Raw genomic sequence first — 144,179 nt, forward strand, 5'->3', positions numbered from 1 at the left:
AGTGAGGATCTGCTGGTGTGAGTTTAGACCACATGTGAACACAAGACCTGCTCCGTAATCAGATGTTTTTGAAACCCACTTTTTTTTTTCCTGTTTGCCTGTTGGATTCGCCTGAGGAAAAATGAAGATTGTAGAATCATAGAATGGGTTGGGTTGGAAGTCACCTTAAAGATCATCTAGTTCCAACCCCCCTGCCGTGGGCAGGGACACCTTCCACCAGATCAGGTTGCCCAAAGTCCCGTCCAACCTGGCCTTGGATGCTTCCCATGATGGGGCATCCACAGCTTCTCTGGGCAACCTGTGCCTCACTTCCCTCATAGTAAAGAATTTCTTCCTCATGTCTAATCTAGATCCACCCTCTTTTAGTTTAAAACCATTACCCCTTGTCCTGTCGCTGCAGACCCTACTAAAAAGCCTGTCCCCATCTTTCTTATAAGCCCCCTTTAAGTACCGGAAGGCTGCTATAAGGTCTCCCCGGAGCCTTCTCTTCTCCAGGCTGAACAACCCCAACCCTCCCAGCCTGTCCTCACAGCAGAGGTGTTCCAGCCCTCTGATCATCTTCGTGACCCTCCTCTGGACCCGCTCCCACAGGTCCACGTCTTCCCTGTGCTGAGGACCCCAGAGCTGGACGCAGTGCTGCAGTGGGGTCTCACCAGAGCGGAGCAGAGGGGCAGAATGCCCTCCCTCGACCTGCTGGCCACGCTGCTCTGGATGCAGCCCAGGAGACGGTTGGCTTTCTGGGCTGCGAGCGCACATTGACAGCTCATGTCCTGCTTTTCATCCACCAGTACCCCCAAGTCCTTCTCCGCAGGGCTGCTCTCCATCCCTTCATCCCCCAGCCTGTATCCATGTTTGGGGTTGCCCCGACCCGGATGCAGGACCTTGTACTTGGTCTTGTTGAACCTCATGAGGTTCACACGGTCCCATCTCTTTAGCCTGTCCATGTCCCTCCGGATGGCATCCCTCCCCTCCAGCGTGTCAACCGCACCACTCAGCTTGGGCAGGTGGGCAGGTCATGGCGGTGGGAGCGCTGCGTGCATCCGTGCACTCACTGCAGCCGCGGGAATTTCATCTTTTATGATCATCAGTTGCAGGAACATCCATGGGGACATAATAAAGGTCATGCTGTGATCTTCAAAATGATGCAGATAGATAATGCCGGCCTTTTTATGTGGTTAAAAAATTCAAATGACGGTTTCCTAGGGCATCAGTAAATTACATAGGGTCCTGCGTGACGCCACGTATACAGCTGAGATTGGCAGTGCTGCTTCAGCATTACTGCTCCGAGTGACTGTTCATAAACCAGGGATAAAAGAAGCCACAGTCCTCCACGGCTGCAGCTTGCAAATACTCTGGTTAAAATAATCCACCAATCCTTATTAATTAACTAATTATTTTAAGCCCCAAAGGGATGATTATTTTTTGGTTCAAATTCAGCCACAATCTGGGTTGTTAAATGACTCCCATCGCGTTGAATAGTCACTGTGGTCAACTATGCAAGGGAGGGACTTAACCTCTCAAAGCTCATGGAAGTCAAAGGTAAAACTGAAACCTTATCCCTAGAAATGCCTCATTCTATAATAACTTGCAAACAGTTCCTTGTCATGTTAAGATAGCAAAAAGCAAAGATAAATCTGAAATTTAGAATATGAGGCCAAAACCTTAGCTAGCGTGAGCTGGAAATCCGCAGGGACTTCTTTGGTGCTGTATCAGTTCCACTGCTATAAGATCATTAATAAATTAACATGGGATTTAGAGTCGTATTTGAATTTTTCTCTGGGGGAAATTTCGCTTTTTAGTCCCTGAATTAAGGGTTAGATCTCTCAGTGTATGTTAAGCAGCAAATTAAATGCAATCTCCATATATAGGGCATGCGAGCAGCTACGTTAAGTAATCCATTTGACTCTTCTAAACATCAGTAGTTTAAGAAAGTTTTGAGATAGTCATCTATTCCTGTGCAAATGAAGAAAAATAGGAAAATCCTGCTACGGTAGTGTCGTATGGACTTTAAATTCACCAAATCGGCGTAAGCTGGTCACAGAATCACAGGATCACAGAATCACTAAGGTTGGAAAAGACCTGTAAGATCATCAAGTCCAACCATCAACCCAACCCCACCATGCCCATTAAACCATGTCCCACAATGCCACGTCCACACGTTCCTTGAACACCTCCAGGGATGGTGACTCCACCACCTCCCTGGGCAAATAGTCCCATATCATCTGAGGACTGATTTTTAAACAAAATTCTTTGATATTTTGGGCAAACAAGCAGTGGCATCTTCACGCTGTTTCAATAAACTGGTTTTAGTGATTTATCTCAGGAATAACTGTTCTTAGAACTGTGATCCTCTCTGGTTTTATAAATAATTCTGAGCTAGAATTAGCTTTGCTCACTGGAGGAAGTATATCTTAAGAGTTTCAAATTCATGAAGCGTTCCCAAATGTCTTGATTTTATGATCATTTTTGTCATTCCAAATGCATTTTTCACACCTTGAATAAAGACTGGGCAAAAAAACCCCCCAGATTTCATTTTAAAAAGCAAGTTTTGATCCTCCAAGGTGAAGATGGAAAGTTTAAATGCAAGGAGCACATGCATTGTAATGAACCAGAAGCCAGGAGGTGAATCAAACTGGTACAACAGGTCCAAAATTACTATGTTTGAACCTCCTGATCTCCACAACGTGGCTGAGGAGTCTGGATGCTTGAAAATAGCTCACTTTGCTCTTGAAAAGAGTGAAATAGTAGGGTTTTTTCCATCAGAAGAAAAAAATGGAGTTGCACTGGTTCCCAGAAGATCTTCCAAAAAAAGGCCACTGTTTTGAGATAATTTTCCTGATCGGAGACAGCAATATCCAGAACTCGAACACAACTCCAGGCTCACGATGCCCAAAACTTAAGCTTGAGCTATCGAATTTACTGGGCACCCACATGTAGAATCACGCAATTTAGTAAGAAAAGCCCACACCAACTTGTCGCTATGTGGTAAAATGGGGAATTACCACCCGCTAACCCAGGAAAAAGAGTTTGGCATCTCCATTTTCCACTCCTAGGAAGTACTTTGGGGAAAGGCAGACCATGGTGAGTGGCTGCAAGGGAGAGAGGAGGATGGAAGAGGATGGAAGAGGACGGAAGAGGATGGAAGAGGATGGAAGAGGACCGAAGAGGATGGAAGAGGATGGAAAGAATGACTTCTGTAAGGACTGCCATTAAACTCCAGAAAACTTGGCTTTCCACTCCGCTTTTCACTATCCTTCCTTTTTTTTTTAAATTCTTAATGAGTTCACCGTTGAATACCCAAGACCAAAATGCATGCTAAAGACAACGCCAGTACAACGCACGTCAACGCAGCATGAATATTGCAAAACCATGAGTACTGGAGGTGAACGGAGGCTTGGTGGGCTTCCAGTGGGGAAGGTCTCCACGGTGTGGGAGCTGCATGGGGCCGAGGACAGGAGGAGAAGAGGAGAGGAGGACAGGAGAACAGGAGGACAGGACTTTCCAGCACTGCATGCCGCGCTCAACCCTTCCAGAGACGCCCGGCCCGGTGGGAACAGGCATTTCCAGTGCCGCGGCATGTACTGGGGACAGGCGTTCCCAGTGCTGCTGCCGGGGCGGTGGGATTGGGCGCTCCTGGCAGTGCGGGGACAGGTGTTTCGGCACAGCCTGTGCTGGTCCCCGGCAGCGTGATGGGGACGAGCGTCTCCAGCGTGGCCGCCTATGCCGGGCAGGTGCTGCAGGGCGCCGTGGGGACGGGTGGCCCCAGCGGGGTGCAGGGACAGGACTGGCGCTCCCGGTGCTGTGCGGTACGTGGGGATGGTGTTGCCCCGGTGGGGATGGTCCTTTTGGCCGGGGTGGGTGTTGCCTGGGTGCGGTGGGATGGAGGTGGGCGCTTGGGGGGATGGCTGCGTTGGGCTGCGGTGAGCGTGGGTATCAGGGTTGGCCTGATGTGGGGTGAGATGGCCCGATGTGGGGTGGGCTGGTGTGATGTGGGGTGGGTTGGCATGATGTGGGGTGGGCTGGTGTGATGTGGGGTGGGTTGGCATGATGTGGGGTGGGTTGGTGTGTTGTGGGCTGGGTTGGCATAGTGTGGGACGAGTTGGTGTGATGTTGGGTTGGTTGGCATGGTTATGGGGCAGGTGTGGGACGGGTTGGTGTGATGTTGGGTTGGTTGGCATGGTTATGGGGCAGGTGTGGGACGGGTTGGTGTGATGTTGGGTTGGTTGGCATGGTTATGGGGCAGGTGTGGGACGGGTTGGTGTGATGTTGGGTTGGTTGGCATGGTTATGGGGCAGGCTGATCCTTTGTGGGGCTGGCTGGTGTGATGTGGGGCAGACTGGCCTATAGGCAGGACAGGTTAGTGTCATGTGGGGCAGGTTGGCCTCTTGTGGGGCAGGTTGGTCTTTTGCGAGGCAGGCTGGTGTGACATGGGGCAGGTTGGCCTTCTGTGGGGCAAGTTGGCACAATGTGGGGCATGTTGGTGTGATGTGGGGCAGGTAGGTGTGATATGGGGCGGATGGACGTGATGTGGGGCAGGCTGTCCTGCTGTGGGGCAGGCTGACGTGAGGCAGGTGGCTGTGATGTGGGGCAGGTTGGTGTAATGTGGGGCAGATTGGCCTATAGGCTGGGCAGGTTGGCCTGATGTGGGGCAGGTTGGCCTGATGTGGGGCTGGCTGGCGTGCCATGAGGGTCCAGCCGAGGGACCGCACGCTCTCGGGGACCCCGGGCCCGGCCGCCCCCAGCGCGGCGCCGCCGGTCCCTCAGCAAGGCCCGGGCCGCGGCGGGGCCAGGCCGCTCCCCGTTGCCATAGCGACAGCCCGCGCGCCCCCCCCCCCCCCCCGCGCGCACCCACCCAGCAAAATATTTTCGTCCCACCACGTGATAAAAACAGCTCCCCACACACGTGACGGAGGACGAGCGATGTCACTCAAAAACGCTTTCCCCCAATCATCAGCCGCTCCTTCAGGCTCCGTCCCGCCTTCCGGAAGTCGGCGCTCCAATCGGCGCCGGCTGCCGTGCCAACGGTTTGACAGAGGCCGCGGAGAGGAGCCTTGATTGGCGTTCCTTTCAGCCGGTACGGATTCAACGACGCGCCCGAGCTCCCGCCTCGGTGGAGCGCGGGCCAATGAGCAAGCGGGACGCTCCTTCCCGCCCGCCCCCCGCCGCCCGCCCCCCAGCACTGCGGTAATATGGCTCCGTAGCGAGCGGCCCGGGCCGGTGCTGCTGCCGCCATTAACCCCTGGGTGCCCGGCGGCGGTGGCGGCGGAGCGGCCCGCGGGGCTCATGCGCAGGCGCTGCAGCCGTTGCCCGGCCGTTGCCCTGCCGTGAGGATGAGCTCGGCCGCCGGCCCCGCCGCCTTACCCCCGGGCTCCGCCACCCGGGCCTTGCATGTGGAGCTGCCCTCGCAGCAGGTACGGCGGCCCGGAGGAGGCCCTCAGCTGGGGGGGTGCCCTGAGATGTAGGGGGGGTGCTCCCTGAGGTGTGGGGTGACGTGAGGTGAAGGGGGGGTGCTCCCTGAGGGGATGGGGTGCCTTGAGGTGAAGGGGGGGTGCTCCATGAGGTGTGAGGGGCCCTGAGGTGAAGGGGGGGTGCTCCATGAGGTGTGAGGGGCCCTGAGGTGAAGGGGGGGTGCTCCATGAGGTGATGGGGTGCCCTGAGGTGAAGGGGGGGTGCTCCATGAGGTGATGGGGTGCCCTGAGGTGAAGAGGGTGTGCTCCATGAGGTGATGGGGTGCCCTGAGGTGAAGGGGGGGTGCTCCCTGAGGTGAAGGGGGGGTGCTCCATGAGGTGATGGGGTGCCCTGAGGTGAAGGGGGGGTGCTCCTTGAGGTGATGGGGTGCCCTGAGGTGAAGGGGGGGTGCTCCTTGAGGCGATGGGGTGCCGTGAGGTGAAGGGGGGGTGCTCCCTGAGGCGATGGGGTGCCTTGAGGTGAAGGGGGGGTGCTCCCTGAGGCGATGGGGTGCCCTGAGGTGAAGGGGGGTGCTCCATGAGGTGATGGGGTGCCCTGAGGTGAAGGGGGGGTGCTCCATGAGGTGTGAGGGGCCCTGAGGTGAAGGGGGGGTGCTCCATGAGGTGATGGGGTGCCCTGAGGTGAAGGGGGGGTGCTCCTTGAGGTGATGGGGTGCCCTGAGGTGAAGGGGGGGTGCTCCTTGAGGCGATGGGGTGCTGTGAGGTGAAGGGGGGGTGCTCCCTGAGGCGATGGGGTGCCCTGAGGTGAAGGGAGGGTGCTCCATGAGGCGATGGGGTGCCCTGAGGTGAAGGGGGGGTGCTCCATGAGGTGATGGGGTGCCCTGAGGTGAAGGGGGGGTGCTCCCTGAGGTGAAGGGGGCTCTGAGGTGAAGGGGGGGTGCTCCCTGAGGTGATGGGGTGCCCTGAGGTGAAGGGGGGGTGCTCCCTGAGGTGAAGGGGGCTCTGAGGTGAAGGGGGGGTGCTCCCTGAGGTGTGAGGGGCCCTGAGGTGAAGGGGGGGTGCTCCATGAGGTGATGGGGTGCCCTGAGGTGAAGGGGGGGTGCTCCCTGAGGTGAAGGGGGCTCTGAGGTGAAGGGGGGGGTGCTCCTTAAGGTGAAGGGGGGGGTGCTCCCTGAGGTGTGAGGGGCCCTGAGGTGAAGGGGTGGTGCTCCTTGAGGTGGAGGGGTGCCCTGGGGTGAAGGGGGCTGCTCCCTGAGGTTCGAGGTGCCTTGAGGTGGAGGGTGCCCTGAGGTGAAGGGGGGGTGCTTCCTGAGGTATGGGGTGCCCTGAGGTGAAGGGGTGGAGAGGTATTCCTTGAGGTGTAAGGAGGGGTTCCCCGAGGTATGGGGATGCCTGAGGCAGAGTCCCTGAGCTGATGGAAGGAGGGTCCCTGAGGCAAGGAGTTTTAAGCACCCGTCTCTTGGGCTGGTAGGAAGATGGGAGTGTGAGGTCCCTTTTGCATGGAGCAGGGGTCTGTGCCCCTCACCTGCCAGTACTGGAGAGTCAATGGGGGGATTCCCTCTCTCTGAGAGGTTGCTTTTGTGCCCGTAGAGGTGCTGGGTACAAACTAAAGCTGGGAGCTGCAGCATGGATAACATCCAGATAAATTGGCTTTAATCTTGGGTGCCTGCTGAGGCGGGAGCAGCTGGGGTGCCCTCTCCTCTCCTGCGGTGTCTCTTAACGGGGTGGGAGGTGAGCATGGATAAAAAGTATGGTGTATTCTGAATAGTGGTGAAATGTTCCCTCCCCATCACATCCTTCCTTCAGCTAACTCTGTTTTTCCTGTTTGCTGATAGTTGGCTTTTGGTTTACTGGGCAACCGTCCCACGTTTTAGTTTTGGAGAGCATTAGGAGCAAGGTTAAGTGAGGAAGTCTAGGCTCTGCATGAGGGTTTAGCAATCCATATCAAACTAAGTCTGTGGCCTTTCCCCTCTTGCATGCGGTGACTTCTATTGTACGGGAGCTTAAGAGGTAGTGGGGGGGGGGGGAATAATTACTTAGCAAAGGCATGCTTTTCCTTAGAAATACTGTAAGATGTGAGTCTGCACTCGAAGTTTTGGTTCATTGCCTCGGTGCAGTCGACGTTATTAAGAAGTAGACACATGATCTCAGTTACTTGAGCTACGTGTTACCAGGTGTGAAAATGAAGAGTTACTAGAGAAAAATCAATAGATGTCAACTTGCAATGAAGATATAACTGCTCCTTGGATAAACGTGATTTACCAGACATTCACTTAGGGGCAAAGGGAGGGAATGGAAGTGATTCTGAGCCATCGGAGCCGTGCAAGTATTGACCCTAATTTGAGAGCAAGTACTTCTTCTGAACTGTGGGCCTGTTCTATGTTAAGGAACATAAACATGAGCACTGCTTTGGATGAACTTTACAGGGAGCAGTGGATCATTCAGGAGATCAAGCATGGCCTTCTCCCTGCTGAATTTTTGGTTTTATTCTTTCCCAGGCTTGTGCAAGAACCAAGTGAATGCTGCAGGGAGAAGCCTTAGTTATTAGTCATTGGACTTCATTTGTGAAAGTGAGACCAAAACACAGTCTTTTTTTCTAGGAGCAGAAACTTTTCTAGGAGTTTGTAGGAGCGGAAACTGAATCATCAATTATAGGATGTTCCAGTCGAGTAAATATTTAGTTTTAAGCCATGTAGGATGCTTGTATGGGTGCTGAAGAAATGTTAATTGTAGCAAGTGTAAGGCTGTGACAAAGTCTGAGGTATTGTTTTGCTGTGTGCTCTGCAAATATAAGGACCATGTGCTGAGGTATCTGTATGCTCTGTCAGTGATTGCAATTGAATCAAGAAGCTCCGAAACGACAGGCAGTTACACTGATAACAAATCTTCCTCTTTCACTGTATTATCTGAGCTTAAAGGTCTGTTACTGAATTGCAAGATACCTTACCTTGAAGGGGCTAATTACCCTGAAGACATTTTACTTACATGAAAAAGAATGGAAAAGTCATTCCAGTCTATTGTACCACTTCTATAATGCAAAAATCTGGCTGATCCGAGTGTGGTGCTATGTAATGCAAGGTAATTGTTTTCTACCTGCCAGCACAGAAATCAACTCGGTGATTTGTTTTAGTGGGCAATTTTCTCTAGAACACCCAGTACTGCGTTTTTTGACTATAAGGATGAGAGTAAGATGGTCTGAGTCATGGCTATAAATCTCTCTAAAGATCAAATTCTCACATGTGAACTTAAGGTGAGTGCTTTTAATGACTGCAGTGACTTGTTCATTGGTGACAGCATGACCTGGCCTAAGAATGGCTTTTGCTGGTGTATTCTGTGTTTTAAGTGGGAGAAATAGAGCATATGGCTGTAAAGAAATGCATCTGGTTAAGCATAAAATTCCAGTTTGTATCCCTAAGTAATTGTGCGAGGAAGTAATTTTCTTTTGCTGGAAGAGTGAGGCTAACAGAACTGCAAACGTGTCGTGAAATAGTTACACTTTAAAAGCAGAGATTCTTTAGCATTATCTCTTCCTAGTTGCTCGGTGCAAGAAAGCCAGGGGTGTCATGATAACTTACTGATTTCTAAATGCTCAAAATGAACTTTTCAGCCCTGTCACTATAAGCAGTTCAAAGCAATGGGGGGTGGGGGAGACAAACCTTTCAGACTCTTATAGTCTAGATGGAAGGGGTTGGGCAAAAAAACGCAGTCTTAACATAGAGAGCCAGTCATGCTGCAGTCAAATGATCTGTTGAATGTTACTGTGCTAAGTGCTGACCAAAACAGATGTCATGTGTGGTTTTCTAGAGACAGGAAAGCACATCTTCGTGGACTCCAGAACTAGTGCCTCCAACACTTCAAACTTCTCCTTCATGCTGGAATTGATAAGGTTTTGCTATCAATTCCAACATTAGAGAGACTGAAGCTTTTAATGAACTGTGAGATAGTGTTTTAAGACCTGCAAGCTTGAAGTTGAACTGCATGTACTGTTGTACAAACAGCTGTACTGATGCACAGTTTGCAGTGACTGATAAGGGAGTTGTAAGGAAGAAAGAGAACCCATACTTTTTTTTTAAACACATGATTTCCAGTCAGTGTGTGGTTCAGGCATCCAGTCACATCCATGTCCATAGACTGAAGCATCCCTCTTGTCTAGATGGCTAACCAGGGCTTGAATAAACTATAGGCACAGTTGGTTTTGGGTTTGGGTGGCGCAGAGGAGGATCCCTCAGAAATAATGGCTAGAATAATTTTGGAAAATGACAAAAAATGTCCTCTACTACTTCATTGTGATAAAGATAGATGACAGAAGAAAAGCAAACAAAGCCCAATGTGGATTCCAGTGTTGCAGGTAAGTACTAAGTCATATGTGCAACAGCTTAGCACTTCTGTGACTTGGCTCATTGTAAAGTGGTATTTCAACAGCTTGTTCCCAAGAGGTTTGAGTGTACACCAACCGCAGGGAAAATGCTCATCAGCTGGTTGCGTCTCTTCTACCAGTACTTGCCAGTTGTAAGCGAAAAAGTTTGGTCTGCTCATGTTGCTAATTTCTACTGGCCTGACTGATGATCAGCTCTAAGAAGCTTTCTTCTGAAGATCATCTATGGCTTACTTCCAAATTATAGGTGCAAAACAATGTGATGTTTAGACTGTACATAAGGCAGCCCTGTAATGGGACCACAGGTCACCTCTATCTATATCTGCTTTTTTCCCAAGGAAAACTGTTCAACCCTTGGACCCATATTATTGAATCCTTGATGTAAGCGATTTTCTGCTCACTGGAGATAGCCTGGGTAATGGGGAAAAAAGCTAGATATTATAGATACTAGGGGATACACAAGGAGCTGTACATGGAGTTAGGTCTTTTCCATCAGAGGTTTTGGTTCCAGTTCAGTGACAGTCAATCACGTTTCAGTATGCCCTGTGTAGTGATGTCCGAGGTAGGTTTCCAAGATGAGCAACTCAAAGACTTTGGATGTATTGTGTGGGAGGGTGTGCGAGGGAGTTGGATATGCTCTGGTGGTGGTAGGAAGGGAAGTGGTAAACTCCACCACTGTGCATAGCCGTGAATAGCATTAGACCAAAGTCCAGGTTACCCAGTATCTTCTATATCCTTCAGCTCATGGACATCTTTTGTCAGATGGTGAAAGTTTCTCTGGAAAGGAGCAATGCGCTTTCAGCTGCAGACGTCAGAAGCAGGTGTTTAGGGCAAACATTTAGTGAAACTTCCCAAGGACACTCTGTAGCCTCAGTTCAATTTCAGACTGGGATTCATAAAGAACCAGTTGGAGTTTGATGGATTTCTAGGAGCCCAGGAGCAATGCTTAGCAAACATGGCTCTGGTGGCTTCCATACTGTTTTAACTCTAGGAGCAGCTCACATAGTGCGGGACAGAGGTTTGAGATGATAAGGGCAAGGGACCTGAACTGGTTCCGTGATGAGCCGTGTGAGGCTTCCTTGCACTCTGAACTTCAGCAGAGCATCACATTTGGTTATACTCAGTACTGATGCAGACTTGTCGGACTAGATGCATGTTGGTTTCATGAAATGCATGTTGGCATTTTCAGTAGCCAGGTAAAACTATCATGTGGCCAGGATATGTTTTCTCCCATCCCACTGCTGCTCAAACAATGGGTTATCCCCATCCTAAACCTGTTTGGCAGGGAAGGGTCCTTTGTTTTGAGTACCGAAGATGAAAATCTTATTTAGGAATTGAAAAAACTTCTTTCAGCCAAACAAAGCTCTGGAGCAGACCCCTAAGTGGCAGGAAGAAAATCCCCCAAAATCTACTTTGAACATGAAGCCACGCTGTAATGTTTTCCTTCCATGAACTGGTTGACTGTAATAAAGGGGTTGAATTCAAAGGCTGTGAAAGTCCTTTTCAGGTTTATACTCTTATTCCATGATCCTTCCTATAAAGAAATGGGAAGTTGATGACAAGATCTGAGTATCTTTGACGATCGTAGAAGTGAATATTCTATCCATTCTGTAAAATTTCTTGTACAATGAATTGTTCCATTGATCTACATTTAAAGAAATGATATACACTAAACATTTAACAGTCTTTGAGCTTTTGGAATTTTAGTAATTACACGAGCTTAACGTGCGTGCTTCAGAAACTTGCATTGCTACCCTGTTTGAACCCAGGATGCAAAGACATGGAAATCATGAGTGAAGTGAACTTTAAAGCAAAGGATGTTTTTTTCTTTTGAAAGTACTTCTGGAATGCAGGTACTTCTGGATTCCAGTAATAAATAAAATCATGTTTTCAGCAGTTGGAAGTGACATCCCAGTGTAATCCGGTACCTTGGGTATATGTTTAGATACTTGAGGCGATCCAGCTGAGTAGAGGGAAAGCAACATGAGAAGAACATGGGTGAATTAGAACAAGATTAAAATTTCAGAGTTACTTTCTTTAAAGATGCATACCACTCATACAAAACAACTTGGGTAGCATGGCAGAAACAGGTGATTCAAAGTGTGCTGCCAAATGAGTTTGAGAGGTCTTGTATGTGGGAGAAGTGAAGAAAGCTACTGTACAGGCTCAGGGCTGCACGTGTACTAGTTTTTCAACTGAAAGTGTGAAAAGAGCATCTTTTTTTGAAATATTTTTGTGTAGCTATCATTATATATTCCACTGAGTAATATGAAAACAAAGACTGACTCTTAAATATTTTACTTCCTCTTTCCTACTAAGTATGCTGGGGGAAATCAGAATAGCAGATGGAAAGTGTCATATTTGAATATTGCTTTCACTTCTCTTTGACATGTGCTGTCTTGAAATGCCGAGTGGGGAGGGAAGTGCTGCTCCAGTAAAACACCACAATGTGAGTGTTGACCTAGTGATCTTATGCAGTTGTGTCCGTGTCCAGCTGTATCAATGTCTAGTGTTTGTTGGAGATAATTTGGAGGAAATAGTTGTTAAAGTTACTGTAAAACTGTAATTGTAGCCCAAAAGGTTGGCTGTTAAGCTGGGGCTGGATTTTTGCTCTCTACAATGTACTACTTTTTTTTTTCCCGAAGGAATGCAAGTGTGTTTTGCAGACTGGATGATCTGTCGATAAGTTAGAGAGAGACCGTTCTGTCAGAAAGCTGCAGTAAATCAGTTTTGATGCTTTATTTGGGAGATTTGTGGGGGAGGTTAGGGAATATTCTTAACTGAGTGAAGGAAAGGTCTTGGTAGCTGATAACTAAAGACTCATTTACGAAGTCTGCCCTTGGTTTGTCATCCAGTAACATGATAAGCATTAACATGCTTCAGGTTATTAATCAGCCTATTCTGTTTGCTTGTGCAACTTGGTGCATACTTAAAATCAAGTGGTTCTTTAAGGTCAAAAGTGCCTTTGCTTTGATTTTATTGAGGCTTTATTCCATAAGGCCCTGTCTGCTTTTTGGGTCCTTCCTTCTGAGCATCGTCTTGTTTTCCATAGCTTAATTGGTATTCCCAGGTCATTCCCACAGCTAATAGGGACTAACGCTCTCTTGCCCAAGGTGATGTTAAGAGGCTTAAGGGACTTCTCTGAACTGCTACAGTGCATTATTAATGAGGTGGGACTTACACCCCGATGTTCTCTCTTCTACCGCATGGCGTTGTTCCCATGTTGTGTCAAAGAAGCAGTTATAGTTTTGGTCTTTCATCTTGCAAGTGAATAAATATTTATTTAGACAAACTCAGAGCAAGACATAGATAAGGAAAGATGGTATTTCTAGCTGCTGCTTCTTAAAGGTCTTGGTTAAAGATGGAAAGACTGTATATCCAGTTCCTTGTTATTTGTATCTTATATAAACACCTAGCAAGAGGAGCTTTGTCTGGCCAGCGGTCAGTGCTTGTAAGATTTTCTTAACCCCAGTTTAGAGCAATTTTTTAGGGTGTGCTGACAGGTTTTATTCTTCAGAGTTGTGGTGTTTGCCAGCTCGCTTGGTCTGTCGCTCTTGATGTTGTAGTGACCATAACTAAACACAGCTGTTGAAACAATACGCAGAAAGAACTTCATTTGCCTAAGTCCCTGAACAGGCTTATGATTTTGCTTTTGAACCCTTCCTGCTAACATTGCATTTAAGTAAATTCTGTGTTTTGAGTCTTGTTTTGTTAGACCTAACCAGCTATCCTGTTTATGTACTAAGACTGAGTACCTGTGTCTTCTGTACCTGTCCCTACCTTATGTTATAAATAACAGATTCTTTGAGTCTTTCTGCGGAGATGAGCACAAATTTTGGACATGGAAAGAAGGATGAGGATGCAGAAAATCAGTGAAGAGTGTGAACACTGTGGGCTTGCATTGAATATCTGTTTTGGTCTTCATTGTCTCATTGGTTCTGAGCTCTAAAAAGCGGTGTAGATTTTCTACATGTGATTATGGTGTACAAAGAGAAGACCTCTTCTGCTGAGCAGTTACCAGCTGTTTACATCATTGCTCTGAGGTAGAAGTTGAGGTCTGAGTTGCTCCCCAGGGTAAATTCAGTTATTTAGTGAGGAAACAGTTTAGTGGGCTAGCTAGTAAGAGAGAGTGCAAAGGAGAAGAGACCAAAGGACGTAGCCCCCTTTTAAGAGTAATATACAGCTGTTTTAATTTTTTTCAGTTATTATGTAATTAGCTATCTTAATTATTTTCTGATACTATTGCTGTTTTAATTAGCATTAAAGCAGCAGGTTGTACCATAGACTAACGTATTTTGTCAGGTATAACATTGACTTCACACATTGTGTTCTTTAACTCTGGGTTGAGCTAATGAAGGGCTGTTTTGCATTCAAGTAGCTGGAGAATAATTATACTTCTACATCGGCCATGTCAAATACAGAGATGTTCCTTATTCTTCCTCTTTCTCCCTATATGAGTTAGGGAAGACTCGATGCTTTTTGGACAACATCCTTCCATGTGCTGACTATCGTTGAAACTCTCAGTGCAGTACAGACACAGGAGTAGTTGTGGCGGAGTATGGATGATTAGAAACATGTCTTGAGCCTTAATGTGTTCAAGTGAAAGCTTCAGAGGTGTTTTCTGTCTAAAGTGAACCTTTCAAAAGCCTTTCAGATGCCCATAAGTGTAAAGGAAAGGAAGCACCTCGATTTAAGGAACTGTAAACTAAAATCCACAATTGCACATCTGTGAAAACTTTGAGCCCGTGTTTATGAAGGTAGTTTTGACTTTTCTTGTGGTTGTTTAGTCCAGGTAAATCACACTGCACAATTCAATGTGTCTCATTCCTTGCATCAAATCTTTAGGAATGTGAGGGAAGAAAGTGGGGTGTGTGTGTATGTTGCGTCTTCACAGGCAAAAATGCAGTTACATTCCTGCCGTGCATCTTTGAACTGATGTTGGCCTTGGGTATGATTCGTAGCAGGCATAACTTTTGAAAGACTGTTGCCAGAAAGTAGCTCAGTCTTGGAAAGGGAAACGAGTTACTGAACTGCTCTTGAATCCCACCACTTGACATAAGGAAACTGCTATGTGAAGGGCATGCAATTAATAAGGAGACCCACAAGCGATTCATTGAACTAATGATGGTTGTGTAGCTTTGAGGGCCTTGGTGTCCTCAAGTGTGTGCTGGAAGGACATTAAAATAGAATTCCAAAAATGCATTGTGGTGTGTCCTACAAAATTGCATATCAAATGCTTCTGCTTTGCTTCTGAAGTAGAATCACACGTGATTTCAGATCTCTTGACTCTGAGCTTTTGAAGGCTGAACTGTGGAAAACTGTTTAATTACAAAACTTCTAAATAAATCTTCCTAGGAAGCATGTAAATTGGAGTACCAGCATTTTTTCATCCTTCCTGTGGTTTTAAGTAACAACACATCTGAATAGTATCTAAACTTCCTACTCTATGTTCTTTTGATATTAAAAGCTTTGCGTACTGCATCAGACTTGACCCAAACTTTCTGTGAGGTACCTTTTTTTTGTAGTGGAGTGTATCAAATTGGAAAACAAGGCAGCTTAAAAACTTATATAAAATTGAATTAAGTATGAATTCTTGTCTACCATTTGACTTCCAAGAACTCAGGTCACATGATTGCTACTTAATATTCCAACTGGTATGGATAGGTGAAAGCAAGTAGTTAGTGAAAATCTGAGGAAGTAGGAAGTTGTAATAATGAGGCGTAGAGCAGTGCTGTGATAATAAAGCTCATGTTGCCTAAATACAGTTCATATTTTGATAGATTTTTTTTTAGAGCTAGAGCTTTTATGCTTTTTAAGAAAAGAAAAAAAAAAAATACCAAAACCCCTCAACCTGACTACTGTGAGGTATAAAGCATGCAGAGCCTTGTGTTTTTCTGTGACTTAATTATGACAAGTATTCAGAGACCCGAACAGCTGACCTTGCAAGCTCAGTTTTGTTAAGTTTGAAACAACTAGTTTTGCTGTAGTAATGTTTGTGTTGCTAACTAATCTTTGCACCCTGCTTTAATGCTAAAATAGTTGGAAGGATTTTGCTTAAATTCTTCCAGAGCTACTGTGGGTCATAAAGCAAGCAAGTTAGGAAACTCATGTGAAAGCCAAGTAAAACCAGAATATGTACCAGCTTGTGCAGAGGTCAGAGCTTATCCTGACCTGAAAAGAATTTATGGAATATTCTCCCTCGAAACAATCAGGAGGAGGGCAGCACTCTGAAAATCAGAGATGGTGTCTAGAGATGAAGACTATGTCTTAGTTTTTAACATAAGCACCATCTGATAGATAGGACGCTCCGTTAAAGGTTAAGTAAGGAGAGTTGGTGCTGAAATTGTAGCCAGGGTTGGAAGTCCTGTACAGTATGTCTTCTGCAGAAAAAAATGATTGCTTTACAGGTAATCAGGCCTCTGTGAGAACCTTGAGTGGTCATTTGTTTTAGGCAACTTTGGGCTTTTTAAGTAATTTCTGTAAATTTCGACTTGCTTGTACAAGATGGTTTCCCAGCATTCTTATGCTGATTTTACCCTTGTATATACACTTCGGGCAAAATAAGGTGGTGGTTTTTTTTTTCCACCCCTCTACTCGTTCTTTGTTGAATCAGAAATGCTCTCTTGAACCTGTATGGTGCTTTGCCATTTACATGGATTATATGGGATGTCACCAGGAATGCAGGGGTGGTGGGGTAGGGAAAAAAGCCTTTTTCCAATCCAGCCACAGATTTATAAAAATTTCTTCCTGGCCAATTGAATTTAATCTTCATTCTGGAAAACGTATTCAAATTTACTAAGTTCATTACAAATTAGACTATTCCAAGAGAATTTCTGAAACTTGCTCATGGGCATGGATGCAGTAGGCCCACTGTCATTCTTTTATTAACATCTGAAGGAGTTTTCAGCCCTAATCCTCCTTTCACAGAGGGGGGCTATATGACAGCTAGCATCTTGGATGGCTGTTGCTGGAAGAAGCTAATCTGCCTGCCTGGCTTAAGTTTTGATGCTCCTTTGACGCCTTTGCAAATTGATTTGACATGTGAAAGTCCTAATGTTTCTGCTGGGAGCAAGGATTCATGAATAGTTTTGCTGAAAGAGCCAGTGCTAAAGAGGGCAGACCATGCAACTGGGAGAGAGGGCAGGAAGAGGCAGATGTGGGACAGAAAGACAGACCTCCCCCTTTTCCCAGCAGTGAGCCATTAGATCATCTCAGCTGCTAATAAAATGATAGGCTCTATGTGATAAAGAATAAGGCTTAGTTGTTGCCCATATTAATAACCTGAGCTTCACAATTTGTACTTGGAGCCTGAGCTGGTAAGTGTGGTAGATCAATAGTGAAGATAGAAGAATAGTGTTTGGCTGTGTTCTCATCCAGCTTGGATGTACTTACATCGTTATTTTTTTTTTTTTCCCAGGGTCATCAGATTCTTGTAAGAGAATAATAAAGTGGTTAAGATGGAAGAGGAGTCTGAGCTCTCCGTGCTTGTTTTTGCTACCCATTATGTGACCTTGAACAAATAATTATGAAATTCCACGAATACTTTAGGCTGTTGTAGGTAGTCGCTGTTCTCCTTGTGGTTCCACGAACAGTCTAGACCTTATGCTGCAACAGTGCACTTCTCTCTCTTGTTTTGACTTAGTACCTTTTCTTGTCCCTCCCATCGGTGCAGTGATTTTTATTAATGGTACTGGGTTGTTAGACAAAAAAACCCAAAAAACAGCGAATAGCTTTGTCGCTTCAGTTTCTCAGGCCTGGAGGGAAGTGAAGAGTGGTGTCTGGATCAGTTTAAGCCATCGAGAAACTGCAGTGTTAAAAAAGTCTGCCTGCTCTGTCCTGCTTTTTGTGGTGGGCACATCTGTGCAGCTGTAGTGAGCTGAATTGGAGGAACTTACACAAGTTTCAAATGAACTTATTTTTTGCCAGCTTTACCTTGGTTAAATTCTCTGACTCTCACCATGAGACTGCACACATGCACAAGAAAACATTGTGTGGGATGGGATCAAGTGTCTAGATGCAGAAGGTGGTATTTTAGGCAGAGGTAGTGAAACATTATGGTATCTTAGTGTTGAGGGAACTAAAGCTGAAGGGACAGGGCAGTTTCAGTCCTTTAAACCTCAGAAGACTTGGTAGACTGAAGACTTCTGGGATCATCTGATGAAAAAGCAAAGTATTAACAGGGGTGTTGATCAAAATACTTTATTATGTAGCAGCCTGACTTGTTTATGGCCTGCGGTAAACCTGGAGAGGTTCCCAGAAAGTTGTTGAATGGGAAAACTAGATACATTAAACAACTGATAATAGTTCTTCAGAATGATGAAAACTGCGTGCTTCTCTTAAATAAGAAAAAAAGACCCCTCACTTCTGAGAGAAGCTGGGTCATTGCTGAGCATGGATGGTCCCACTGCACTCTGTAGCAGCTCTGTCAAGATGCTGCTGTTGAATTCCAGGAAGCCAGTTTTGTGGCTCTGATGGTAGGCTCTGCTATTCTGATCTCTTCTACAGCTTTCCTGATCAGCCTTTATGTAACTTATAACTGTATGATTATAACTTGTGATATCTTTACTTCCAGCGGTGGTTTTAAAATATGAGCTACAGCTCGGGATTTCTTCTAAAGGAAAATTAGTGGATCTCTTCTGGTTTGTAGTCACTTATTTTCAAGGTAGAAGGAAGCACTAATTTCTTTCATGTAGGTCAGCATAGTTACTGCATAGCAGTTGCTTTTACTCAGTTGCAACTGAAACTGGCAATTAAATCAAACGATAACAAGTCCTACCATGTAATTTCGCTGCTCCATTGACTTTCTTGGGAAGTGCAAAGGCCTAGGACAATTGTGGTAATCAAAATAACTTGTGTGTCACAAACCCCCTAGAATGGGCTGTTAAACCTGCTCTGCTACTCTGCTAAGCAATGATCCAGATACACCATCTTTCAGGCTGCATGTGCTAAATTCAGAGCTGTTGGAAAAGTTAAATACCCTTTTTAATGGTATCAGTTCTGCTCATCAGAGCTTACCTAAATCAGTGCTCTGCTGAAAAATAACTCTTTGCAGTAAAGTATCTTATTAAGATGCCTGGTGTAGTGTCTGAGATCTTCAGTACTGTGTTGCTGATAGACTGTCAACTGTTTGAGGAGATAGTGGTGAGAATTATCTACACTCATCTGCATTTTTTTGCTTATCTTTTTTGTGAAAGCAGATTCTGCGCTATCAGCTTGCAAACACAGCTGGCTTGTCTGAAGTTAGGTGACTCATGAGGCTGCCAAAGCAATTCTGGTTTTTAGCACTTGTATTTTGATTTTTAAACTGGGCTTTTTGGAATGGCTGTTCTAGTGGCACAGCATCTCATCTCTGGGGATCCCTCCTTGTGATGAAGGCAGCTAAAATTCGCCTCTGAGAAGTGACTACTTTTTCCCACTTCATCTAAAAGAAAAGGGAAATGAAAGAACTCAGGATTATTTGCAGCTACTGTATTCGGTGTAAAGTGTAATGGGTCATTTCTCCATAAAGAGTTGCTTTTGCAGTTTGAAATGCAGTGATACCCCGTGGTGAACCACTTTTCACTTTGCTTGTAGAATTGCCAGGCTGTATGTAGCTCCGCACGTATTTTAAGCTGGGGGTTTCATTTAAGCGGTCCTGTCTGCTTTTGGCTGCTTGTCGCTGTACTGTCCCCCCTTTCATCAGCACGACTGCTTGTACAGCCACGTTGTGAACTGTATTGAGGAACTGATCTGGTGAAACTAACCCAGCGAAAGAGAGAGGTGGTTAGTCTTCATTCCCATCGGTTCCCCAACGTGATCCACCGAGCAGCTGCGCAAGTGCTTATTTGTGGGGGTACAAATGAGGAGGGCGATGCAGGAGTGCGAATAAGCAGCAGGGGTTGGCAGCAGGGCGGTTTGGCTGATGCCAGTGATAGCTGAACTACAGCACAGTGGGTTTTTCGTTTTGTGTATTCTAACATCTTGAGCAAAAAATGGCATGAAACACATAGCAGGTAACACTTAAAAGAGGTTGGAAAATTCCCTCGAAATAACACTTAGTGTTTGTCACAGAACAGCTGCAAGCCCTTGATGGAGAGTTTTAGAGCCTGTTTGAATTGTCTTTTTTTGGATATGTCTTCATAGCTGATGGTGTCCTGCCTAAAGCTAATTATCTTTGGTCAGGAGAGGTTAATGAGCTCTGAATGCTGCCTCTGTAGAGTTCTGAGGAAATCTGAATAATGCAATATAATATCAGCGACAATGTAGTGGGCAAACTGGAAGGTTTATTTTCAGGATCCAACTCCCTCTGTCATCATGACCTCACACTAAAGAATGTGAACAAGAAAATTGTCCATGTAATTGGAAACTTGTTCCCTATCAGCTAGGCTAAATGGACAAGTAATGGGACAGGAGGGAGGAGGAGAGTGATGATTAAGTTGGAGATTTAAATAGACGTTCATTACCTGTTGCATGTTGAGTCCTGAACTGAGGTGTTCACAGCCCCGGATTTAATGTTCCTCTTCCAGCTGGTTTGGGAGAAGTGAGACTTTAGACTTCAGGATAAATTCCAGACTTTGAAGGGTGCAAAGAAGTCGCAAACCATGGAGATAAGGACACCGCTCTTGTCCAGAGATGCGGCTTAAGGTTATGACACTCTACAGCTTTTCCCAAACCTCATTGCATATAGTGAAAGATCAGAAACTTGTTTGGCTTTGCTCGAGGGCTACTTCATTGTAACATACTACTTAAACCAGTCACACAATTAGTTTGCAATCCTAAAAAGACCTGGAGAAAGTTTCCCTCTTTGTTAGATGCTATGTGGGTATTCCTCTTGGGTTGTAAGGGATTTTTAAAAAGAATAAATATCAAAAATGAAGGGGGAAATGAGCATGGTAGAGGATTGATTTGTATGCTAGTGAAGTTAATTAAGGGAGAGATGTGGCACATAAAACCCTTAAATCACTTTTGTAGGGAGTGCAAAGTATGTGAAAGCCATTTCTTAAGAGAGTGTTTAAGATGCTTATAAAAATGGCCAGCAAAACTGCAGAGCTTTAAGGTTAGATTTGAAATAATGTACAAGGTCCATATAGTTTTTTTAAATGAGGCTTAATCTTTCTGTTGACAAAATAAGACTGTGTAGTTCTGCAATTAAGCAGCACAGAAGGTTATTTTATTTTTTAACCTTGTATTGCATGTATATGCTAGAGGTATCTGGGCATCCCATCTCAGGCTCTGTTTTTAGTCTAACTCATAAATAGACTTTGCAGGAATTAATCCACCAGTGGTTTTGAGTCTGTCACATGAACAGAAATTTAATATTCTTCTTGGATTAGTTTTTCTTCCTGGAAATATATATCACTTAAGTGATATTAAGTGATATAAAGTGTCATATTGTGATTCCAAAACAGGTGACGGCCTTTCAACTCTTGTTAAATGCCTTTTAGGACAAGCTGCAAACAGAAAAGTTGTCTTCTGGTTTCGAAAGCATTTTAAATCTGCTTTTGGTCAACGTGAGAGCGTTTGTTTTAAGGTGGACTTACAAATAAACAAGCTTTTGGGGAAAAAGCAGTATGCTTTAAAATGAACTCTGTGGTAAAAGGAGGCACTACACCAGTTCTTTGAGGCTTGTAGGTGGTTTGTGGGGATCCAAAAAGGATAGGGAGCCATTTGTCAACACCCCCGTGGTAGATGGGCGAGACACCGGTAGGTTGAGAGATTGATTGGGAGAATATGATACTGAAGGATTTGGTGAGAACTTTACATATTTGAAGTGGCAGTTTGCTGAGTGCTAAGTTCATGGCTGTCTGTTTTAAGCATGCAGGGAGTTTCAAAGTTAAAATAGGAACCACAGCGAAGCAATGATTTTAAGAGTGGCTGCACAGTCCTACAAAATTGCTTTGTTAACTAGTTGAATTTAACAATAAGCTAGTAATGTTAAATATTTATCAGACGAAGGGCGTAGTATGCTTTGAAGCTGAGGATTTTAGTCACAACTATTAAAGCTATTTGGCACTTGGCGGGGGGAGTATTGATTCAATGTGATGATTTGTGTTCAAGATACAGTATTGTAGCAAACGTAACACAGTGTTGGAGTTGGATGGAATCACTTAAACTAAAGATTTTAGTGGCATATTCTAGTGTAGTCAGTCCAAGAGAAGAGGACTCAGTTACCCAAGCAGAAGGTAGCTGACCGACGTCACAAATTTGACTGTGCCCTTAATTTTCCCTGAAAATCTGGATATGTCTTTCTGATGTATTTTATTTAAGGTTGTTACAGCAGTTTCCAGGATTACTGTGAATTCAGGAAGCTTTGTTCAGCCAGTTACATATGGCTCTGGATTAGGTGGTGATTTATGTTGGAGCTCTTTGTCCACTAGTGCTTGTTGAAAATAGCTTTGGCTAGGAAGTGTTTCCAATGTGATGATGCAGAACACCTGGGTGATACTGCTGCTGTTTGATGCTAATGGTGTCACGTATTTGCTTGTAACTGCTCAAATAGTTGGGGTGATTTAGACATGTGGAATAAAAATTACATATAGGACACGAGTAAGAATAGCTTGTTGTGTATATCAGTGTTGCTTAATCTGAGCTCCTAGGTGCTAGTTGTTGCTTGTCCAGTTAGTTTGCTATGGCTTTGCTGAATGCTTGTTGTTCACACTAGCTTTCTGCCAAAGAAAACTGACTGTTTGGTGGGATTTTTTTTTTTACAATGGTGCTTTGGGAATCATTAAAATGCTTTATTTAAAAAAAAAAAAAAGAAAGCATTCAATTTCAATCTAAGAAAGTACTTTAACTATTTAGGTTTTTTCTTATTTTTAGCGCCGGCTTCGTCATCTTCGGAACATCGCTGCACGTAACATTATCAATAAGAATGGTTATCGCCTCTTAGATACGTACTTCACTCTTCACTTGTGTGATAACGCCAAGATATACAAAGGTAAACTGGACTTGCTATCAACTTTTTTGCTACTTAATCTTTGAATTCTTATGTTACCTATTCTCTGTCCTTTTTTTGCCTTGACAACCTGCTGCCATTATTTGCATCACGTATATTAACAGCGGAAAAGAGCTCTTTAGTTTCCTGAACTTCATAAAAGCTTTTAGTGTTAGCAACCGAGGAAGCAAAACAGATGACAGATTTGGTAGAGTCTCTTAAATCGGTCTATTTTTGTTGTTGCTCTTCTCTGCCCCCCACTGATAATTTAAGAAACTTGGGAACTTCCAAGAGCACAGAAAAGTTAAAGCTTTTGGAGCCTTAATTGCTTTGTGTGGAGGATAGTGTTCCACTCTGTGCGTACCAGTTACTTTACGGAGCATGAACCAGCACTTACTATTATCAAAGTTTTCCAAAAATAGAATTGTCAGCCAATGCCACAAAGCATCCAGGCATCTGTTCTGCTTTTGGTAACTGTGTTTGAGTGTTAGATCTCATTTCTCTTTTAATGCGTTGCTTTCCACTACAATTTATATAGTTCTTTATAGTGGAGAGATATTATTAAAAATACATTTTTATGCTCCTTTTGATATGATGGACAGTCGGAGCTTTGCAAACGGATTTTGTTTTTCTCCTGATTTTTATTTTCAGCTAGTGTAGTTGAACCTTGCTTTTTTTCAAGGTTGCTGTTGTAGGAGGATAAGAATACATAACTTGAGCTTGCTACCTGGACTTTCTTGTGGTGCTTGGTTGAACCTGTAGCTGATTGCTGTTTCTGCAGTGTTTGGTGTACGGGGCTGTTCTGCACTCCATCAAAGCTTTATCCTTGGTCTCCAGTGGACTGAGGGATATTGTACAAAATCTGTATTCCAGCCTCCAGAGCTGTCTACCTAAAGACTTTAAGCTTTTATTTTGGCTGGGAAGGCCAAGGTCTGTATGTCAGCCGTTGCTGATTTCCATTTAAACACAGGGTTCCTGGCACCTCCGTGAGGTAATTTGGCTGTTCACTTTCTAAGCATCTGGAACAGGTCACCCTTGCTCTTCAGGAAAGCAGTGCAATTAGTTTATCCGTGCTGCCCTCCTCCAGGAAGATGTCATATGACAAACTAGTCACTTTGCAAATGTCATCCAAATATTGTAAAGTACTGGGGCATGTTCTTTCCCCAGAAACCGAAGCCTCAGTAAATCTTGAGGATTATCTTGGGTATAAAGATGAAATGCTAAATTTAAATAATGACTTGTAATAATTAAGTGTGAATGAGTACTTTTAGTCAAAAGCATGACTGCATTTTAAAGTCTTTTTCGTGAATCTGTTACTGATAAACTAGACCCACTAGCACTTGTCTGTCATCAGTGTTACTTATTTTAGCTTTTTCTATTTCAAATACTAAGTTTTGTATCAGTGTTTAAGCTAATCTAAAGATGTTTTTTTACTCATTTTTCTTTAGAATTTTATAAGAGTGAGGTGATCAAGAATTCTCTGGTAAGTTATTTTAATATGGAAAAACTTTCTTTTTAAAACTGTATTGTTACTGCAGTATATTGTCTTCTCTGCTGTTAAATGGGTATTTCCACTCTTCAGTTCTGTTGGGAGCATCACGTTCTTCTCCTTTTCAGGTTCTTTTCACGAGGGTTGGAATAGTGAGTTATTGAATAGTAGAAATGCAAGTTCACTTTAACAGCTGTGGAGCTGTAATCTGTTGGTACTTATGCAGATAGGACTAAACACTCCAAGGGTAGGGCATTTTCATGTGAAAACTGTTCAGTGCTCAAGTTAAGCTTTACATTACATATTCATTTTAAATATTGAGAACACCAAGTCAGCCAAGTAACGTTAGCTGGATTTTTACTGTTTTAACTTCCTTCAGTATCTGAGAATTGTGTGCTTCATAACTCAGGTTTGTTTACAGTTCAAGGTTTGTTTACAGCAACAGATGTAGCTGCTTCTATTTAAATGTCTGTGAATTACTTATTCAAGAAGTGCTAGAATATTACTTTGGGTGTATGGATTGATTAGAAGCTCATGCTGTGCGGTTTAGCAACCTTGGTGTAAAAGAGGCCCTGCTTGCAACACCCCAAATAAAGGGGGAGTGAAACAGTGTTGCAGAATATACCACTGATTTCTTTCAACATCTTTTTGTTGTGTAGGTGAACAGTAAAGAACATGTACCTGCGTATATAAACAGGTATATTCTTTGAAGAACTAATGCTTTTAAGAAACTGAAGTTTGAAAACGTCGTAGAGTTTCTAAATTTTCCAGTTCAGATCAGTGAAGGGACCAGAACTGAACAGTTTATTACAGCTGAGAAGGGGTTGGTCTCTTTTGTGGGAGTAGGATGTTGCAAGTGTTGGGTAAGAGAGTTTGAAAACCTGCTAAACAGACTTTTTAAATCTCTGCACTAACAAGGTAGAACTGTACCTTTTATAGCACATGGAGCTGTAAATGCTTTGAAAACCTCCTGAATAGAGGAAAAACTGTCTGCATCCTCAAGGCTGTTAACTTGTCCAAGAGCCAAGTTCTTAAGACTTCAGGGTTTTGAGTTCTGCCTATTCTAAATCAGGAAAAGGAATAAGAAAAAGGGAATCTAACGAAAGGAAATGTGAGATGGAATGACAAAAATCTAAATAAAAGATGTCTTGAGCAAATTCCATATATCATCTGTGGGTATTTTAATGACCTGGTATTCTTGTGCTTGAATAACTACCAAATATCCCTTCTCCTTAGGAAGACCTGATTCATGCATGCCTTCTGTAATACTTACTGGGTAACTTTACCCCCCCCTTCTTTTCAGAGGCATCTTATTCTAAATTGCCTAATACCAGTTCAGAGATGCTTGGCCTGTTCCAAGCCGCTTAAGCACTAGAAGGAACATCTTGTTCTTTCATGGGATGGTGGGTTCCTACCTTTTGTTTTGGAGGAGCTGCTATTTCTGTGTGCCGCAGAGGAGGGAGATTTATATTAAAAGGTTTTTCCCATTTCTGCATTTGGACACCCTGTGCTTTATGGCCTGTGGTTGTCCTAAAGGTGGCCCTAGTAGTGTTGGATTGACTTGGTTTGGTTGCAGCTTGGGCCAATTACAACGGTTTCCATAAATCTTTAATTAAAATGTTATCAGAGGTGAGTGCAAGTTCTTGGAATGCCTTGTGTTTGCAAATCGAAGTTCTAGGGGAATAGATGTTTGCAGTTTAACTTAACGTATGCTGCTTCTGTAAAGCTCGAGATGCAAGTCTGATCTCTTGGAGTGAAGAGGAGCTCTTAGTGACAACATTTGAGGATTGCTGTCAGCATCAGTCAAGGAGGAGAAGAATATGAACAAACCTGTCAATACATTATGCAAACTTAATTATTGGGGAATAGATCAGTGTTTTAACTTTTGCAATGTAAGCTCTACCCTGGTTTTCAGAAGCTGAATTATAACTTGAAAAGGAATGTTACTTCCACTTTTAAAGTTCCTGATTTGGCTAAACTGAATTAGTAGATTCTGAAGGAAATTCTTCAACATCTTGTAACAGAAGGAAGCAGAGCCCACTCTGAGTTTCTGAAGTACTTTACAGCATGTAGCTTTTAACCCAGAAATTCTCTCTGCTGCTTCCTTATTCTATTTTCTAGAGCCTGTTGGCTTCAACTCTGTGTGAACCTTGAAATGGCTGGTGTTCATTATTCTTAGGGGGTTTTTTTGATCTTTGACATGGACTTTGCTACTTTCTGAATTGTCAATTTTAGGACTACTGTCAGCTTGAGTTGTTTTTATCCCTCTTTGCATACCTACAGAATCCGACATGGAGAAGTCTGGACTTTGGAATAATGCCTGATCGTCTTGATACCTCTGTCTCTTGTTTTGTTGTGAGGATCTGGGGTGGCAAGAAGGAGCACTTTCAGCTTTTGATTGAATGGAAGGTCAATCTGGATGGGTTAAAGTACTTGGGCCAGCAGGTAATGTGAAAAAATTTTTTCTCAACTTTTTTACTTACGGAAACAAAACATCTGGATGAACAAAAACATAGAATGCTAAGAAAAGAAATGAATGCATTTGGAGGGTGTATTTTAAAGTTTGATTGCAGAGATTCATGTTAGCTTGCTTCAGAGCTTTAAATCCTGACTAGCTGAATATTTTAAGTTACCATTGTTGACTGAGCCTCTTAAATGATACTGCTAGCACTCAGTGCTTTAAATTGCAATTACTCGATTCAAGGAAAAAGAGAACAACACACAAGTGATGCAAAGGTAGTCACTCACCACCTCCCACCAACAGACTGATGCCCAGCTAGTCTCTGAGCAACAGCTACCTCGCAAAGACTGACCCCTATTTTTTACTGCTAAGCATGATGTTATATGGTATGGAGTATCTGGAATATCCCTTCGGTCAGTTCAGGTCAGCTGTCCCAGCTGTGTCCCCTCCCAAGCTTTTGCACACCCCCAGCCTACTCGCTGCATGGGCAGAGTGAGGAAACAGAGGGGTCCTTGATGCTGTGCAAGCACTGTTCAGCAATAGCTGAAACACTGGTGTGTTACTAACACTGTTTTAGTCACAGATGTACAGCGCAGTACCATACGGACTGCTATGGAGAAAGTTAACTCCATCACAGCCAAACCCAGTACCCTTCATACTGTAGCTTTCTTTCTACTTGTTTTTACTGGACAGAAGAAATGGCTCCCTAAATAATGTACTCGAATGCATGGTTTTATTTGAAATAATGTTCTTTACATTAATAGCAGGATATTAGCTATAATACTGAACACTAATTTTATGTCTACTATGACCACAAAAGCCTAATTTTGAGTATCATTTTAGGTAATAGCATGTGAAAGCTAATTACTCTTGAGACTTGCCTCTTTGATTAGTTTTCTGGTCTCTTAGTTATTTTTGTCAGCTGGAAGTGCAACAATAGGAAAGATTCTCTGGCCAGTGTTTCTGATTTCAAGGTAGAATAGCTGAACATACTCAGTGCCTGTTATTAAAGCTGTGAAGCAAATGCATTTTCTGTGGTTAAGTTCAGTTTTCTCTGAAGTTTCATGTGCTTCTGGAATTACAGGTGCTGAAAAACTGCATTTGACCATCAAACAGAGCAATTTATGCTTGATTGCAGTGTCAAGTCATAGTAAGTTGACCATAAAATGATTCTTTTTTTCTTCTCTTCTTACAGATACACGCAAGAAACCCAAATGAGATTATTTTTGGTCTCAATGATGGTTATTACGGAGCTTCATTTGAACAGAAGGTAAGGGTATCTTGTATTTGTTCTGGATTGTTAGTACTGGTGACAAGCTGAAATTCAACTTCTAAACTTAAATTTTCACACTTGGGTGCTCAGAACATCAAAATGCTTAGTTTTGAGAAGAAATACCTTTTTGACATGACGGATTAGAACTGTTATCTCACCTCTGTTGCATGGACATCGGAGCTGTTCTGGGAAGACTTAAAGCATAGCATTTTAAGTCCAAAAAAAGCCTAGTTACTGAAAATAAGCCTTGACTTTATTCTTTGAGGCAGACACTTCATTCCAACGTAGAACACTTTGAAAATGGTGTGGCTGTTAAGACTCATTTTCACGGCAAATATAAAAGCACATTAAGTTTTGCTTCCCACTCTTAAAACCAGAGTTTGTAGCTTTTAGGTGGGAAGCTATTTATTTGCTCTGTGTTGCAACTGTTTCACCCCATGTTTTTTTTTCCAAAGGCTCTGCTGTAGTATTTGTGCTTGTCCAGCCAATATTGTGACTGCAGCCAAATTAATTATATAGCAATGCTGATTACTACATTGATGATGAAAAAGTTTAAACTTACCTATTGGTAAATAGCACAGCTGACAGGTTTTTTGTTTAATCCCAAATTGCTGGTGGCAGTACTGTGGTATAGATAGGGTGTATAAGGAGTCCTTGGCTGGAGAGAAAATGACTCTTGACACACGGCTACAGCTTCTGTGTGAGCCACAACCAGCAAGTCCAGTCCTGTGGGGATTTGAATGGAGGCAATGGCTTTATAGCCGACAACACGGATAGCCATTCATGTGTGGGGAGAGTGGAACAAGGGACAAGGTAGCCATGTGTGCAAAACTCTCTGGCTGTAGGCAAGCCTCCAAACTGTGTTTGGTATTTTAATGGTTTTCCTTCAAATTGTAGGTGGCGTGGTACACAGCTTAGACTCTGCTTCCTGGTGCTGTTAACTCCGCTTTCCTGAAGCAGTGTGCAATTCTAGTTTTTCAGGATTTCAGTATTAATAATCTGGGCCTGAATTCAATGATGGTAACGCTATCCTCTTTCCTGATTGTTTGCTGTCAGGACTTGTTCCCTAGCTCATAAAGTTTAAAAGTGCATCTCTGTTTTGGTTCTTGTACGTGCTCTGTAGCTAAGTTGCAAATACAGTCATAGCCTATGTAGAGCACAAATAATCTCCTTCTTTGTCCTTCCCTATAATATATTCAGTTCTTTCTGGCTGCAAGAGCTAGAAATTTATTTTGTCACCCTGCTCTGTAGCTTCCGATTTGCTTTCTTTGTCAGTTCATTGACCTAAATCTCTTCTTGTATAATACGTAGCCCTTGTATTTAAGGGACTTGTCTGCTGTTCAAGCTGAACTAGTTGGCACAAGCAAACTGTTCCCGTAACCTTCAGAAGCTCTGTGCACCTAAGGGGTATTTCTGCTCTTAGTTGGTCTTGCTTTATAATTTTCACGTCAATGCTGGATATTCTAAATATTATACAGCCCAACTTTGGTTATGTTAAATATTACTTATGAAGCATCACCTTCTGTATGAAGGGATTTTTGGTGTGAGGTTTCTGATCTCCTGTGGTGCTTTTTTCTTTCTGGTGGTCATGGTGCGTCTCTGTAATACTTCAAGACATCTTAGTCATAAGCCTCAATTTTTGAGATAATACATGGATGGAATAGCAGTTTTAGTTTTTTTGCACTGGCACATACGAAACTTCGTTATGAAAATAGATGCTTACAAATATCATTTTGCAAGTCTAATGAAAACCTTGTGTACAAAGACACTTCAGTCCACGCTGGAAGTGTCCTCTATTTCTGCACATCTCAGTATGGACAAAGTTAAGTTATGGTACTCATATTTTTTTTTTCCCCCCATTGCTCCAAATAACCCTTTATTACCTCAGTAATTCCTTGGACTAAGAATTAAATTGTCAAAGTAGATTTATGGACTCTTACAATAAAGTACACTTTATTAGTGTATTAAATGTCTATGTCATTAATTAAGGCCACTTATGAGCCAAAACAAGAAAATCGTTGGAAGCTGGCAAAACCATTCTGGCGATATTTCATGAACTCAGAGTTTCAAAACACACTGTAGATGTACTTCTGAGCAATGCTTGATCCATCTGGAGCTAAATGCAAATTCCCATTTTCTGTCCTGTGAACTTAACCTGTGATAAGAGAAGTGGGAGCCTAAAAGCTATTGTAGCAGAATAAACTGAAGTAGGGCAGGAACATTAGGGACTGTCACAACTATTGTTTTTATTGATGAAAATTGTACATTTATTGATCAAATGCATTATCTCCCTGGTAAACAAAGCAAGAGCAACATCCCCATATAGGAATACTGTAATTGCTAAATGTTTAATTTAAAATGGATGCACTGGAAGCTAACAGCTTCAGTAGGTAATGCACTTCAGCTGCTGTTTTACCCTTCAAGCCCACTTTCATCTCAGGTACCTTCAAAATGAACATTTGTGCTCAAAATAGTTGCTTTGTAGGAAGCTCCTTTCATATAAAGGAGCAAAGTAGAAGACTCTAGCAGCAAGACTGGTGGAGAAATCCTAGGTAAGCAAGGCAATTATCGTCTTAACAGAATAAAAGAACCATATCCAGGGCCTCTTTATTGTTGTTAGTGACGCTTCACTTTTTTTCCTACTGAATGTCAGAAAGCCTTTACATTCTGTATCCTTGGTGATCTATAGGTATTTGGAGTTTTACCTTTTTTCCATCTTTTCTGTCCAGCAGCAACTTGGCTGTTGCAGATATGCAATGAAAAAATGGATGTTTTCTTTGGGTACTATTCTTATTCAAGTTGCAGTTTTCTTGCTGCAATGGATACTTAGCTCATGGCAAGAAAAAAGTTGGGAAATAAGCTTTCAAAAGCCTTTGTGTGTGCCTTATGAGCCCTGCAGGGTATTACTGCCTTACTGTAGGTGTCTGATAGCGCTCATGTAACTCCTCCTCTAGCATTTACAGCTTTTCTTCTCTGTAAATACAAGTACGTGCTGCCAGTATAGCTGCTTTGTTCTCAACCATGTTTGACTTTCACATAATTGTACTTCCAACTTCTGTTTTTGTTTAAGGGTTTTTTATTATTTTGTAGTAAATTATGCAGCAATTTTGCTAGAAGAATTCAGCAGGATTCTGCTTCTTTTGTCACAACCATGTCCAATTTATTTTCCCATTTCCTTTCTGGCATGGGACCACGGAAGCACTTGTTCCTCTCTTAGTTTCATCCTCTCTAGTAATTACACAGTAAACTCTATTTGGATTTGCTTGGAGTGGACCAATGTTTGAATAAGATGCAAGCTTCAGAGATTTTTTTTTTTAAGCTGTCAACCTGGACTTAAAGGTTTCCCAATCCTTTAGCAGTTTTCTGAATCTGCTTGGTTTTGTCTGAGATTGCGTGCTTGTGTGTAAAACCACTTTTTACCCAGGTTCAATAAAATTAGTTCTGGGTGCTATACTGGCTTTCCTAAAACCTGGTTTCTCCTTCTCTGGTTTCCTCAATGCCCTCCTGGCTTTCAAATTTTCCTTCAACCGTTTTGTGCTTGCTGCTACTACGCGATAAGACTTGCCCTTGCTCTTGCAGTGATAACTTTTCAGAAAGTGTATTTAGGGAAGCAAGTATAGCTTTTAGTTAATGACTAGCTTTCTGTCATCTCCTTAAAGAAATAAAGCCAGAACTAGTCTATATAGCTCTCTGTAACTCAGAATATTTGGCTATAGTCAGGGGTACAGGGGAACAGAAGAATAAGTTGTATTCTTCAGGGATACTGAGTTGTAGCTACTTTTTCAACTGTCAAGCAGGAAAGACCCTTATCTTTGGAAAGCTGCGTATCTCTCTCTCTCTCCAGTATGTGGTCTCCATCACTGCAGGCAGAGTCTTTCCCCGCATATGGTGCTGGTTTTTAGCAGCTGGATCCTGGCCACTTCACACAAGCAAAGCCTTTTTGTGTGTTTACAAATACATGTGCCTGTATCTAATAAATGCTGTGGCAGAGAAGTAGACAAACTCCCCTTTCAAAGGGCAAACTTCTTTCATAACTATGTCTAAAACCCTTCCATTGCACGTTCTGCAAGCTTCCTCAGGGTAGAACAGCTTGTATAGACCACTTGGTGTCTGACTCTTTGGGAATTTCCTTTCAACATGCTGTAGTCCAGGGGAAAAAGAAAAGGCTGAAATATGCTGCTGCTCCAAATTCTTTCCCTCCTGAAACTAGTTATTCTAGGCTGCTCCACTTGTTCTCTGAAGAATTTCATGCTGCTCTTTCTGAAGGCAGTGTTTCTTGAAATGAGATCAACTTCATGGTATAAAATGATGATGCTGGTAGCTGTGCATTTTCAGTTTTCCTCAATCCTGGTGCATTTAGGCATTAAGATGTCTTTATTTTGGTATTTTTTCAGGGGATATATGTATGGATTTCAGCATGTAGGATCCAACAGCTTGAGAATGGAAATGAGGAGCTGAGACAGCTGCTGATACGGTGCCTCTATTGCAATATGATGCATAATATAGTGTGTAGATCTCAGGATTATTTAGGTGCAACCTTATTTTTGGTGGAAAGGAATGTCTGCTGCATGGCCTGTGGCTAACACAGTTGTGTCAGTAGATGTTGACATGTAACTCTGCATTTCAACATCTTCTATGTGGAAACAGTCTGCTGAGGCAGGAAAGAATGCATAGGCAGGGATTGCAGTACTCGGGAGTACATCTGTATCACTGTTGAAAAATTAGCTGATCAGGTGTACCAGCTGGGGCTACTTCAGACACTAAAACAAATGCCTTTTTTCCTACAATCTGTAAAGTTTCTGACAATGCTGCCAGGTGGTTTGACCTACTTAGAATTTGCTTTATCATGTGGAGAAATAGTTCTGAGTTTGTGGCGTTTCTAGGAATTTATGTAAGTATGCCTGACATGGAAAAGCTTGGTATCTGACCTTTGCAGCATGAAGAATTTCTGTTCGTCTGTTACTGTTTTGATGCCTCTTGTGCAGAATGTACGCTTTGGTCTCTTAAATCTTTTTTGTAACTTCCAGAAACTTGTTCACATCATTCAAAAGTAAGATTGCCTTGATCTTTTAAATGTATTACAGCACGGATAGAGAATAGAGCTTTATCTCGTGGTCTTGTACATCTCTGGCACATTACTGAATAGGCTCTCAGATATGAAGCTGAAGACTGTCAGTACTGTAAATTGCATCCTTCGGTATTTCTGTGCATAAAATTTGTGCAGTAATGAATTATCAAGTTCAAGAAAACACACTCTGTGTCTAGAACACAGATAAAGTGATAGGTCATTAACATCTTTATAGGTAAGTGCTGTTGTAGGCCAGACTTGAACTTGGTGTTATTGCTGCCTTGAATTGTTTCTCTCTACCGTACATAAAACTGTATGAAGACAGATTTAAAATACATTAAATGCAAGATCATTTGTTCACCTACCAAAAGCGCATGCTTTTAGTCAAGATGGAAAAATTTTTGCTTCTTAAATTAACGTTCTTTCTTTGCCTTAAGGATCACTCAGGTACCCTGAAGAGTAGTCTTCTCCAGGTGGATCAGAACTGTGTTCGTAACTCTTACGATGTCTTCTCTTTGCTTAGGTAAGGTTTTTGAGAGTATTCTGTGTAGCCATTGTAATTCTTTAGTGTGTGTGGAAGGAGCCTTACCAAATACAAAAAAACCCTACTGGACTGGGAATGGGCAAAGGAGATATCTCAGTAGTGCCAATTTACTGCTGGTAGCAAGGAGATGGGCCTTGATGTACGTTCCTTGGTGGTCTCTAGACTTCTGCCATGTGGACGCTTGAGTGCTCTGAACTAGAGCTGACTGTGGAGCTAGCCTATGGGCTTGCCTTCCAAATGTTGAAATCATGGAGCTTCCCTGTTGGAGAGCTTCTATGGAAAGCCCCTACTCTGTTCTCCTCAACAAAAATAAAATTTATTTCAATATATTAGAACAATGGAAAAAAAGCAACGTGCCAAAACTTAATTTGGTAGAATGATGCTGTAGTTGGAACAAAACAGCTACATGCCTAAGTGTGTGTGTGTGGGGGTGTGTGTGTGTTTTTTAGTGTTGAACCACTGAATTGAATTTACCTTTTGCATAATTCTCCCTTGTAATCCAGAAAAGAGGCACTGCATAGTCAGGTCCCAGGTACTCCAACACATGTATGGTATAAGAAAGGTATGGTAACTGCACTTTTGGGTGGTTTCTTAGGTGTCTCTGGTGGTGAAAAATACAAAATGCCAATATGAAGGTAAACAAGAAGGCCTTTTCCAGATCTGATTATAATAGTTCAAGAATGTTAGCTGTGGGGAAGTATAATAGAGGTTTTCAACATCGTCAGTAGATTGGTTTTGAGGAACTTGTATTAAAAATACACTTTACAAGACAGTTTGATAACATCAGTTCTGCGCTAATAGCAATAGATGTGCTACGAAGGAAACCCTCGAGAAGGAAATATTTAATATGCTTTCAAAAGTCTTTGGAAAAACGCCTTGGACTTTTTTTATTGTTTGTAAAAGTGGAACCCATTTGATAGTGTTAACAGTAGGTGTCACTGTTGCCCGTATAAAGTGTTAGCCCTATATTCTATAGTGAAGAAAGTGGTAGGAAAAGTTAACTCTAGGTTGCTTATTCAGAAGTCTTTATTTTATCAGCTTTCTTAAATTTTAAATGCGCTGTTTCTTGATTCTGTAAAGCATATTTAAACTCGAGGCTGCTATCTAAGTGTCTGTCTTCTGTACTTTTAGTGGAACGCAACTAGGGGGCATGTTACGAAGTTCTGGTTATGTCCTGGCACAGTCCATTAGAAGAGAACTCTTTATACTACCTAACATTAAGTTTTTGTTAAGTAGAAGGAAGAAAATGTGCGCCAGTCATCCTGATTGCTTTGTTAATGCATTTTTTTACACATTTCCTTTTGCACTTCTTTGTAATATGAAGCACGGTCCAGAAAAACCACTATTAAACCAGCTGGTCATGAACTTGACCAGCTGGAGCCCTGTCTAACCCTGTCTAATCTGAACTGTGGTCCTTCTTCTGAAAGCGTCTGACTGTCTATCATAAAGCTGACAAGAAATGAAGATGTCAGCTTTGATAAAGCTCCCCTTGCTGGATACTCACCAAGTGCTGTTTTGAAACCTGATTACTGGAGCCATGCGCTTTGCTCAGTCTTGGGAAGGTGAGAGTCCAGGCACTGTCTCTTACAGTTTCTAGGCATGCTGTTGGGTGTTGCTCCTGTTTAGCCCAGCCTCTGAGCTAAGATGTCCCCTTTTCTTTCTGCTTTGTCCTAAAAGGAACAGTTTTTTTCCACTCTTCAGCACCAGGTGTGCTGCTGATTATATTTCAGTGGATTCTATATACCCTATCCAGGAGTATATATTGCATTGTCTAGTTCCAGCAAAAGTTAGAAGTTATAATTTGTGACCACGTGTTATTTTGGCTGTTTCCTTTCTATCTAGGAAATTTCTTCGGGAACTGAGGCAAAGTCCTCTGGGTAGTCCTGAATTCTTTCTACTCCCTCTCACGTTAACTCTGCTTTTTTACAGGTGCAGTTTCTCTACTGCTGCTTACCTTTCATGTCTAGCTCAAAAGACTGGTGACAGTGTTTATTTCTTTTAAAATAATCTCTAGTCTCTTTTTGTCAGGTGTCCTTCTTCTCCTACCAAGCAGTCTGGTTTGCCACCTCCTCCAGGAGTCCAGACTTAAGTAACTTTCCAAAGATAGTTTTTGTGAGAGCATGTTCCACTTACAACCAGAAGAGAGAGCTGGGCATAATTTGAGTGTGAATCATTTGACAGGGCATGTACTTTGGGAGGAAATGAATTGCTGTCTGCCTGCTTCTGTCCATTGGCTGTAAAGAGAATAGGAGGTGTCTACACTGTAAAGGTTCACATCTGGTCACATAAATCCCACATTTTGAAGACTTTCTCATGATACGATATTTGTCTGTAGTAAAAATTCACAAGCTGCACATGTGGTTTCCTAATGTTTTCATGAGACATGTGAATATGAAGAACAGCTTGTACTGGCTTTGTTTAAACGTCTCAAAAAAGGAAGCAAGTCGTGGTGATGGTGGTATCTGCACGCCAGTTATTCTGATGGTATCATGGTGCCACGTGTGGCATAGCCACTGTGATCATCTGTACAGTGTGAAAATCAATAGAGAGAGCAGGTTCTAGCTCAACCCTTAACTCTTGAAAAACTGCAAAATGAGAACTTCTATGGTTGATCTCTGTCTGCTATCAAAACTGTTTTTTGGGGAAGAAATGATTTTAATTTTTTCTTAACTTCTCAGGAGTGAATAGCTAAAACTTACGAAGCTTGTGAATAGGCATTAATGAAAGGCACGTGCTTGGCTCCAATTATGTTGATTAAAAAAATTAATGAGGAATGCCAGAGTGTGTGAACAGTAAAAAATTTTTTTGAGTGCTGGATTAAAATAGTGCCTGTGTGCTCAGATGCTTAATTACATGGATTTACAAGTTAATTAAGCAGGAGGAAAAGTTTAAGTACCCGGACAGCTTAGCTTTACATAAGGAAGTTCTCAGCACCTCTGTAGCTCGTGAACCTTCTTGTTTTGGGGCAGGGACAAGATCCTCAGGCAAATGTTGTGGTGCTAGTAAGTTATTCATGCCATATGGAAATGACGAATGTTCTTCCATCCATTTGTTTTAAAAAGGCTAACTAACAAAAATTAACCACCCCAACTGGAAAGCTAAAATTTTGAGGTTTTTGTCCCTTGGCCATATTGTCAGATTTCCTGAAAAGAGGTCACTTAAAGGCTTTCTAAATATTGTGTAGCTGGTAGTAATAGGTTATACAGTAACACGTTTCACCTTTCACATAACACTCAGGATGGGCCAAATACATCTGAGGTCATGTTCTGGACATGTCTCCATAATCAGGCTCTCAGCACGTTTGCAGCACTAATGGGAATACGTTTATATTTAGTATTCTTTTAGTTTTCTATCCTTTCTTTTCTTTAAACTTTGAAAAATAGACCTTTCAGTATAAAGCGGTGTTGGGAAGATGGGGTATGCTGGCAATAACTAAAGAAAGGGCTTAAAATCCTGTATGTTAGAATTTTACTTCAGTTCCTAAATACAAAAAGTAGTATCTTTACTTTAAAGTAATAGCCTACAACAGCTTTTCATGGTATTGTGACACTGAGAGCAATTGGCCTGCTAATAGCTTTTGTGTCTCTAAAAATGTGTGTGCCTGAAATCCTCCCAAATTCTGCCTGGAGACAAAAAGTGCTCTACGAACTAGTGAAACCTGCCCCTTTGTAGTTTCGCATCCTATATTTCTATCTCTCCAGTCAAAACCTCTTTCTCTATGGTTTAATCCTTCCTTCAGCAGATGGGATGGCATGTTTGTTCTATTTGGCCAGCTAGTTAGTGCAAATTGAAAACATTTTGGTTGTATTTCTGTTTTAAAAAATATTTTCTAACAACAACAACAAAATCTGATATTGGTATTTGAGTGCTGGAGATGACTAAAAGACCAGCTCCAGGCAACTGCTGTAATCTTGCTAATATCTAACGTGGCTGAAGTTGATTTAAATAATGCTAGATGTTAAAGGTCTTCCTCTGCTATTGCCACATGTGCATCTGATCTAGTGGATTAAATCTTAAAAACTAGAGCAACTTCAGAGACCACACAGGCTGTGCCTTCGTTAAAAACAACAGGTCCTCACAGTTCTGGTGATAAGCAAATAAATCTGGCTGCAGCGCCCTGGACAAGTAAACATGATTTTTTTTGAACCAAATTATAACACTAAATGAACAATTTCCCTGTATTTCACATATCAGCAATGATGGCCCAAGTTCAGAGACTTTAAATGGTCCAAGATTGCCAGTGACAAGACACCGCTCTGAGGAGAACCAGAGCTCAACTTCTTAACTAGTAACTAATTACTACTTTCTAGCTTAGGGGCTCAAAGAAACTTGCAGTGCACTGTTGAACATTGGGCATGTTGATACACGACAAGTAGAAATATAAGTTACTAGAAATTCTTTTAAGTCCCAGTGCCTTAAGTATGCCCATCATCTTCAGATTTCATAATCTGTCATAAGCCAGGGGTATGCTTCAAGTGACAGGCTTTGTTTCAGGATTTGCCGTTTGTAATATAATTGTTCATTTAAAGAAGAGTGCATGTCTTATCACTGAAGAGGTATTATTTAAGAATACAAATGTAAGTAGTGTTTGTCTGCAGTCTGGAACATTGACATGTTAGTAAAATTAGCTGTCTTAAGTGACAAAGACTAAAACATGGGGACACAATATAAAATCAGCTTTTGTTTAGCTCTACCTATCTTGGAAAAGAAGCTTTTTAACAGATACGTTTTTGTGTGCTTTAATTCTTCCACCTTTATTAGCAGTCTTACTGAACAGACAGGACTTAGACAAGTTGATCTCTGAAACTAGCAACAGAGACAAAAATACACAGTCAACGTAAGCAGTTGTAGTGTTGAAAAATTCATTTGTACCTCAGAGTAGTTTCCCTGAGACTACAGAGTTAGTGGAATTGCACATGCTAAATGTAGTAACTGCCTTTGGCCAGCTATTTTTAACACATGGAAATTATGAAAAACAGCTTCAAGTTTAGCATAAGCTCTTTGGGGAGTGATGGAGTGAGCAAGGTCTTCATGGGCTTAACCTGCTGTGTGCTGAGGTGTATCTCAGGGGTACATTGACCTGTTTACAGCTAAAGAGAAGCATAAGACAAGTCAGTCTTGAGCAACATCAGTGCCCCGTCTTGACAGCCAGTAGCTCAGTCAGACTTTGCTATTGGAATTGCTACTTGTAGCAACTATACAAACTTCCGGCTTCCAAATGTTAGGTGGGGTGAAAAGGAGGGAAAGCAGGAAGAAAGCATGCTATCAGTTGCTCTGCGGCTTCCGAGGGTTGTACAGCATCTGGTAACAACCCCAGAGGTGAGCTACACAAAGCTGTACTGTCTTTTGAACTTTCCTTAAGTTCCTCTACTTCCCTCATCTCCGTGAAAAAAGTGAACCCAATGGAGCTGTGCAGCAAGTAGGATTCAGTCTCTAGCCTCTGCAGTTCTGACTGCATGGAAATAGTTTTTCTTTGCTACCCTCTTCCCTTTAGGATGCTGGTAGATGCATATTTAGAGATAAGAGGAGGTACAAAGATTTTTTTTCATTTTAAAACGTGCACTGACAGTTAAGTCTTTTGTTTCTAGCTTTTTTCTTTGCTGTTCTTTCCTCAGAGAAGTATCCCAACTCATATCCGTGTCCAAAGCCTTTATAAATGTTGTAGTTATGGGTGTTCATGCAGTAGGAACAGTGCTGCATTCTGAGAAGATGGTGTGTGTGTGGCAGGAAAAGGCCATCACTAATAGCCTGATGCTCTTTCAGTGCCTTGCTCTAGCTTTTCTTGTGAGTATATTAGCAATCAAATTGCTGGCTCACATTGCAGACTTTGAGACTTTAACGTTGCTACTGTTGCTGCCATCACACCCTCCCAGCAGATGTGGAAATACACCGTCTCAAGTGTGGAATGGGTAGTAGGATTCCTCTTAGCCTGACTTGTGCTCTTAAATCAGTAAGTTCCTCTTCTAAAACTTCCCTTTGCTAGTGATAAGTGTGGCTGTTTTTCTGTGATGGCCAGGCTTGATGTTTCTAACTAGGAAAGATTTCCACCTGGAAAACTTGGCTCTTCCTGCTGTATAGGCAGCCAAGACAAGGCAGGCATCCCCTTGGCTTTGGACGTGAAAACCCAGGTGGCCTACGGCCAGCATAAACAAATATGAACTGTAATTGGACCTCTTGACTGCCTCTGTATACTTTAATAAGCAGTACTGAAATGGATGAACAGTATAACAAGTGTCATCTCTCTTGGCCTAAAAACCATGTGGGTTGGAATTGTGGGGTGGTGTCTTCCTGGGAAGTAGTGATGGAGATGGAAACTGGGATCTGAATTTTTTTTTTTTTGAGATGTTCCTTAGGGATTTTGATCTGTGGAATCAGACTTTCGGACAAATCTGTTCCCAGGCATTTTACTTGTGTGGTGCTAAGCTATATGGAAACTGAGGCTAATCAGTCATCAGAAGAATCGATTTACAAGCCTGACTTTTGCCAAAATCTGTAGAAGAGAGCAGCATGGGTCATAGCAAGTTGAAACAATCCATGAAGCATGAGAGAGGTGGGTTTTTTTTGTGTTTTAACTGAACTGTGGGGTTAATAGTCGTCTGCTGCTCTGCTCTTCAGCTTTCCTAATATACCATGTGGAATAAAACACCCCTACAGTGGCAGATTTTTAGCGTAAGCGTGATAGGCACGTTGCTAGGTCTTGATCAAATTCGGTTTCAGAGCACCGTTTAGGGGAGGGATTACACAGAGCTGTGCAGAACTTCAAAAATAGCTTTATTCTTCTTTATTTGTGACGGCATGTAAAAGACCATCTCAATGAAGCAATGTGCAACTAGATTAGGAGTCATAACCCAGTCCTTCTCCTTTTTCTGTCTTTATTAGAGTTGATGAAAAACAGAGCATGTCACTTAACTAACTAATTTTCTAACAGATACCTGGAAGTGTTTAAGAAGGAGGATTTTTGTGGAACAATGACACTGGGACTTTTTATTTTTGTTACGACTTTGTCCTGGGTATGGCCGTAAGAATGGTGCAGCTAATTGCTTTATCTTTCAGCCTGGGCAAAGATTTAAGTGAATGCAGTCACGTCTCCAAAATGCTCAGAAATACCTAACCACATCAGGGAAAGTCAGTACTGCGTTTTGACTGAGATCAAATACAACAGATTAAAGATCTCACATTAGAGAAAATGCTCTAATCTCTGATAATTAAAAACAGTGCAGGGTGGGGAATGCATCTATGACTGAGAAGCTGCAGAATACTTTGTAAGCGTTACGACTGTCCTTTTGTCTGGTGGGAGATCTCGCTTCTCTACTTCAGCTGCAGAATTCTACTTCTCTTGGAAGTAAACTTTGATTTGAGTTTGAGGATGGCTTCCAGGAAAAAGTGCAGCAGTATGCAGCTTGAAAAAATGAGTCATCTGAATATTGACTGCTGTTTCTCCTCCTTCTCTCTCCAGTGGGTAAGGCCTGTGCTCAGTTGTCACAAACACCTTATCAGTTGTGTGGACTGCGATAGGAAGAGCGCAATCAACTTGAGAGCAGCTGTGTCCCTTTTTGGGTGGAGCCTGTAACCCATTCAACCTGAATTTATGCGTTTTCCTTTCCAGTTGTGCAGTGAACTCCAGTCTTAGCCTTGCTCACTGTCTCAGAACGAGAATAGGACTTATATTAAGATTTGTTGGCAAGTTACATGTCAGCAAAAGGCTGTTGGATTATACCAGTGTCACTGTACTGGTAGGAGTCATCTTTACATATTTATGCCCTTTGGAAATTTGATTTGCATGTAACTTACCTTTCTGTGATGTACAACATCTTGAACGTGACTTTTTTTTGTCTGTTGCCCTGGCAGCAAGGTTTCTGTAACCATAAACTGATAAGCACTGGTATAAAGAACAAAAAAATCCCACTTTCTCTGTTGTTTGCCCCCAAAACATTTGTTCTTTGAATAAAAAAATCAAGCCGTAAATCCATCCCAATGCTGGAGTGAAATCTATGAATTGGAATAAGAGGATTAGAGACATCTTGTGGTGAATGGAGTCAAGTCCAGTTGGCGGCTGGTCACAAGTGGTGTCCCCCAGGGCTCAGTTTTAGGGCCGGTCTTGTTCAATATATTTATCGATGATCTGGATGAGGGGATTTAGTGCTCCCTCAGCAAGTTTGCAGATGACATCAAGTTGGGCGGGAGTGTTGATCTGCTGGAGGGTCGGAAGGCTCTGCAGAGGGATCTGGACAGGCTGGATCGATGGGCCGAGGCCAATTGTATGAGGTCCAACGAGGCCAAGTGCCGGGTCCTGCACTTGGGTCACAACAACCCCATGCAACGCTACAGGCTTGGGGACGAGTGGCTGGAAAGCTGCCCGGTGGAAAAGGACCTGGGGGTGTTGATCGACACCCGGCTGAATATGAGCCAGCAGTGTGCCCAGGTGGCCAAGAAGGCCACCGCCATCCTGGCCTGTGTCAGAAATGGTGTGGCCAGCGGGAGTAGGGAGGGGATCGTGCCCCTGTACTCGGTGCTGGTGAGGCCGCACCTCGAATACTGTGTTCAGTTTTGGGCCCCTCACTCCAAGAAGGACCTTGAGGTGCTGGAGCGTGTCCAGAGAAGGGCGACGGCGCTGGTGAGGGGTCTGGAGCACAAGTCTGATGAGGAGCGGCTGAGGGAGCTGGGGGTGTTCAGTCTGGAGAAGAGGAGGCTGAGGGGAGACCTCATCGCTCTCTACAACTGCCTGAAAGGGGGTTGTGGTGAGGTGGGTGTTGGTCTCTTCTCCCAAGTGACAAGCGACAGGACAAGAGGAAATGGCCTCAAGTTGTGCCAGGGGAGGTTCAGGCTGGATATTAGGAAAAATGTCTTTCCTGAGAGAGCGGTGAAGCACTGGCAGAGGCTGCCCAGGGAGGTGGTGGAGTCACCATCCCTGGAGGTGTTCAAGGAACGTGTGGACGTGGCACTGCGGGACATGGTTTAGTGGGCATGGTGGGGTTGGGTTGATGGTTGGACTTGATGATTTTATAGGTCTTTTCCAACCTTAGTGATTCTGTGATCTCAGTTTTTGTGACGTCGTTTCTGGAAAAAAAATGTTTGTGCTTCACGTTAAGGCTCTCCTCTTCCGTTCATGCCCTGTGTGTATTGAAGGTGATCTATATACTAGCTAGCTCCTTCAGATGTTCTTCACACTGGAGGCCAGGACCTCCCCTGCTGCCAGTCTGATAGATGTGTTTTTTTCTTTTTTTCTCCATTTGCAAATAGCTCAAAGCATCCACTGTTGCAGGGTCCACATGGAGCTGATTATTCAAAAGCTTAATTTGAGTCTTACACATGTAAGACTCAAAACTGTTTGAAAGAATGATGGAAAGTATCTGTGCTTCAACAGCACTGTCTTATTTGAGTTTCTTACAGCACTGGCTCTTGTAGAGGTTTAATGCCATAAATGAACAAATCAGACTTGCATTTTATTCTCTTCTTACTCCCTACTGTCTTCTCTCGCTCTATATCTGCTTTTGACAAATTGTAGGTATAGGTTTCCAAGGAAATTGGGAAAGGGAGTATATGATTATAAATTAGAAAAATTTTTCTTGTGGGAAAGCAGATGTAGCAAATGATGGTTTAAGTGGCTATGTAAAAAAAAAAAAAAAAAGTTATAGCTGGCTGGCACTCTCCATAATCTAATTTCTGGACTGATATGAAGTAGTGTACGTTCCGGTTTTTGTATTTAATAGGAAAGTTTTGGATTATTTTTTTTTCTTTAATAGTAGGTTTGGGTATTTTACTTCCAGGATCCTACATCTCACTTATTGCCAGAAGTGTTCTGTTATATTTTCTAAATCCCTGGTAGTAATTCTCAGTTTAAATTTAGTCTCATTGTAAACTAAGGTTGTTCTGGCAAATAAGACCATAGGTATTTATTTCTTGTGTGAGAAGTAGCTGCAGTATGTGACTGCTGTAATTAATTGATGTATTTATAGCTTAAAATTCTGTACATGAAAAATCCAGATGTGTCTGATAGAAGCAAACAGATACTTGGAGTGTGTGATAGAACTACAAAATCATGTATCAAATGTCTAATAAAGTTGAGGCTCTTTCATTAGTGTAAATATAAAAGTATATTAGCTTAATAGGCACAACAGTCACTACACTCCAGCTTTCAGGTTTTTTTAACGATTGCAGCCAGGAATGAACTTGCTATATAAACTAGTAAATCACTAGACTAATTCATGACCAAGAAGGATATATCAGTTGCAGGATGCTGCAGCGTGTCTTAAAGGAATGTGCTTCAGCTGAACCTTCAAACACTGCCTCAAACATACTGCAAGCTGAAAGAGAGCAAATGTGTTGTTACAGCACATTCCCAAGTTGTAAAATCAAATTATGTCAGACTGCTGCATTGTGCAGTCTTGGGAAGTCAGGAAAACTGATCTTGCAAACAAGGCAAGGATGTTATTGCAAAGAAATCATGTAGCGGTGAAGAAGTCCAAAACTTGGCAACTTCTTTTTTTCCTCCAAGTCATTACCTTTGTTGAACTGATCAGCAGAACATTGTATGCTGGAATTGTTTCAAATCATACAGACAAGGTGGAAAGTAGGGTTTTTTTGGGGGGAAGAGGAAACAATTTTATTTTGGACTGGAAAAGCCTTGAAGGAAATACCCAAATACCCCGTATTTCGGCAACTTGGGAATTAGCAAGTGAAGAGGAGAAGTGTTGAATTTTTGCCTGCTGGTTCTTCCTAGATCGATTAGGGATGCAGCTTTTGTTGGTCTTAGCTTACAGTACCTGGCTAACGTTTTTGTATCTGTCCCGTTGTCTTTTAAACTTCCAAAGGAAGGGGAGAGTATTTTGTTTCCTCTTAGTCTCCCTCATCTCAGAAAGCAGGTGATAGGAGAATGGGAGTAGAACAACGGCTTCGTGGATCTCCACCTCTAGACTATATTAGGGTGGTAAGGAATTTTAATGTCTGCTTTTCTTTCCAATTCTTTCCCAGGCAGCAGCATGCAACTCACCTGATGTTGGACAATTGCACAGCAGCTCTCAGGGCCCCAAGCAACAGCAGTAAATCTGTCACACTTAACATTTGTGTTACTCTGCTGCTGGCTGACAATGGCTGTAAGCTGCTGCAGAGACACCAGAGCAGCCTGCAGACACAGGATGACGACACTGTTGGCTAAGCTATCTCTTTAAAAAGGCTTGAGTTTCTGCCGTAACTGGCTTGGCTTTCCTGACCGCCGAAGGAAATTTGGTAGCAGGCCAGTGGCCTCTTGAAGGCCTGCATTAGCTCTTAAAGTGCTGTGGAAGTGCTAATTTTAATAATAAATAGCAAAAAACCTTGTTGAATGATCTAGGAAGAATCCTGCACTGGCTGATAGCACGTAGATTATGCCATCAGTTGGCTCATCGTTGTAAATTACTAAACCAAGCCGGATTTTCCTCAAAGCACAAATTGTGCTAACTTTGGGCTGTAGCGTTGGACTTGCATTCAGAGTAGAAATGGAAACAATATGCGGTCAATTAGCGTTGAAGTTTCTCTCCATTCACTATATAAAAGTTTTAATCCAGATTTATGGCCTCAACTTGCTGATCTCCATTCATTGGTGCAATCATAATTGCCTCCACCAAAGTCTGTCTTTTGCATGCAGAAATGACGAACAAAATTTCCATGCTGATGTTCTTACGGCTTGGTTTGTATTCCCGTTGTTGGATGACCAACAGTTTCCATGTGGGTGCAGTGGGGGCTTCTTTGGCTGGGGAAAGGAGATTTCTGTTGATAGTTGCTGTTTTTGTGACACGAAGTCCCTAAAATTTTAATCTTGGAAGGCTTAATTTCGGATGTGGTCATGATCTTACTGTTACCATTGTAAAGTTCTTGGAACAACAGTGAAACATACTGGGATTGCAAGAAAGAAAACTTACTGATACGGGTTGGCTCAATGTAAATGGCACTATCTGGCATCAAGGCAGCCGAGTTTAACTGCAGGGTTTTTTTTATATTGCAAGAAACGCCTGGATGATGTTAGGCTTAAAAAGAAAACTGTTTTTTATTAAAAGCAGACTTGATTGCTGAATTACTCTGTATAGCAGTCTTTATAGGTTAGGAATATATCTTTAGATATAGATTCACCAAATTGAAGAAGTATCCTAACATATATACTGGTTTGAAAAGTCAGTCTGAGTAGATGTTTGTTCCTTATACACGGGCAGAAGAACTTGAAGCTGTTATAAAATGTGTAGGTTGTTAGCTGAGTATCCCTGTGAGGAATTCATATGGCAAATGACCTTTCTAACAATTTATCAGTTTCATAAATACTTTTTCAAAGAGTAAAACATTTTTCGGCAGTCAGATTTTGCTACCTACGTGGCATGACGTCAAGACTTGTAGAATTTTTTTCTTAATCCCCTAACTGACTAAATCAAGAATGTTCTTCCAGTATAAAATTAGATGAAGGTGAGAGAAAGGGAAAGGGAAATGTCACTCTTATTACTCTTTGCCTATAAGTTTTAGCTTTGGGTAAGGCTTTCTTATGTCTGGAAAGAAAATGTTCCAGACTTTTGGAAAGGGACAGGCTGGAAACTGTCGAAGTAGGAAACTCTGCTATGTGATGTGACAGTAGAGATCTAAATGACATGCAGGATGGTCAGCAAACCTTGGCTTTGACCTGCGTATCCATATGTTACTTAGCCAACAGCCTCAAGATGCATTTGGGAATGTGAGAGGTATAAGTAGTAATTCCCACTAGGAAATAAGTGTTTCCAGGAGGCCTCAATACTCTGAGCCCTTGGGTGACCCAGGACCCAGGGCTGTTGGCCTCGGCAGTCTTCTTCCACCCCCAGAAGCCTTTAGGAGCCAGCAGAGCCATGCTGCTTGATGTTTGATTTAGGTGGGGTACAGCTACCCCTAAAAATCTCCTAGGCTGTGTGTGCTATGAGCAGTCCGAGGAGCTCTAAAGAAACCAATAGAATCACTTAGTGTAATTTCAAACAAAAATCTATTCCAGAGAGTGTCTTTTAGGAGAAGTAATAGTGTGAAGGAATGAAAGGCGTATGATGACTTATATGTATTTGCTTAGAGTTATAAGATGTGTAAGTCCTAAATCGCAAAGACCTCCCTGTTTTCCATGCATAATCTCCTCTCCGTGCATTTGTTTGCTGGGCTAGGTGGTTTAGGTTCTCTCCTCACACTGATTAACCAATATGTAATGTGTGCTGTTGAGATGGGATGCAGAGGGGAGATGGTGTGAGGAGGAGTAATGCTTTGTGGTTACTCATACCTGAAGCATGTAGCCTGGTTATCTTGGTCTAGCTGCATACAGACCATTAAAAACCCTTAGCCAAAAACTTTAAATAGCAATGCCTCAATTGCTTATAACTCTGAAGGGATTAGAGAATGTAAAAGAAAGGAGCTGAGTGGCCTCTACTACGTGCTGTTCTAGTGCTTTGGTCCTTGGTTCACAGCAAATTGGTAGCCTTGCTTTTGTAAAATTAAGCATTCCTATGAAGAGGCAGAGATTTTTAATTTTGGTGACGTGGAGATGATCATTAAAACATCCATTGAAGCAGGCTTGGTCTTTTTGTTATGTTTGCCTGGCAAAGCACTAATGTCATACAGTAGGCTATCTGACCACGTTTTTGCTGTTCCAACTAGTTAGGTGTTCACCCAAGCAGCAAGGCTGCCTGAAGAATATCCTTACAAAAGGAGAAGCCATTAGTAGTGAAACAAGGAATGGGAAAAGTAAGCCTGGGTTTGCATACCTTAAAAGACATAGTCTGTGTCTGCAGACCAACTCTCATTGTTTTTTCTAATAAATACGTTAATTTCCACTCCATGTTAATTTTAAGATGTTAGTGCCTCTCTTAGACCTGTTTTTGCCATTGCTTTCCTCTGCCTGATTTTTTTTTTTCAATAACGATGACAAATAATCAGTTTTCCCTCTTCACCCTGAAGCCCAGGCTAATGATCAGAAACACCTCATCATCTTTTCACGCTTCAAATGTGATTCAGTTCAGAAACCCATGTTCTTGTTACAGAAGGGCCCATAGCGTATTTGGACATACTAAAGGGTAGTTTGTGCTTTTGGCCTGGGTAGCTGTGTGTATCTGAAGGGTACTTGCACTTTTTTAAAGCTGGCCTATGTTAACAATGTTCATGGTAACTGTCATGTGTATCTGTCTAGATGTGAACAGTGTCATAACTTAATTGTTACATGAGATCCCTATAATTGCCTGCTCTCTCACCTACAGCTTTACCTTATTGACATCTACGGAATATAACAGATGAAGAGGACACTTGGTACTTGATCGAATTTAGAGGCTTCCTGGTTTGCTTTGGATACTCATTTATAAACTGTGCAAGTTATAATTCCTCTCTTAATGTTTCATTTCAAAAAAAGAAGCTGACAATCTGAATTCATATTATCTCTGCTGGTTTTGAGGCGGCTGGCACATTCATCGTTAGGACTCGTGTGGGGAACCTTTAGTACAACTGTAACTTCTCTTGTCCTTACAGGCTTCACAGAGCCCAGTGTGCAATTAAACAGACTCAGGTAACTGTTCAGAAGATAGGAAGGGAGATTGAAGAAAAGCTGAGATGTACATCTACAAGCAACGAACTGGTAAGTTTGATTATTTAAAACCTTATCCTGCAGGCTTGCTGAAGCGTCTGGCTGATGTCTTGACCATAAGCTTGTTTTGTTTAACACTTTAACTTGAAATCTTTATTTAAACCAGTCATTTAAAATGGGAACTGACCTGAGAAGTGTAATGTAATGGATTTTAGATTTGTGTGTGTTACTCAGATAGATTGCTTATCCTCTTTCTGCCTTTATTTTGTACAATTGCTTTTGTATTATAAAAGCAGAACATTGCAAAATGCATGAAAGAGGGTTATCAGAAAAAACAAACTTTTAATGATTTAGATAAATCTTGACAGGAACCTGTGGTGGATTTAGAATGAGGTGAGTCTACTGGCTCTATCTTCTTGCACCTTATCCCCTTTGGGTGAATAGAATTCAGGCAAAAGCTGTCACTCAAGTGACACTTTCATTTTAAGCAGGAATTGTATTAGATCTTGCAATAGCTTTTGACAGTTTGTTTTGCCTGTCCTCTTCCCCTCTCCAAAAAAGTGTACTGACACTAGTTTCTACTTTCTGCCCAGAAAGGCTGAGCTCGTTCAAAGCAGTGAGTTGACAGAACAAGAGTGGCTCGTGGTGACTTCATTATATTGGTACTCACTGCACGTGCCTGGTGCCTTGTGTAGGAAAGGGCAAACTTGTGATGTGAAGTTATGTTATTACTTTAAGGTAGATTCTGGGTTGAGAGTGCTCAGCTGATTTCCAAAAGTGTCAAACTGGTTTAAGGGTTTGACAAAATGGAAAAATGGGAGTTTGTTTACCCACTCTAATTACAGGATTGCACTGTAGACAAAGAAGCAAAGTCATCAGCTCCCTTCCGGGGCAATATAACATCTCCTGTGAGTGACTCCAACCCAGAGCTGCTTTGCCTGCTGCTGGTATCTCAACTGTTAAAAGGTTTTTAACCGTCTTTTTTTTTCCAGTTACCGATAACCTTGTCCATCTATGCAAAGGCTTTTCCTTTATAAATATGTGTGAGCAAAACTATATGAAGAACACTAAAAGCAAAAATGACAATAATAGTATATGTGATGCAACTTCTTAGCAACCATGGTCTATGGTATAAGGAAATTACTACCTATTTTTCTTTTCCTTTGTATAATAGTGGAAACTCTTGTTGGGCTTCCATTCCCCTTTATAAGTGCGTGAACTGTAGTTTCATTCCTTAATATGAAGTCGTGTTTCCTGCTGCAGTCTTAAACCAGAAGGCTGAACTTACATGTGTAACTGAAGCAAAAATGAAGTGGAACGAAGAGTTCAGCAAGAGCTGACTTTTTTTTTTTTTTCAGGCAGCTAGTGTTGAAGTAAAGTTATCTCCATTAACTGCTTGAAAAAGTGAAAGCTGGCCGAGTTATAGAAAGTGACAGTGTCTGGTAGTACTTACACAAGACCTGCTCGCAAGTCTGACGGCCCCTTCAGGCTTTGAACTCTATCAGGGGTATGACTGAACTGAAGGGATGTAACTTCTCTTTTCCATTTTGAATCTGTCTCCACTTACTCTCAACAAGTATCTATTAAACAGGGTAGATATTCCTTCCTTAAAACAAACCAAAAAACCCACTTGTAATAGAAAATTCTGGTTTACTGTGCACATGGCAGCATAATTTCCTAGTGGAGACAGTGCATGAAAGAAAAAGCAGATTCTTTTTAAACACAGGAATAGATTTAGAGCAGGTACAGGACAAATCCTAAAGCTTTTACAGAAGGGCTTCGTCAAGTATAATTGTGTGTAATGACGTAACCTGCTCCCTGCTACGTGTTCTTTCCTTCTGTATCCTGTTTGTTCTCATCACCCTGAAGCTGGGGATTGGATCTAATAGTGCAGCTCAGACATCTCCAGCCTTTTTCCAGTTCCCTGCCTCAATTTAGTATGGAATCCTCATTGCTCATCTTCCCTCTTGTTGCTGAACCCTTTGCCAGGGAATGAATGCTCATCGTGCTGCTAGTGCTCTGCTCTTAATCTCTATGTACTTGTCCTGCGGAAGCTTCCTCCTGCCGCCCCTTCCTCTCTTAGTTTCTGCCCTGGGCCAGGTTGCATCACTGAGCATAGCAGAGGAGATGCATCCCACAGGAGGAACAAGCACTGTGGGACACAGCTGAGTTTCTCTCCTTCCAAAGCAGCAAAAAGATTAGAGTCTTTGGTAATCTATGAGCTCAGCCTTTAGTCTGGCAGACACTAGTCTTGTCCTTATTTTTCCTTCCCTCCTATCCCACCTTTTATGGAACTGCTTGTGTGCAGAAAAACTTTACTTCTTTTAAATCTATTTTTCTTCCAATAGAAAAAGGAGAGTGAATGTTTACAGTTGAAGATCCTGGTGCTACGTAATGAACTGGAGAGGCAGAAGAAGGCTCTTGGTCAAGAAGTAGCCCTGTTGCATAAGGAAAAAAGTACTTTGCATGATAGAGGTAAGTGTAGAAACGTTACTGCTTCCATTGCAGATACTCATATTCCGCTGACCAAAAGAGTAGTAGCCTAGCTTATGATTGTGGCGACCAAAATGAAGGTGCTGGGTGTTTTTTTTTTTTTTTTTTTTCCTGGCTCTTAACGTGCTTGTGTTTTTCTTTATCTGAAGTTTGCAGCCAGATATCTCTTCACCATCTGTGTTATACTGAATTCTGGACAGCAGTTTCTGGTATCCTGTCTCTAAATAACTCCTTATTATGACACCTCTCTAAAGCAATCTTAAATCTGTGCTTCATTAAAATTGTATGAGAAAATCAGAAAAGCTGTAACTGTAATGCAGTAAACAGTGGCTTGATGCAGGCATGTTATAATGTCATGAGGGATGTTATTGTACCTGTGATTAGGATTCCATTTTAAATGTTGGAAGACAAAAATCCCTCTTGGTAGCTTATTACGTAAGTGGAAGGTGAAATGCTCAGTCTTCTTGGTATTTTGTTTTACTAGGAAAGTGTCCTATATTAAAATGCTGTTATCGCTGTCTCTTTGGAGCTCACCAGAGACCAAGTTACACGGATATTTGATCTTGTTGCAGGACTTTCTTTTTTTTATACTTAGTTGAGTCTAAAATAGTTAGTCACTACTAATAATGATTTTTTTTTTTGCCATTTACTTAATTCTGGCTATGCAAGTATTGAGATGCCTTAATTGAATTACTCCACTACTGTGGACATGAGGAGGACAGGTGTTAAAAGGAGAATGAGCTTTCGTTGGTTGTATTTGGTTGGTGAATTGTGTATAGTGCATGAACACTTGTGTTCCTCCTGCATTGTCATTCCCCCGTTTGGCAGCATAACACGGAAAATGGGCATCTAAGATCTAAGAGTAAGATCTAAGATCTAAGAGTAAGTGGAGGCCGCACCTTGAATGCTGTGTTCAGTTTTGGGCCCCTCACTACAAGAAGGACATTGAGGTGCTGGAGCGTGTCCAGAGAAGGGCGACGGAGCTGGTGAGGGGTCTGGAGCACAAGTCTGATGAGGAGCGGCTGAGGGAGCTGGGGTTGTTCAGTCTGGAGAAGAGGAGGCTGAGGGGAGACCTCATGGCTCTCTACAATTTCCTGAAAGGGAGTTGTGGTGAGGTGGGTGTTGGTTTCTTCTCCCAAGTGGCAAGCGACAGGACAAGAGGAGATGGCCTCAAGTTGTGCCAGGGGAGGTTGACTGGATATTAGGAAAAATTTCTTTACTGAGAGAATGGTGAAGCACTGGCAGAGGCTGCCCAGGGAGGTGGTGGAGTCACCATCCCTGGAGATGTTCAAGAAACGTGTGGACGTGGCATTGTGGGATGTGGCTTGATGGGCATGGTGGGGTTGGGGTGATGGTTGGACTTGGTGATTTTATAGGTCTTTTCCAACCTTAGTGATTCTGTGATTATTGCCAACACTTGTGTCAGTATCTACTTTTAAAACTTTAGATAACTAAGAAAATACTTGATACTAATTTTTTTCCCGATTCCTCATGTTGTTTAGAAAACACATTTGAGACTGAATACCAGAAACTTCAAGAGCATAATGAATCCCTGCATGAATTAAGAAAGGAATGCACTGCTAAGAGGTAAAAGGACCTATGCTTTTTCTGCAGTTGGAAAGGAAATACAGGCTTGAGAGTAGGCCATTTGAAGTGGGAGTCCTGGCACCAAATTCTTCCTAGTGTCGCCCCAAAACTTCTGTTAAGACATCTGTGCTACAATTTGTAGATATCTAAAGTGATAATTAACAGTGGCAAGTCTACAAGAGAAGAAAAAAGGTGCCTGGTTGCATGTGTAGACTACAATAGGACTTTTAGGTCTGTTTTAGTGTAACATGGCTTTGTAATACTTAATTGTCAAAATAGCCAAAATATGCCTATAATATGAGGTACAACTGAAAATGAAAAGTTAGCTTTGTCTTCTGTATTTTTTTGGTGGCATTACCTAGCTTTTTTAGGGAGGTGAGGTGATACTTGGGAAGATGCAGAAGGGTTATGAGGGCTTGATACCTTTACTTAAAGCTTTTGAAGAAACTAATGGTTTTGGGATCTCTTTCCCCAAAGAGAACTGTTTTTGAAGACAAATGCCCAGCAGACTATTCGATGCAAGCAATTGCTGTCGGAGCTATCCTATATCTACCCTATTGATCTGGTATGTTTTTAACGTTCTAAAAATCTGCTTGATGTGAAATGAACTTCCCTTTTTTACACTGCAAGCAAATATCATGTTATATTCGTGATGAAACCTGCTCTTCACTCATGCTGTTTTTTCCAGCTTTTTCTTGGATTTGGTCCTTAGATTGCAAACCTCACGGGGAGAGGACTTGCATGCTGGCATCTCTCAAATAGGCTCCACTGTAAAAGTAGAATAGCTGTAGCTGTAATCTAATGGATACTTTCCATTTTGTTTACAATTATATAAAGTAACCCTGACAGGAGGCTAGCTGAACTTTAACAGAGTGCACATAAACAGATGTCAAAATACTGAGCTCCAAAACCTTTTATGTAATGAATTGATTAATACAAAGCTCTTCCTTCTTTACAAAAGTTGCATTTATTTCTGAATTATGTGAAATGTGGACTAAAACACCACGTCAAAGTCACAGAGTTTCATTGGATATTTAGTTTTTTCTTTATAAAAATGTTTTGTTGTCATCGGATTTTGTGCAGGTTTCTGTTTTTTGGATGTTACTGTTCCATTCTCACTTTCCATTGTTGATTTTAAACTTACAGAATGATCAAAAGGATTACTTTGTTTGTGGAGTCAAGCTTCCTAATTCTGAAGACTTTCAAGGTAGCTGGATATTCTTAATTTAGTCGTTACAGTTGACACTGCTTCTGAACTTCATGAAATTAAGTAGACTGATAGCAATGACTTAGGATCCAAATTTCTGACCAGAAAGGTCTAGACTAGAAAAAAACTTATGCATTATTTATTCCTACTTCCTAGCTAGTACAAAGGAAGTTACTGTTGATTCTTAGAAAAGTACCTCTGTATTCTAAGACTCAATACTGAAACGCTGGAGCAGATTACCCAGGGAGGCTGTGGAGTCTCCATCCTTGGGGATGCTCAAAGCCCGACTGGACACAGTACTGGGCAACCTGCTGTAGCTGACCCTGCTCTGAGAAGGGGGCTAGGACTATGCAATTTCCAGAGGTGCTTTCGAAACTTAGTGATTCTGGAAGATACTTGAATCTGACCTAAAATTCCATTGTGGCTACTTTCAGCCCATAAATCTTGATGGGGCAATGTACATGAATCCCCATTCAGTTTGCTGTAGTTGCCAGTGAACTTGCCAAATAAATATCTTGCATAAGTAAGACTTTAAAGCTGCCTGACAGTGTGGAGTATTTTACAAGTCAGCTTCTACTTTAACTGTCTACAGTCATCCTGTTGCAGAAGCAAATATATAATATGCCTGTCTGTATAACAGTTGTACAGGTAACTGTATGCATTCATCTACAAATATTTGACATGAATTGGAATTTCATTAAAATCCCCTTGAGAATTTCTTGCTCCCAGTACTTGCGCACTCTGCAAGGCATGTAGTTTCTTGGGCGAAAACCTCAATCAATTGTCTAACTCTTCAAAGCCATACCATAGGAAATAACTTGTGCTAATTGCTAATTGCTAATTGCTTTGTTTTCCTGATTGCACTAAATGTGGTAACGAACTCAGTGTGGTAATTTTTGAGAAATCAGTGGCGTGCATCTTTTGGCCCATTTTCAGTTTGCTGGTATTAATTCCTTACAAAAGAATTCCTAATTCTTTATCAAAGCTTCTAGAAATACTGTATTACGAGGAAGAAGTACTAAGCATTCAACTTTGTGAAATACGCAGTTAAATTTGAAAACCAACTGTCTGACATGTATCTTATTTCAGACTCTTAGTAGATAATAATATTTGATAGATAATAATAGTATTAATAGTAGATAATAATAATATTGTCATGTTCTAATAGAGCTCAGCATGATTTCATAGTTGTTGTTGAACATCACTATAAGCTTTCTTAGAAGGTCCTCTGGTTGATTTCACGGGACTCCCTTGTGCCTCAGAAGGGATGACTGTCACGTTGTTTGTATTGGTGTGTTCACTTACAAAGAAGAAGAATAGAGAAAACAGAAAGGAAAAGCCATTACACTGTGAAAGGATGTAATTTGAATCGCAAGACCTGTGTGTATTCCCGGCAGGTGAAGCTTTTAAGGTTGAAACCTTAAATGTCAAATTGAAAATTATACTTTAAAACAATGGGTTAATATAAGTTCTTCCAATTCTTGGCAGAGAACAGAGTTCATACCCTGGGGTCGGTGTCTCTCCAACTGATCTCACTAATGAATAAAGTTATGGAGGAATGCAGCTTTTCCCTGACCCCGGTCATACATGTCAGCTACATCTAGAGAAATGCAGAAAGTTTAAGACTTGAGTTTTGTCTTGGGAATTTTGTTTCACTTTTCCCATCTCTTCTGTACCCTCCCCCCCCAGCCAAATGTTGAGAAGAGTAACTTGTAGCTTTGAAAGTGTAAAGTTGGAAGGAGAACAAGCCATTACCCATTTTACGTTGCCCTTTACTGAAAGAGGTAAATATAGTGAACTGCAAACAATTGTAAAGCAGTGTAAATGTATTTGACTTGCACCTATTCTTAAGTTACAACTTCTGCTAGCTTCATTAATTAAATCATTCCCTAAGCAATAAGGATGAACTTGTGCTGAGCCTGCAGTGGGATCCAAATGATTAAATAATGGAATCTTCTTGTTATTGACAGCAAAAGATGATGGAAGCATTGCTGTTGCCCTGGGCTACACCGCTCACCTGGTTTCAATGATATCCTACTTCTTACAAGTGCCACTCAGGTATCCTATAATTCACAAGGGCTCCCGGTCTACAATCAAAGATAATATCAATGACAAACTGACGGAGAAAGAGCGAGAGTAAGTATGTCATAAATATGCTTATGTACTTCAAAACAAGAAAAAACCCTTGAACAGTTTTAGGTAGTCTGAAGTAACACGGAGTTTGAAGTGATTTCTTACTGCTTTCAGTAGCCGTGGGACAGTCCTTTGAGTTTCTCATGTTGAAATTCTGTAGAGTAGTTCAGCTTTGTCATTCTAGGTCTGTTGGCACATATATACTATTGCTTGGGCTTCTAATAATGCTAGAAAAACTTAAATAATGTGTCTTTATAGGTAAGTTTTGGCTGCTGGTGGGAAAACTTGCCTTTCATGTTTTTCCACTGGCCATGAGAATAACCTGCAGATAGCAAGTGTAGCTTCACTGAGGAGTTAACTGCCAGTACTGGAGTGCTGGTTGATAAATATGAGAAAATAAATAACTTTCTTCAATGCAGAGGATTTTAATTGAAAAAGAGCACTGTAAAGTGTTATCTACTATAAATCAATGTAATATTCAATGAAGAGTTTTTCATTTGTTTTGTAATCATTGTCTTTCAACATGTAGCTACACTTTTGTTATTGTTGTGCTACTAGAAACTATCTTGCTGTCCTTAAATTCACTCTGAATGCCTTCTCCCGCATTTTGGCACTTTGCCTATTTTCCCACTGTCTTTGCACCTGTGTACTCTAATATGAAAATAGTGGCAATTATTGCTTTAAGCTTCACTTTGTAGCCTGCAACCACAGAACTCAAAGGAATGCAACACTGACCAGCTGTGGGAGGCCAGCTGCTCCGCTCTGATCCTGTGCGTGTATGGATGGCTGCAGAGTCAGGCTCACAGCGCCAGTAACTTTGTTTTTCCATACGCAAGGTTTGAAAAGGGAGCAAAGGAAATGGCTGAGGGGAAATGAATTTGTGGAAAGTAGCTCTCTCTTTTGACACGAAGCCTGTGGAAAAAAAACCCTTCTCTTTGGAAGTACGCAATCAAAGTATTATATTATTTTAACGCTAATTCCTAATAGTCCAAATCAAGATGGAAGGTCTTCTTGTGCATAGTTGAGAGGATTGGGATGCTTGGAAGTGTCTGATTTCTCATTGAAGCTCAGTGACTTTTGGCAGGACAGCAGAGGTAACTTGCCTTAAGAGTTAAACTCACTGAGGTCTTCCTGTTTTGGCATAATAAAATATGACTATATAATTATGTCTTGCACATTAATTTTGATACCATTTTAATAACTTGTCCAAACACTTCCTGGGTAACTTAAAAGAACATTCATCTGTTTTGCTTCAGTTTAGTTCTCTAAGCCTACAATCGTTCTCCTTCCTGTACATCATTTTCAGAAGGGTAGCAAACTAGAACATATATATCTGGAAAACAAATTTCTGAGGAGTAGAGCTTGCCTGTGTGTGGGTGTATAAAGATTAAACCAATTTCCTGTTGTCTGAGACAGATTGGAAGGTTTAGTCTTTCAGGCTATAGCCTTCCAAACCCTCATGACTTAATACTTCTATTTCACAATAGATTTCTGAAAAGGAGAAAGTTTAGCTAAGTATATGAATCCCCGTTGAGCCATTTACCTGTGTTCTGGAAGATTTTTTCAGGATTAGCTCCTGCCTGAGATCTTCTCTTCCCAGTTATTGGAGAGTCAATCCTACTAACTCTCAAAGGGCTTCAGTTGCTACAGGAAACCTCAAATGTCTTAACTTGCAGTTTTCTTTCTAAACTAATAGCTCATGTTTCTCACCTGCTCCTAACTGAATTGAACATAGCAATTAACAGGCATTATTAAATTTCTTTATTTCAGTGACCTGTCCTTTAGCAGCTTTTCAAACGCCAATATAAACTGTTGAGTAATTACAGTGAAGTTTTCTCTATATTCGGTCTTTACTGTAACACATAGCACCATGATTATTGACTAGGTTAAACGTTTTACTTGGCTTCATACTTTTTATTTTTTTGGACTGCAGGGTTGCCTTGAGATCCGTATTAAGAGCTTCTAAAAATCGTGCATTGGGGGAATAGCTGATGTTTTCACTTGAGAGCAATTCCATAAGTACACGTGTTTGGTTTTAACGTTATACTGTATAAATGTTTTACTTCACTTTCAAGTTCCTCTACCAGCTTTTCAAAGCCCTTATTATAAGATGGTTAAATATTTTGAGAGCTTTCAGAATCTAAGTTATGTTTGGGAAATACTTTATCCATTTCAGCTTTGTTTACTTGAATGATCCAAGTGACTTGGATGGTCACTTAAATCTCAAGGTTCTTGTAGAAATACTCAATTTTGTCTGCTGCAATTACTGTTATATTGGAACTTAAGAGTGTACAAAAGAAGTAGGAGGCTGTGGTGAGAACTTAGCACTTGTCTGGCTGCATTACTGAAGGTAGAATGAGGTCTAGAATACCTTCCAGTGGCATACAAAATATGGTCAGCTTTGTGATTGTGGGGATATTAGTGTTTATACTCTATTCAGTAACTGTTCCCTTCTTGTATTCCATAAAATAGTTTTGGTACTACTAAAAGGCTGTACGTTTTCTCCCATAAGTCTGCTTTTATGACTTTCTGAACCACCAAGGTAAGGCAAGAATACGATTTTCACTAAATATCTCATTAATGCACTTCTTTAGTGGTCCCTCTCAACATCTCCAGAGTGTATCGAATATGTAGGAAGAGAGAGTACCATTCCTCAAAAGTCTGGAGTCTGAAGGATTTCAAAGCGAATGATGGATATGTAACTCCCAAATTCAAGCTACTTAGGACAGCAGCATGTTCCTCCCTCCAGTGACAAACATGCTTGCTGAATAAACCACCTAAATTCTTTGGCAGTGTTCTTGTGCAACTGAAACCTAGCACTTCATTGCAGTCTCATAAACATAGTAAGAATGCTGAGATTAAACTATTTATGATACGTTCTGACACTGTCTGTCAAGCCCTGCATTTAATGCTTCTGTTAGTCTGCTCCCAGATTTTCAAATAAAGAATGGCTTCCAGTTTAGAGCAAAATAAGGATTGTTATGTCTGGAGTGAGGCACACTTTGTGAAATTGCCCGTGTTGGTGTTGCTGCTATTGTCGTATTCTTTTTTTTATATAGTCCTAACTTCAGTTCTCTTCTTTCAATGCCGATACAAGCTAAACATCTCGCAAAGTGAATGCCTGCATTTTGCTGGCTGGAAGCTACTGAATCTTTTGAAACCATATCAGTCTCCTTGTTCGTTTTAAAGTGAGTACAGTAAAGCACACTTATGCCATCTGTTTGGTAGTCTTTTGGCATCTCTGTTGCCTCAAAGCTATGCTCGCTTGCTACTTTTGTAATTGAAACTTCACATGACGCTTCAACAACCTGCCAGTTGAATATTTAAGAATAGAATACTCATTTAATCAGATCACATTAGACAGCTTGGAAATATGTATAATCCCTTAAGAAAAATAATGTTCTTTGGACTTTAATCACCTTTTTGGTACCCTGTGTGTGTCTGGACAAGTGAAATGCACATTCAGAGAAATTATTTCTATTGTATTTTTGCATTCTCATTCATACTGTGTCTTTGAAAAATTTTCAAGAACTCTTAATTCCCTGCTAGGTAATTTAGAAACAAGAATGATTTCAAGAAATAGTTTTGCTAACATTGGTCCTCTGTAGCAATAGTAAAGAGAAATCAAATAGTACATGCAGTCTGTTCTGGCTCATGCTACACCTTCTTCCCACCAAAATGTGTTAAGGGAGGATGAAAATACTAGTAATAGTAAGAAAGTAACCACCTCAAAGTCATATTTCAGGTTAGGGGAAAAAAATGAAGGGTTAGAATACATGATCTAAAAAGGTTTTGTATTTAAAAGGCAAAAAGAACATTGTCATTTTCAAGCATAGCTACTGGAGCACGTACAGGCGTTTCAGAGTTGTCTGGTCTCGAAGTGCTATTTTTTTTTCTTGTGTTGTATGTTTAAATATTGAACTTGTTGCCACTTAATGTTATAAAGGTCAAAAATATATATAAAATCTAAAAATAAAAACTCGCAAACAGGCCCTAGACAGTCATGGAAGAAGCCTGATCTAGTCTGTTGTATTTTTTTCAGGACTATTTGACATTAGCTGATCTGAGATAACAGTGAACTACTGTAAAGGTTTCCTTAGCTTTTTATAGTTTATAGCAAGATTTAAGGCCTTTACTTTCACTCTGTTTGACAAATACAGACACCAACAGGCTGAAGGATACATAAACAGCTGCGGTGCAGCCTTGGGCATCTGCATTCAAAGGCATCTGACATCTTTGCAGTTATGTTCTATGACTGTTGGGTACCTCAGGAACCAAACAGTTGTATGAAATGGCACAGGGAGGAGTAAAATCGAGCATGCTGCCAGGGCTTTCTAAATGATCCTACTTCTTGTCCTGTCTGAACACCTTCTGTTCTCACTAAACATAGGAAATGTCTGTTGCACTACTGTGTCCTCATAGGAAACAGGATCAAAATTGTATGCTGTGTTTGCAGATAAAAGTGATAGGTCTGATCCTGAAGTAACTTTCTGGAAACTATTTCTGTGATTTGGAGTTACACCTTAAAATTGTCTTTTTCTGGAGCTCAGCTTCATCATTATTGAGAACTTCAAGAATGCCAGAAGACTGTAATTATTAGTCAGTTTTTGTCTTGATGTTTAATTTAGGTAGGGGTTCCAGAGGCAGCTATTCTGAGCCAGGGTTGTGAAGATCTGCTGGCATCAGACTTCATCTGAGTGCATCCGACCTCTTATATCACAGAGGCACTGCAGCGCTCGAAACTAGCTGTAATTCTCAGTGCCAAAAACTTAAAGGCCAGTTATCATTTCATTGCTGTAGCCCATGTAGGAAGTGCAAAGATATGAATAATAAAAAAACAGGTCATCTTTCACTGGGATGAGGCAGTCTTGTAGCAACTGAAGAGCATATCAAGTGTGAAACGTGGCTGCCCTTGTTGGATCTTCAGAATAGTTTTGGATTCCTTATGGATGTGAAGCCATGAGTGAGTTTACTTTAATACAGCTTCTGTACAGCTGAAGCCGACACGCAAGTGCAGGGCCAAAGGGCTGCAGCACTGGGTGCGGTGAATGTTAACGTATCTACAAGGCTTCTGGCTTGAGTCTTGAATTCAAACCAGCAGGTTGGTTTACCCCAGTTTGGGATGCTTTTAATTAGTTTAGGGAGCCAAATGTACTTTTAATCTGCACACGTTCCAGCAGTTAATTTGATATGTTGGTGTTGTATTTTTAGATATACTCATTTGCACTGATAAAGAAAAATTCCGTTATATAGCGTGTGGTTTACACAGTATTAAGTCATGCAATGTGAGTTACTGACAGGTAAGTTCTGATGGAGAAAGTTTCGCTTCTCGGGCCTGTGAGTAAAGCTAAGGTTGTATCAAAGCCATTTCTGCTGCAAGACTCCTTCCAAATTACCTTTCTCAATGTGTTGTCTTTCAATTATTTTAAGTGTGACAAGCTGGATTTGCAAATAAGTGGAGATAAGTGTTGCTGAGCAAGCAAATGGATAATTTTGGAGTGTTTGGAAACCACTTGTTGAATGAGCGTAGTCTAAAAGCAGTCCTCGCTACTGTGGCCTTGCTCCTGTTTCGAAGAAGGGGAAAATCAGAGTTTCAACTGCAGTAGACTTACTGCAGCTGAAGATGGTTATTGCTTTGTGCCTGGTAACAGATCAGCCACTTGCAAGAAAGCAATCTGAAAAATCATGACACAAGCAAGTGAAGAATAACTTTTCACTGACATTAACATTTTCTAACTCAATCGAGAGGTCTTTAATCACATTTGGTACTTCAGCTGAGATAATAAAATGGCAGCTTTGGGAAGAAATCTTGGCAAACTTAAATCAGATGGAGGGAGATGGTTTGTTGAGAAATCTAATAGCTGTCAAAGCAAAGTTGATTCTTTGTGGTAGATTGAGTGTGTGTTAAGTGTTCAACTATATTGCTCAAAGAATGCTTTTTGCCATGAACTTATCTTGAACTGTATTTTTATGTTCCACATTCTTGAGGATATTTAGCTAGAATCCTGGCTTATTTTATTCTTGATCACCAAAATAATGCTTTTGTCTTCATTGGGTCAGCAAATATTACTGTGTGTAGATTAAGAGTTAGATCAGGTATTCTTTCATAAATTTAGATACTGTTAACATGATTTCTGGGAACTAGAAGCTTTTACATGCTCCTGGCCAGTCTGAGAAAGCAGATTTTGTTTACTGCAGTAGATGAGACCACTGACCCCAGACATCTACAGCTGAGAAATGTTTCTGTGAAGACCTACTAGTCTTAATTTACTCCCATTGGAACACTATACTCCTGACGAGATTATTTTTCAAAACATTACTTCATTTTTCAATAAGCAGGGACTTGACCTGTATAAAATGTCCTCTAGTTAAAAATGATCCATCAGTGGCAGGGAGATTTAAAGTTCTGATAGCGAGGTTGTCTGCTCTGTCCTTACAGATAGTCCTGGTGTTGTGATATCCATCACGGCGTGTATGTAGCAAGCCTTGAATTCAAGCTGAAATATGTCACAGATATGCACAATCTACAAAAAGCCATCAGTGTCGCTTGTTCCGTGGATGGCTGGCTGTGTTTTTGAGGTGTTTGAAAGCGTTATTTGCTGAATTAGTAGAACGATACCCTTTTGTATAAATTGGTGACTGTCTTATCAAAGGCTGCCTGACTTTCATAATCTGTGTCTTTGCTTTCTTTTCCTGTATACAGCCTGTACATATTGAAGCTATTGTACATTCTCCAAGAGCAAGGTCACAGCAGTTACACTTCTTAATAGAAAGATGGCAGTGCTTCTGCTTTCGATTATCTTCTTGTTGAGCTATTCAGATAGGCATTTTGAAAATACATTTCATAAAGTTAAACTGCCAATATGTTTTCCTTTCCCAGTAAACTAATTATCTTTGTATTGTGTAAAGCTTGAATGAGGATATGCTTTTTTCCCTTGGCAGTCTGTATTTTTGTCATCAAGTTTGTTTTACAAGTATAGCTTTTTCTCTCAAGTAGAAACTAAAAACCATATAGTAATCAAATCTGAATTCACTTGTGATTTGTATTCATGTCTTAATCTCATCTCTAATAAAGCAAAGTGCACACTTGTAATCCTTTTTTTTTCTGCCTTTCCAGTTTATTTCAGCATTGCTCACCAGGTGGGGACCTTATTTTTTCATTTAAAACTTTTCCAATCATGCTGATTGTTGGCAGACTAGTTAGCTGTTCCTGGTGGGCTAGTAGTCACCCTAAGGTCAGTTTGTGGCCTCCGCTATCAACTGGTAGCTTGATCTAAAAAGGATCCGAAGTGCTCTGTGTTGCATCTCTGTAATTGAGAAGTCTGGTGGTGAAGGCAGTTTCATACTATTGCATTTTAGTTCTGTTCCTTCCAACAAGCACTCAGCTGCTTGGGTCTGCTACTTAAGATCTCTGCCAGTCTCTGCTCTGAAGCCGATATAATTGCGGTGCAGCTTATCTGAGAAGGAAACAGGTTTTGAAGCTGTGCAGCCAACTCTTCTTGTGCCTTGGTCTTCTGGTGGAGTGCTAAGAGGTTGGAAGTGCTGGGTATTTTGGTGCCTGTGGCTCTTCAGCAGCCTACTTTTCCTGATACTTAGTGCCCTGGGGAATAGTGATTTCAAGTAAGCTGGCTGGACAACGGTAGTCCTTCTCACTTAAAAGGCTTTCAAGGTTCGCTTTATTCTGGTTAAGAAAAGTCCCAACCCTTTTAAATAGCGCAAACTTTCTCCTCTGGATACAACATTCCTTTACAATGAGCAAACAGGATGCGGTTAGGTTGGAGGGAAAACACTAGCTCCTTCCTTCCCTGCCTGCCCCCCTCGCAGCCCCCCAAAAGGGGGTGAGGTTGAAGTAACTCAAACTTCAGTAAATATTTAAACCTTGTTCTTGTACACTCCTCATACTTCAGTCATATCAAGCAAGAACTTGTGACTTTTTCAGGTCGTTATCTTATCTGGATTTGGCTGTTTAGTTCTATCCTCGTATAGGGTGTCCTATCCATGGGCTTAAGCTTGAAATTTGTCATTTTCTAAACTGCCCTATTTTTTCTTAGTGCTGTGTGAGGCACAGTTGTTCCCTGGATCTGATGGATGACTGTCTGCTATCACACCAGTGTCTGTTACAGTCACAGAAATTACATCAGTTCTTTATCTGTGTAATAGTGAATAATTGGGTTTCAGCTGCATTCTGCCAAGACTGCTATACAGTCACCTCCCTGCAGCCATTCTGCTTATTGTCCTTGGAAATAAGAAGTGAAGGAAAAAGCCACTCGCCTAAGTTTGTTCTCTGACAAATTCGGTGGATGCAGTTGGGCAGGAAGCAGTCAAAGGTACAGCAAATATGGTGATGTGAAAATACAGTGGTATCACTTCATTTTGTTGGTGGACTAAGTTTCTGATAATCTATTAACTATTGGATAATTAAGTGTTCTTAAAACATAAATATCCTTGCTGTTAACATTTGTATCTTTGCAAGCTAGATTAGTAGCCTTCAAACTTTTGCATCACTTTGAAAATTAAGGTTATCTAACACGATTCCAAACTAGATTTAGAATTTTACTTACATTTGCCAAATGGGATGTAATATGCTATTGAAATTGTGTCACACTTCAGCCTGTGGCAAACAGTTAGATGCGATGTGTTTAAAAAAAAAAAAAAATCATTATTTTACTGACTTCTTCCCTAAAGAGCTTTCTGAAGTAGAGATTAAACTTTGAGACTTTAATATAATTTGGGATATGGCAGAAGTCTGAACAGAAGAGAGAATAAAAGATCTAAACCATATGGTGTAATACCAAAGTAGAAGCAGGTGAAAGTAGTTAAAAATGAAGCAATTCCTTAAGCTTTAAAAATAGTTTGTATTAAAGACAGGCGGTTATAGACAATAAAAATTGGCCACCAATATATTGGTGCATATGTGATTTTTCTGGATACGGAGGAGTTCATAAATCACAGAACACAACAGTAAATGTATTTGGACTTGAATTCATAAGAGATACTTGAGGTCTGAAATAAATGTATGGAATAAAGATTCTTTCAGCTTTTCCTAACAATTACCATCTGACTGAACCAAGAGTCCTGTGGTGATTTACTGCATGCTCATCAAACACTGAAGTTACTATGTAAAACAGCTAAAGATTAGCTGAGAATATAAAATTAAAGGAGATCTTGATGGCTGATAAGTACTTGTCTAAGGTCAGCAGAAAAAGGTACGACAGTGAAGAGAAGTTCTTAGTGGTTAGAGTAGAATAATTAGGACACTTCATTTATGAGTTGTAAGAAGGGTGGTCCTAATGCTTAAAACACTGAAATTAGGCTAATTCCACACTTTTAGCTTTGAAACAGACCTCTGGTTTTCCACAATCAATATCTGTGGGCAACATAACCAATCTTTACAAGACCTTTTTTCTGTAGTCAGTATTCTGATTTTTAAATACATCAGTATCAGTGAGCAGTTTTGGTAGATGCTGTAGTAGTAAACTTCCTGCCCATGCTGTCTTATCAAAACTAGTGGTTTAGTCCATATATTCAAAAGTCAGTAAGAGATGGGTTAAACCCCTTTCTTTTAATAAGTAGTAAGTAATACTTTTAATAAGGAAATAAACCACCAAACCTGATTGATCCAAACTGTAGGCATCTCATCTTAAACCATAAATACGAAAAGGAAAAATCCTTGCAAGAGGCTTTTCTCTATCACCTACCCCTGAAATTTCTCAGACTGACCTTCAGCAGCACATAAGCATAGTCTCCTTTGTCTTGAATCATAGAAAATAAGGCTGAAAACAACACTAGAAAGTAATTTAGACAGTCTTCCTGACCCAAGGAGGGATGAAATTTATTTAGAGGGCAGCGTTACCATAGCTGAGGTACAGGGTGGTTTAAACTTGCGTTAGAGAGGATACATTAGAGTTCTTTGTGCCTGTAGCTTTATGTTTATAAGATGATCAGCTTGTGTCTGGATGAACGGGTAGTTTCAGTAACACGGGGCGATGGCTGGTGGTCTCATGGGGCACGCTGCAGCTTTTGGATCTGATTGCTGCAGAGATGTCGTAGAGCCCATAGAAACATCTTCAGGCCCCTGGAAGGGTGCAGCTGGCAAAAGCGGTCATTGAAACTCCTGTCTGCTCATCCTAAACTGCTCCCAGACCACAAATGGTTTTAGACATATTCAAGAATACATCTTGAACTGAAAATTGAAATATGCCTTCATTTAACTCTGATATTTCTGTTTAGCTGTTTACATCTTAATGATTCAGCTGGAGTGGAAATGATGGCAACCGGCCACCATTAGTTTTCAATATTGACTGGAAATGTGCATCTATTGAGTTTCTTTTCTTTTTTTTATGGAAAGACTTTTAAACCAGAGTTGACAATTTTAGTACTGTGCCTACATTCTTTCTAACCTTAAAAATGTGATTTACTGTGGTAAGATTATGCTTTTCATTTCAGTTTGAAGTATAGCTTTGTGCTTATTGTGTCTAAGATGCGTGCCACTTGACTAAATAACACGTTAGAAAAAAATCTCATTGAAGACTGGCTCCAGGGTAACAGCTTCCTAAGCGTCCTATGGATGGTGTAGTTGGGTACCTGTAAGCTTGATACTCATTGGAATAGTGTTTCTTATGCAAATGTTAAAACTGACTATTTTAAAACTTAGCATTTGTGAGGTGTTGCAAGATCCTTGAAGAACTCAAAATTTAATTCTGTTGTTAATGGTAGGGTGCTGGTTCTGTAGTTTTAACTTGGAGAAAAGGTAGACTTTCAGCCCTGTTTTTTATTTAAAAGGCTAACTTGGGGTTACTTTTCCCCATCAGAGTTGCTGTGAACAAAGCATGTAACCTTCACCTCACTTTTTCCTTTTCACAACTCCTTTGGGAGGGTTTAATGAGGCTTAGTACTCTAGAAACTTTCACGTGGAGTCCACAGCGTAAAATAACACCAATGTTGACACTTCACTTAGCCACTCCTTTTAGCTGGGATTTCTTCCTTTTCCACCCCTGTTTGCCTGGACAGTTTACAAGGAAATTGGAGATTCTTCCTCTAAGCCTTGCGCTAATCTGTATTCTGATACTTGAGTGCACGCTTTGATTTGTCAGTCTCACTTGAGTTTCTTACAAGTAGATATATTTGGATATGTAGATCAGCAGTACTCTAAGCCTTGACCTGCTCATACTTGTTTACTTACTCATTGCCTATCAGCAAAACCTCCTTATGTGTAGATAGACTGAAAATCAGTTGCCCTATGTGCTTCAAAAACCCAACAGTTCTTTGTTCTTAGAACTGCTCAGTGGTTAGTGGCATCCAGTTGTGTTAAACACAAGATTTCAGTACTAAGAATAGTATCTGATTTGAATATTAGGTACCTTTGACGGAAGAGGAGAGTTTCTTGACTAGCTGTTAATAATCTGCTCTCTTCTGACTTCCATGATGGTTTTTCTTGGACCAGGTTTAAGCTGAAGAGTTCTTTATCCAGCAGCTGACGTCTGCTTAGGAAGTGTGGCAGTAATTAATAGGACATAGGTTGAAATAAAGCAGTTGATGTTGACTTGTTGGATTTAAGCTTGCAGGTAGAGAGGAGATGCTTATTCTGGGGAAATCTCCAAGCAGGAGAGATGGGAGAGAGGCAAGGGGAAGGCAGATCAGTTGCCATATCTATTCTAATTATTCAGAGATTATTAAAAGTGCCTTGTAACTGCTTCTATTTTTTTTACATACTGTCGTCTTCCATAAGAAATGGCAATCAAAACCTCTTCTTGTGAGACTGTGAAAACTTGGGTCTAGAATGTATTAATCACAGAATCACAGAATGACAGGGGTTGGAAGGGATCTCTGGAGATCATGTAGTCCAACCCCCCCACCAGAGCAGGTTCACCCAGAGCAGATTGCACAGAGATGTGTCCAGGCGAGTTTTGAATATCTCCAGAGAAGGAGACTCCACAACCTCTCTGGGCAGCCTGTTCCAGTGCTCTGCCACCCTCAAAGGAAAGAAGTTCCTCCTCGTGTTTAGGTGGAACTTCCTATGACCAACTTTGTGCCTGTTACCTCTCATCCTGTCACTGGGCACCACTGAAAAAAGACTGGCCCCATCCTCCTGGCACCCACCCCTTCAGTATTTATAAGCATTGAGAAGATCCCCCCTCAGTCTTCTCTTCTCCAGACTAGAAAGACCCAAGCCCCTCAGCCTTTCCTCAGAAGAAAGATGTTCTGGTCCCCTAACCATCTTCATAGCCCTTTGCTGTACCCTCTCCAGCAGCTCCCTGTCCTTCCTGAACCGGGGAGCCCGGAACTGGACACAGTCCTCCAGATGCGGCCTCCCCAGGGCAGAGCAGAGGGGGAGGATAAGCTCCCTCACTCTGCTAGCCACACTCTTCTGGATGCAGCCCAGGATGCCGTCGGCCTTCTTGGCCCCAAGGACACCTTGGTGGCTCATGGTCACCCTGTTGTCCCCCAGGACTCCCAGGTCCCTTTCCACAGAGCTGCTCTCCAGCAGGTCAGCCCCTAACCTGCACTGATGCCTGGGGTTATTCCTCCCCAGGTGCAGTTCCCTACACTTGCCTTTGTTGAATTTCATAAGGTTCCTTTTTGCCCAACTCTCCAGCCTGTCCAGGTCACGCTGAATGGCAGCGCAGCCTTCCACTGTGTCCGCCACTCCTCCCAGTTTTGTGTCATCAGCAAACTTGCTGAGGGCACGCTCTGTCCCTTCATCCAGGTCATTGAGGAATACATTGAACAGGGCTGGACCCAGTCCTGACCCCTGGGGAACACTGCTTGTTACAGACCTCCAACTAGACTCTGTGACACTAATCGCAACCCTCTGAGCTCTATCCATCAGCCCCTTTTCAATCCATCCCACTGTCCGTTCATTTAACCCACACTTCCTAAGCTTGCCTGTGAGGATGATGTGGGAGACGGTGTCAAAAGCCTTGCTGAAGTTAGCAGAAGACTTGCGTGTGCTTTGTGGCTCTAAGCATGATATTGTTCTAGTTCACTATGGAAGAAACTTCTGTCATTGTGGTATCACAAGTAGAAGAATAAAATTTTTGTCCAAAGCAACATGCTATGAAAGGGGAGGTGAGCTGTGTGTCTAAACAAGTCATGCGCGTGTATGTTTTGTGGTTTGTTATGGATTCGCCTCTGTTCCTGCAGTGTGGTACAGCCGGGTAACGCTGGTCGCCTGACTTGTATCCCAGCAAGTCCTATAAAGCAGAACAGATGACTCAAATTAATAGAAACTTTGCATTTGTCACAGTCCTTCAGGATTAAATAAAGCAAAACATAAAACTCCCAAAACAAACGTAAGCTTTTAAGATCAAGAATCCTCTTTATGTTATCTTAGATCTTAAAGGCACGTATTGACCATCTGGTTAAAATCAGTCTGGTGTACAGTTTGGATCACTCTTATACAGTGTTCTCCACCTTCTGAATTCAGAGTGGGACTTATTAATTTCAGGATCTTTGGCACAATTGTCATAGATCCTAAAGCTGCCTTTTCACGTGCCTGCTAGCTTGTTATTCCCTTTATCACTACTAGTCCCGTGCTTTTCCCCAGCACAGGCTCTTATCATTGCTGACATGTCGGATGTCTTAAGTGAAGCAAGAATAGCCTTGTGTGCAGTGGAAACACAAGGTGCAGAAACCACTCCAAATACGGCTAACCTGTTATAAGTTACTAAATGTTGTGGGGTTTTTCTTGCATCAAGTTAATGTTCTCTGAACTAAGATCTTCTTTGTGAGTCACCCTTAAAATTATTACTGCTCTATGCCAGCTGAGCAGTGTGCTCTTTATGTACAGGAATAGAATATCTACTGTAAACTCAGGGTGTATTAGGGCTATGTTTTAAGAAGTCTACACACTATTGAAAAGTAATATTCCATAGTGATAAGATAAATATCATCGTATTTTTACAAGGGCACAGTTTGAACCTCACAGAGCAGAAGGTTTTGTTCATAATTACTGCCTGTTAGCGTGGTGGTTTCCTTACAATGTGTAAGTGTACTGCTCTGAGGAGGATCAGAGCTCAACTCCTGAGTGTACTCAAAACAAGTTTCCTGCTACTTGGTAACTTCTCTCAGATGATCTCATCTGGTGATTACACAACAGACACCTGTAGCTTGTTTTTTTCCTTCTTTCCAGTAAACATGTCACACTTACTCCTTTGAATTTGTCATCTTAGAGTAAGTATCTGTGTTCTGCTTTCAAGGAGCTTCATGACTTTTTTTTTTCCCCCCAAACATATTGGCAAGAATGGAAACAAGGAAGGTACATGTTGGAGTAGAATGGGCAGGTGGATGCCATTTTGCATTTTATTGAGTGCTTCATGATTATAAAAATACTAAAATAGTAGTTTTCAAATGTACTTTTTGAGCAAGTATAACTAAAACCTTATACAGCAGACTTAACTTTTTGCAGCCTGCCAAAGTGAGAGATTTTGCTTATAGTCGTGGTCTTCTAAGAAGCGGACAAGAAGAATTTCACATCAGGAGCCAGCAGTTAAAGTTGCATTCAATCATACTCAAGTAAAGCACTATATAAAATGTCGTGGTTCCTCTTCCTTAAGTTTATTGCTTGTGACCAGGCTTAATGGGCAAGCAAGATAACGCACAAAGAGAGAGACATAAAAGTTGGTAATATTTTTCTCTGTGTCATAAATGTGCATACACAAAGACATCCACTGACGTTTTGCAAGACTTTCATGTAAATGATTATGTTATGAAAGCTGACACAAGGATGTATGTAGTTTAGAGTCTTTCAGGATTAATTAGTGGAAGTTAGAGGACGGAAATGTGAATATTAGCAAAAGAGCAGGCCCAATGTGATAAACAGAAAAGCTTAATCTTTACCACTTAAAAGAAACTGTGTGTGGGAGATGGTAGTGAGTGCTGTAAAACAGTTTTTATCCTCTTTTCTCTACTGCATGTATCGAAGAGCTCTGTGACTAATAATAGAATACATGGTTCCCATTACTAGTGACTTAATGAAATACTATCTTCTAGTGAAACATGGCTTGTGTTCCTAATGGTGCTTTTATTGTCAAGCTTGAGTGAGTTTTATACTGTTAATTGTAAAGGTATCCTTTAAATCTAAATCCTGCTGTATTTGGGTAGTGTAATTGTAGATATTGAAATGAATTCCTTTTTGATTTGTATTTTACACTTAGGATAATGCTTCGTGGCGTTTTTGTAGCATGTGTTCATTTTGAAAGGTTTGATTTTCTTGCATGAGGAACTAGTTGGATTTATAGATCTATTAAGCAAGGTGAGCTAGGTATATACTATTCACGGTGATTTTTATATTCCTCAACTTGAAGTGACCTAGTGAGTTTGAAAGTAGCATAAAACTTGAAGCTGACGTCTTAATATTTGATCTGCTGTGATCATGACCTGTTAACCTTTAGCTTTAATGGCGCTATATAATTCTCCTTAAAAGTTGCAAATGTACTCTACTGTGGGGCTGATTGATGATAAAATACACTTTGCGTAATCACCCCTCTAGAATGTGTGTTGTTTCTAGCAGATACTGATCTCCTATATTTGTTATCTTATATTTGAGAGAGACTTTGGTTTCTGATGTAATGTGGGGTTTGTGCAGATAATACACTCGGCATCTTGATTAGGAGCTACAGAACGTACGGTTCTTGAAAAGGCAAAAGCTTGTTTCATGGTGTAGTTCACATAAGCATAAATTTTAGATTGTACTAAGATTACTGTATTGACCATGATGACCTCACAACCTCTGGTGGTAAGGAAGAGTCAGAAGACAATCCTAAGAAATGCAGTGTACAAATATTAAAACTATTTATGACAACTGCTTCAATTAAGCAAAGATTCCTGGAGCGTATGCATAAAATTATATTCTTTAATGCAGACCATCAAACAGTTTCAGTATTTTAGAGGCTAAAGTTTTAGTTCTCTGATCTCACGCAGCAGTTGAGACAGAAATAAGCTGTGCTTCTTTCTCATAAGCTATTTGCTACACCTAGGTATTTAAAATTGTGAAAAATGCTTTATCTAGTAAAGAAGAGAAATAAACACTAGGAATATAATATTTGCAAGGGCTGTGGTGATCATGATGCTGTAACTGTCTTGAGCCTTTGGGGTGTGTGTGAAGTTTGTTGAAAGGAAAGGAATCGCTTGTATCCTCTGAGCGTTGTTCTGGTGTGATGGTGAGTGAGCCTCCAAATGTCTTCCGTGCGTGAAGAGATTTGTGCTCTTTCAATCACAAAATAACAATCAAAAGAGAACACCTTTCTTAAAAGATTATTTCTATTTGGAAATGAGATAACCAAATGTGAACGGCTGAATACAAAGGAATAACGTGGGATCTGGTATTATGCTGCACGCTTCTTAAAATATGCTTCACTTAGTGAGAGGAATGTTGCAGCACTGGGAGAGCCATAAAGCATCTTTTTAAAAACCTAAAATACTTTAGAAGAGGTAATACATTAGCTGAATCTTGACATCAGTTTTTAAAAGGCTGATTGACTGGAGTTGCAGAGGGTTCCTAAGTACATCCTATGGAGGGGGCTCCTGGGAGAAGTCAGCAAGGGAGGCTTTTTAAATCTTTACCTTCTCAGAAAAGGAGTCTGTGGCTTTTTAAAGTTTACTTAAGCATCTGAATAACTTCACCTTAAATGTTTTTTTCTTTCCCATCAGATTTCCTTTATATCCAAAAGGAGGGGAGAAGCTTCAGTTTGAATATGGAGTATATCTTCTCAACAAAAATATAGCACAGGTTGGTACACTGAGATTTTTTTTTTTAGTATCTACCATCTGCTTGGTGTCAGTATGGCATGAGGGTGCATCTGTTGTCTCTATGGCGAACATCTGTGAACTGGTGGAGGTGTTCATCAAATCATTGTCTTACCTTACCTCACCGCTTCGTGTTTGGGACTTTCTCTTTTGGTGCTTGGAGAAGGGCTTGCCAGCTAATAATTAATATTTTCCTTTTCAGATAAATACTATGAGTCTGTACAAACCGTTTTGAAAATTGTAAATGTTTTCTGCTTTTTTTTTTTATTCTGGCATACTTGAAGGTCCATTCGTGTCATTCTCATTGCTGCTATAATTTTGCTGTATTGTTACTAACTAGTATTCGACTCCTATACTTATAATAGGAAAGCACAGCAAGCTGGAAAATTTTAAGTCTTGCTGATGCATGACTTAAAAAAAAAAAAAAGTCCTCTAATCATCCTTAATTCCTTGCTCTTAGTGTATTTTAAGAATCATTCTTTACTTTGGCAAGTGTATGAGAGCTTGCAAGTTTACAAACTTATATTTGAGACGATGCTAATGCCTGCTGCTAACTCATTTGGTATGGAATTCAGAAAGTGTTGAAAAAGCTGGTCTGAAAGGGACCTGGGGAGGCCGTTTAGACTGTTGCCTAGTCCTAGGGTAGGGTCAGCTGCTCTTATGCCATCCATGGTAGATGTTTGTATAACTTTCTCTGAAGGAAAGCCTGTGATCTAAGTAGTCTCTTGCAGTGATTGGCTGTCCTGGCTGTTGAAGTCTTTTCTGACATCTAATCCAAATCTGTCTTGCTTCTGTTTAACCACATAATCACTTATTATAATCATCTGTTCATTTAATTATCTTCTTCCTTACAAACTTTTATGCATTGAAAGACAACTTCTCCTTTATGAAGTGTTATCTCATGGGTCATGTCTCTTAATTTCTGAGCATTCTTCTTGTCTCCTATTCTCCATCTGACTCCACATCTTTCTTGAAGTGCAGTGCCCAAAGATGGATAGATACACTGTGCAGCTGATACCTTCAAAACATTGAGTAGGATGGGAGAAATGAGCCGTCAGTGCACACTTGCAGCCCAGAAAGCCAACCGTATCCTGGGCTGCATTCAAAGCAGCGTGGCCAGCAGGTCGAGGGAGGAGATTCTGCCCCTCTGCTCTGCTCTGGTGCGACCCCATCTGCAGCACTGCGTCCAGCTCTGGGGTTCTCAGCACAGGGAAGACGTGGACCTGTGGGAGCGGGTCCAGAGGAGGCCACGAAAATGATCAGAGGGCTGGAACACCTCTGCTGTGAGGAAAGGCTTGAGGGAGTTGAGGTTGTTCAGCCTGGAGAAGCGAAGGCTCCGGGGAGATATTATAGCAGCCTTCCAGTACCTGAAGGGGCCTACAGGAAAGCTGGAGAGGGACTTTTTACAAGGGCATGTAGTGATAGGACAAGGGGTAATGGCTTTAAGCTGAATGAGGGTAGATTTAGATTAGATATGAGGAAGAAATTCTTTACTGTGAGGGTGGTGAGGCACTGGAACATGTTGCCCAGAGAAGTTGTGGATGCCCCCTCCCAGGAAACATTCAAGGCCAGGTTGGACGGGGCTTTGAGCAACCTGGTCTAGTGGAAGATGTCCCCTGCCCATGGCAGGGGGGTTGGAACTAGATAATCTTTAAGGTCCTCTCCAACCCAAACCATTCTATGATGCTATGAAGTACTTCACAGGTCTTGTAATTTTTTTTTCCAGTTCATTATATTCCGATACTCTTAACAGCCTAAAACAGTGAATTTTGTGATTCAGTGCAGCCTGCAACCCCAGGTCTCTTCTGCACAGCAACGAAGTAGTCCATTCTGAATTTGTGCAGGTGACTCATTTAATTCATGTTTCACATGCTGTACCTTGAATTGTACAGCATCCTTAAAGATGCGCCTTTTTGTTCGTAATCATGTTTCTGATTTGGTGACATAACTCTATAAGATGAAGAAAAGTAGGTTGAGAACTCGAGCTCAGCTTTGTGCTCTCTGCATCTGAGCCTATTCTCTCTCCAGCTCACCTAATTAAAATACTGAATAGAAGTGGAGTAAAGCCTAGACCCAGGTGGAGCCCCGCTTCACTAGCACTTCCATTTACAGCAGTGGCCCATTGTTTAACTACACCAAAAGAGTACTTACTTGCACTGTATTCATTCATACTTCATCAATATCCCATTTCCCCTGCATGCTTGCGAGCATATTACACCATAAAGTGCCAAGAGATTTATTTAAATTCCAACAGAAATATGACATCTCAGTTTCTAACCTGTTTGTAAGGCTTGAAATTAGATTGGTCTGACAGTTTTATTCTTGAAAAATCTGGTCATTTTTATGCTTATTTTCTAGTTGTTTGGTTTGTTTTTCTTTTCCCAGTTCTCTCTTCCACCACTTTTTCCCCATTCCCTACACCAAATTGAAGTAAAGCTTCTGGATCTTTTTGTGGTGTTTGTTTTTTAAGCTTGGATTGCATTTACCATTTTCCAGACTTCTGGTATCTTGCCCGTGCTTAGTGTATTTTGGAAGATAACCTCCAATGGCTCTGAAATTACTTAAAGGCTAAAATATCTTAAGATGAAGTTAATCAAGTCCTGCTAATCTTGGAAATTCACTTAACCAAGCTGTTAATATAACTTAGACTGTGACTCTTTGTTGCTGGTATTAATAATGGCAGCCAGCTGTTCACACTTGACTTTCATAGGGAAGACTAGTGAGAAAAAGGGATTAAATACTCTTTCCCTCCAATCATTTGATAGCTTTCTCTCTCCATTGCTATCAAATCAATGCTTTCCTTAATCTCTACTTATGTAAATACATTAGTTCATTCTGTACTTGTGACTCGTGATGCTGCTTGCTTTGCTTTTCAGCCTTTCATGTTTTTGTTCCTGTTCTGGAGTTTGCCATTCAGTTATGTGATGCAAGTGCTCTGTGCTTCTTTCTTGATTGAGATTATGAACTCTTCATTGAGCCCAAGTTGGTAGTCTTTCCATTTCCTGTAGTCTGGGTTGGTTGGCACTTGTGCCTGTAGTAGCTGCCTTTATAGTAACTGTCACCACTTCACTTGTCCTGTTTTTCTCTTTGACCTGTCTCTGAGATGTTACCACTGTTGGACCTACTGAAATCTCTCGTTCTGATTTTGTTCTTGTCTTACTTGTAAATGTCTCTGAACGGTTGAACACATGGTCACTCACCCATGTTGCCTTCCAAATCTTTGCAGTTGGGTTTTGAAATCACTGGCATGTGTTTAAACTCATAAAAGTAAATGAAGACTTTAAGATGTACTTGTATAAAAAAGTTTCCAAATTTACATGGGATCACTGGTGCTGGTACAAGCTTGAGTAGTTGGTGGCCAAACTTTGAAGTAGTTTGTACAACACCAGTGGTTCACGTGTTAATGCTTGAGATTGTATGCTGTTGAATATAAAAACATAATAAAAGTAAATCGGAATTTTTGGGGGGCTTCTACTACTTTTTTAATCAGGAAAGTGTTACTGAAGTCCGTATAAACTGTTGTAGTCACCTTTGTTTTGATATCCTTGGTCAAATATTGCAGCTTTTTATAGTTCTGCCAAGGGGAAATTCCATTGTGAAAGTAGTGTGAAAGCAGAACAGGTAGAGAGCATGCAGAAATACATCACAAAAGTTCTGTACTCAGGGGCTGACTTGATCCAAAAACCTGGGATTGTTTGAATCCTTTGTGTGTCCTTTGGAGGCTGGAACTGTTGAATTTAAATAGCTATTAGAAGATCTTAAGGCTGCTTCAAGAAAAGCTTCCAGATATGCTTCGTTCATCTGAATGCGTGAAAATAACGTAAGTTTGGATGGAGAATGAGCAGCTGCCTCTTTCTTACCTCTAGACTATCACAACCTGTGAGGGAATCCCTTTAAGGCCCAAAGGTGTTGGCCTTAATTCAGAGAACCAGTCCTGCAAATTATTCTGTCGTGAATAAATGCAGACTGGTTGCTTAATTCCCTCTGGCTGCTGTGGGAAGATTGGAGGTGTCTAGGAGGAACAGTGTTGACTCCGTTGGAGCGTTAAGAGAAGAGCTTGGGTCTCCCATCACCTTACTCGAATCATTCATGCAAGTCTTGATCACAGTGGCTGTGAAACAAAGAGCCCAGAAAAACTTGTATCAACTTAAAAGAAGTACTTGAAAGGATTTGTATAAGCTTCCCTGGTTTCACAGATTTTCATATTATTTTTTTTCCCTTTCACAATTACCTGGAGTTCTGGTGGCAAGGAGAAACGTGAGTGGGGAAGAAGTGAGACTGGGTTGATATTAAGTAAAATTACTGAAATAAAAACTCTTCTAGAGATAAAGTGGTACTGTTTTGTAAAACAGCAGGATAATAACAATGAAAACCACATCTTGCACTCGGGAGAATTCAGCTGGAATTAGAAGCAGCTCAGTGCTAGCTTGGTAGAGCATTTATTTGGAGAAATTTGCTTTGCTGTTACATTCCGAAGTCAAAACAATGTGTGTTAATTCCGAGAGTTCATAATAACTTCCATCTGTACGTGAGCACAAATTGTTTCAATCCCCGTATTTTCTATTTGTAAAATTGAATCCCTCACGAAGTTCACAGAGTAGCTTTTTATGTTGGATAATATTAGGTAAGACCATAAATTTCCAGTTAAGATTTCAGCTCTTTGACTCTAAGGAACATACAAATGTGTTGTTTTTTTTCAAAGGGTAATTAGTGACTTATGTCTAATAATATCAACAAAAAAAATCACTGTCATTCCAGAGCATTGTCAAAGGTGAAGCACAATACAGTTGCTAAAAATGGGAATGAATTGCTCCACTCTCAAAAGCATTAGGCACTGGGAGATCATTCAGTAGGTAGCTGGCCCCACAAACTCTGCAGCTGCTATGTTAGGGATGTGTGTGGAGTATCTGAGAATGATGAGGCTTTAGTAGGGAAATGAAATGAACTCTTGCATGGGTTTTCACACTAGAGGAGTTGAGATTACACTGTGGAAACCTCCTGTTATAGTGGATGAATATTAGGAACTCACTGAAGTGTTGTGAGGTTTTTTGCGGGTGATAAGCAAACACACAGCGTGGGCAAGCTAGTGTCTCTCGGAGAGTTCTCATCGCTCTGAGCATAATGCATGTGGCACGCAGCTCAGCTAGGGCATAGACATGGACCTTGCTGAGCTGAGCTCTCACAAGTCTTTGAGCAGTGGTCTGGGTGCTCCAGGTTTTTTCCTCTCAGCCCTTTAAAATTTTTTTTTAACCTTTGGGGCGGGGTGTGAGAGTACAGGGGCTTTGAGTTTCGAATCTCAGGCCTGTAGAAAGAAAGAAGCTTTATGGCTGCTTTACTGGCTGTTTTGCCATCTCTTCCTTCATTCCCAGAGCCTTGATTGCTTGGGCCTGACTTCAGTGTAGGTTCTTCATTACACATGAAGAGATGATCTCATTTAGATGATCAGCTCTTCTTGAGGTGAGTCCTTAGTGAGCATGCAAAGTGTCACTCCTGGAGAATACCTGGCCCAAAGTTGTATACAAGATGATATTACATGGTTTTTTTTTTTTTACATGGTCGTTATTTCTAACCCATACATATATGATGTGTAGCCATTGAAAAGAGCATGACCATCTTGTTCATGAAACTTCCAATTCCTTTAGGTATTCAAGAGGTTGTCTCTTGCACGATACTTGACAGGCACTATTCCTCATCCAGTTGCAAGATTGCTTGGAGAGGAAATAATGGCTTTATAGCTGTAGAGCTAGTTTCTTCTGGTCCCAGTCAGAAGGGGATTTACTGCAGCTATTTTCTTGCATGGGACAATCAACTTATTTGCAACTGTGAGTATCAAACGATGATTTGGTATTTCGGTCAGCCACTGAAGGGGGTGGAAGTTGATTTGTCTCTTGATCTTCTGGATTTTTTATTCTGAGTCTCAGCCCAGCTTCACCACAGAACCATAGGCCAGAACTATGATCACCGTGAGACCCCTTTGAGTCTTGTTGCTGCTGTCACCTTGGTCACTACCTCCATCTGGCTTTAGTGGACGTGGCCTCAGAAATCGTGGTGTTCTGTCCTTGCCTAAACTACTGGTTCTTGAAAGGAGACTCACAAAACTGGGTATTAAATGAATTTGGACTGTTCTACAACTCTTTAATTCCCTATGGCCGAGCTAAGGAGTGGTTGTGTTTAGTCTTACCCCAGTTCATTGCTGGTGTTTGTCAGGGAGGCTCTGCAGTTGGTGGCAGTCAGAGCATACCTTCCCAGGCATCGCTTCCAGGTTTTGTGAAATCTTTTTGATTTGTTATACTGCATGAGTTAAATTTTATTTTTTTCTGTTCATGTTGAATGTGTGCTTACAATCGCCTCACAAGGCAAGGCTTCTCTTCTGATCCAGCCTTGATTTGTTTTGTCAGACAACTATTGAGTGATGTTAATCTGATGTTCCTATTCACATTGGCATGATTTGCTCAGCCCTGGCCAAAGAATAGTTCTGCTTTCATCTGACAGTCATTAGCAACAGATGAACTTTGCTATTTGACACGAAAAAAATCACTCAAACAATCTTTCGTCAGTTCCCCCAAGGATGTTTGTTTTCACATCAGTGCAATACAGATCTAAGCAAGTAACTTGTGTCTAGCCCTCCTTTCGTGTGTCCAGAGTGGCTGTGTCCACATGGTGGCAGACAACATTTACGTGCTTTGTGTAACCTGCTAGAGGTGTTGATCAGTCAATGCTGCTCCCGTGGGAATAGTGCTTTTTGGTTCAGTTGCTTGTCTAATGCACGAGGTAAGTAACGTTCACAGAAGCATAGAAGAAAAGCGAAATACTTCTTGACGTATTTTAGTTGCAGTCAAACTGATATCTTTCTAATAGCTGCATGGAATAGAAGTTGAATGCTTATGTACTGGTGCCATATGTAAGAAACTGAACTGAAATTCAGCTCTTAAACGTGAAATGAGGCAAGATGTTCAGTTTCTGGCTCTATTAGACTATCAAACATGTGAGAAAATCAACTTTATAATAGAAACTATTAAACTTTTCCATGGGAAGTTGAACGGCAGAAATGTTAGGGCTAGAAATTTGTTTTGGCAATAAACACTACCGAGCAGAAGTGTCTTAAAGAGTTCTGTGGGTATCGGTGTGGATGCAGTGGTTATGACCCTTTGAGTGTAGGATACTGTGACTTGCACACTACATCTTTTATGAGGCCCCTAAACTAAGATCATAAAACGTACAGTTCAGAAAGAATGCACTGTCTGAATTTGTGGCCAATTTAACTGCATAGGGAAAAGTGTTCTTGAAAGAGCACAGGTTGAAGCCAGAGCCGAGTCCTCATCTTGTAAAGTGCCAAGCATTCATTTTAATGTTAAGAGGAAGGGACTGCACCTGAAAAACCACAAAGTACCTTCTCCAGCTGCGTAGAGCCAAAAGCTTTTAGGAGAGGTTTCATTCCTGAAAGTCTCCTAGGGTAGCAATGGGCTGATACCTCGCCAGATCATTTAGAATTGGGGAATTTACATATGTTTTTTGCAAACTTGTTGGAAGGCTTTCTTTTTTTCCTTTCCTATTGCCCATGCCAAGATAAAATAGGTTGAAATGAGACTGGATTAGCTGTAACAACAGTCACCCTTTCATTCAGATGAAAGCCTGCCTATCCTTGCCCGTAGGCAATCTGTACTGATCAGCAAAGGCCAATATTAACTTGTGGAGGAGCCGATCTTGGCTCTCCAATCGGTACTGATCATCGCACCTGCAGCCCGAGCCCAGGCAGCGCTGGAGGCTGTGCTTCTTGCTCTGCTTGCAGAGAGTACGGAGCAGACGAGGTGGGGTGAACGTCGTTGGGTGGAAGAGGAGAGGTGGCACTACAGGCTGTGCCTAGAGTCACTTCTCCAAAATAATTTTGGGGACCACTGCCCGCAAGCATGCTCTGTGTGTTAGATCACTTGTGTACTATGTAGCTGTCATCGTGCGTTAACTCTTCAGCCTGCTAAGTTCTTTTTTAAAAAAAATGAGTATGTGTTTAAAATAGAACCAAAATTTAGTAATCAAAAGGAAAATGGGTTCCTGATATAGTTAAGCTGACATAAACACATGTGATTTGCCAAGTTAAACTGCTTCGTAGTATATATAAGCACTGCATTTTGAAATTGAAAGAGATAGGAAAGTGGGAAGTCTGTTATCAAGCCATGGCACAATGTGTTAGTGTAGGAAAAAGATGTAGTGTCTAATTTTTCCTAACGAGTAGGGTGTGTGCTCTGGAGACAAAGCTTGACTTTCAGATACAAAGTGCTAACACCTGTGGAATTCATGGACCTCATTTGTGAGACTGTCTCTTCCTTCAGGAGCCTTCTCGCTTTCTGCCATATTGCCATCTCTTAATGGGGAAAAAAATCATGCTAAAATGCGTATCGTTTCCTGAAACCTCGCTTTCTTTAATGCATAAAACTTAATCTTATCTGTCATTAGCAAGCAAGTGAGAAGCTGTGACTTTTTTTTTTTTTGCTGAGCTTCTGTTGTTTTCAGTTCTCCATCCACCTACATCCTTTATTCTTCCGTTGTATAGCTTAATACGTATGTTTTGTGCTCCGTGAGGCAGTGTTTGTCTCATACTTCTCTGCATAGGATTTGGCACATCAGGGCACAAATCCTGTTTTTGAAAGCTTTGGATATGACAGCTGCTTAATCATCCATAAATGCCTTTCAGGCTTGTTATATACTGTGGTTGAAGTTTAGAGCAAGTTGTTCTCCAACAAAAGGAATAAAAGTGTCTGATATGTATTGGCTCATTTACTTTTTGATCAGTCCAGAATGCTTGGAAATCCAGAGCTTGAAAGTATTTTGTTTTTCAAGAGACTTGAAATACTAAAGGAGATACCGTGTCTTTCTTTGCTGGCCTTGTGCATAATTCATGTGGATATTTCTCAAGCTAATATTGTGTAAATAGAAAAAAAACAAGCTCTGGTTCAGTTCAGCAAATGTAAGTTGCTAGTTGTGTTCAGGAAGGCCGTTGCTGAACAGACCTTGGTTTAATGCTGCCTGACCTCAGCTTTTAAGTTTGAAATAGGCTCCGTCATATGAGAAATGATTTCCAGTATCGGGCTGTCTTAGTGCTATTTGGGGTTCGCTGAATGACGGTGTTATCCTGATCGGAAACAAGTCTTACGCAGGTTGAACTATTGATTCTATACTCCTCGAATGAGAGGTTTTCCCATTTGATTCAAAATCTAATCTTTTTTAGAAGTCAACCTCCTTTGCCCGCTAAAAGTAGCCTAACGGATGCCTGGGAAGCAGTTCAGCTTAGGTGAAACATGGGGCTGGGAGCTGAGAATCCCCAAATTCTTCCTACCTTTAGGCTCTGTGGCATGGGCCGAATCACTTGCTCTTTGAGTAACGCTTTCTTAAGGCAAAAGCCTTTTCACTTGAAGGGGTGGGTTTCACAAACCTTGAAGAATACTTTTGAAAAACTGCCAAAAGCTCAATTTTTACCCATTTTAAAACAAGGGCTTTCCCAACATAACGTAAAAGAACAAGTAGCTGAAAGACTTTGTGTTTGCAATACCTAATGGAGTGCGTTGTTCGTGCATGCCGAAATAATTCTGCAGGTTCCTTTCCTGCAACATCTTAAGGTACAAGGTAAAGCTGGACTGATACCAAATGGGAAAATTGCCTGGTTTTGGAGGGAATTTATCAAAATATGAAGGTAATGGATAAATGTAGAAGGAGTGAGTAGCACCATATGCAAATTTCCAAAAACTTACTTGGAAACTTCATTATATTGCTTTGAACTGTCATTGAGCAATCATAGAAACACGGAATGGTTTGGGTGGGAAGGGACCTTCAAAGGTCACCTAGTCCAACCCCCTGCCATGAGCAGGGACATCTTCAACTAGATCAGGTTGCTCAGAGCTCCGTGCAACCTGACCTGGAATGTTTCCAGGGATGGGGCATCGACCACCTCTCTGGGCAACTTGTGCTGTGCAACCCTCATCCTAGAAAATTTCTTCCTTATGTCCAGTCTGAAACCTCATGACTAGCACAGGGAAGTTCACAGGCTTGGGTGTGGACGTTCATCTGCCACCCGCGCTGATGGGATAGCCCCGACATGGCCATGCAGCCTTTCAGCCCGGCTGATGAGTTTGGGCTCTGTGCTGTGTTCACTCTGATTTCCAGCCAGGACAAGGTGGGTGAGTTCTCTGTACCTACCTGTGCACTCCTGAGACTATTGCCCTTTTGGTGTATATAGGTAAAGAGCAAGCTTCAGATGTTCTCGTGCAGTGCATAATTACACTCAGGGAGCTAAATGCATGAAGAAAACATCATGTTTAAGACGTACAAAAATGTTACTTGTGCAAAAGACAGAAGGAGAAAGACATCTGACCTTTTGTTCTGTGCCTGCTGTAATGATTTTTAATACAAAAGTTCAGGATGAATGAGGTCATAGGAAGTAAGTGTGCCCATGTCTTATAATCCAATAAACATCACTTAGTGATACTGAGGTATTTTAAAAAGTTCTGACCTGAGCCTGGAAAGGTTATGCTGTATAGTTTCATCTCATCAAGCTATAATGCAGCAAGACCAGAGCCGAACGGTAAACATGGTTTTAGTTATTTGAGTGCTTCACTGGGGAAAGGGGGAAGCTTTTCTGAGGTCGGTAACTGGTCTATCTTCTAAATTGCTTTTTTTAATGTTCTTTCTATAAAATGGTCATGGTATATGAGAGGCACCTTTATGGGCAAGGGGGCCCATATATGTTATTTTTATAACGAGCCCGCTAACCACCAAATTTTACAGGAATATTTTACTTGTGTAAGGCTGTTTCCCCCAGCCTGTCTTTGACAATGGTTTCCCATGTCCATACTGGGACACCAGGGTCGAACCATGAAGGCTAATGTTTGAGACCTCTCTGGAGGGGTATTGTGTTTATGCTCAGGAAGGGCTTCACAAATACGAGCGAGAGAGTCCGGGAGGAAACTCGGCTTTTGGCTCATCTAAATGTTTAGCTCTACAGTGTGTTCTGCATGTACTCAATCACGTACTCCTATTTCCTTATTTTCTTGTGGTCTATCTCCAATAAACACTATTGCTGTGAAACCAAAATCCGGTATTAAATATTGCCTATTATCACATTTCAGTTTTAAAAATTAGAAGAAAGCTGCTTCATAAATGTTTGGCAGAATATTACAAGACATTAGCATCCAGGCTGCTGCTGTGTTTGAATAATGATCAGACTTTGTATTTTGGTGGATGTGAGGGGAAGAAGCAGCTTAATATAATTCTAAGACAAATCAAGGAAGGTAGAAGGAAATTTGATCTGTTATCAGATGAGAATGTAGTTTCCCAGCTCGCTGCTGAATCACTCCTGTACTTAGATTTCATGCATGAATTTCCCCTGCCTTTCAGATGGAAGCGAATTAAAATTCTCCAGCCTGAGAGGAGAGGAAAGGAGACAGGCTGTTCTTGGGGTAGCAAGAACCAGTGGGTGAGAAAAAGTTACCATATGAATTTGATGCAGTTTGTAAGAAATAAATCAGTTAGAGCTCCATGCTAACCTGATGGGTGTAGACACTTAGCCATAACGTAGAGCTCAACATTTCCGAACTGTAGCGTTGACTGTCTTGGACCAGTGACTTTGCAGCATCTTGACTGTTAGTTATCACTGTTACAGATCAAAGTAAAAGAAGAAAGTATCGTTATTGATAGCAGCCTCTACCTTGTTAATTGGGGGGGAAACCAGGCTGGTTTAGACTAAGCATGTTTTAAAAATAACAGCAGCCTTTGAAGGGACAGCATAAAATGGAGTTGTCATCTCCTGTTACTGCTTTGATTGCTGTTTGTATGCCTTATTTGTTATCGCTAAATCAAAATTGTGATGGGAGTCCTTTAAGATGGCTTTAATGAAGGCTATTTTAAGCACCCTGGGTCAGCTCGATGAACGTTAAAGCATGTGCCCAACGGGTTAATGAAGGACATGGGTCTTCAAGGATGTTGATGTAACTTGTTTTTCTTGTTAATTTAGTACTCTTAGAAGAATTGCAAAGTAAACGTCTGCTTTTCAGGGTGGACCTCTGAACAGCATTGAAATCCACTTGGGAGAGGGAGGCAGGCGTTGGCATATCAAGATACAAGTCTGCATTTCCATAAAAATAGCTGTGTATTTGAGCACTTCCTCTTGTTTGGATGAGGGCTGTCACTACTGGCAGTCCTCGATTTGCTCCTTCTGAAAGCAAGATTGAGGACTTGAAGACTTGTTACAATCACAGTGCTTTCTATGTTCCTTTTTTCTCTCTTACTTCCACAAGAAGCTTAAAAAAAAAAAAAAGCCTTGGTTAGATTTACTTCCAAACTGTGATAAATGTATACTGACAGTCTTTTAAATATGAAGAATAAAAATGAGTTTTAAATGTTTAGTTTTGAGATATGCTATCTAAAGAGCTAATTGACACCACAATGTGTTTCACTGATATTGCAGCTTAAGGGTTTTTCAGTAAACCCACATAACTGTTCAGAGCTAGAACAACTACCTAGATTTAATAAAACAAAGGCAAGCAATATGTTAAAAGTGCAAATAATTGAAAATTTTATAATTCCCCCCCAAAAGGTATAAACACACACAACTGTTTATATAGCAGCAGGCATTATTTCACTGATCCCCCAAGGTTGTTTATATAGCAACAGGCATTATAACAACACTTTCTGTTTTCATAATTGTGGTGCTTAGTCATCTGAATCCCAGCCAGTGCTCCTTCATACTCTGAAAAGTCATCCAGGATCTTGTAAAACAATTAACTATGTCATTTTATTAAAACTTGCATTTTACATTTCTGTCCCAGCATTTGACATCCTCTGAAAACCTTATGTAAATGCTTGGCTTCTAACCAACACTGCGAACTTGATTGAAAGTAGACTTTTGCTTCTATTTTTGTTTGTGGGTTTTCACATTTGTGGAGCAGATGTCCTTTTAAATGCTTGATGCTATCAAGAAAAACTCCTCATTTAACTGAAAATAATTCAAAATTGCTCTTGACTGCCTTTAACAGTACGTGAGCTTGGATAGTGAAGTAGTGGGTTGGATCCGCCTCTTGTGTAGATACAGACGGTGCTGCGACATCAAGGACCAGTTGCCTGCAGTAGAGACTAAGGGAAGTGCAAAAATGCTGGAGGTTTCGGTGTAGACTCGAGTATTATGTATAACGTACTGAAGTGGCTGGTACTTCGGCTTTTGGAACTTTGTTAACATAGTTTGAGCTGTAAGAATGCTTCTACATGCCTTAGAACAAAATGGCTATGGCTGGGGAAACAATGTGGTAAATGGTGAACAGATTAGTTCAGAACTGGAGTCATTCTGCACTCCCAAAAAAGGATATTCCAGTCGAGGTATTCTGTGGTTTCTGGCTGGAGGTAAATATATATGCTTGTATACCATTAGTCATTAAATACTGCTACAGGAATTAGTATAGGAAATGGGCTATTCTTCCTTGCACATAAATGCAGGATATCGTTATTTCTCTTAAGAGTCAGCCCCTTAGTGGCAAGAGCCCTAATTTTGATCTTGGGTGCAATGTGATATTACCCAGAAATAGAAGGATAGCTAAATGGTTTCTTTTTAAGCCAACTTACTTGAAAAACTTCAATAGTTCTAGTACTTCTTATCTTACGGACTTTATAGGAGAGTAACTGAACCTTTGCAAGTTTATATTTTAATCAGTTAACGAATGAGGGAGCTACACTTGTCATGACATTTGACGAATGAATGTTTTGTTGTGGAGTTGTTACCTTTAGAAAGGTGGTAAGCTTTTATGTTGTCTGATATGATTTTAATGAAGTATAACAGTCTAGTTGACAAAATAAATTACTTGGAAGAAGCTTGGATGACAGGAGTGGGTTAGATTCACTGATTTACAGCTGACAACAGGCAACTTCCTTCCACTAGAAGTTCAAACCGTTGCACAGAAGGAAATGCAGGTAGAAACTGGAGTATTAATTCTTTTTTTTTTTCCTCTTCCTAAAGAGTCTAAACCAATTACGACCGTCTTGTTATGAGTTAACTTTAACTTGTTTGTCATGCCTCACCTACGGCTAATAGTGTGGTTGTGTTCGCTGGAACAATTTTCTTAGTCTTTGATGGCAATTAAGTGTTTGAACATTTTATTGGAAAGCTAATACAAGTTTTAAGAATAAATCTACCTTTCACTCTGAGAACCGTTATTTTAAATGCAGCTTATTTTAGCATTTATGGTTTTCTGTGATGTTGGAATAAATAGCAAGCGTAATATAAAATACCCACTTGTATGATAGGCTGGTCTTCTATAGAGGTAGAGCTGGCCTTAATGTAAATTTAATTTCCTCTTTCTTCAGATTCTTCTGTACAGGTTCTTCCTGAAATTGTCTTAGGACAAACAAAAACCTCAGATTTTACAAAAGCTGTCTAGGCAGTTACCTACTGACAGTTATAAATACTCTCTATCCTCTTTTCAAAGTCTTTTCGTAATGCTGAAATTCTTAAGTTTATCACACCGGATTTGCAGTGTCAGAAGTTTGGGATATAAGTTTTCTGAGAAAGGAATTGAATTGGATGAACTTAGATTTGTTTTCTAAAATCCTGTAGAAACATGAATATGTTTTGGGTTTTTTCCAGTTACAGTTCACTATTCACTTCTTTACATCTCTAATTAAATAGCTTGGAATGATGTCAGTTAAACACAGAAGCCAAAGCAAGAAAGTACAATAAAATTTTGAAACTGTCTCTTTTTGAGATGAGTAAAAGGAATAAATCTGTGTAATTGAAATAAATTATGAAGTGAGATTTTTTTTTTCCTTAAATATCAGTACCCTTAAGTTATTCTGTCTTGAAACGTTCATAAAGTATGATGCATCTCATCTGCTACGCTTGTTTCTGTGGAGTAAGTGTTGCTAGTAACTGGTGTGAGAGCAGACTCAGACTCCTGTCTTGAAGCGTTGGACGTCTTTAGATTATTTGTTTTCCAGTTCATGTTTACTATGTGTTTTTGTTCAATCAAGTAACATTTCACACAGCACTTGGGAAAATGAAGCTGTATATAGGAGCTAAATATTAGTAAGGAAGTGGCAATTAATGTTTTATTACTCGAACATCATTAACGATTTACTCACAGTCCCATGGAGAATACACGGCCATAAATGTGAACACAAATCCTGGACACTTGTTCACTCAAATTAAAACAGGCACATTTTCTTTGGATGGCCGGGTCTGTAATATCCTGAAGGAACAATCTAATCTTTAAATAAAATGCTGCTTTTGCAAATGATGCTTGGTTCCTTTGGAAACTTAGCGTGGGGCGGGTGGAGATGGGTGATGTTTAATAGCAACAATTGTAATGTGAACTCAGTTTCTCAGGAGAATCAAGACAGCATGCGGTCACCTCTTTCCACTTTTGTTTTCTTACCCAGACGTCATGTTTCACTGCTCTCCTTCTTGCCTCTTTATTCTTTCCATCCTCCATAATGCTAAATTCTATCTTTAAGTTCCTTATAACTCTCATGGGTGAAGCAGCTGTCCTCTCCCTACATTCTTCTCTTTTTAAAATTGATTTTGATGTTAAAGAGTACTTGTATGAATCCTATTGTAACAGGTCACAGGTGATGGTTATTACTGTTGTTCAGGGTCTTGCTATTTATTGGATGAGGTGGAGTAACTATCCCTGTATGTATGGTGTTGGCTGTTAAAAAATATTAAACTTAAGGAAAGGTGTATGAGAAATGCTTTGTGGTTTGGGAAAAAAAAACCAGTCCTTCCTAATGATGCAGCATTGTCAGAAGGTAAGAGCAGGAGGAAGAAGACTTCTGCTCACTTAAGTAAAAGAGAAACTGCATTTTTTTTCTCCCCGTGCTCCTGTTTGCTGTGTGCTGTACATGTAGTGGCTTCTCTCATTCAATAGAGGTAGAGAGATTTCCCTTTTGGGGTGTGTGAAGACTACTGCAGACTGCTGTGAAGCAGGAGTTAACCTTGTTGCATAAATGAGGGAGTAATTTTGGAACCAGACTAAAACCTGGGAAATAATTCATGGCTCTGATGCTTTGACTCATTTTTAATTTTTTTTCTGTCACTAGAAGGCAGATGAGTTTTTCAGCAGCTTTTGGGATTACTTGTAGGTTTGTTCCATAAACACATTGTTGTCTGCTTGTATTGATACAGACATATAAGGTGTTTGTACACGTAAGCTATTACAAGGCCAAAATAGAATGCAGTTTATAAAGTTAAATCATAATTTTTTTTCAAGAGGTTTCACAAAACTTACATCCTAACTTTACTTACTATGCATCTCTACTATTGCAATATGAAAACGTGTTTTAGCAGAAGCCGTGGGTTTGCTCATATTTTGATACAAGAGTGTCTCATATGCATTCCTCTGATCTTGGCTGTTGGAAGTAGAGAGATCCCTTAATCCAATTCTTTTCATGCTCTGAAACCTTAGAATTTAGGGATGACTATAAAAAGGGGTATTCTATGAACATTTGATTGTAGTAGGAGGAACAAATGTAATGTTTTTGATTTTATTTTTTTTCTCTTTTGCCCCAGGCTAGTTCTTTGGTTAACCAAATCCACTGTAATCCCATCAGGAGAATGTGGTGATCATTTAGTAATTTATATTGTATGGTTGTCTTAATCCAGGTTCTGTCATTGTAGCAGAAAATATGAATCCAAGCCCACCGTACGACTTGACTGTGTCCATATGGAAATAATAAACTGTGTAATAAATGGCCTCCTGTTGTACAATGCAGTACTGAGGATGATTTTCTTCCAAAGCAATTTTTCTTTCTAAAACTCAGACAAGCATAGAAATCATTCCCAATTTCAAGAGTCTTTTTCTGTGAAAGACTGATCGGCCCATTGTTTGGGAGAAGTCAGAAATCTTTCTAACCTAGAGGATGCTTGTGTACACCTTGCTTTCACGAATTATGGAAACGGGTGTGTAATTCTCAAAAATGAATTAAACTTTGAGTGGGATTGTTCCATGTTTCAGCAAGTAGCTCTATCAGTATCAAATTTCTGCAGTTACTGTATATGCATATGGGAGGCCAGCTGTGACTTCTAGATGGCGTTAACACCCGCTGAAAACTGCGTATTTCGTTGATATCCCTTCATTCCAATAGTCTTAAAGATAGTGGAATTTAGGATTCCCCCCCCCCCCCCCCCCATATTTTAACCACACAAGGGATAAATTTCCCTGCAAAGTTTCCCTGAAGTTTTGAGACTGAAACTTGAAAGACAGACTTTCTCCCTTCCATGTGCCGTTTTCTTCGGAGGTATTTTTAGTTTGGGGACTTCTTAAATAAGTAGTTTATAATTACCAGCAGTGACAGTTATGTCATGTGTACTTCATTTGATAATCCGAGGGTAAAAGCAAGTTGTGGTTTGTGTGGAGTCAGTGTATTGAATCTTTGCATTTATGTTTGCACCCACATGGGAGCTAATACTTGGGTTAAAGTAAGTCAGTGTTTGAAGCCTTTCTCTTAGCTACATAGCATTGTATTTGAATGCTGTGTTTAATTATGAGAATAATAGCAGCAGTTTAAATGTTGATGTAAGCTGTATAAGGAACACAGATTTAGATCAGTTGTGTGACAGTATGTATTTTTACTAGTTGATATTACTGTAATAATTCCACTACTGATTCCAGCATACATTGGTACGCTCGGGGTGACAGATGACACTTGCACGCAAATAAATGTTTTGAATTGGTGAATATGGAACATTGTGTTGAAATTTGGTCTTTTCACTTAATGGCTGTATTTTTATTAAGCTGTGCGGCTGCTCTCCTGTTACAGATTGGAAATGGGAAAAAGTAATGAGGTTTAACAGTCAGATTGACTGATTATTTTGTCCCTGTTCTTGGGTGGATTTTGCTAATACGAAGTTAGGAGTATTAAATGGAACATTTCCTTAAGGGGTACAGATCTCTTGAAACTGCTTGATTATTATCCTACACTTTCTTTGAAAACCTAGTAGATTAACTGACCATAATGTTAAATCCATTGGAATCTGGGATTTGGAAAGCTGTGCTAATTTTAGTTTTTTCTGTTCTTGTAGCTTAGATATCAACATGGGCTGAGTACTCCAGACCTAAGGCAAACTCTTCCTAACCTGAAAAACTTCATGGAGCTTGGGCTAATGGTTAGATGGTAAGTATTTTTTCGTAATTAAAAAGAGGTGGATGCTACAAAAAATTCAGCTGTAAAAATTTTTCACAAACAAGCAGCTCCTCTTCATAAGAGTTAAGCATGCTTGATGACGATTGATTTCCCCAAAATACAGGCCATGTAAGATGTCCACAATATTCCACTATTTTCTTCTGCTCTTTTAATATCAACCATGTGATGGGGCCACAACACTACTTGCAGGAGTGGGGAGAGCGGGGGAAGACTGAAAAGCAATGTTCTTAACTAAAGGGAGGTAAATTAATTGCTGCTAATGAAAACAGCTGTTGCATGTTTAGTGTTGTTACTAAATGGGAAGCTACATTAATGCCTAGCTGAAGGTTATAGTAACCCTCCAGGGCAATTCCTGATGCTTCTGCTCTGATGCACTTTGGAGGATCCACTCAGCCTGCTGTCTGTGTAGAAAATCAAAGCAGACTGGTTTCTATGTTATAAGACTAAAGTTAGTGTAGGCTTATCTTGCAGCAGTTGTTTGAGCATGGGGCTTGACCAATTCTCCTTGAACCCACTGAGATAAACTTTAGCAATGTGGAAGGCAATTTGCTAGCAAGTGTATTTCTGCAGGTGTTAGATGCTTTGTATTCTCATTTTTTACTTTATATTCTTTGAATTGTGTGTGCTTATGCAGCCTCTTACCTTAAACAGTTATTTTGTCCTGTGTTCTCATCTCCATTCTTTGGATGCCTGAATCCCACCCAAACATAGCATTGTGCTGTTTTAGGATCCCGAGGTTAATTATTCACTACCCAAAGTTACATAAGCCTTGTGTGGTCCCTGTGTCATACCTGGCCCTGTGCAGATGCCCTGGATACTCCAAGGTACGAGCTAACCCCAGCAGGTTTTGCTGCCAGATGCTCGGGTGATGGATATAGACTCCTTTGCTGCTTCAGTTGATCTGAGAAATAATTTTCTTTTGGCACATATTATGCTAAATCGAGGTGAAAGAGTGTTTCCAGTCTTCCTAAAGGAAACTAGTTCTTCCTAATAAGGTAATGAACTACAAAACACTAATAGCCAAACCTTAATATTTTTGGACTAGTATATGGCTTTTAGGGGAGACTCAAAACCGAGCTTGAGCTAGTGTTTAAATCTTATGTGACATGACACTAAGCATTGTGGCACTGGCCCTTCTTTAACAGTGGAGTTAAAGCTTTCTAGTCCTATTCATATTATATCTGAGTTCCTTTCATGTTATACAGCAGAAGTAGCAAAGCCTCTATTAGCATAAAGCAGACTAGTCTCTTGTCGTGTTCTGCATGGCAGGTATAGAGGCAGCATTGCATAAGGTGAATTTTTGTGGCGATGGAAATACTTTTCTGAAATTAAGGCAGAAAAAGCGTTAAACGATAAATAGTCTTAGCTTGAATAACAGTGGGCAAAGTCCGCTCTGATTTTACTATTCCAACAGGGTTCTTGCTGCTGTATTTTAGTAGGTTCCTAAAACGTTGCTAAGCTCTAAAAGTCTCTTTTTTTTCCTGCAGTATGTAAACATGGGAAGAAAAACGCATCAGTTCTAAAGACACTATGTGATAGCACATCCTTTTATGCAAAAACAAACCCAAGCTTTTTGTTATTGCTCCATTTGAAAATTATAAGAGCAGGCTTCAAACAGGGTTAGTTCCTCAGAGTAGCACAGCTCAATATATCAAACCTTTGGGACAAAAGTTATACTGCAGTGGGTAACAGTGCTGAAAATCCTATGGGATGTTGTCCTGCCACAGCTTTTTCCAGCCCTTATTTCCATGTCACTCACTCTTTGCCTTTGTTATCTTTCATTCCTTGCAAGGAAACACCGATCAATGTGAACGCTAAGCTAGTGTCCAAATTGCTTACTCTGGGAGGAGAGTCTTGGCAAAGGAAAACAAATACAGGAGTAGGAAAGAGTATCATCTTTGAGCAGTGCTGTAAAAAGTGTTGCCTGACGGAAATTCAACTTGGCCAACAAAACAGTGGAAGTAAACAGGCCCTGAGAAAAGGAAGCTCAGTCCCTTGTGCAGTTTTATTCTGTCAGTAATTTCAAGCACAGCTGAAAAGATTCTCCCTGCTTTTCTTCTTATCCCTTAGCAAGATGCATAAAGAAAAAAACCTTTCTTCATCAGGGAAAAATATTACCGTGAGTTTTCGTGGGGTATCCATCACTGTGACGTAAAAATCCTAAGATGACCTGTGGTCCCCTAAGCAAATCGGAAAATGAAGGGCCGAAATACCTAAACCATGACTTCTGGAGCACTTGTGTGTACTCATCAGCAGAGTGGGAGGGGTGCAGGTGGTGAGTGTCTTCTTCAGTCTTGAGTAAGCAGAGGTGGATGACTCTGGGACATGTTAAATGGGAATAATTTTCAAAGCGTAGGTGTCTGTTCTTCCCTTCTGGTGCATGCTGGCTTTGAGGAACTGATAATGGAACCTTTAGTTACACCTTAGAGGCTTTGCCATCATGCAACCAGGGTGGTGGGGGGTTTTTTTCCCCTGTAGGTGATACACAGTCATTAGCAAGACAAAACACATTTTTCGGCTGGATAATATTTCAAAACATGTAGGAATATTAAGCATAGTTCTCTGGGAGTATCACGTTCCCTCCTTCCCCCCCCCATGAATGTCTATGCCTCATTTCCTTCTCACCTCCAAAACTTGTATGAATAGTTGTTCATTTTTAACTTTTTTTAAGGCTAATGATTCTAAACAATGCTTCTTAGTACTTCCTAATAATATAAATAGAAATGAGGCTTTACAGGGAGTCTAGCTCAGGGGGAAACCTGGCTAGACTTTCATAATCAGGCATTGCCGTTGAGCACATACATAGCAGAGTACAGATGCCCACTGTCTTGTGGATAATATCTGATTACATATATTTAAACAAGCATAAAAGCCACCAGCTGTTAAAATGAAGATTTGAAGGTATTTTTTGGTTTCAGGATACTGTAGGTGAGTCATCTGATACCCTCTGCCACAGACCATAGTCAGTAAAGTATTTCCAGGTTATCCTTCATTTGCAGGATGAGAGCAGGAGCGTATGAGGCAGTGATGGGTTTTTCTTATCTAGAGATTCACTTGCACTGTCTGGTTTGTTTGGTTTTGTTGTTGCTGGTCTTCCGTTTCTTTTCTTAGCACTGTAGCAGGGTTTTGCTGAATTGAAGTTCTGTCAAATCATAATCACACTGGTAAAAAACAACACTTATGTTGTACTTAGTTTCTCTTTGAACAGGACTGATTTTAACTCCTAGCCCATGCATCATCCTCATTTTTGCTTTTGTTTAGAGACATCTGTATTTCTCTGCAGTCTGGAATGGAACTGAATTCCCTAGTTATTCAGGATAACTGAAATACATAGTTATTTCAGGCTTAACCTTTCTCTGATAAGCATCAGTTTAGATTTGAGTACAAAATAGTTTCTTTACCCCTTCAGATTAAAAACAAACAAACAAGAAAACCCCACAGCTTTTGTAGAAGAGCCCACCTATTTCATACTTCTATCAGAGCAGATTTGGCAGTTGTCTTTAAAGTCTCAGCTTCGGGATTTCATGAACTCGGTTGTTCTGCCTGGAGCTCTGGGGCAGCCCTTGGCCCTGTTGAAGGACTCCAGTGCCTTTGCATCAAGGTTTAATTGCGTGGCTGCTGGATCCCTCTGCCTGGTGAGATTTGTGTTGGTTTGGTTTCTCAGGCATGACGCTTAAATGATAAATACGTGTTTTCACGTCCCAACATGCGTGATTTATTGCAGCAAGCTTGTGGGTCTACAAGCTCTGCTTCCCTCTTCATATCTCTCCTGGCACCTATATTCTGCTATGTTTACTTTTCTTCCCCCTTACCCCTACTGCAAAATATTATTTGTACTGTATGTAGACGAAATCAAGACAGATCAGTTGGTTTCTGCACACACTGTTATGGAGGCTACAGAACTGCAAAAACTTATTTTTCTGATATCAGATGTGGATGTTGACTCTTAGGGTGAAAGATGATGAGCCAGAGTTGTTGTTGATTTAGACCGTCCCAGTTGTGGTCCCCCAAATCTTTTCTGTTTCCTTTTGGGAATAATTCTCTCTGTTTCCAAGTTTTTAGCCCTGGAGTCTCACTGGCTTCCAGAAAAGCAGCTCATTTTTAAGATTAGCTTTTGCTGATGCAAAAGGCCCTATGCAGTTTTTCTCTTAAAGTCTTTTTCTTTTGAGTATGCAGTTTATTGCAGCTTTTGAGAGAGACCAAGTCTTTGCTTATACATACTCTGTACATTTTGGGCATTGTTTTATTCCTTTTTGCATGTTCGGATTTATCTTTCACAAGTCAGGCTCTTTAGATCATGGTTGCATGAAATTAGAGACTCTTTCATTTTCTCTCTTATTCTTCAGCTTAATTTACTCTGTGTAACTTTTGAGGGATAGTGTTTGTGATTCTTAACAGCAAGTAAAGAGCGCACTGCAAACTTGAGCAGTCCACTGAGAATGAGATTTTTTCCTAGTGAATAGATTAGACAATAGGCTTATCTAATAAATATGAGATACTCCTTTAGAAGGTCTTGTCTGTAGTCAGGGAGATGGCCTTTTGAGCCTGCATTTAAAAGCTTTGCCCGAAAATACTGCGTGCCAAGGCTTAAATTTCTCTTTCGAAGGTATGTCTTGATTCATACACTGCTAGATTCAAGAGGAGGCTAAAACTTAATGTTTGAGTTAAGAAAACTCTGGTAGCTTAATTTATGAAGAATTTTTTTTTTAAAGCGTGTGTCGGAATGTCTTAGCTGCCAAAAGACGCAGTTTCACCTTAACTTCATATTGGCAGCCTCCCTTTGCAGCTCTGTCACTATTGTGCGTTATTTAAGCAGTAATCTCTAAGAAGGTGAGAAACTATTATTGCTTTTTAGCAGAGTTGACATGATATTGGCTCAGAGCTGCTCTTGGAGCTTCAAACATTTCAGATGGCTATAAACCAACTTAAACACCTTCATTTAGCGTTCTTACTGCCATGAGGTCATAGTTTGCAACAAAAAAGATCAAATGGTGTTTAAGTTTTTTTTTTTTAAAGTATTCTCATACCAAAGAGCTGTAGCTGTGGATTTTGGCTTTTGGCCAGACAATCAAGATTTAGTATTTTGACCAGCTGTGATCCAGTAATGTTCCTCAGAGGAAACATTTTGTGGGGAGGAAAAGATACATATTTGAGCCTGTGAATTGTATTCTGTCTCTCATACTGCTTTACAGTTTCTCTGAGCCCCTTGCAGACAGATTAAATAATTGCAAGTGAATCTGACTGAAGAAACTTTTTATCAAAACTGCAAACGGATTTGCAACCAGAATCTGTTCACTAAGAAAATAACTTTAGAAATGTTTGTGTCCTACCTCAATCGCTTTATCTCGCCTGTTTACAGCACAGAGTCTGTGTCTTAGAGCCTTAGGTCTGTAAGAATGCCCAAATGGACTAATTATTGACTAGTGAAAACTAATATTTTGGGGAGAAAACAGCTACTTTAGTTTTGCTGGCAGTAAAACTTACAGCTGTAAGTTAGACTATTATGAATTGGCTTTTGAGAGTTGGATGCGATTGAAACACTGAGTTTGGTGATGATGTAATTCTCTTATCTATAATGTCCAATAAATTTGAGGTTTCTCTTTTTTCTTTTTTTATATTTAGAAATTCTGCTTCTTGATAGCAATTCAGCGTATGCCTATTCAGCGTATGCCTATACATAACCAGTTCTAGTCTGATCCAACTTGATGACTAAAAGTCATTAAGGCCTCAAGACAGTTCATCAAATCAGTTTTTATACTCCACTAGTCGCAGGCTGTTCTTTTTGGAGAGGTGTCCACATCTGTTTGCTGTCTCAAAAGATTGACTGAGCAATTGTGGCTGGAAGCTGAACCAGCTCAACCCTAGTAATTCGGGTCAAGGTTGTACCTTTACTCTAAGGGCTACGTTCCTGCAAGCCAAACAGTTTCTGGGCAACTGAATGTTATTTTTCTAATGTGACTTGCTTTTTTTATACATTTTATTAATTCTGTAAGCTGTGAAGCTGATAAAGCATCTTTCTCTGGACTTTGCCATGATGCAATCTATGAATTCTGGAAACAGTACAGCCTTTTCCTTGAGGAAAACGCAAATAGAATAGAGAACCTCCATCAGCTGCTTGTTTTCATGAAGATTAATAGCAACTTAGTATTTCTGAGTTCTGTGCCTCCCTGTAAACATTACTTTTGAACCAAAACCTCAATTTGACTTATCCTCACCTGGAGGAAGGTGATGGAACAGGAAAATATCCCTTGACTTAACTGCTTAACCCACTGTACCTACAGCCTTTTTGGTTTTTATTCTACTTGCCTGCAAGACTATGACCATCGTTCTACTTTACAGAAAGCTATTCATCTTCTCATGTTTGCCTTCTAGACACTCGTCACTCAGCCTAAACTAGTTGCCTAGGTTGCTCCTGAGGTCAAGAGGAGGCATCTTGAGAGGGTGATGGTCTCTCAGATCATAAATGGCTCTCAATAGGGTATTACCCACCCTTTTCTCCAGCAACTGTGGAAGGAGCCTAGGCAATGAACTCTTAGATGGCTGATCTCCAAAGTCCTTCATGCATATTTACTTTTATCTAAATGCCTTAGATAATATTTGATAAGCAGTTAAGCCATTCTGTTGACTTCATTCCTGCTTTCTCAGATTTGAGCTGCTTTCCCCATATTTATTCCTGACTGAAGCTAAACCCATCCTATCCATATTTATTGGCAGCAATGGCCAGTTTCAGAAATCTGCCCGCATTTGTCTCCAGCAGCTTAAAACCTGGTTTTGCAGTCTTAAGCAAGGTCCATTTCATTCCATGTAGTTTAAGGAACCTGGCTGCAAGTGCTTTTTGTTCTAATTCATTAGTTCGAACGCTTGTATGATAAATGAGTATCATTCCTGCTTTACTGCCCTATGGGGCAGCCCTTATGTACTCTATTAACTGGGAAGTTATTTCATAGACGAGGGAGATTAGCTTTGTATTGCTGCTACGTTTAGGCTGTTAGATCACTTAGTATAGATCATTCTGCCAGTTCAGCTTACTAGGAGGGGAAGATTTTTTTTTGGCTGCTGGACTAAAGAGGTATTGTTCAGGCATACATAGTGTGTTAGCTTAAATAGCCTTGTCATAACAAGCTGTTTAAAAACTCTCCTGGTCCTGCAAGCTAATTAATTTCTCACTCGTTTGCCTGTAAGGCCTAGATTTACAAAGAATTTAAGTTCCTCCTAAAAAGAAACATGCCTAAATTTACATACTCGCTGGAACAGTTTGTAAAGCTGCTTCTCTTGAGCTAATTAGACACAACAGTTTTCACGTTGTTTTACTCAGACACTTAAACTTCTGCTGCTGCTGCTGCTTCTTCCTTCTGCTGCGTAGAAAAGTTGCCATTGTGCCTAAATTGTACTGGACAGCACTTGCTGAAGGTAATTTGGGGTTTGCCAATTAGGCAGCCTTATGCCATACTTAAGTCTTTGCCCTTTAAGGAGTTTGATCTAAGAGAAATTAATTTGAGCACGTTGGAAGCACGGTCCAGCACAACTGAGAGTAGTGGGTATTAATCATTCAGATGGTGAAAAGGCTTTGCCTTGCGTTTGATCTGCCCAAGAATTACTTGTGTTTTGCACAATGGTGTGCCTCTGCAACTTCAGGAGCTAGGATTAAACCTAGGATTGCTTTCTGCTCTTCTTCCCCTCCTTCTCACCTGAGGTAGCTCTTACTCTTGTGAGATCTTGTGCTGCAAGGTGATACATTCCACAGGAGGGCCCACTCCAAACCTGTCTGTAGGCTGGTGTTCAGGCCACTGTGTTTGTAACTTGTCTGGACCCTCTTCTGACTGCTTACATTTCAGGCAAGAGCTTTTATCACTAAAATACTGTGTAAAGGGTAGATAACCTTGTGATTGTTTTGAGAAATGCTCATCTGTACTTAAATCCACAAGGTACAACTTGAAATTCTTCCTGGATTAGATTTTAATCTCTTAAATGCCTGTCACAGGGCTGTGGATGGTTGAATAAAGTCCGGAGAAGTGTCAGAATTTCCTATAAACCTTTCTTGTCGCTATGCCTAGATCAGGACATAGGAAGCCCTCGCTGCTATATAGGGTGTTGCAGATCTGATGCTTTGGCGTCAAACTTTTCCCTCTGCAACGGATACTCCGCAGAACAACTAACATGATGCGTCTGTGCATCTGCCATCTGTTGTACATGGGGGGAAAAAGTTACCCTTGTTTGCCTGTACATCTTGCATTATTCTATCTGTTCCTAGTCTTGCTTTTTATTTCAAATGTCTGGGGCTGTTTCTCTGGAATCTGCAGCCCTTCTGGGTTCCAGTTCAGCAGGAATACATTCCTGTTTGACGCATCCCTGACATCTTGATAGAAACCAAGAAGAATTATTTTTATCTTTATTGTTGCAGGGGATGTAATACTGGAATCAGTTCTGGGAATAGACCATTTGTTTTAGTAAGGGATGGCAATAGGTGGCCTTTGAGTTTGAAAGGGAGCTTGTATGCAAATGGCTTTCTTATGCACCCCACCTTCTTTTTGAATTGCGTACATGCTCGCTATTTTAAATGGTATTAGACAACTGGTTTGTCAAATAGGTCCAGACTCAGGAACACATTTTATACAGCTCATTCTAGAGCTGCAAAAAGTGTGTTGCCCTTTGGATCTTGAATTGACAATACAGTACAAACAAAACAAAGCAAACTTCAGCAACAGGGTGGTTTTTTCCAAGCAAAAATACTAGACTGAGCCCAGAACCCGTCTCTCCTCTTTGCATATCTCTCTCTTCTTGAGCCTCCTGCATTTAGAGCCACAAGGTGATGGATGAGCACAGTGCACATATCCAAGCCCTTGTAGCACAAAGCTCATAGCTCTCCTGCCTTGAGGCTCCCCCTTGTACTCCTCAAGACTCATGACAGGCTCCTCTTAGCAGCAAGACTGCTCCCAGCCTGTGCTTTGGGCTTGGTTTTGTAAGGAGAGGGGAGGTGGGGGGCCTTTCCTGCCCAGTTCCACAAAATGCAGCCGCTGCTTGGCCTTGTTTCTGTGCTTCAAGGTGAGACATGCATCTTGCCACATCTCTTCGGTAAGATGTGCAAATGACCATGTTGCATGCTATCCTGTCCAAGTAGAAGGGAGATAATTCAGCTCTGCAACATCTCTGTGTCTGGAATGGGAAAGGAAGCAAAGCCTTAGATACCTTGCACTGAAAAGCACCATCTGCTTAATTGCAAAGTGTCTTATAATTTGAACAGTGATCTGCAGTAATGAGTTATCACTTGTCCATGACAAATTAGTTCACATAAACATAGGTTGATGCCCCCTTGGACCCAGAGAAGTGGCTTGAATGATATCTGGCTGTGTGAATATATGCACATCTTGGAATTTGGGTAAATTCCTAAAACTTACCATTTAATTGTAAAGTTTTCTAATAACTTGATACAGAGCAAAATCCCATGTTTTGCTGCATTTAGCTGTTAAAGCTGAAAGCACAGTGCTTTATTTCCTGTGCTCGCTCTTAAGGAAGAATAAGCAAACCTAGAGGACATGGGAAAAAGCTTCTTAGCTAAGATTTAAGATAAACAGAATCTAATCAAATAATACCAAGTATTCATTTATTTTCTGAATCAAGGCTGAAAGCACTAAGCTGGGGGCAGGGAAAACAGACCATTCCCAATACGTCTGCAGTGCACAATGCCTAAGTAAAGTTCACAAGTGTCCTGCCTTAGGTTCTTGTGTTTGTCGTGTTACATCATTTTAAAAATAAACGGCTGATTGTGTAGGGATTGGTTAAAGTATTTTAAAGTCTCTCTCTGGTCAGTAAGGGACTGAGGGCTAGTCTCCAAGACAACATATACAGCGCTTGCTAGCATCTGTGGCACATACTGCTTTCTGTTTTGTCACCTCTGTTAAGAATGCTCCAAACCTTCGCAAACAAAGCTGCCAACGCTACGCAGGGTTTGCATTAAAAAGGTCTGAAACAGCGGTTGAAATCCAAGAAGAAAGTTGATGTTTTTGCTGCTGGCTGCATGTGTGGTGCTTATCTCTACTTCTCTGTCCGCAACTGTAAATTCTGAAAAGCAGCTTTTCCTTAAGGTAATTTGAGGGTTTTATGGAAGCCCTACACAAGTATTAAGGGGCAGCCTGGGAGGAGGTAAGATGGGAGAGGAAATTAAAGAGCAGTAGTCCTCCACACTGCCCTCCCGTGGGGATGCTTATTTTTCACAGAGGGGCTTTTTGCAATCTAGCTTTTCCTATTTACAAAGGGGAGCAAAAAAAAGAAAAATAATGTGGAAAAAGATCCACGCTAGGGACTAGTCATAGCTGCTATTCCAAGATTTTTCCCCTGCAAGACAGATCCCAAAATGTATGAGGCCTTGAGCAGAAGGAGTTTCTTTTAAATGGAGTTAATGAAGGAGACTCATACTGACAGCAGTTGAAACTTGGTGTTACATATTCAGCAGATCAGTAATAGCTGTATTTTTTTTTTAATTTGAAAGGAAAATGAACCGGTTGCTTAAGTTAATGTACAACATACTATTTGCATATAGGATGGTGATTATATTTGGGTAAGGATTAAACTGACGAAGGAGAATTCACATAACACACCCCAGGTGATGTAAAGCGGATGTTCCAAATTATAGACCCTGAGACAGTGTAAGTGGTCTGTGGAACTGTATTAAATAGTAAAATCAAACTTGTAAATTAAGCTTGATTAGTTCATGTTCCTCAAGAAACCAGGGTTGACATTTGTCCAAAAAGTTTTGGAATGGTTGGCACAGAAAAGCAGAAGATCTGGCAAAAATAATCCTCTGCAAATAGCAAAGTTAGTGTGTTTTTTCTCCTTTGTGCAGCTGTCAGGAAAGTCCACTGTTGGAAGAAGTCGCTCTTAGAGGATTCAGCCATTATTACTCACTATTGAAGAGTTTATGATGGCCCAGTACGGGCCATAAATACATAAATATATGATCAACAGTAATAATTCATAAAGTACAGCTTCGTCCTATAAAATGGTGTTAACAGTATGAATTAACATAACGTGGTGGTTTCTTGGGTGATTGACTCTTCAAACCATGGAGCTTTGTAAATGTTCCTACACGATCTTACCGGTTTTCAGTAAAGCTGTCCTCTGGGGTGTCTTCTGTAGTTCATACAGCATTAAACACATTTGGGGTTTTAGCACTTTAGGATGCAAGTAGTTGGCCAAACAGAGCCCGGAGTTGTGATAAAATAATTGCTTCAGCCTTTGGTTAAACATCTGTATTGCTCGTGAGCATGTCTGACAGCTGTGATTTATCCTTTCCTTCTTTTATAGTGATCGACACCATACATCCAGTGCAATTCCCGTTCCAAAGAGACAGAGCTCTAGCTTCGGCAGATTGGATATTGGCTTTTCCAGTGGGCTTCCTTCTCCAGATAAAGGACTCCGAAAACGAGCCAGCACGGGAAACGAAAGACTACAGTACAAAACTCCTCCTCCTAGTTACAACTCGGCTTTAACACAGCCTGTTGCCATCACAGCCCATGTAGGAGAGTTAGATAAAAAACCTGGGTCAATATCTTCCTCCTTGGATACCTCTATGGACTCCTCGAAAGGAAATACCAAGAAAGGTGAGGACTTGTGCAGCAGTTTAAATGGAGAAAACGGGAACCTAAACAATACCCAAGACCGGCAGGAGTCTTTCCTAGGACATACTAGTGCAATAAATGGGTCGTTTCTGCCTGGTGAGTGCTCTGGCACTGCAAGCAATGAGCAGCCCTGCGAGTTTCGGCCCTCGCTCGGCCCTGTCCTTTGCTGCACTGTGGAGCAAGCAGAGGAGATCATGGGGATGGAAGCGACGGGTTTCAGCACGGGAGATCAGCTAGAAGACTTTAACTCCATCCCGGTGGAGCATGCCGTGGCAGTGGAGTGTGATGAACAAGTCCTAGGGGAGTTTGAGGAGTTCTCTCGAAGGATCTATGCACTGAATGAAAACATGTCCAGCTTCCGCAGACCGCGTAAAAGCTCGGACAAGTGAGCTTGGACAGGGATTTGGTAGCAGACATTGAGGTGAAATCAGTGATCTGGAATAGAGATAAAATTGCACTTATTCTTTATATTAATTATAAAAAAATAAAAAAGCTAAAGCTATTCCTATGGTGTTAGACAAATGGACTTGAGCATGATAACACAGGATCATGGTATATTCACAGCCCAGGTAAATTTTGATTCTGCTTCCACTCCTCTTATGCCTGGTATTTATAATCTGTTGGAATATTTTTTTTAGGCGTTGGAATCTGTTTATAAAAGGCTTTCCTGGAAACAACTTCTAGCGCTGATCAGGCCCTTCTATGAATATTTGTTAATTTCTTAATTATTATTTAGAGTTAAATTTATTTTAATCTTTTCAGAAGAAAGAAAAAGTTAATTTAAAAAATACATTTGTGGTAAGACCTCTTCATTTTCTCCCATGTACTCCTGTGTTTTCTTGAGCAATGTAGTCAGTGTTACAGAAATACCATGAATTTGTTACAATTGGAGAGCTTTCTCTTGGCTGTGCTCTGTAGCCTTTGAAGTTCTAGTTTGCACTGATGGGTCTTCAGTTGGTGGTGTAAACTTGCCAGAGAATGAGCACCTGTGTGATACCTGCAGTTTCCTCGCACCTGATTAATCAGAAATTACTTCCCCCCCCCCCCTCCCCTTTCCTCCATACTCACTGTTCCTACCAGTAGAGGCCTTGAGGACTGAATTGCCTCTAAGGTTTCTTATAAAAATCTCAGCCTGACCATTCCCCGCTTCGGTTGGGCTCAGACCTCATCAGCAGAGACCTAACGAATGCACTACCTACGTGGGGTTCAGCTGCCACCCTCCGAGGTGTCTGACGAGGACAGCGTGCTGTGAGGCACTTCAGACGTCTTCATAAAAACCCAGACTGAAAACGCAGTCAGCACTTTGGAATTAGGCGAATTTGTGGAATCGCTCCGCTCTCTGTAGAAAGGAGGCACCTAACATTATTCATCTAAATTAATATCCTTTTAACCATCTGTAAATGAAAGGAAGAAACTTCCAGTGGTTGGCTGGAGGTGCGGTTTGCTGTTAGGTAGGTTACCACTGGCACATGTGTTCAGCTGCACTAATGGGAAAGCAATTTGCAGCCTGCTTTGTGATTCCTGGTATTTGTTTCCATTTGGATTTCATTGCTCTTGCTTTCTATATTGTATACCCAAGAATTTGGGCTCGGTTGTGAGCCCTCAAATATAAAAATATATAGCAGAATAAAACCACTTCATCATGCCTGGCTTTTTTTTCCCTCCCTGGTCTATGCTTTCTTTCGAACCAGTGACCTAGTCTTTTTCCTAACTTCACCATAAGGCTAGTCTAAATTAACTTTTTAAAATGTGGATATGTATAATCTCAACTATCTGTTGTCAAAACAAGACGTGTATGTGAGAACCGATATACATAATAGCACTGTTCTAGAATATGCATTTTTCCAGGTAACACCTTAATGTTTGTATTAAAATTATATTCACATTTCTTCTGTTAGCTTTTAACGGTTGTGTCTGCAGTTGAGTTGTCGGATCGAGCCTTTCTAGAACGATTTGTTATTTTTTGGTCTGTCCCAGTACGATGTGCTAGGTGGAAGCACTTGGAAGAGGAGACCTCGATTCTGTAAGGCGTTGAACATGATTCCAGGTGCAAACTTGGGCATGAAGTTGGACACATTCATGAGCATCTTCTTCCCCGAATAAGCTCCTCTGTTCCAACCTCATGCAAAGCTTCCCTAAAGGAAATGCTGCAGCAGCTTAAAGCACTGCCATCATCTTTGAGCAGAGATAGGTAGGAAACTCACTGTGCTTTGGCATCCCAAGAGCCAGAAATGAACACCTGAAAGCATAGCACTTATTAATGAAGTGGGTGTAAGATAGTCTGTCTTGTGACTGTATCTTACCATCTTCTGATAGCAGTATAATTTTAGGTGAAATTTGGGAACGCTGAGTCAGTCACGCACCCTGCGGGATGGGATCTGGCACACTCAAAGCAGCACAGACTTTCTGTTTGTAGGCAGGTTCGTTTTCCTCTAGGATGGAGAGGCGTTAGCTTGTGTGTGGTAGAGACTTTTCAAAGCAACCCAAAGAGTAGTTGTGAAGTCGCTCTGTTTTGTAGGCAAACACGGAGTGTCTCAGTGCAATGAAGCGACGTGTGAAATTAGGTTTGTAGAGCATCAGTGGGACTTTGGATTTCTTTTTTTTCGTTAGTTGCGCATTTTCTCAGGTTGCACCCGACCAAATGAAGTCTAGTTTTCCTCCCTGATGTTGTGTTGCTGTTCCTGTTTGAGCCCTGTAATTGTTAATGTGTCACGCAGTGGTTGATTTTGGCATCTGTCGCACAAAGCTTTGACAGGCTTTCTATGGATGTATCTTTAGTAAGCCTTAAATTGTCCCCAAGTTTCTCTTCCGCTTTCATCGCTGTCTATATAGAAGGTGGTGTGATGGGGGACAGCATCCTTGGGCTAATTAAAGCATTGGCAAAGTTCTCATTGCTGTGAGGACAGGGGATTGTACAGACTGCAACCACCTCATAGCTTTCTTTTTTGTGTTTATCCCCCCCCCCCAGTGAATTACTTTCAAAATAGCGTAGTGGAAGAGAAACAAATAGTAGGTTTGAAGGTGAGATGATATATCACAGTGTGCTTTAAACTGTCAAGAGCCTTTCAGTTCCTGCACAGCTGTGACACTGTTAAATGTCTGCAAATGTCTTCAAGTGGAGAAAACATTTCATTGCAATCTTTTCCCCTCACTAGGAATTCCTAAGATTTTTGAGAATATTAGTTTTGGAAGATCATATCCCACTATATTTTTATAGCAAGCACAACAGCATTGGCTTATCCTTGCTTGACCAGGTATTTAAAATAAGCAAAACCAGAATATCCCATAGTAAATGACACGTTAAAACTATGTTGGTAATTGCGGGAAAGCTCATCTGTATTTATAAAATAAAACTGATTAGTATCTCTCAACTTGTGTGTGATTCTCTTAATGGCTTCTTTGTGTTTGTTTTCTTTACAAGCCTGATTTTTGAACCACGGTGTCCTCCCCAGTCCCCCCCCGCCACCCCCCAAACTCTTCGGCTTATTGTTCATGAAGCCCGTCTTGATCAAAAGGTCAATATTTGGGCAAGAGGGTTTGCTAGAAGACCTGACTGCCTTCTTGCTTCCAAATCCTATTTGACACAAGATGGTACTGCAGTTGTTTTTCACACTCCTTCCAAAAAGATGGCACGCAGCTGGAAAAACAGCGTATGGTGGGGCTGGGAGACAGCTGGATTTGCAAAACTTTTATGGATAGTGGAAACGCTGTGTTCCCTCGTCAGGGAGGCACTGCTACTCATCCAGCACCTTCTGTGATCCGAGCTAATAAGCAACATATGTCTGCCGAAAAAGCTTATGTACCCCTTGAACAGGAGTCTGCTGCACAAGTCTTAGGAGGAGACTGTCCACGACACGGAGTCGCTGGTGGGAAGCAGTGTAATGTGAAGAGCTACAGGGACCCTCCCGCCATCATCAGAGCAACAATTTTTTTGTGTGTTTTTTTTCCCCTTTTCTCCCACCCAATCTGTCTGTTAGCAGAAAGTAAAATGCCAAGATGCCAAGTGTATAGTCCTGGAGCTGAAGTGGGAAGATAGAGGAGAGAAATTTCGCTTGAAGCTGTTTTGCAATGTTGAACAGCGTTATTGGAGTGTTGTGTTAAGGTGAAGAATAAGCTCCGAAGGGAAAAGGTTTGTATTGAAATGTAGCTGGAGGTGCTGCTGGAGAAAAGTGGACTTGTTCTAGATAAACCTTGGGCTCTTCTGTGCCTCATTTTGTCACCTTTCAAATGGCCGAAGAGGGTATTTCTCTTTCATTTGTGGATTTTGACCTTTTTCAGATGGAAGTGTTTGCACGTGCTCTGTGTCCTCTGAATTGATCTGGTTTAGCTCTGGGCAGCAGTGAACCTCTCCTGCCTGCAGGCAAAGTCTTCTAACCCCAGGTGAAAAAAGGACTGTAATTTTCCAGGACAAAAAAAAAAAAATCTAGCTAAGACTAATTGCTGATTATTTTGATAGCAGCTTATTTTAGCAGCAGAATGCAACATTGTTTTACAGTTTTTCATGAAATAGTATGAAAACTTTTTTCCAGTAAGTAGTTGATTGTCAGACGTCAGCTCTGCTGCTGCTGAAATTTGTCCTGTATGTATTTGCATTGACATTTAATCTGATGGAGTCTTCAATCCAGCTTTATTAGGTTACTTTTAATAGGTTGTTTTGATAAAACCGTACTTGAATTTCTGAATTTCCAACTTCTAGAACAGCCATATCCATTCTGGTCTGGGTTGTCTTGGTTTTAGCAGGGCCAGAAGGTCCCTTTCTGTGTTGCACTGACTTGTTAAAAGAAACTAAAGCACTGGGCCATCAAAAAATAAATAAAAACTTTAAAAATATAAAAAAAAAGAAAAAACGCTTTCTGGTAGTCAGGTATTACAAAGGTTTCCTTGACACAGGTCTATTGAGCCTTGAATTGGCTTGAGTCACCCACGTGAGCTGGTGCTGCTTTCCCCAGCTACAGCAAGCAGACGCTTTCTGCTCTTGCACGAGGGAAGCGTTCTCCCAAGAACGTTAGTGGAGGAGAATGCGACCCGTGTTTTCTGCTGGACGGCCAGCTCTTGGCAGGGGAGGGAGGCAGCAGCCCTCAGCCTGATGCTGAGCGCCTACATTGCTTACCCACGGTAACTGAAACAAGTTCGGGCTGTTTATTTAGGCAAAACTAAATGTAGTTTTCTTGGCTGGGCAGAGGTGAGATGGGGAATAAATCTAACACTTGCTCTAATTATTGATTTTTTGGGGGTTTTTTTTTGGCCTTTTGGCAGCAGCGCTCTGGCTTTCCGTCATGGGTCTGCCTGCCAGCAGTGGTACCCGGTCTGCGTGCCCGTGCCAGAGGCATCATATAATTGCAGCAACCGTCCCTCCGCTCCTGCAAGGTACCTGTCAGAAGGGGTTTGTGCCGTTAGTTTGGGTGCAGGCAGCGCCAACAAGACCTTCATCCCGCTTTTGTGAGAGGGATAACACTCTTCAATGAATAGCACCGAAAGCGGCTAATGCCTTTTGGTGATGGTGCTTGAAATCTGAGCTGAGCCTAAACTGCTCAAGTCAATCTTGTCAGCTGTCTTACGTGGAGTGTTGTTCATGTCTCTTAAAAAAGTGTTTGCAGGTTGCGTGGTCACGTCTCAAGCGTTAAACTGAAATCATGGACAACTTCTAATGGGCAACTCCTCAAGCGCAGCAGCATGTTACTGCTGGTATAAATAGATCTATAAACATAGAACAGTCCTAGCTGCCTAAAAATTTCATATAAAATGCCTGTATTTTTTTAAATAGTGTAATAAGGTAGTTCAGTCAATTAAGTCGCATACGTATGAAAAGCTATTAAGCTTGAAGGCATGGTTGGTACAGGTGGAAAACCTGGCAGCCCAGCCGTCCTGCTTCTGCCAGGCACGTTGGCCTGGGTGTGGGGACCGCACCCCACGGACAGGACGGGCGGAAGAAATTCAGCCATTGAGGAGAAGTTGCTCTCTTCATCTTCCTTCTTACAGAAGGTGGCAGATCGGGGCAGCATGGTGTGATGGCTGGGTTACCCATGCCTACCCAGATTTTAATCCCAGCTCTACCACTCAGTGACTGTTCTGCTTGCGAGTCTCCTTGGGCTTTGCTCGGGAAAGCAATATCCCTCCAGCTGGCCCGTTCATTGCTGCCAATACTGCCAGTGCAGAGTGCTTCTATTTTCAGCTGAGACTTGCACATGCTACAAGTGAGGCACTTTTTGGGAAGAAAATCTCCTTTTCCTTGCAGGGTATCTCCTGGTGGAGGATGTGCATGGACTTCTTTGCCCTTCCTTGGTGTAGGTCTGCAGCAGAAATCTGTGTCCCTTCAGCCCTTGTTTTTCTGGTTTTGCTTTCAGGAGACTGGTTTCGGTCATTGGTCTGAAATTGGAGAGTCTTGGCGGAGTTCGGGGTTGTCTTCTGCGGTTTCGTCTGACCTGGCTAGCACTGCTCAGAACATGGCTGCTGGGTTTGGAAATCATTTTCTCATATTAATCATCTTCTCCCTGCAAATTTGCGATGATGGTGAAATTTCACTGCAACCTGATACATCCTCGATGGTTTAATTGGAGACATGAGTGCGCTGGCAGAAAGACAGAGGATCCTTATGTGTATCTGTTTTTTATGGCTTCGGTTGTATGTGCCCTACGCAAGACCGCGGGAGAACGGCTCCTCGAAGGGTGGTGGGGCACCTGACAGGCACAGCGCAGGTGTTTTGATAACATCTAAGCTTTATGGTAATCTCACCAAGTTCCTCCTTTATTTCACAGATGTTTAAACTGGTGCTGGAAGGAGTGGCAATAAACCATGTTCACCTCTGTCTAACTTGGATCCCTACAAAGTTCTCCTGTGTCTTGATGCCTGGTCTGAAAGATGGGGAGGGTTCCCGTTAATGGACCACTGTGCTCCTGGCCACAGCTTAACACCTGTCCCTGAGAGCTGAAATCAAATATGCCTGGTTTTAAAAGACCCCTGGGCAGCTACAGCTCTGGGTCTGCAGCAGTCTGAGCTTCTAGCACTGCAACTGTTAGTTTTACTCAGCTCCAGAAGTGCGTTGGAGTTCCTCTGCCCTTTGCAGAAGGCAGAGATGCTCTCTGCTGTATTGCAACACCTGCACAGCATCAGTGTCCGGTTCCTTCACCTCAAAAACAAAGTGCTGGTTACAACGCTGTTAATTCTTTTTCGCACGTTCGCTACAGATAACGCTCCAGCGGTGAATGCAGAGCTGAGCCGTTACGGAGGAGCTACAGGTCCCTCCTTATGACCGGGCTGCGCTTGCCTTGGGGTGGGCATCGTGTCGGAGGAGTGTGTGTGGTGAGGTGGGTTAAAAGGAGGAATTTCAGCCGCTGTGCTGGAGTTAAAAAGCACCTTTCTGGAGGCAAATAAAGGTAATGCCACACCGGCTGTAAAGGGCAGTTGGGGCAGTGCACAAGCGCAGCACCTCTCCTGGTGATCTTTCTGGCTCCAAGATACTCGGTTTTAAGAGCAGGATCACGACTCTTCCTTGGTGATGGGCTGTTCCTCCTCTGTCGTGGGTTGTGTTGTGTGTTCAAGCAGGACACCTTCAGTTCTCATGCAAGAGAAGGACAAAAGCAACAGGATGGTGGTTTCCTGCAGCTCAGGAACCCCTTGTTTAAAACAGTATTGGCAGGCTGAAGGATAGCTGGGGATCCCTAAAAACATTCCCTACTTTCTAGTTCTCAGTAACGTTTGTAACAAAAATTGAATTCATTTGTTTCGAAAAAAGGTTAATTTACTTCCCACATCTTCAGATAGCATTCGAAGGAGAGAGTGCCCTATGGATTCTGTAGGGCTTCTCCACCCCTTGATGTCTGTCACCTCTCCCTTTTTTCCTGTCATTAGCACTGTTGTAGAATAGGTGTTTGCAACCCAATTTATTGCAAGCTCCACAGATGCTGGACTCTACCACCAGCTCTTAATAAAGATCCACATCAATGTTTATCTCCTCGGATATTTGCCAAACCACAAGCCATCAGCAAGGTTTGAGGAAGTTCCCGTCAGCTGAAACCATAGGCTTGGTCCTTGAGTGAAAAATTAGTATCACGGTTGCAAAGACCTGGCCATACACGTGTAGGGCAACCACTAAACCAGGAGATCCAGCCGTGCGCGGGGAAAGGGCAAGAGGCACTGAGATGTTCTGCTTCGTTGGCCTTCTGTGGAAGGGGTGCTTAATGTCCATGGAACATCACACGCGTTTCCACTTCCCATCTGCGTTTGCTAGGAGAGTGTGTGCCAAGGGGCTAGGCTGAGTTTTTAGGCTGGTCTTGCCTAACCGGTTATACTATATGCACCACAGCATTTTTCCTATAGTTTTCAGCGTATTATTTGCCATTTAAGCCACAGTATTTCAGAACTGTATGGAAATCTTTCATAGCAAAGCAGATGGTGAGGAAGAGACAAGGACTGTTCAAAGCAGTAACCCAGGCAGCTTAAAACTCTAACTTGCAACCGCCGCATCTTCTCGTTTAATTCCCAGTTGGGCTTAAGCACATTCAACCATGTTCCTGTTGCACCTTTTTATCACCTACCTAGTCTAGCTTTAACATCTAGCCTTTGGATTTCATGCCCCTCATCTACCAGATGGAGCCTTCCTTTTACAGATCACCTTTCTCAGACCCTGAACACCGATATACAGCAAGTGTAGCTCCACAACCTGCAGCAGCAATCTTTACCTTTGCCTCCGTGTGTATCATTAATAACCTTTTCCCCTGTGCTAGCAGGAAATGCTCTCATGCTGGAGTAGGCGGAGGGCCCCGGTTGGCTTGGCTCTGGCTTGTTTTTATAGCGATAGCTTTGTCAACAGTGCGTAGTGTGACAACGCAAAGCGGTTGTTTGGCTACCCCTTTGTCCACGGAGCAGACTTGCTAAATTGGGGTAGGATTTGTCCTGGGTGAGAAGTCCAAGATGCTGTCAGCTTTGCTGGGAACTGCAGCCGGCCGAAGAGGGAAGCTTTAATCCTCCCTGCCCTGACGTTAGCCAGATATCAGGCACTGGAGTACGTGGGCTGATTAGCGTGGGCTTGCTCCGTGCAGCAAAGCTTCCAGTGTTAACAAAAAAGCGTTGCTGCCTGTTTGTCAAGTTGGGGACCAGCAGAGTAGAGCAGTGTTTTTCATGCTCTTTGGTTGAGCATCTCCAAGCCTCTGCCTCTGCTATGTGATTTTCAGCGTAAGGTGAACAAGTAAAACAGATACCATCGACCCTTCTCTACCTGCTAAAGCAAAGGAGACCCAAGACTTTTCATCATTTTCATTAAAGTGTTGTCAAGCACTGGAACAGGCTGCCCAGGGAAGTGGTGGAGTCACCATCCCTGGAGGTATTTAAAAGACGTGTAGACGTGGCACTTAGGGACATGGTTTAGTGGTGGACTTGGCAGCGTTAGGTTAAGGGTTGGACTCGATGATCATAAGAGTCTTTTCCAACTTAAATGGTTCTATGATCTACCTTCTTTCCAACAAAACCAGAGTAAAACAGATGGTGGCTTTAGTCTGACCCAATATCCCTGACCTTCATTTTGGTGCTGGTGTAGTTTGTGAGAGGGGAGTGAATTAGAGGCTCAGGAGTACAAACCACACAAGCAGTCACCAAAACAGAGGAGGGAAGGGAGAGTAGGCAGTCTCCAAGGAGGATTCTCAATTAATTGGCTGGGATGAACACCTCCACCCTGAGCTGTTCCCAGTGACTGGAAGAGCCAGAGGGATGGATGGATGAAGGGGTGGACATGATGGGCTCCTCATGTGGCTGAACGTTTGCAGGGAGGAAAAGAGGCTGCAAGTGCCCTGCAAACCCCATCCCTGACCTCAATAACTGCACTGGGGCCCGTGGCTGCCGTCTCCCAGATGATTGTGTGTGTGCACATGCAAGGGCGAGGAAGCTCAACGTTTCCTCAAAGCAAATAAAGGTCTAATCTCATTGCCAGCTTCACAACAAACTGGTTAGAGCGTTAGGAGGGAGAGAGGGAAGATCTGGGTTTATGAATGAAGATTGATTTATTTATTTTAAGACTCCAGTCCCATGACCTTCAGTTGGAGGAACCAAATTTCACCCTCCTTTTCTCCAAGTATCTTCTCCGTCTAGATGACAGTAAGAGGCTATAGAGTCTCCATGAGAAGGATTTAGGAGGAAATCTCAGGGAATGTGACGTTAATTGAGGAGAACACGAAGGCTGCAGATAATAACATCAGCACCTAGGTCATAGAAACTTTAGCAAAACCATTTATTTAGAGAGGGTGTGTTTTTACATCTGATTTTTGTCTTCTATTTTGGAATGAATTAAAATCCAGAACATAACTTGTACCTGGGATTTAACCTTCCACGTGGCATCCCCTTAGTAGGATACCTTTTCTCATCCCTGTGTGATGTTATTATTACTCCTTCTGCGGAGACGAGCCTGGGCTGCCTGCTCTGCACGCCCCGTGGGTGCTGCTCCGTGGTTGCAGTGAGCAACGGGCAGCAGAAGAGGATCAGCTCTCACCCCAGAGTGTTTGGGAAGGAGCAGGAGAAACGAACAGAGATCCCTAGCTTTCCGGTCCAGCCTCCCTGCTTCTGCCTCCTGCGGAGAAAAGGGGATGGATGGAAAGACAGGCACAAGCTGCCGGCAGCCCCTGTACAGGGGCAGGGCTGTGGCCACGTGCCTGGAGAGGAAGGTGTAAATTATCCCTCCTGCCCCTACGCACCTCTCCTCTTACATCCCATGCTCTGGATGAATTCCTCTGTGTCTTTAGCCCAAGGCCGGAGTTCAAGAGCTTGTCTTCACCTGTGCGTGCTGAGTGTCTGGGAGGATGGGAATCCTGACTGTGCCTGGGACTTCGGGGTCCCAGAATGACACAAGTGGCAGTGATTTAGACACGCACTAATAGAGGGGTTTAGCCTCCCAACACATCTGACTAGTCCTGAGCTCTTCGGGCAGCCTCAGTGAAGCATCCCCGGCCAAGGAAGCCCTGTGCAAAGTGGAAGAAGGCGCTGGGGAGAGGAGGAGGGGGCTCATCTCCAAGATGCAGTAGGTTTGTTCAGTCTTAGCTGTTGTATTAGTGCAGGGAAAAATATAAATCAAGGCTGCGCTGGTCTATATCTGGCCAATTTCGGTCTGGAGTTCCTGACAGGTGACCCCAGGGTACGGTTGCATGCTCTCAGTGCTTATTTTTGACATCGTAATCCAAATTGACGTTCAGTGCTTGAATATACAATAAGTTCATTACAGCTAAACCCTCCGGCTCAGGGATTTCCTGTTGGTAAGTCACGGAAAAATCAGGATTCCCAGTAGTATCAGGCTGAAAACATTTGCAGATAAAATTCAAGTTAGCAAGTTATGCCAAAATGTTTTTGGAGCCGAAGTGGAGCTGTATTTTCTGTCCAGCCGAGTGATGCCTTATCCGTCCTTGTTGCTTGGGACTGGAGGCGGAGGCCCCTGCCCTAAACAGCTCCCAAACAGGGTCTCGGTGCTGCTCTCAAGGGGAGCTTATTAAAAAGCGGTGGATGAATCCACAATCCTATGGCTAAGCACATGTCTGAGTATTTTTTTGGAACCTAAACTGTGAGAAAAATCTGCACAGCATCTTACCAAAACAGCCTGTGATCAGTCACGATAAGCTCCACAAGCAGATTAAGACTTCAGATATCTTCATCACCTCCGTGAGCAGGATGTATCTCCCAATCTTCCCATGTCTACATGAGGGTTGCAACACAGTGGGGTTACTACTCAAGCCCTTGACCTGCCAGTTAATAAACTGTTGTGATGAGGTGTGAACTTGGCCTGGGACTTGTCCATGCCCATCTGGCATCATGGACAGCATCTCTTTTGCTTCCACCTCCTCCCCTCAATGAAACCGGTACGTTGTAATAAGAGATACAGCTCTCTCCATCCGCTGGGTCTCAGCTGGGATTTTCAAACTACCAGTGGAATTTGAAGCTGGTTTTCTAATAAGACGAGGGGAAAACATTGCTGTGAAGTGGCTCTGTGTGGGGGTTGAGTGGTGGGAGAGGAGCCGAGAGGTTCCCCATCACAGGTGGAACAAGAGCCAGGGGTGATGCTACTACAAATAAAAAAGATGCATCTCTTGCAAAACATCAACAAGATGGGATGCAAAGAAGAGAGTAGGAAAGGTCTCATTTCCACACATCCACTGCCGTGAGGTGAGAAGAAATGCGTGCACACCCGGCAAATGTGCACTTGCTATATTTCAGGAAAAATTTCCAACTCTAGAAGTAGAAAATATTAGAGGAGGTGATCCAAGGAGACTATAATCCCGGCTACCGGGGCGTGTGAGAACAGGCAAAGACAAACAGAGTAACCAGGGCTGAAAGGGCTGGCTTTGGAATTTTGATCTGAGGTTACCCAGGGTTTTTTTCAGGAGAGTTTTGAGTATCTTCAAAGATGGAGATCCCCCAACCTGGACCCTTGTTCCAGAGTTTGACCACCTTCATGGGGAAAAGCTTTTCCTAATGGGAATTTCTTACGTTCTAACTTGGGCTGTTGAGTCTCTTCCCATCACTGAGCATCTCCCAGGAGAGCCTGTGCCTCTCATCTCCACACTGTCCCAGCTGGGAGTTGCAGTGATAAAATCCCCCTTTGCCTTCTACTCTCACTGCACACCCAGCTCTCAGTCTCTCCTTTCATGTCCTGAGCTCCAGTCCCAACCAGCTCGGTGACCTCACTGGGTTCTTTCACCATCTGCCTGGTACTGGGGAGCCCAAACTGGTCCCGGTGCCAGTTTGACCAGTGCTACATGGAGAGGGAGAATCACTTTCCTGGCCCCGCTGGCTCCACTCCCACCACCCCTACCCACAGCGTGGTTGGTCTTCGTTGTCCCAGGTCCTTTCCCCTAAAGCTCTTCTCCAGCCCATCAGACTCCAGCCTGTGCTACACCACCCCTGAGAGATGTCCCATACCGATGTGATCCTGAGGGTGGTCTACGCAGGCTCCTGAACTCCTTTCCAGCTCCATGTTTTTGTTCATCCAAATCACACATATCCGTAATTCCCTAAGAATTCAATAAAAAGCTCAGAAAAAGGTTACTATTCTTTCCTCCCCCGGTGGTTTTTAAATTTTACACGTCTTAAACCCAATTAATTTGCTAGTCACTGGAAGCGTAGCATCCTATATGGCTCCTGTGAGAAGAACACGTGATAAAAATAGGATTATCACTTGCAAAAGCAGCGCAATGGCACAAGAACAAATATGACAACGTTTCCCTCTGAAGCGTGGGACCTTCTGTGGAGGATCAGCTGTGAGCTCTGCAAAAAAAGCTATTAACCACTGGACTTGAAAACAATTCCTCGCTGTGCTCTGCTGTCTGCTTCTCTTGATAGCTTTTTATGACAAAGGACACACGATTGCTTTTCCTACAGGCTCGTACTTGTGTTGCAAAAGTGTCTAGAAGCAGCAGCTGAGGTGGAGAGCCTCGTTCCTCAGGGGCTGCCTGGTCACCCTGAAGGGGATGGGGCTCTTCCTGGTGGCCAGGTCTAGCCTTCCCTTAGGATTTGGGGAGCAGAGGCTGCTGTGGTGTTTGGCAAAGGATGGATCCATAGGTGAGAGAGTCCTGCAGAGTTTTCTCTTTAAAAATACCCTAAAGGAAGGAACAGAAACCTGCTCAACCTAGAGACATAGACCTTCCCAGTCCAGACTATTTCTGATGACTCAGAATAGATCTAGGTCTTAAAATTTCACGTTTCTAGGACTCGTACATTCCCAAATTGTTCCTTCTCCCTGCCCCTGTGTCATTCCTTCTCCTCTTCCCCAGCCATGTGAGGGGAAGAGGCTGGCACTGCCAGGAGGGCAGCACCGGACTGCTGGTCCCCATAGCTTGGTGTGATGTCCAGTTGCTGTTGCAGCTATCGCCTTTGCTGGAGCAGGGGCAGAGCAAGACCCTCTATCCTCATCCGAGGCAGGACTGTGGAGGTTCCTCCTGGGTGGCACTCACTGCCCAAGGAGCTGCTGCTCATCTCTGAGGAGGGGCTGAGCTGAACGTGGGGGTCTGGTGTGCCAGAGGGTGGCAATGATCCAGGTGCTGGGTGCCTCCCTGTCTTGCACCTCTCAGCCTAGGTGGAAAGCAAGCTGTTGAGGTTAGCTGCAACCTTGCAAGCGTTTTGGTTCTGGGGAGCTGGAGCATCCCTCCCGCATAACCAGCACGTTGCTCTTACTGGCTGCCTCCCCTATGGCTATAGGGGAGAAAAAATAAAGGCAAGTGTGCACCCCGTTGTGTTCCTCAGCAAAATGCTTGGAGCCCTTTGCAGGGCAGAGCTCTTCCCAACAGGATCAGTCAGCCTTTCTGCTTGTATGCACCATACACTAACATCTCCACCTTTCTGAGGACCACCACCCACGTACCTTGGGGAATCCAGGACCAACTTTTCATCTGAGGGGTGCAGTTCGTGCACTCAGCTATAATTTAAACCCTGACCCTGGGGAAGTCAGAGCCAAGGACGCTGGCTGGTGCCACACTGCTCAGGTGACAGGCTGTGGGGAGAGGGATGGGTTGGAAACAGGAATTTGGTTCAGCTCCATCGTGTTTCCATCGGGTCTCAGTTTATAAATAGTTCGGGTCAACCATGTGCCTCTTACTTTGACACTTTTGTGAGGCTGAGGACGCTTTGGGTTTTTATACTTAGAAACTTTCCTTTCCTGGCTGCCCCCATCTCCCTGCCTGCCAGGAAAGTCCAGCACAAGAGTCAAAAAGGTGCCTGTCTGGAATAACCAGGAGCCTGCCACAGCCAGCGCTCAACTTTGCCCAGGGCATGGCCTGGATGATACCGAGGAACCGGTAAAGCAACGTGGGTCCTGGGTGCTGAGCTGCTCTCAGGGCTGGTCCCCAAATGAGGGAGAGGATGGGAGTGGGGCTTCTCCCCCATCCTCAGCAGTGGGGAAGCAAGCTGGGAAGTCAGGTAGGAGTGGTGCTTGTGAAGGATAGTTAAACATATGGAAATTATTAGCTGCACAGTCACCAAAACACACAGAACTATCCTCCTTTGCTGAAAAGAAATTATTTTTGCCTCCCGTCCTTGTGCGTTTCTCTGCTGAGCAGATGGGCATTGCAACGCCCGCCTGGCTGGGTGGCGGCTGCGTGGCCGGAGTCTGGGGCTGGGCCGTGGTATTTGCTCCAAGAGCCCTCTTCCAACGCTATTTGCAATGTTGAACAACTGATGTGCTTTTTGCCATCGACTGGGTGAAAGGAGCATCACAGCAGCCATCTCCTGAGGATGGGGGAGGACAGTAAGGCTGCAGGGAAAGAGCTTGCTTGCAGCGATGTTTGCACTGCAGATCACTGCAGTTTAACTGGTTACTCTGGGCTCCAGTTAGAGCTGATGAAGAGAAGTGAGCAGGGGGTCCTGTTCTTGGGATGCCTGCTTAGGATGTAGCTTTATTTTTCCTTATCAGCCATAGAAAGAGCTTGGGAGGAGCAGCATGTACAGAGCCATTCCTGCAAAGCTGCATCTCTAACCAGACCTACAGGTCGCACTTTGCTGAGGGGACTGGTTTTCCTTCTTTCTCCAGGATTACAGTGTGACTTCACAACTCAGATGGCTCCCCCAAACCAGACTCCAAATCCCAACGCACAGGCAGAACCTGGGAGACAGGGTTTGATAGCTCATACACTTACCTCCAGCAGTGATGCCTTTGATCTCTCAATCCGAATGTCACAAGAGCTAGAAGCACCTGGAAATACTTCATAAACTTTGGGTTGTACATACTACTCTCTTGCGTATGGAGTGAACCTTCTTGCAAGTGCTGAAGTACAAGGTGAGAACACAGGCTGGAACACACCTGGAAACCCAGAGGCTGAAGCGCAAATTACAGCAGATGAAGTAATATTGTTGAGTTGTGGGTTCTAATTCTTCCATTAATTGCACAGTACCACCATCCAAGTCCTCCCAGAAATTAGTCTGTTTGCTGCTGGTGGTGATGGGGAAAGAGAGAAGCTACGTTGCTTTCCTCAAACCAGGTAGTACAGCAGGATCAGCTTCAGGTTTTTTTCAAGCCCAACATGTCTGAAGGGTTTAGGTCAGGGATTGGCAATCTACAACATGGCCCTTAGAGCTGAAACTTGGGGGATTTGCAATGACTTGCTGGGAACCTCCAGAGCTTCATAGAGGCAACTGGGCTCCCTCTGAGGTCTGAACCTCAAGAAGCTGGGACCTCCCGTTCAGAGAGGTCTGAGTTGAGCCACAATCAGTTAACTTAGGAGACACTGTCCTCTGGCTCCTTTGCTTTTCTGTTGGTGTGTTGAGTTTCGGACATGGCAGGAGAACACACGGCCTGGCACAGTGCTCCTGAAAGCCTGCTGAGCTGTTGTGTGGGCAGAGCATGGCTGTCCCTTGTTGAGCAGCACATCAGCACACGGCCGCTGTAGGGAGAAGGTGGGGGAAGAGAAAAAGAGAGACTCCTGTCAGTGAGATCTTCTTCCTACCCTTTCTGGTGTAGGAAATGGATGTAACCTTTGGGTCACAGTTCATCCTGGGCTCAAGTTAATTAGTCTGGATAGGTGCCGAGGTTGATAAATTTATGCTGTTGGCTTGTTCCAGGCTTGTTTCTGTTCATTGTGCTGCTTAGAGGCAGCGCGTGATCATCTCTGCTGAGCACAATATGTTGCATGATTCAGTGTTTCATGCTTGCTAATCACATGCATCTCTAAAATCTGCATGGCTTATTCAGCCAAAACAAGGATGGTGGCACAGCGAGATCGAGTCCTTTTCTTACAATATATATCTATACACAGTCTCATCTTCAAGGTCGTTGCAAGGACAGTCATAGCGTTAGTGGTCTGCTGAAACTCCCTCCAGCTCATCGACTCTCATCTGCTCTGAGCTGGGAGTCCCGAAGCAGAGATTGTTCTGGCTTTGTTAAAACCAGAAATTCAGTCTGGCTCCTCACCAAAGGGATGTGTTGGTCAGAAAACTTCATGAGGACTTTAATGGAACTGGTAGATGGAGTTTTTCCTGACTGCATCATGTCTTTCTTCAAGTGGAAAGGTTATATCCAGTTTTGTTTCAGCCATGTGGAGACTTTGGCATAGACACGCAGAGTAAAAGCAACCCCTGCCCCAAAGAGCTTGAAATCTAAATGTGAGAGAAGACAGAGAAAGAAGATGCAGGTGACTGAGGGAATGATGAAACAATGTAAATCAGTGAGGAGGAAAGTGTTCTCCCTATTTCAGATCCTTTATCAAATCCTTCACAAGTATCTTGATGAATGAGAGTTTTTGCAGCCCTGACTCTAGAGTTGGGGGTTACCCTTGAATTCAGGTGCTAGAACAGCCCTGGGATTGTTCTCCTCATTTCTGTTTACAAATCAGAGATCCTCGAGTCTCTTGGGATGTCAATCTGTCAGGCTACAGAGATTTAATAGAATCATGCACGGAGCACCTGCAAACTTGGCTCTTTATTATTACAGGTGTGCATCTGCATGCGGGAAGAATTTAGGAATTAAAGTGGATAACGTTACTGGACAAGCTGGGAACAGTGGAGCAAGCTGACTGAACGGTAGGTGTAGCCACAGAGCGTGTGGTAGAGCTGTATGTCTTTCCCCGCCTTCGCAGCTCGGGGCTAGGAGGTATGGGGTGATCTGCCATTTGGGGACATACTTTGCTGTGGAGGTGACAGTTTGCTCTCTCCAAATGAAAGCAGGGAGAAGAGCAGCATTTTGTGTGAGAGCAAGGCTGAGCTGAACTTGCAGGATGAAGGTAAGGCTGAGCAACCTGATTTGACAGCGGAGCTGGTCCTGCTGTGAGCGGAGGTTGGACCACAGCCTCCGGAGTTCCTTCCAAACTCAATTTTTCTGTGATTCTGGTTTTCACCGCGATGATGATGGCAGCCGCAAGCAGCTAGCTCTGGTGCAAACATCTCAGAGGGTTATGAGAAGTGGTGCAAAGTCCACCTGGCAGCCAATAACTAGTGGCATCCCTCAGTAATCAATACTGGCATTGATAATGTTGAACATCTTTCATTGACAACCTGGATGATCGGATGGAGTCTACTCTCAGCAAGCTTGTGGATGGCACCAGACTTAGGTAGGGGAGTGGCCAATGTGCTGGAGGGCATGGCTGCTACTCAGAAGAGGGTCCTGGGCAGGCTGGAGAAATGGGCTGACAGGAACCCAACAAAGTTCAACAAGGGCGTGGGTGAGTTCTTACATCTGGCATGGAATAACCCACATGCAACACTAGGGACAGGGGGGCTAAACCCAAGGAGACTGCTCTGCAGGAAAGGAAGGACAAGGATCTGTCCTCGTCACCATCTTGTGCGGATAGCTGAGCATTGCAGACTCTTCCTGACACAGAGAAGGGGTGCAGTTCATCGGGTAGAAGTTTGAAGGCTGTCCTGGATAAAATACCAAGAAACATGCCATGGGGAGCTACTGCACAGCCAAGGAGAACAGGCCTTTTCCCAGCTTTTCGGCATGTCCTGGAGCTTTCCTCAAGAATTGCATCTTCCAACCCCTGCCCTTCCACCCACAAAAATAACAAAATGACACACTTAGCAAGGAGGGGAGGGTCGTCGCCCAACATGCTGATCCTTGCCTTTCGCTATTCCTCTTAAATGATGAAGGAAGAAGACAAAGCTTGGTGGATACTTGCAAGACCTGCCTTCATATTTGTGTTCCACCACAAAGCTCCTCTCTGTTAGCTCTCCTCATACAGGCGTGTCTGTAGGAGTCCTTCTTAGGGGCGTTATGGTCCAGATCCATCAGAGAGGTGTCAAAGCATGGAGGTATTCCAGGGATGTGGGTGCTCACACTCAATCAACGGTGGTGGGACGGGGTGTGTTATGTCCAAAACTGGGATAAACACATGCATCTGGGTTGCTGCTAACCTTCAGAGGTGGCTGGGATGTTCTCCAGCCTTCACTACGCTGCCGAGATGCTGCTGAGGAGTCGGCTGGAGATGTTGCGTTACTGAAACGCCCAGGTTGCCTTCCTGGTGCCAGTCAAAATAAAGAGCTTGGCTTCTTTTCTGTGTTGGCTGCTGGTGCTGAGACCTCTCTGGGGACGGCACTGGAAGGGCCAGCATGCAACTGCCCACCGATGACGGGCCCAGTGAACACCTCCTTGGGCTGAAGAAGTGAAAAATGACAGTAATTTCCTGCCTATGCCAACCAAGAAGAAACGTTCTCCCGTGAAGTTTTATGAGGCTACGGAACCTGGAAATGTATGAAAGGCAGAAAGGACTGATCAGCAGAGAGGGAAAAACTGTTTGAAAGGAAATTAATGTTGTTGAAACCTCGTGGAAAAGTTAGAAACTCCTCTGAAGACATGGGGCCTGATTCTGACCCAACCCAGTGAGGTGGCAAAACCTCACTGAATCCAGCGCCACAGGTTTGTAGAGCCCCTCACAGAGACTTGAAGATCTAAAAGTGTGCAGGAACCGATGTAAAGCGTAGACATGAAGTAGATGGGTGCCTAGAGGCTGGCGTTTCCCTGCCCTGATGCTAGAAAGGGTCTATCATAGATATCGTGAGTTTTGTGGGGTCTCACGGTGTCTTCAGGAGCAACCCAACCACCAATGCTCCATGGGGAGTCCCTACACCCTTCTCGTTGGTGAGTTCTTCGGGGGATGGCATAGGAAGGGATGTCTCACCCAGCCCCAGAGCACACGCACTTATAGGCACGTATTTTCAGACGTCCTGGCTCCAACCCAGAGGCTGAGGCGCGTGTGGGGACACCTCCAAGCCCTGACTCTTTCTTACACCTTCCATCCTCAGCAGCCAAAGCCGATGGTTTTCCAGGGGCTGGGTCTTTTTCCAGCCGTTCAAGGTCCCAGCTTTTCCAACCCCAGCCCTGTCCCAGAGCCCTGTGGCCATGCTGCAGATCCAGGAACAGGAGGTCTTGTCTTGGTGTGGCCTCGAGGCACCAAATGCTCCCTATGGGCTGGACAGGACAGGCTGAAGCAGCATCCTCTGTGCAAGACCCACTGGAGAAACACTCGCTCTGTTGCATCTTTGTTCTGCTCTTGCACCGTGAGGGAGCAATTGATTGAGCATTGATGCTGGGGAGTCCAAGGCAGAAGGGCAAGGGAGAATGTAAATGTGAAAAAAAATGCAAAATGGGGGAAAAAAAAAAAAAAAAAAGAAATATTCTAATTTGCATGTGGGTTTTGGTATTTGTTGCATTCAACTTGCCAAAATGCTGGAAAATACAGTAATTGCACTTGAGTGCCATTGCGCAATTTTTATGAGGTATCAAATGAGTGGGTTTTAGAAAAAAACACCTTTCTTCTTTAATGTTTCACTCAAAAATTACTGAGTTCTGATAGAAAAATAATGTTTTTTGAAGGATCCAGTTTGATCTATGGGGAGAATATAGACATGATTTTCCAAATGGAGGGCAGCCTGGCCTTTTTGCAACAGCACAGCAAGTTTTGTATATGAACTCATTACTAACCTTGCTGTTAACCTTAATATTGCTATTTCATAGATAACATCCCTGTGTCACAAATACCTTTCTCCTCTGGATCTCCAAGTACTTTTGAGACACGGGCAGGTTTATTGTCTCTGCTTTAGAGATGGGGAAAACAAGACATACAGATGGAATTGGCCTGGCATAGTAGAGTTTTTTACACCTGAACTAATTGCTTGAGACTCCCTTTATTGTTGCTGGAGACAAACAGACACTTCTCCTCATTTCATCCTAATATAGATGATTAAAATAGGTCAGATGACCGGCTTCAACGTATTTATGCAGTGTTTGTGATGGGCACCTAAAGGGGAGAGAAGAGAGGGAGTAGAGACAGCCGTGCATCTATACGAGTATTTTTTCTCTTTAACTACACATGCAAGATATAAATATCTAAATACTCACAGGCTCTTTCCTGTACTAGTATGTGATGATGGATGGATAGATAACCTTTCTCCATTAAATATATACATAGTTAAGAGTAAATTTTTCATTGTCATCTCCAGCTTGTGTCTAACAATTTCTTTTCCTCATTTTTTTTTTCCCTTGGAATATTGTTGTGGGTGGAGAGATCTGACCTGTGTCTAACATAATATTCTTGGATGGGCTTTTTGAGTAATGGCACTGTTATTGTACAACCTCCAGCAAGAACAATTTGCAAAGTGTTGCAAACTTTTCAAAATGACCTGACAACAGCTCTCCAACCAAAGTGGTTTTGCAGGGATCTTTTCCAGCATCGCCGGGCTTGGAAAGAGGGAGGTAAAAAAGGCGTTGGAGGTCTGTGCAAGCTACCCTTTGCCTCAGGTTTGTAATGTTGGTAAAGGGACTTGAGGTCTGATTTTGTAACCCCCACCTAGAGCAGTCATTCTCTTTGGGGCAGGAGAAGCTCAGTGTGCTGAATGCTTTTGAAATAGCCTAAACCTGGAGTTACAGGGTCACCTTTATGATTATCTCAGAGGGTTTCTCTTCACCCGTGGCCATCTACTACATGAGTGCAGAGCAGGGGTGTGAACACAGAGCCAGCAGACTTGTGCTCAGACCCTGCAGGGACCCTACAAATAAGAAGACGGTCACAGGAATGGAGATGCTGATGGCTCCTTCATGGGCACACCATTCCCCTGGGCTACCAGCCAGCCCCGCCACCGGGACTTCACTCCAGTCTATTTTCTTCAAACTTGCAACTTCATTGCAAAGTACAGGTCCAATTGCCATGAAATTAGGGAGAAACTGTACCAAGGAGGGACCTCGATGAAAATTGCTGCTGTAGGAACTGAGGTCTTCATGATGTAGCATGGGCTGGTCTGATGCATCCAGAAGCCCCAGTGATGTTTTTGCTAGCTAAGATTTTTAGAAATTAATTTAGTCCTCCCTGTGGGGTTTGGGTCCCCCGAGGGGCTGAACGGAGAAGGTGAATGTTCACAACCAGGCTTTAAATCTGCCGAAAGCCAATTATCTGCCAAGATTTATTGCACGAGCCCGTGGCAGACAGGCCTAATGTGGGACTCCTGTGCCGTCACGCCAATACTCACGGCGATGAGAGAAATTGGATACGGTGTCTGGGTCAGATGGGGTGGGACCCTAACATTATATTAAGATGCTTTGATGGTTATTGAAGGATTTAAGAGGGGTTTTGCTGTGTGGGTGGGATGAGGAGGCTGTGGGGGAGAGAAAGAGCTGGTTCATGGCGACGTGGTGTGGAGAAACCTTCAGAAGCATGGTGGGACCCAAAGTGGCAGGAGCACTGATGCTAGCACCCTGCAAGTACCGGTGGGGTGATGACGGAGGGATTTGCTATCTGTAATGAAGCAGCAATTGAAAACATCAGTCGGGGACCCGTGCCTGCATGTGCTAGGTGCTGTACAAACACCCTCTGGGGTGTGCCACAGCCCTCGGGCCCCGAGGGAGGTCAGCATCTTTACCCTGATTCCTGGATGCTGTGGGTCCCTCAATGTGCAGGTTAGCAGGATCTGGCCTCCTCTCCCACCTCACCCCTTCCAGCGGCAATCGTCTCTCTCCAGTGTGACAAGTGCGGGGGGCCTCAGCCAGACTCTGTGGCCGGAGTGCCAGGCGCTGCACAAACACAGCAAAACTGAGACAACTGTAATGAGGGAAAAAGGCTGCCTTATTAATTGCAGGTGGGGAATCAAGGGCAGGGATGAAGCAAGCTGCCTGGTCTGGCAGACTAGATGGCTGAAAATCTCCCCAAATCACCTGAATCCTCTTAATCATGTTTTAACCACGGAAGCCCCATGCTGATGCCCTCCTCACAGCAACCTCTGCCCATGACATTGGCTCCATCCAGTGAGACTGAAAGCAGGGATGCAAGCGAGGCACCAAATTTACCTGCACCCCCAAAGATGTGTGACCAACACCCCCTTGCTCCCCACTGAACAAAACTGTGGGCAGCCAATCTCCTGCCCGTGTTCCCTTGCGATGAGCCCTTCCTCCTTTGTGCTACCCGGTTCCTCTGGAAGCAGTAAAGTTGGCTTGAACCATTATTAAAATAATAGAGGGACCCCAGAGGACCTTTAACCAGGAGATCTTTAATAATTACTACCTCCAAGACTCTTGCTACTCCGTTTGAACCAGGGTTTCTCATGCTATCCGAGTCCTGGAGCAGAGCTCGAATCCGTTCCCACAGGGCTACGAGTGCCATGTGACTTAATTGTCCTCAATATTTTTCTAGTCACGTCAAGGGCTTCCTTGGAAATGTTATATAGCTGAGAAAGAGTTTATTATTTGCTGTCAGGGGGCAAATAACACCAGGGCATCTCTGAAGACGTCTATAACGTATCTGCGTAATGTGAAGGTTAAAATAAATCAGTAAAAAGAGCCACTCTCCTGAGAGCAATATACTGTAAAATATTTCATCAGAAGGCCTGGATATTATTGCACTTGTAATTAATCTTCCTGGTAATAGCACGGCTTGTTTTCTCCTGCCGCGTTATCTCGCTCAGTGTTTTCGCTGGCCGCTAGATGTCGGGGAAAACCCTTTTGGCATCGGTTTTGAGGAAATTTCTCCCAAAGTTGAGAGTTGCTGAGTTTCTTCATTCATTTGAGGTCCGGGAAAATGCCTGGTGTGGTTGGGATGCCTTGGCTGCTGCTTTCAGCTGCCAGCATATGAGCTGCAAAGCTGACCTATCTATCCCCCAGCTTCTTCACTCGGTTTGCAGCCATGGATCACTTCGTACAACTGAAGAGGCTTAGCACTGATGAAATTATACCCACAGCACTGACCATCTTTCACCCGCTGCATGCAAATCATCTATATTTTTACCATGACCCCTCCTGAGTTTTACCTGGGTTTTAAACCCAGGCTTTCCCGAGCATTTGTAACCCTTCTGTTCTCAGATCATCATGTTGCAAGCGTGCCGTGACTTGATTTTTATGACCGGAGGGAGTAGTTTGTGTCTGTAAGATGAGTGATGGGGACAAATCTTGTGCAACAAATACACGCCTGCAAGGAGCCGTGACTCAAAATGGACTTTGGGAGTCCGTGGTCAGGGAAAGGTGATGGGAGAAGACACTTTGTGGGTGGTTCTTGCATGCAAGGAGGCCGTCTTGGTGCAGATGTTCCCCTCCTATCACGCACACCCAGCTGAGGCATCAACCTCCTTCCCGGGAAGGGTCAGACTCCTTCACCGAAAGAATTCAGCAGGAAGGTGCCGGAGATCCACATGTCATTCCCTGTCTCCGAGAGTCATTGCAACACGTTTTTTTTCACACAGGGGAAAGGGGGAACGAATGCGAACCGTGAGTCCCACAAAACGGAAATACTATTGAAATGTTTTCTTGTTAATTAGCCTCCTCGGCCGTGTGCTTCCTGACTCTTGAGCAAGAGCTGATTGCTGCAAATAGCTCTGCAGCTCAAAGCAATGACCTGCCGGAGAGGGCTAGTGCTCTCCTGAAGGGTCGTGTTTGGGAAGAGGATGCTTGAAGGTAAAAGGATAATGCAGGAGGACAGAGAGGGGGTCTCTGACATTTGGAGATGGTATAAGTGGTGCTGCCTGTCGTGTCTCCTGGGAGCCCTCCCTGCCCTTGGTCTACCCTTGCTTTTTAGCCCAGCCTGCCGCAACTTGAAAGTGGGCTTTGTTCCCCCTTGCTAGGAAACAGCAGGTTAGGGAAATCTTCTGCCTGGGTCGTCGTGTATTTTGATTCATAAGTTTCCTCCTAACATGCATGGCCTTTCCATGGGAGGCTAAGAAATGTGTGGCTGGGTCTTCTTTGGAGTGTACATGTTCGAATTGATGCGGTGTGTACGAGTTTTGCTGCGATGGAGAGAGGCTGCAGCCATGGTCATGGTGCTGGGAGCCAGAGATGCTTTTTATAAACATAAATGACAAGTGTGACCCATGCTTCTTTCCTGCCAGGGTGTTTGCTGCAGGCAGGCACCCCAATGCATCCTACCCCAGCTCAGTCAATGCTCACCTGTCTCCTTCATCCAGCTGGAAAGGTTTCCATGTATTCCAATACTGTGAAATGCTAAACATTCACCACAAATGAAACAAAACAATCTTTGCTCTTTTCTGTCTTCTTTTCTACTGGTCTTACTGGAGTTGACTCAGCAAGGACCAAATCTCATGTAAGCTGCTTGCAGAAAGACTTTATACTTAATGCTACTGAGAACGGGATTTGATTCATCACCTCCACGCTCAACCCGTTGAGCTCAACCTCTTTAACCTTAACCAGCCCTTGCAAACCGTGGTGCTCAGAGGTAGGTTGTATGTGGGTGAACGGATGTCTCTGGCCACCAGCACCAGTTTTGAAGACAAGATGAACATCCCCCTGCTACTTTGCTTTCCCTTGTGGTGTAAGTCTGGGTGGTGGAGCTAGAGAGACTCCTTTTTCATGGGACATATATAGCAGAGCCTGTGGAATTTCAGAGTCTTGGGCATGGAGGAAGCTTTGGGACAGAAGAAAGCTCAAGAGACCACCTAGTCTAAATGCCTACACCAAGGACCGTCTCACTAGTTCATAAAAAACCACAGCAGAGGTGAGAGTCTAGACTTTTTCAGTGTTTCTCTTCCATCGACTTAGCAGGTTTCTTTCGGAGCCAACCTAAATTTGCTCTGCTGCAAGTGATGTCGAGACAGTCATCATGTTCCCTCCATGGGCTTCTTTTCTCTAGGCTGAGTCATCACCACTCCACCAGTCTTTCTTCATCAGTCATATTTTTTCCAGTCTCTTATCATCCTTGTGCTTCTGTGAGCTTTTCCTGTGTTTGCTCAGCTTTTGACTGCCCTTTTTCACAGTTTTGATGGTGTTTAAAAATGTTATATCTTATACCTATAGTCGGATCCTTAAGATGAAGCTAAGATGAAAAGAGAGAGGGTAAAGATGACTCAAAAAAGGCCTTCTCTTTCCCAGGGCTGATCTAATTCATGTCTATCATTCCCTTCCTTTCTAGACTAAAGTTGCAGAATTTAAAGAGACTTTTTTTTTTTTTCCTAACCTGAGTCACAAGATAGTGATTGTGGCTGTTAACTGGCTTACAAAGCACAGCTGGTTTCTTGCCCAAACATGAGGTGCCTTCCCAGGGAAGCAAAAACCTGTCTCATTGCTTGGATCTTCTGTTCTTTTCCTGGAAACCAAATGAAAATCACAGTCCGGCAGAGGCTGGGAGGCTGTTGCGACAAAATTAATTGGAGCAAAAGACAATCACCTATTGTTATGCTGCAGAACTCCTTGACTGGTTGGGATTCCTCCAAGAGCCAATTGGACATGATGAATAGCGGTAATTTCAGAGCTATGCATATTCTCAGAGTTTGCAGTTTTCCACATCCACTGCATGATGGAGAGGGGGGCCGAAAATAAGGTTTCTAATCAGCTCCAAGTAAGCAGCCTGGACTCTATCCTGCAGCTTCCAGCTGGTGAGGTGTTTGCAAAGGAACGATGCATGTCTGCAGCAAACATAAGCCACTGTCAGTTTCCAAAATGCTAATTTATAAAGTCTTTGCTAGAGAAGTTGGGAAGCAGGTGTCTCCTTCATCTGGACTGAAAGACATTACGCTTACACGTAATCTTCCCTACAAAACTATTTAATCTGAGGAAATTTTCTTTGCATGTGACATCCTTTACCATGGGAGTTTTCTTTGCTATTATTTCTCTCCATACAGAACTGATACACCAAGACCCCCAGCTGCACTTATGTCCCTTATTGCAGTCTCCCGTATAATGTAACAAGTAACACACTGAGCACACTGCCCTCTCCTTGCAAAATAAATTCCCCCAATGAGTTGGATATTGGATTCCACCGTGACCAATCCGTATTCGGGCAGACTCGGTGCTAGAGCCAGGGATGTGAGAATTAATGTAAAAGTGCCCTCTCGTGGCAAATAGAGTAGGTATCATTCATCATCATTTTGGGGAAATCCGTAACGTCACTGGGGTTGTGATTTGAGTGTGGTTTCTAGTCCAAACACACCTTAAGAAGAGGGACGGTGTCACTGTGAGGTCTACACGTTGACCAGCTCCAAATTATTCCTCAAGGCACCCGAAGGATAATGGGGTTGGCTTCTCTCAGCCACACACAGCTGGGAGTCGGCAGTGGTGGGCTCAGGGAGGAAAACATGTCTTCTGGGGTCCAGAGTTAACCAGGAAAGCTGCTGGTCTTGCAGCAGGGCGGTGGGTGGGAGCCTGGCTCTCGGGAACATGCAGCCAACAGCGAGCTGTCAGGTTCTGGAGTTTCCTTTGCTTCAGGTAGATCTGCTGGGAATGAAGTGTTTGCAGCTACAGAGCAGAAACCAGACTTGGGCAACCCTCCTGCCTGAAACCATGAGCCGGCTTAAAATAACACTCTCTCTAGAAGAGATGATTTAATAACAGAAACGTAATAAAGCAATCTGGGGCTTTTGTTCTGCCTGTTCTCAGGTCTGTGATTCAGTGCTGCTCGCTATATTAGCTGTTCCTGCACATTGTCTGAAGCAGTCACCCATTACGTACCTAATTAATCAGAAACCTGGGTAGACCTGTGTCTCTATGATATGAGCCATAAAAGGGGAGTTTTACGGACCTTCTTCCTTCATTCCCTTTTTATTTTGAGAAGGGACATGGGGTTTTCTTTGTGCTAATGATTATTCTGGAGCACCCACGATGTCTTCCCTCCTCCTGCTTCCTCTACCACTTCCCTTGCTCCACAGAGGACAGATTTATGGCTGGGCTAGACAGTCCTGCTTCTGAGGAATTCACCACTTACTTAGGGAAGGTAAAAAGCAGAGCAGGAATGGGGTCAGGTCTCCCAGTCCAGCTCAGCCATAAGGACATAGGCAGGTAGATGAATGCTACAGGCGCCTTGGGATACCTGATGCTCTTCTGTCCAGAGGAGGTCAATGAGTCCCAGGCAGAACGGTTGCTACCTCAATTACCTGGCTTTGCTGTGCAGCACCTCATTCTCCATGCCTTATCTTCATTTCCAATGATGTGTTGGTGGGTACAGCTAGAATCTCATCTTCTTTTGTGCTCATATGATCAAAGGTGACTGAAATGTCCCACGTGAAGACATTTGTCTGGTGAGGGAGGACAAGTGAGAGAGGGTCAAGCCACGGTGCCACTTGGGGACTGCTGATCAGAGGCACTGTGGAGGCATGGGACAAAGCTGAGGTTAGTCCTTCAGGACAGGAATGAGGTTCTGGTCACCTGCTGGTGTCACATGGTACCTGTTTGAGGAAGGATTGTCTTTTATAGGACCTAGCACAAGGCACACTTGACCCAGTGCTAGGCCCTTAGATACTTCTAGAGTACAAATGGCAGCAATACTAACACTAGACATACATAGACATGCCTTTTGCTGGGTGAAGAAAAGCAACATTACAACTGCCTGTCACATCGATGGAGGTAAAAAAAACATCCTGAGCATTGTTATTGCTTCCACACATTAGTGGTAAAAGGGAGGAACCAAAAATGGCATAAAGTGCCCAGGCGAGGAAGCGATGGAAGAACAGCAGAGCCCGGACCTGTCAAAAACATGAGTCAACCCCTTTCCAGCAGTTGGCTTGGTGTTCATGAGATTACACAATAATTTACAGCTTTGATGGTCATGTTTTTCAGATCCTCACTTTCAGTTTGTTATGACTATGCCAATTTGTGAGCTGTTATTTTTGTCTGGAAGCTCATGGTGGTCCAGCTTTGAGTAGGAGGTTGGGCTGAAGACCTCTGCAGGTCCCCACCAGCTGACACAGCTATGATTGCATGATGATCACATAATCCCACAACTCAAAGAGTGGCTGGGTTTGGTCTTACTCCCAGATGGGAGGCCTTGAACAACTCATTTCTCCTCTGTGGAACCCTCCCTCCCATGAGGGTCCTTCAAGTCCTTCAGGACAGCAAAGGTCTCCCTCTGAAGGTACTGATCTCCATGAGAGCCTCAGGATGCTACCGTAGTAGTCATGATTGATAATAACACTATGTTGGGGGGCCACTTTATCAGGAAACACCATGACGGGAATTATAATCACCATTTAAAGGCATTTTTCCCCTTCCTCTGGTGGGTTATCAGATTACAGGAAATGAGAGCAGTTTTTCTGCCTTATTATGAGAGATGGATGCTACTGTTTGGAGCGTTTGCCCATCAATCTACTTCCCCGACACCCTCACTCATCAGGGGATGCACTGCTCATTTGATGTGCAAAGGCTTCGCAAAGCTCTCTTACTTTACTCCCTCCTTGCTGGTGGATTTATCTCTGCTTTGCAAAGTACCAGTATTTATTCCACTGCTTCCTTGAGCTTTCCCCTCCCAGCGGCAGGCCCACTTGCACGGAAAGATGGATCTGTATTTTCTTAAATGCTCAGGCAATTATGTTCGTTCTGCAAGTGGTCCCGGAGGGGAGCTCTCCAGTCAGCCCTGCTTTTGGCTGCAAATCCTTTTTCAATATGGCAAGTGCCTGTAGCTGACCTCTCCTCAACCCAGACTGTGCAGCTGATGCTGCCCGACCCCCCGATGGCCACTCTTTAGGGGAGTTCAGCATCTCTGTAGGCCTCCAGATGAGTTTCAGCTGGGTTTGTAGCCCTCTCCCTGTGCCTTCTCCATCCCTCCCTTGGGTCAAGGCAACACCCATTGCAGCCCTGGGTGGACACAAATTTTTGAGTCCATGTTGCACATCCGAAAGGGAGCACCGAGAAGATCTCAGATGAGACTTGTTATGGCACCCACCACCATCTCTCCATGTCCTGATATCTGTTAGGCCGATTCTTGTTCTTTGCCTAAATGCTTACTCCCCATCTGAGCTTGGGAGGCTCTCAGGGACAACATGGGGCTCTTGACAGAGAGAAGGTGCCTTGGTTTCTCTTCTTCTTTACATTCCTGTCCCTGCTCTCTGGTCTACTATCAGCACAGCTCTGCTGCGATGTCTGCATCCCAGTGCTGCAGGATGGATGTACCCAGAACAATTTACCCTGAATGACCAGTAGACTTTTATTCATCTAAAGCCAAATTCTGTTCTCAGCATGCAAATGCTTTGGCTGAGACTCTGCAATCCTTATGACTGATACCACCGATATTTGCATCGCTGTTTATTTTAATTTACCCAAGAGTTACAGCTATCCTCACAGCCTGTTTCTCCTTGCAGCCGCTTAGTCCTCACCACCGTGATCACCTTCACAAGGGTTTCTTTTCTAAGTGCATTTTGGGTTGAAGTCATGTGGTTTGCTTTCTACTTGGCTCCCTAAGAAAGCACAACTTATACAATCATGTTCTGCACGTGCCTGTGTCTGTCTGTTTATGTTTTCAAAATCCATTAAGGCTGTTGGCCAGTTTAAGCCAGAGAGAAGGAATTTGTAATACGTTTTGTGAATCCAAGCAAACAAGGGAAAGAAATCCTACTGATGCTCAATGGAAGAAAGGGCTGAGGGATGAGCACAACCCTTGCTAGACATCAGAAAACCCAAGTTATGGGAGACCAGAGTCCTTCAGTTACACCCTCATGGGAACGACTTGCAGCGTTTATACAATTTACCGTTCAAATATTACACCATCTCAGAGATGTGACCAATTAACCTTGAAGTAAACTGAGGCAGGACACGGGTATTTCAAGCATAAGTAGCACAAAGGTCTCATAGTGTTTCCCGTCTATGTTTTATATCTAGGAAGACTGGTGTGAAGTCACTGGACAGGTTTTTTAAATTATTATTATTATTATTAAAAGGCCGGCTGCCATGGCAGACATAAAAGAGATATCATGTTCATTGCTCATTCCTCGGGCTGTGCCGCACGTGTTCGAGATCGGACAGATCCTGCCGAAAAGGAATTTCTAGTCCAGTTAGACTGATAAATTGGTGCTTCCCCACAGAGACTCCTGTTACATGTTTCGGCTTAGCGAGAGGTTGGTATCATTACAAGGATGCTTTCCACTGCCGGCGTGCGGCACAGAGACTGCCCGTCTCAGCAGGGAGGTTTGCCTGGGTGTCTTGGCAGCCTTCCACAGTGCCGCATAGTTTTCATGCTAAAATATAAGTATCATGTCTGTTGGGTGAGGGTGTGGGAAGGGACAGCCTGTGTGTGGGGGTCTGTGATCCTCCCTGCCCTTGCCTGGAAGCAGAAATTAGGCATGGTGCATCCCTGTGGTCTCTGGAAAAGATGCGGTGCTTTTGCTTGCCCTGGCAATGAACATCCCATGTGTTTTCCTCTTGAATACCTGAGCTACCCCAGCTGATTCAGTCTGACATGAATTTAATAAGGCATCACAGAAGATACTCCCAGTGGCATCATGTTTTGCATCCTGTGAGGGCTTTTCCATGTGATCCAGGTTGGGGGCTGAGCAGTGCCCACACGCCACGACCCTTGTTTGTGTGCGCTGCCATCCCTGCTGAAGATGAGGTCACCTCCAGAAGTCTGACTCTGGCTGAAATTCAGCCCTTTGCCAGGCCAGGATCCATGGACTCTTGTGCTGGTTAAGGCACGTTAACTAGGGCTGGGTTTCACCCTGAGCCATTGCAAAAGGAGAAAGAGAAACGCCCCTCTGTTGGAAGGATGGAGATTTGTGGTCTACAGCCAGTTGGAAAGCATTAGGTTAAGAGCATCAACAGCAGCTCTAAGGCAATGACAGACGTAGGTAAAGGCTTCAGTTGCATAAGCAGCCATTTTTCAGCTCAGTGAAAGGAATAATTAACATCTCTCCTGTCTTAGGGACAGCAAAATGCAGCATAGTTAACTCAATGAAATGCCCAGCAAGTGAATAAGGTTTCTGCTGCTTTTTTCACAGCAGAGGATACCGCTATACTGGCAACATACATACTCTCCATGTGGCTTTCAGAAAACCCTGATCTCCCTCTCCACAAGCAAAACTGTCTCAACAAGATGATTCAATTCTGTCTACATGTACTTGTTTCAGGATTTCTGCTTCTTTTTTTCATACTGGTCCTATCTCATCTCCTCCTCGTTTTTTTCCAGCTAATGGAGATGTGTTAGAGATAGAGGCTAAGGGAAGACAGAGAAACAGGGCTTTTGGGGCACAAACCTCACATGAATGCGGACGTAGACTGAAGCAATTGCCCCTTTTGTTTGCTTGTTCACACCACTGAGGGAAGCAGAACATTTGTGGATATTTGCTACAAACAGTCAATATCCTATCAAAAAATAATTGGTTTGTGTCACCCGTTTGTCCTCCTAGGTGAAATGATCTTTTCTGATGTCCCAAATACTATCAACCTCTCAACAGCCTGGCATGGGGATGTTTTTCTGCTGGATCAGCAGTTAGCGTATTTGCAGAGCAGAAGAAAGAGTTAAAAATATTGAAAACTGGGAGAGAGGAAGCCAAAAACCTTGGGATAACGATATGTGGAAACCCATGGGGTTTGAGAATTTGACCTTGTAGACACACACAACACAAATCTCTCCTGATCCTCCATGAGGAAGGCATGACTTGGACACCATGGCTGGGGCAGGACCAGAGAAAATCTTGGAGTGCGCCAAGGCGAAAAACAGAGCAGGACACATGGCTTCGCTCATCTACAAAGGCTTGGCTGGAAATGTAAGAATTTAAATGAACTTTCCAGCGGGAGGAATACACCAGGCCATCATAACAAACAGCAGGACATACAAGTGCAAATTCACTCCAGCATTGTCCTACCAGACTCCCGTGATATAGCTGGGGTCGGCAGAGGGGTGGTGGGTGGGTAGGAGGAGGCAGAGCGCTCCTGGGGAGGGAGGTGCTGGCAGGACGAGATTAAAATGGCCCTGACTTGTAAAGGGGAAGCGGAAAAGCAAGAGGAGATATGATAAACCTATAATGCCAGCTGAAGAGACACTTAGGACTTGCTCAACCCATTGCAATCAGCACTGGGGACACCTGGTCTCTGCAAGAATTGCTATGCTTTGAGCAATGAGTAGACATGCACCCTGATTTAAAAGAATTTCTGTTTTCTGTTTTGGGTTCTCCAGTGTCTACTAGCTATGAACCTTGCTGAAGCTTTGACAGTGTCTGGGATGTTCATAGCTTCTCCCATATAGATCTTCCAGGGTCTGATAAGGACAGAAACCATATACCTGCTTTTCCTCAGTGGGGATATTTATATTTTCTCTCTCTTCCTCTTTCCCTCCCTCCTTTACAAAATGTGTTGGAACTCAAGTACTTTGGAGATTGCTGCTTTTCTGCCAAATTAGCTGGAAATTGGTGAAGGGCTCAAAAATTGCTGGAGGAAAAACAAACAGTCTGTCAGACAGATATATGCTCCCTCCCACACACTCCAGGAGTGACTGTACAAACTTTGTCTTCTTAGGATGCAACAAATCACTCCCACCTTCATCAAACACTGGCAGCAAAGAGAAATGGCAGCCCTCTGTTCCTCAGCAGTGGAGTTGCTGCACTTATATTTTTCCTTCGCAATATCCTATTTCTGCAGAAGAAAGAGTTAGAGCCTGCAATGCTGTTTGATTTTCTGTAATTCCTTTTGTGCTAGCTTCAGGGTGACAGTGGTGATTTCTATGAAAAAAAATATTGGTAGAAATGACTGCAAATTGTGCATGGTGTAGGTGGGAGATGCTGTGGATGCCTGTAATCTCCACTGTGACAGCTAGGGGAAAATAGAGAGCCTCACATGGAGGTGTAGTATCTCTGCGTGCTCTCAGGTACAACTGGCTATATCGGGATGGAGAGAAAGGTTTATGGGCATTTGATTGGACCGGCTTAGACACCAGGGAGGGTCAGGATGCTTGGCTTGTCATCTGTCCCATGGATGGGAGAAGTCACAGGGAACTGCTCTGCCAACAAGCTCATTAGGCATTTGCCAATGACATCAGGCTCCTGATGGTAAAAAGCCAACAGTGTGCTCCATGTTGTGTCCTCAGTTGTCACCCTGTCTTCCTGCAGACCTGGAGCTCTCCCCTACCTGTCCCCATAGCTGTCTCCTTCTCAGGCTTGGGGCAGCCTCACCCCTCTATCCACAAGGCAGCAAGACTCAACATTGCTGTGCCACTGAGAAGCTTCGATCCAGCCGTGCCCGTGCACCACACTGTTGCTGAGGAAGAGCCAACTTTGGGGTCCCTTTCATGGTGGAGGGGTATGGTCCACTTTGTCCCCCATAGGTCCTCTTTGCCCAGACCACAGAAGGAGGTGAGCAAACCATGGACTCTTTCCCTCCTGAGACTCCTGCACGTGAGTCTGAGAGCAGGGTTTTGCCTTTTGCTTCGCTGACAGGGTAGACTTTGAGGAACTCAGTCAGGTCTCTAATTTTACCAAGAGCCAGGTCAAGCTATGGAAGAGGAGTCAGCAGACAAATGGGGCAAGCTCTAACAAATGGGGACCTATCTGCAGAGAGGATGGGGAAGCCATGCCCTGCTCTCGACACTGTCTCATCTTGCCCTTTGCCTGTGACATTTACTTGAACTATAAACCTTCCAAGACACCAGCGTTCTCTTACTGTGTGCCTACATGTTGCTTAGATTCTGAAGGTCTTAAAATCAGCTGTAACTCCTACACTCTTCCTTGGTAAGGTAACAAATAGCAGATACATCAAAGGAGCTTTGGGGTGCTGTGTCTTGGCATAGCAGAGAGCTGTAGGCTTCTGATTATGGCCTGAGAAAGGCTTGCAAATGGCATCTCTCTCCGAGGTGGGGATTAGACCCATCTCTCCTTTGGATCTGGAGTCTTCATACACAGATTTAAATGTGAAGAATCTGTACGCTCCCCACAAGGCTGCCTTCATGTCAGTGCATAATTATTTTCTTGGCAGATATCTTCTTGTCCATATGGCACAGAAAATACCAATTGCAAGAGAAACTACAGACCTGGGGTTGTTCTGCTGCACTGGAAGTGGCTGGAGAACCAGATTGCCAGCAAGAATTGTTGCGGGTTGGTCTTTCCCTTTCCCTTGGGGCAAAACACATTAGGCTTAGCCCTGGAAGGCTCTTAGTGAAGGCCCTTTGATGGCAGTGGGTGCTTTGAGAAGGTACGTGCAGTGAATATGTCCCCCACAGTGGTAGAGGGAGGCAGAGAAACTTGGGACAGTAGATTGAAATTTGGAAAGGACCATCAAGGAATTCAGTCTTCTGCTGTCACAGACAACTTTTCAATGGGGTCTAGTACAAAGAACATTTACTCTTTACTCTCCACCACCAAAATATCACCCTGATCATCCTATAGCACACCAGTACCAACACACCAACTGTAATGTGCCACAGGGCAAGGTTAAGAGAGAATAGTTTCTGAAGGTTCCCACAGCAGCAGAGTCCCCAGGCGTGTGTGCCTCATGCCTCTGGAGAAAACGTGCTCATGGAGAAGCCTGTTGCACAAATGCTCTGGTTTTGGAGTGCTCTCATGGGAGGCAATTTTGCAGCTCAAAGGCACCAGCAGTGAAAGGAATGCCTGAACCACGGGGAGAGGGACCACAGCCTTTCGTGCATCTTTACAGCACCAGCAGCCTGGTCCTGCTTGGGGTGCCTGCTGAGATGCAATCACGGTGGTCCTGGGATCCAAGAAAGGAGTTTGGTGGCTCACTCCAGCTGGAAATGGGAAGATACTCCATGATGCTGTGGGTCTTCCAGTTGGGCTTGACCTGCTGCCCAGGGATGCCATCGTACCCTGAGGGGGGAGGAGAGGGCTCCTTTCGGCGTGGACCAAGCAGAGGCAGTGGTGGAGCTGGTGGGTCCTGCTGCAGCTTAGGGCTGTCCTTGATCCCACACTGCTGTCCAGGAGACAGGAGGTCTGGCTGGGCTGGATTTCAGCATCATGGGACCTTCGTGGTAGCTCCCCAAGCTGTCTGCTCTGGGGCTGCACGGAGGAGTCCACTGCGGTGTCTGGCAGGCTGGACGTGATCTTTGAGCTGCCAAATCAAAAGCCCAGTCCTAGAGAACAGAAATAAACTCCAGGGGTGGGAATCTTCCCCAAGAGGAGGAAGGAGACATCCAGATGGGCTTTTGGAGTTTTCTTCCTTCCTTAATTTCTGTAAACATAAAAAGAAGTTGGACAAGGCCACAGGTTTATAGCCAGCCTTGGAAAAGCTGATATCAAATGTTTGGGGGGAGTTTTGGTATTACAGTTGTTTCTCAGTGGGAGACATTCCCGTAAAGCTCCCCCGGACTTGGACATGGATATCATTAAAGCAGGTGTCTTTGTTTTTAAGAGATGCTGGAGCTCTGATATTTCTTTTGTGTCTGAAATGAGTGTAAAATTGTCAGCAGGGCTCCTCTGGGCTGTTTGACTTCTCTTTATACAGAGCCACCTCCACCGGGCACTGCCTGCCCAAGGAGGGGTGAGCGCAGGAGGACTAGAATAGCCCCTGAAATCCTGTACTATTTAGTAAAAAAGCAGTGGGGGGGAAGCCCTTTTTAACTCCCAAGTAAATCTCCACCTGTACACAAACCAACCCATGCCCCCCTTTCCTTTTTTCCTCCTTTGGGCAGAGCATTTTCAGCCAAAGAGATCCCCATCAACCATCTTTTATTGCTTGATTTAGAGTGAGCAGTATCGGGTCATTACATCTCTGGGAGAGGACTGTCTGTTCCTCTCGCATCTCGGTCCCTCCTCCCTCACAGTCCCCGAAGGAGCTGCTTTGAAGAAACAACCCCCGGCACGTGCAGAGTAGACTGTGAGAGGCAGACTTGTCTTTCAGGGCTGGGTCCCAGCAGGGCAGTTTGTTGTTCGGTCCTTATATCACTCCACATGGAACTCAACATGACAACCCCATCATAATATTTGTGAGGAATCGCTTCCTCAGCATCTTACGTTACACTAACATCAACGCTTTAGAGTTGCAAAGGGAGACTGGGGGTTACATGTTGCTAGCTATAGGTCACAAAACATAACAATCTGAATTCCTTCTTTTTTCATTAAAAAAAATAACATCTTAGAGTTAACAGACTGTTTCATTACAGTCGGGGCTTGGGAAGGGAGGACTATCATGGCTTTGATGCAAATGGATCCGTGTTCATCGGTCTTTGCTTACTCAGATGTTGGCATTGCTATTGGACAAAGGCAAGGGCTGTCCCTCATGGATAAGCCTTATCCTGAGAGCTGGAAAGAGTTTCCCTCAATTGCTGGTGATCTCTGTGGAAGCCAAGGCTGCTTCACAGCTCACAACTCTTTGATAAAGTTCTTGTCATTGCCACAAAATGGTGCAAACCTACTGCTCAGTTCAGAGTGTCTCAGGTGTGGACACTTGGCCCCTGCCAGCTATTGGCATAAGGACTCATAAATCTGTAGGTTTGAGGGGTGTGGTGTGATTCAGACCTAGACACATAAACTTGGGTGCCTCTGTGATGTCCATTCCGCCTTTGTAGTTGATGGAGATCTATTTAGCCAACCATTCCTGCAGATGATATCCAGTTGGTTAAATGTAAGAACCTGGACGTGCTTCAGTGCCTAGAGCATGCCTGGAGATACCTGATTAACCCTGCGAATGCAACCAAAGGCTTATGAGAGACTGTTGCCCTTCTGCAGTGCCAGCTGGAGCCCGGGTCAGGTGCTCTTAGGGCATCTCGAATGACTAGACACTTCTGCCGGGCAACTGCATCCTGCTCCAGATGAATAGCTCTCTGAGCTCCACAGTCTTTTTGACTGGCCTCTCTTTTAATGGAAGCTCAGGCACCCAGTGCGTTTGGAGACACCTTCATGAAGGCACCTCACACTAAAGCTACCCCTACATATCTCCCAGGGTTGCCCCTGCATCTGATGTTTTTCCTGTTCCCTGCTCCAACACATGAGGTAAGGACAGGTCTAAAGACAGGCACCCCCTAATCCCAGTCCTGTCTCTGCTGTGAAAGGTAAGAGTCTTCTGCCCAAATTTAGGTGTTTTCAGTGTAGCGGTTGACATCTGAGTTCATCATCTAAATGCCTGCTACAGTCCATGGAAAGGACCAGCCTCAGCCCGGCATTATTCATCCAGTACCAGGGCAAACAGCTGGGTCGGCTGATCTGTCCTTCAGACCTGCCTCTTTGCACTCCAGCAGACTCCAGACACCTAGTTCAGACATCAAGGGCTCACTACCTGCTCGTAGACATCTAGTGCAAGCTGATGCCCTAGCATATCCCCCACGGTCTCCAGCTTCCAGCATAAGAGGACATTTGTGTCCTGTAGGTCTGGGGTCATATCTACCAGCTCCAAGTGTTTATAAACGTACTGTGCTTTGAGCTGACCATGCTTCTAGTATGCATTTTCCTTACTTTTTCTCCTAATTATCTTCCATTTTTTCCCTGCATTGTCGCTTGACTTAGCCCTGGTGGAGGAACAAAAGAAACCACCACTGGAGTGCCCATTGACTTGAGTATGGGCTTACCATGGACTCAGACCTTCATTTCCATTTTTTTCCATCGGTCCCATGGGGCAAAGGGGAATAGGTGGCAGGACTCTTGACTGTTACTCTGGCCCCTGTCACAAGCTCCTGGAAATAACGTAACCTCAGTTTCCTTATCTGCCGCATGGCAAAGATAGCGCGACTTCGCCTGGGGTTAGCGGCAGTTCTAATGAATGTTTGTACAGTGTTTGGAGATATTTGGATGAAAGGCACTACGGAGCTATTAAGTAGTCATGTTATTTATTATGCTCTCCCAAGTGGGTCTCCTTAGCAATGTAGTGTGTAAGTAGTGTTATTCTAGCACCCCCGTTGACATGCAACCTACCGCATTCCCCACGTCCCTCTGGAACTGAATATCCTTCGTGCAAGTTCATGGCACTGCAGGTAGAGCACTCATGCTCGTCTTGTTTCATAAAACACACTTGCCTGCTTTTTCGCTCTCCTAGGCTGGTTTTTCCCCAAGAAATCGTTGCAGTCAAGTGGAATTTGGTCAAGACAGGACTAAAATGAAGTTCTGTTGAGCTGCACTTCTGGAATTGGACAAGACTCTTTTTTCTGATGCTTTTGATTGCCATGCTGTAACTTCTCAAGGAGAGCAGGGAATAAAGTGAGAAGACTTGGATTCTTTTCATTTTTCTTGCTGGAATGCTTTCTTTTTTTTCAGTGTCATTTACTTTCATTATTTTTATGTTTAGTATAAGGGAGAGAAGCAGGCACTTGGTGATACAATTCTTTTAACTTCCTAACAAAGTCTAGGTTGAGATGAGTTATGTCCTAAATATAATCTTGATGACATCACCGAGCAATTCAAACCTCCAGTCTAGAAGAAAGTGTCCTACTACTTCTTTAACAGATGCCACCATCAGGACGAGTGGTGGTTTTGAAGTCACCACCAGTTTTCACACACCTGGCACTGGTTGCTCTGGCCTCTGTGCTGGGCTGAGTACTGTTTTGAAATGGTTTGCCTCCTGGTTGTGATGTACACATTGCATCTAGGGACTGCAGCATGCAAAACACAACTGGAAACCATGCGAAAATTTGCTTTCTGGAAGAATTTCCAATGCTTTCTTCTCAGATACTTCTAGACAGCATGGAAATACCAGAGGAATTACCTCTCTAGCAGGGTTTCGGTGAACTCAAATCCAGACAAAAACTAGAAGAACAAAGAATGGCAGCAAACAGACTCTGGTCATTATAGATTTATGTCTCAAAGCTGATGGCTTGTTAAACTGATTTATTTTAAGATTGTCCATTGTTTTCTGTTGCACCTTTAGAATTCCCTCTGGTTTTTTGTACAATTTGTCTACCACAATCTGCTATGTACATCACCTGCCCTGTAGAAATCTGCTAATAGGATAAAAAATAAGAATAAACTGTTTAGATTGAAATCACTCCTTTCTCTGAATCTTTATTTTAATGTGGAAATAGGTACATAATTTCTTTGGAGACCTTCAGCTTTCTGTCAAAGCTGGTTGAAAAATCAACAGGTGGAGAAATCTGTGGGGGACAGATAGATGACAGACTGAATGACCATGTAAATCTAATTTCCAGGGGAAAAAAAAAAAAGGTTATATAATAAAATGGTAAAGTGAAATCACAATTGGTTCCCTCACTGTATTTCCTGTACCGAATGGAGGAGAAGAAAATTGTGGAAAACCTTAAACCAGGTCTGGATTTGGGGATTGAGGCTATCTTTAAAATAAATTTAATTTTTTTAAAACAAGTCTTGATTAGACAAACATTTCACAGATTTTGAAGCACTTCCTTTAGTGCCAAGTGTATCTAATTTGTCCATCATGTGCTCATCACTGGAAGAAATCTGAATGAGTTGCCCAAGTGATGAGGGAAGGGAGGATATTACAAAATCCTAATCACTGAGTCTTTAGTAAATATCCTAAAGCAAAGGAGTAATGGCCCCAGTGCAGAGCAGGAGTTACCCTGGCAGAAAATATTAGCAGCTTTTAACTTACATAGCAGGATTTTAGCAAGGTATCAATGTTCCTGGAGGATTGGGGCAGGGTCATGAGATTGACCATAGAAACCAAGAGTACATACATTCCATTGCAGTGTCCCTGTGCCTGATAAAATGGGAAAAGGCCTGATTTGGGGTATGTCACCTGTTCAGGAAGACCAGTGAGTGCTACTGTAGGTTGCTTCCTTGCAAGGAGGAAGAAAACAACCTAGGAGGCAACCTGGGAGAGTGGGAGAAGTAATACCGCAATGGAGAGAGACTTGAGACTTTTGGGTCGGAAGAGTTACCCTTGGGGAGACCTTAAAGGAAACGCAATTTCAGCCCAATACTGACCATCCAGAGGTGTTTCCAACTTCTGAGGCCCAAATGTTTTAGACGTGGAGGCAGACCCCTGCAGGGATTAGACCCCTCCAGCTGGTTGCCCTCTTTCCTGGGACCTCAGGCTTCATCTGCAGCAATGGGAAATACGATGGGTGCAGAGAGCTTTGTTCAGGTGCTCAGCAAAATGATGTTTGGACAGATAGGATTACCTTGTTGCTCTTGGTATGTGAAGTTCATACCTTGTGTGGCACATTTATCACCCCCTCTTTCCTCTTGGAGGAGGGGGAAGGGAACAGTAGGAGGGATAAGAAAGTGGAAGGCAGGAGAGGGGGGACCCAGACAAGGGAGGAGGTTGTGTGGGGCGCATCTTCCCAGCTTGAGTGATTTATTTTTCTGCTGGGAAACATTGAAACTTCCAAGTCAAAATTAATGGGACAAAAACACTTTCCAGGTGCTCAGAAGTGCAAAAGTACAATAAATCAAAGGGGTAGTCTACAGGAGGAAGCTCGCAGCTGAGGGAGAGAAAAACAGGCAGAAGAGCAGACTCCTCAAACTGTCTCTCCCCTGATGTGTCAGACAGTCTCCAAGCTCCCGTGGTGCGGTGAGGGCATGTTTTAGGCTGCACAAGGGGCTCTCCTGGGCTGCTCCAGCCTGATGGTGGAGGAATCTGATGTAGGAGCTCGTTGTCTGGGTCTGAAGCGCAATGAGTAAGAGGTGACACATCTGGAGAGGGCCAAAGGGCCAGCAAGGACTGAGCGGAAAAACTGGCAAAGGTAGATGACAGATTCACCAGTTGTCTCCCCGTTTTCACCCTGGGACCCCAGAGCTGTAAGCCAGCTGACACCCCAATATCCTCCAAAATTGCATTTAGTCAGGTCTTCTTGAAGAGGTATGGAGTCAACCTTAGGGCGGATGGCCCCAGCATGAGATCTGGCTCTGGCTTCCAAATTGTCCTCCTGATAGTGAGGAGGATGAGGAGTTGCATTAAGCTTAGGCTTTCTACCCTTGTGCAGGGAAGCATGTGTCCATCCCCCCTCACTGATGAACCCATGTCAGGGCACACGTGGCTTCATCTCGCATGGCGATGCAACACCTTTGGCATCAGCAAAGCGCTTTGGAGTGTGCTTAATTGTGAACTCAGGGTCGTTGTTGCCCCACGGCATCCAACACTGGGCATATGTTTGAATGCATTGCTGATGTGCTGAAGGGTTGGCTTCTTTGTCAGTTTGTGACCGGTTTCCTCTGCTGTAGGCTTCTGGGCAGCATGGTTAGCTCACTTGCAGTTACTGGTCACCAAAGGGACTCCTGGTCCAAGGCAATGCTGGCCTTTTTCATCCATAGCACTCACTTCACAAGAGCTCCCTCAGTGCCCATGATCCCAACAATGCTGACCTTGTTCTGACATCTCCATCAATGATTTTTTTAATTTATTTTTTTTTTTAACCAGAGAACACGTTTCTCAAGTACAACTGGGTTTTTCATTATGAAGAATTTGCAATGTCACGTGGAAAATGGGTCATCTGAAGACTTGGAAAATGGGAGCAGCTAGACTGTGGTTTTGTGGAAACATTTCCCCATCTTTTTCATACATCACCTCCACCATTTGTTATTATTTCTTATTATTTATTTCTTATTATTAATTATTATTAATAATTATTATTAATTACTATTATTTCTATTGTGGTAACACCTAGCAACTTTGGGGCTGCTCTGACCTGGGCTGTGCTAGGTGCTGTGCAAACAAACAGGA

At 42.8% G+C, this 144,179-nt stretch overlaps 1 protein-coding gene across 1 annotated transcript; it reads left to right on the plus strand.

Moving 5' to 3' along the window:
• The first annotated feature begins 5,330 nt into the window (after positions 1-5,330).
• UVRAG (UV radiation resistance associated) lies at positions 5,331-102,744 on the plus strand. Its single transcript, XM_059815497.1, has 15 exons — positions 5,331-5,411; positions 22,582-22,699; positions 24,145-24,179; positions 26,469-26,630; positions 27,842-27,916; positions 33,425-33,510; positions 48,019-48,124; positions 50,422-50,548; positions 52,069-52,153; positions 52,631-52,718; positions 53,300-53,360; positions 55,331-55,496; positions 72,144-72,222; positions 90,292-90,383; positions 101,715-102,744. Exons 1-15 carry the CDS (start codon positions 5,331-5,333, stop codon positions 102,415-102,417), a joined length of 2,064 nt encoding a protein of 687 aa, XP_059671480.1. The 3' UTR covers positions 102,418-102,744.
• Positions 102,745-144,179: the final 41,435 nt, after the last annotated feature.

The sequence above is a fragment of the Gavia stellata genome, chromosome 1, assembly GCF_030936135.1.
Source record: "Gavia stellata isolate bGavSte3 chromosome 1, bGavSte3.hap2, whole genome shotgun sequence".
NCBI lineage: Eukaryota > Metazoa > Chordata > Aves > Gaviiformes > Gaviidae > Gavia > Gavia stellata.

Bases quoted from the DNA above. Each gene is read 5' to 3' on its own strand.
- UVRAG (XM_059815497.1), top strand. From the start codon at position 5,331: ATGAGCTCGGCCGCCGGCCCCGCCGCCTTACCCCCGGGCTCCGCCACC. The intron at 33,511-48,018 runs GTAAGGTTTTTG...TTGTCCTTACAG, and splicing joins GATGTCTTCTCTTTGCTTAG to GCTTCACAGAGCCCAGTGTG. The intron at 52,719-53,299 runs GTATGTTTTTAA...TTAAACTTACAG, and splicing joins ATATCTACCCTATTGATCTG to AATGATCAAAAGGATTACTT.